The sequence below is a fragment of the Ahaetulla prasina genome, chromosome 3 (assembly GCF_028640845.1).
Source record: "Ahaetulla prasina isolate Xishuangbanna chromosome 3, ASM2864084v1, whole genome shotgun sequence".
Lineage (NCBI taxonomy): Eukaryota > Metazoa > Chordata > Lepidosauria > Squamata > Colubridae > Ahaetulla > Ahaetulla prasina.
The window spans coordinates 123182633-123304292 of record NC_080541.1 but is presented as its reverse complement, the minus strand read 5'-3'; the positions used below and the strand labels follow the sequence as shown (position 1 = coordinate 123304292).

General features: G+C 39.6%; 1 protein-coding gene across 3 annotated transcripts; it reads left to right on the top strand.

Moving 5' to 3' along the window:
- The first annotated feature begins 9216 nt into the window (after positions 1-9216).
- Positions 9217-93895, top strand: SEC16B (SEC16 homolog B, endoplasmic reticulum export factor). 3 transcript variants are annotated; one of them, XM_058177230.1, is made up of 27 exons: positions 9217-9272; positions 14880-15069; positions 16270-16616; positions 18096-18181; positions 21366-21486; positions 32373-32523; positions 32706-32853; positions 38273-38430; positions 39941-40002; positions 41912-42047; positions 42990-43220; positions 45550-45647; positions 45746-45827; positions 48917-49034; positions 49550-49661; positions 53337-53442; positions 55174-55314; positions 61202-61315; positions 68294-68363; positions 69159-69425; positions 73345-73415; positions 80248-80394; positions 84622-84714; positions 89100-89235; positions 89994-90058; positions 90399-90485; positions 91086-93895. In XM_058177230.1, the coding sequence occupies exons 3-27, from the start codon at positions 16336-16338 to the stop codon at positions 91164-91166; spliced, it is 3162 nt and encodes a 1053-aa protein (XP_058033213.1). In that variant the 5' UTR covers positions 9217-9272; positions 14880-15069; positions 16270-16335; the 3' UTR covers positions 91167-93895. The 3 variants fall into 3 exon arrangements, with proteins under 3 accessions (XP_058033213.1, XP_058033212.1, XP_058033211.1); XM_058177229.1 differs by lacking the exon at positions 9217-9272 and adding an exon at positions 13691-13801; XM_058177228.1 differs by lacking the exon at positions 9217-9272 and adding an exon at positions 13975-14086.
- The last annotated feature ends 27765 nt before the right edge of the window (positions 93896-121660 follow it).

Here is a 121660-nt window from a genome sequence, read left to right as displayed (position 1 = left end):
GGGACTCTGGGAATTGAAGTCCACAAGTCTTAAAGGGACCAAGGTTGGAGATCCCTGGGCTAGAGTTCTTTCAGATTCCATTTTGAGAAATGCAGATTCTTGCTGCCATCCCCTCTCCTCTTCTCTCCTAAGGAAAGAGTAAGTTGGCCCTTGATTCTTTTTGCAGATGCAATATAATTTTCTTCTGTGCAGTTGGGAAACTCTCCCCCATTTATGCAGATCACTTGTCCATATCTCATCAGTATTTTCTTACTATTTGTATCCAAGCCTTAACTGTACCATTTATATCTCTTTTACCATACTTTGACCAACAAGAAAGAAGAGGGAATACGTTAAAAACAGAAATCTCTTAAATTTTAGATATGCTTATTTATTTAACTGCCCACCAAGTATAGTCTAGTCAAGAAATGCAGCAGATCAAGTAGCGATGAAAGTAACATTTTTTTTCTCCATGTAACAAACCTACTTCAAGAGCTATACTTGCTGCTAGTTTGCATCCAAATACAATTCAATATGCTCTTGAAACCATACATTGCTCAGGGACTAGATATTTATTTTATTTATTTATTTATTTTTGTCACACAGTATATATAAGCATAAGAATGAAATAATTATACAATATATAAGCATATATATGAGTATGAGTTGTAATAACTATATTAATTGGATATAACGAAGGAAAACAATAGGACAGGAACGGTAGGCACGTTTGTGCTCTTATGCACGACCCTTACAGACCTCTTAGGACTGGGGTGAGGTCAATGGTAGATAGTTTTTGGTTGAAGCTTTTGGGATTTTGGGAAGAGACCACAGAGTCAAGTAGTGTATTCCAAGCATTAACAACTCTGTTACTGAAGTCATATTTTCTGCAATCAAGATTGGAGCAGTTAAATGTGGATTGATTATATTCAAAATAAGTATCAGATAAAACAATATCGAATAGCATATGAGTAAATTTAGGAAATATTTTGTATTAGATATATTTCTGAAGGAGAGGGGAATTGAGAGTGTGATTAAGTGTGGAGTGACTAGAGATTATAATTTAGGAATTATTTTGGATTATGATTGTTAGTTTTGATACCCTGCATTTTGTTCTGGGAAGTTGGGGTGGGGGGGGTGGGGGGTAAGGGGGAGGGGAACTGGGGGGGGGGTTTGAGGGTAGAGATGGAGTGATGGTTAATGTACAGGGATTATTGAAGAATTAATGTAGGGTCGGGTCTGCCCAGTTACCATTTTAGAACGGTGGGGAGGGAGAAAAGAGAGAGTAGGAGGTAGGAAAGAGGAGAAGAGGAAGGAAGAGGGGTAGAAGAGGGAGAAGGAGTGTAGGGTGGAGGGAGGAGAAGATGTAGATAAGAGAAGGAGAGGAAGGTTTGGAAAGTAAAAGAAGGTAGAAGAGGGAAGAGTGTTAAAAAGGGGGGTGGTGACTGGGCAAGCCCGACTAATTGTATATAACTGTACATTGGATGAATTATTTGATATGATTGTAAAAATAAAACTTTTTTATAAAAAAAAAAGAAAAAAAGATTGGAGCAGTTAACATTAGAATAGAATAGAATAGAATAGAATTTTATTGGCCAAGTGTGATTGGACACACAAGGAATTTGTCTTGGTGCATATGCTCTCAGTGTACATAAAAGAAAAAGATACGTTCATCAAGGTACAACATTTACAACACAATTGATGATCAATATATCAATATAAATCATAAGGATTGCCAGCAACAAGTTATAGTCATACAGTCATAAGTGGAAAGAGATTGGTGATGGGAACTATGAAACGATTAATAGTAGTGCAGATTCAGTAAATAGTCTGACAGTGTTGAGGGAATTATTTGTTTAGCAGAGTGATGGCCTTCGGGAAAAAACTGTTCTTGTGTCTAGTTGTTCTGGTGTGCAGTGCTCTATAGCGTCGTTTTGAGGGTAGGAGTTGAAACAGTTTATGTCCAGGATGCGAGGGATCTGCAAATATTTTCACGGCCCTCTTCTTGATTCGTGCAGTATACAGGTCCTCAATGGAAGGCAAGTTAGTAGCAATTATTTTTTCTGCAGTTCTAATTATCCTCTGAAGTCTGTGTTTTTCTTGTTGGGTTGCAGAACCGAACCAGACAGTTATAGAGGTGCAAATGACAGACTCAATAATTCCTCTGTAGAATTAAGCTTAAATCTATTAAGCTTAAATCTATTGTGTGCTCGTGTATTGTTGCAATTAAAGCTGAAGTAGTCTTTGACAGGAAGGACATTGTAATATTCGGAGGAGTGGAGTACTCTTGTAAAATATTTCTGAACACATTCAGTTGTATTGATGTCAGAAATGTGGTATGGGTTCCAAACAGTCGAGCTGTATTCAAGAATTGGTCTAGCAAATGTTTTATATGCTCTGGTTAGTAGTGTAGTGTTTTTGGAGAAGAAGCTATGCAAGATTAGGTTTACAACTTTTAAGGCCTTTTTTGCGATGTAGTTACAGTGGGCTTTGGCACTTAGATCATTTGATATGAAAGCTCCAAGATCTTTAACAGGGTGGGGGTCATCAGTAAGGTAATGTCCATCAAGCTTGTACTTAGTGTTTAGGTTCTTTTTTCCAATATGTAAGACTGAGCATTTGCTGGTTGAGATTTGGAGCTGCCAAGATTTAGACCATTCAGATAAGAAGTCCAGGTCTTTTTGGAGGATAGCTGTATTGTTGATGGTGTTAAATAGTTTGACATCGTCAGCAAAGAGAACACAATTACTTGTAATATGGTCACAGAGATCATTAATGTATAATATGAAGAGTGTTGGTCCAAGATCGCTGCCTTGGGGAATGCCACTTTTAACAGGAACAGAATTTGATAGAGCATTGCCAATTTTGACCACTTGTTGTCTGTTTGATAGAAAAGCTGTTATCCAATTGTGGAGGGGTCCTGAGATGCCATATGATTTTAGTTTTAGGAGAAGTTTATCATGTACTAAGGAGTCGAAAGCTTTACAGAAGCCTATGTAGATTGCATCTATTGCTTTGCCCTGATCAAGATTTATAGTCCATATGTTTTTGCAGTGAAGAAGTTGTAAATTACATGATAATTTTTTTCTGAAACCAGATTGTTTATTAGAGAGTAGGTTGTTTGTTTCTAGATGGAGGGTAATGGATTGGTTGATGATGGATTCCATTATTTTGCAGGTGATACAACAAAGAGAGATAGGTCTGTAATTTTCAACTAGGCTGGGGTCTCCTTTTTTGAAGATAGGGATGACCGTGGCAAGTGACCAAAGTTTGGGCAGGGAACTGGTCATGAAAGCTTTTTCAAAAATTATGCTTAGGGGTTCTGTTATATTAGTGGAAATCTTTTTTAAAAAGTATGCACATAGTCCATCTGGTCCAATAGATAGGGATGGTTTCAGTTTGCGAAGAGCTTTTTCAACATTATCTTCTGTGAAATCTATGTGTGTTAGGTCGTTGCACTCATTGTTGGTACGATTGGGGAATGTTGGGTATAAGTCATTACTGTTAACAAAGACTGTGCCAAAGAATGTGTTGAAGAGGTTTGCTTTAACTGTTTCATCATTATATTCTTTGTCGTTAGAATCTTTTAGTGGTGGGATGGATCTCGAGTCTTTAAGTTTGTTGTTCACAAAATTATAAAAAGCATGATTGGAATTTGTGCGCAAGACTGCTTATGCCAGTGGCTTTTGCTCGTCCAGTGAAATTGAGTAGGGTTGGCTTACTCTACATCCCACCTCTTAAAGATCTGCAGGACCATAAAGCCAAGCCATCTTGGTTGTAATTGTTCTTCTTTGGAATAGTTTATTTCCTGAGATCTAGATAGCTCCCACCTCGTTGCCTTTTAGGAGGGTGTAAGAGGAGAAGGGATCTCGAATAATTGGAATTCTGCAGCCTGGGTTTTGCTTAGATACTATTTATATTACATATATTTTTTATAGACCTCCCATTTTAGGAGAATGCGTGGGTGATAGCAAGTAATTTGTTAAGCCATGTTCGTTTGTAGTGCATTAATAGCTGGGAGGTGAACAGCTAATTCTTCTCAAGTGTACTAAGATTTTTTTGTTAGGCTGTCCTTGGGTCTTCCTAAATTCTGTTGAAATGCTATTTCTAAGCTTGATTTACTATGGGGAAACCTAACGTGAGTTTTTATTCCATATTTCGGAAAAAATCCATATTTTGTTCCACCCCCAAGCTTGGATCTCATTGAGATTTATTTTTGAATTTTATTAAGCAAATTTTATACAAAAGTGACTCTGAATGGTGTTCAAGTAATAAAACAGTAAATATGTAAAAAATGAATAACAATTAATCATAGGTAAAGGTAAAGGTTCCCCTCGCACATAAGTGCTAGTCGTTGCTGACTCTAGGGGGCGGTGCTCATCTCTGTTTCAAAGCCGAAGAGCCAGCGCTGTCTGAAGACGTCTCCGTGGTCATGTGGCCGGCATGACTCAATGCCAAAGGCACATGGAACGCTGTTACCTTCCCACCAAGGTGGTCCCTATTTTTTCTACTTGCATTTTTATGTGCTTTTGAAACTGCTAGGTTGGCAGAAGCTGGGACAAGTAATGGGAGCTCACCCCATTAAACGGCACCACTGGGGATTCAAACCGCTGAGCTGCCGACCTTTCGATTGACAAGTTCAATGTCCTAGCCCCTGAGCCACCGCATCCCCTAATTGATCATAATTAACTGCAATAATGGAGCCATCTTAGAATGTCACTGATCCCTTAGGACCCCAGAGGTAATGACCTAGTCCCGTGATGGCGAACCTATGGCATGCATGCCACAGGTGGCATGTGCAGCCTTATCAATGGGCACATGGGCTCAGCTCTCTAGGGGTCCCTGGAGGCTGGGGACAGCAAAAAACATTACTTCCTGTCCAACCAGAAGTTGGGAAATGGGTCATTTCTGGTCTCTGGAGGGCCTCTGGGGGTGTGGGGAAGGCCATTTTCACCCTCCCCAGACTCATGGAGAGGCTCTGGAGCCAGATGAGAGAGAAAAACGACCCTACCTGGGCATTATGTGCCAGGAGTGGGGGGGGGTCGCAGGCGCAGGAGTGGAGTGCATAGAATTATGGGTGTGGGCATGCATGCATGTGCCCCCCCTCTCCTGGCAGGCGATGGCAAAAAGATTAGCCATCACTGACCTAGTCAGATCTTGAAGAACTTCTAGATTATTAACAGGGATGGAGAAGCAGTCAATGTGGCTCACGTGATGTTGTGGGATCATACATAACTGCCCACACCACTGCATTTTGTATCAGTTGAAGCTTCTACATTTTCTTCAAGAACAGTCCCATGTATGGTGCATTACAGTGGTCCAATCTATGGCATAAGTGACTGTAGGCAGAGTACCCCCCCCCGGCCAATCTTGGAATGGGCACAACTGGCACACAACACAAGGCTGTGCAAAGGCCCATCTAGCTACAACTGCCACATGGTCTTTCAGCAGTAGTTGTGAATCCAGGAGGATCTCCAGATTGTGCAATGGGTCTGTCTGTGGGGCAGTGCAAGCCCACTAAGCACTAAAGATGGCATAGCCCTAGGACTGGCAGGCCCCCAAACCTATAGCCATTCAGTCTTGCCAGAATTCAGCTGAAGTCTATTGCTCTTCATCCAAACTCTTACAGTTTCCAGTCACCAGGATAACATGTTCACAACATTGTTAGTTTAACGTATAAATGTGCAATAGGTTGTTTGTTTTATCATCAGGATCTGAATGATGTAGCTTGTTAGGTCTGGGAAAGTTTTCACAGTTTACTGCCAACAATTTCCCTAGTAACAGTATATTATACTTAAACTGTTTGCTTGTTTGTTTGTTTATGGTGACTTTGAGTCAGCTTGGACAAGTCCTTGCAGTTTTTTTGGCAAGATTTTGGAAATGGTTTGCCATGGCCTGCTTCCTAAGCTGAGAGAGTGTGATTGACGCAAGGTCACCCAGCTGCCTTTATTTCTCATGGTCTTCCAGTTTCTAGCCTGATGCCTTAACCACTACTCCAAACTGGCTCTCCATGCTGTGTACCTTCTGTTAATAATGCTTACATAAGACATAATCTAAAACTTGGATTCCTGGAATCCAAAGTTCATATTTAGGTTTCGCTGGCTCATAAACCAATGTGGGATATGAATTCTCCACCTACTCAGGCATTCATGCATACAATGTGCTAAATAGCAGTAAGTAAAAGCTTTTTTCTTTAACTGCTTTAGTGCACCTTCATATACAAGATTTAAATATATTTTTCTTAGTTTGACTGAAAGAATATTTCAGGGTTTACATGTCAAGAATACAATTTATGAGAAATAGGAAAGTTAAAAAAAAAGTTGCAGTCCTAAGAATATACTTAGATGACACAAGACATAAGAGTCTGGTGGTTAATTCAATTCAGTATCCAAAGACCTTCAGCTTGGCTGGAAAAGAAAGAGTGATGCACTGATATATGAAGAAGAAAGGAAGTACAGTACAGGATATCAACTTGAGAGGGCAAGAGATGGGTCAGGAGGTACATAGTAAAGTTTCCCAGGCAGGTGGTAACACATCACATTTTAGTCTTCAAATGACTTCATTGCCTTCAAAGCCCATTGGAGTTGATTGGATCCAGCCCTTGCCTTGGATGCTCAGTGCTCTGGACTGAACTATCAACTCATGACAGGAGTGGCTCCTTCAAGCAGTGTTCCCACTTCTGGGTCTCTGTGGTTGGCAAGCAGGGATGTCACTTTTTGCAGTGTTCCTGAATTTCTTGACTTCAGCACTTTATTGATATTAGATGTAGGTATTTGCTCCTTATTTCTTCACCCCTTAGTTCCCAGATATACTTTTCCCCAGAATATTTATGGTCATTAACTTTTTAGATAGTGTGTTTCATCAAGCTGCCATAATAATATGATATAATCAGGTTGCATATCATGATTCACCTTTTAGCAAAGAATGATGTAGCTAATGAATCCAAGGGAGGGAGAGGGAGAGAGAGAGAATATACATCAACTACTGTTCAGATATAGTCAACATTGCAGGCCTAGTATCACAAGAAAAGCAAAATAGCTATCTCCCTATCTCTCTCAGATTATTAATCACTCTTAATTAAGCAACATATTGCGTAACACAATTCAGTACAACTAAGCCTAACTGACACCTGGATACAACTGGTAAACAATAAACATATATATGTCCTTTTCAGCAGTGTATGCAATAGGGAGAGTGAAAGAGGGGATCCAAGGGATGCAATCCCTACCAACTTGCCCTCTTTCTTAATGAAACTGATGATATCATCATGCTGTAATTGCAAAGCATGAAATGTAAGTTTGTCAGAAATAAATACTATTTTTTTTAGCATGCTAAAATAAAATCGGCCATTTTATGAAATTAAAATAAATACTATTCTCATATGCAACTGGGGAGGAGGAGAATGATGTCTCATTCATCAGGATATCATTGCACAAACAATGCAAATCATACTTGCATCATTTTGCACAAATGGTGTAGTGACACATTCAGGTCAGTACAGTTTGCATCAAATGCTTCTACCTACACTGCATTTCAATCAGGAAAACATCTTCCAGCTGTGTAAAAGCACCAATTGATTTTTCTTTGTCTTCTAAATAAACAGTCATGTGTTGCACACTTTAAAAAAATGGAAAATACTTTCTATTCTTGTAATTTTCTCTCCTCTATCTTTATATAGTATGAACGGCTGTCTCCCCCAGGTGAGGAACACTCCATTGAGAAAGACAGAAAGGTTATCTTCCCAAATGAGATGGGCTGCTTTAGATCTTTTCAGTCTTGCCATCTTTATTATTTTAAAATTGACTTTACACTGTATCAAACATATTCATTCATAGATCAGATGCAGTCACTGGGAAGTAATAGTTAACAGTTCTAGAAAAAAAATTAAAACAATAGTAATCCCATTTTTTTCAAACTTACTTTATTGTGCTCACAGTGACATCTCCTGGCCATTTGTCAGTACTGGTTTCTATGAAAGTAACAAACTGTACAGCAAATCCTTATTTTAAAGGGCCATTTATGGGACAAGGTTTCTGTTAAATCAAAATGCTCATTAAATGAGAATGTGCATTTGTGCTTATCTGCATCATTTACATAATTACAACATTGACCTAAGTGGCATTATTTGCAATATAATCTTGGATTAATAGACATAATTTATTAAACATAGGTGAAGTCTAAATTGACAAAAACTCTTGTACCTGAAGTGTGCTAAACTGAAATCTGCTAAACTGAAGATTTAATATATTTGTGCAGAATGTCTGAAGGCATGCTTATGTAACAAAGGGGTGGCTCATGAGGAAAAGGAAAATCCATTGGTGCATTTTTTTAAGATCAACCAAATTGACAATAATTAAAAAATTTTTTTCCAGATACTTCAGGTAAGATGGAGTTAAAACTAGGGGGTTGAGGTAGAATGAAAAATCTGTAATTTAACTTAGATGCTGTAAAATGGAAAGTTATAGTTTGGATCAGTCCAGATGTCTCAGCAGAGTATTGTGAGAAAAAAGTCAAGATGTTGGCCAGGAAGGTGTCTTCAAACTCCAGGTGTTTTTATACGCACAATGATACAGTTATGTTTACCATCCTGAATTTTTTGGCCATACCCTGTGAACAACAGATTCAGCCTCAGCAATAGCAATAGCACTCAGACTTCTATACTGTTTCATAGAGCTCAAAGTGGTTTACAGAGTCAGCATATTGCCCCCAACAATCTGGGTCCTTATTTTACTGACCTTGGAAGGGTGGAAGGCTGAGTCAACCTTGAGCCACTCAGAACTGAACTCCTGAAGTGAGCAGTGTTAGCTTGCAGTAGTGCATTCTAACCACTGTGCAACCATGGCTCTTAAAACAGAATGAATTGATCACCAGGTAGCAACATCTGGCTGACTATTCTAGGCTCAGAAGCTAAGCAAGGTCAGACCTGATTAGTCAAATCTCTAAGGACTCTCTGAGCTATTGGCTGTACTAGAAGGTCAAAAGGGCATTCCAGAAAAAAGAAGGACAAAGCACTTCTGTGTTGAAAACTGAAGGGCACCTGATAAATTACTGAGTTAATCAGGGAGAAAAGTGGGTCCCATTTAAGTAGTTGTTCATTAGTCTGACAATCTTTATAGAGATAGGTTTCTCCTGACAGAATATGTATCTAGTTAAATATATATACTCTCTGTGCGTGTATAAATATGTGGTCTTATTTAGAAAAAAATTAAAATAGTATTTAATATTTAATATTTCTACAGAATGCTGGTTATTCAGATCAAGGTAATCAATTAGGACAAACACTATTAATCCAGGTAAGAAATGGTGATTAGAAATGCATAAACATATCCTTAATAGTTTTTCTATTTCTTTTCCAGGATTTTACTTTGTAATTGAAGGAATTGTATTTTTATATTGTATTACTTTATATTCCTTAAAATATAGAACATAATTATGGTATCGTCCTTTTACAAAGAAGAATGATTATAGTAAAATTTCCAGGGTGCTATGGTCTTTTTAATGCATAGCTGCTGTTATACAATTGTTTCTTTGCAGATGAAAGAAAACCTTCTGCTTTATTGTTTGTAGAACTAGGGGTAATTTAATTGCCTTGAGAGTATATAGCTTTTATTTTTTCATTTTATTGTCTATTTATGGAATTCTGGTCATTGACTGCAATAAAGTTTTGTGTGCTTGTATAAATAGAACAAATTTCTAAATAGCCCTCTGGCTTGAGAATGCAGGAAGTAGACTACACTGAAATGGGAAAGAGAGTTAAGGTCTTTTAGATCAGTGACAGAGAATGGGGCCCTTTCTGCTTTTAACATAAATCTTTTTGCAAATATAAGAGCAGACGGGGTTTGTTGTTCTTGTCTGATGGTTTCTATACCACTGCTTAAGTAGTAGAAAATAACAAGAACATCTAATAAAAATTTCAGTTTTTTCAAAACCGAATATATGAGATAATTCCTAGCCTGAAGGGAGCCACCTTATGTTGTTAAAACTACAGAACAAGCTACAGTAGAGCTCAACTGCTGCTTAATACCTATTGTGCGGCATCTGATGCTCCTTTCCAAGTAGTGGTTGTGGGTGCTGCGTAAAATCATAGCTAAAAAGGAAAAAAAAACCTGTGGTTGTTCTCCAGATACACTGTCTCTGAATGAAGCAACTAGAAGCGTGTATTTACCTACATACTGACTCTGCATTCCGAAACTGGCTGTCTCTTCAGCTAGAAATTTGGCCTTGGAAAGAAAGCAATACATATAGTCATTAAATTAGTTTTCCCCAGTTTGAAGCCCACCAGATTATGGACTTTACCATCCATTATTTTAATGTAATATGATTAATGGATGTACAGACTAAGATGATGGGCAATGAAATTCAACACCTCTGGAGAGTACCACATTGCAAAAAGCTGTGCTAAATACTTATTTTGAATTACAACCATTTTTGACACCAGAGAATTACAGCAGAAAAATTTCTCTCTGCTTAGTTTCTCATTAGTGTTGAGTCCTAGTGGCTATCTGGATTAGTCTCTGCGGTTTCATTGGCAATATTTTAGAAGTGGTTTGTCAGTGCCTCCTTACTAGGGCTAAGACAGTGATTGGCCTAAAGTCACCCAATTTGCAGCATGTTTAAAATGGGATTAGAACTCATGGACTGCTAGTTTCTAGCCTGATGCCTTAACCATTATACAAAACTGCTTCTTGTTGCTTCTTAGATACTAATTACTGTACAGTATTTGTATTTTAGGGAATAAGAAGAGGTGAAGGGAATGGAAAGAGAATAACTGCAAAACAACAGATGAAGAAAACACTTCTCCTTTTTCCTCTTTCCACTGCCTTTTTCCAATAAAGGCTGTAATAAGTTTCAGCTTTCTCACAAGTTGATTTAATGTGATTTCCTTTCAGCTGAACATAACTGTAGGTAGACCTTTAAATGAAACAAGCCACACTAATACTTGGGAATGGGGATATGCCAGAAACACTGCTAACATTTTACACCTCCAGTATTTAGTCCATATAAGTTCCTCTAGTTTCAATCTTCACTTCTGTTAATTGCAGAAAAACTTGATGCTGGTGCCACAGGGCATGTTGCTGTTTTTAAAAGCAAGCAGTGTCCTCTCCTGCAGGTATCATTAGTGACATACAGGAAATCATAATCAGACAAGAATCCTGAAAAATCTAGTTTTTTTCTCTTAACCCTTCCCCTTTCTTTTAGTTGCCAAAAATCAGATAAGGTTGAATAAGCAAGCAAAAACCAGCCAACCACAGTTTAACTTCCCTTATCAGATTGCCTTGGTTCAAGAGCGCCTTCCCAATCCCAGGAGGAACCATTCACAAATCAGGCCCTTGCTGAATGAAAAGAAAAAACTGGTTATCCCGCCCCCCCAACCAGCTCAACAATCCTAGCTCTGTTATGAAGGCTGTTCTAGCATTGAAGAAGAACTGATGGTCATGAGAAATAACTTATGAGCATAGTTCTATCTAAAGCACTTTGGATCAAGCTAGTGCATCTACATATTTTCTTTCCTTGTTTGATGTTCTTTATAATATAATTATGCTAGAGAAGCTTTCACCAACCTAGTGCTTATTTAGGATCTCAAGTCCCATAATTCCCAGCAAACATGCTGGACAACTACAACAAAGAAGCCAGATTGACTGAATTTCCTTAAGTGTGGGAATGTGTGGATGCCTAAAGGCCCACAGCATAATATTTTGAAGCCTTTTCATAATGAGAGCTGATATTGCTAATTTACCAGAAGAATATTAGGTTGAAGTTTTACAAAAAACATGTTAAGAACTGCAATGAAACTGTTTTAAGTGTACAGTAAAATATATTTTAAAATGTAATCATACAAATGAGAAAATAGAGGTGCCAATGCAATAAGCTTGCCTTTTTTAATGCACAGACTACAAAGCCAATGGCTGACTATCCATTTTAATGTATTCCATACCACACAATGAATAAACTGGAAATAGCAAATTTGTCATTTTAACATTTGGATTGGAGAGGTCATGCAAACAAGAGAAATTAAAGGAAAAAAATGAGTTCTCTTACGTTTAGTCAGGGTTTGAAGTCCTAAGCTCTGAATCAAATTTAACAGAATACAATTTGTGCATTGACATAATATGCAGTATCAAAGTTTTAGGATTTTATGGCTGATATACCAAGGCAATAAACAAAACACACTTAATATATATTGTATGAACTCAGCCATTTCTTCTGTGTAAATGTTTTAAAGTGCTTCAATTAGAATGTGTCAATTTAAAATTCTCTACATCCTATATGCTCTCTACTTTAAAATTAATTCCTTGCCTAATTACATGTAATAACTGTATTCTCCATACTTTAGTTTCCAGTCTTCACAGTACAGATACCTTCAGAAATCACACCCAGCATTATTCATTACAAATGGTAGAAACAAAACAAAACAAAACAACATTATTTGGGGGAATTGTTCATGACTCAATTTAAATTACTGTCCTACCGACTTGTTTTCATGCACCTCTGATTTTGACAGTGTATTGTATCTGAGAAATGCAAGGAAGCAGAAACGCTCCAAATCAAATCAGATGGACTCTATACTGTTTTTCCTTCTGAATTTCAAAACTGACAAACATTATCTGAGAAGTTCTTACCACCACCCATGAATATACAGTTACTCCAGGATTGGTATCAACCTCTATGTTACAGACAAAAAATGGAACAATGCAGAACAGAGGCCCTTGGAAGTCCAAGTATCAAATGAATGAAGACTCTAATCCTTCACTTCCCTATTCAAGCTCATCCTCCACTCTGCCTAATACAAACTGGAGGCTGGCGCCTAATTTGGATCATACCCATGCAGAATAGGGCAGGTCCGTAAACTGACATTTGAAATTAGAGATCAAGAAGACAAGCAATATTATAAAATATGGGACTTATTCTGCAATTGGTTAGAAAGGAAAATATGTTAAGAAAAGATATTAGAAGACATATGTATGAAAGAGATGTTTATTTTGAATTTGCACAAGAAGATTTGTAAACACCCCGTCAGCACATTGTAATGGTTTGATGTGAATATTTTGTTTTGTTTTTGTTTTGTTTTGTTGTGGAAAATAAAAAATTAAAAAAAAAGAAAAGGGCAGGTCCGCTATTTGACATGATCAGGGGACTCGAACGATTTCAGTCCTTTGACTTTCCCAACAGACCCTCTGTCAGAGAGGATCACGGACATGAATCTCCCCACCAAGCCAGGCCAGGGACAAAAATACGGGGATCATTTGCAAGGTCAGAAGCTCAAAGAAGCACGATAATCTGACCGAACGGCACGGTTCCAAACTAGAGAAAAATATACTGAACGGAGCACAGCCGGACATTTTCTAGGAGAGCTGCAGTGCTAATTCTCCCATTTGGATTCCATCATTCATGGCTTTTATAAACACTTTGAATTCGAAGATGGGAAAACGGGTCGTGGCTTTTTTTTTTTTGAAGCAGACCTTAAATATTTTTTTTTTAAACATGCAATGAAGTTTGTCTCAAACCTCAGTTTGCAACATTGACTGCCATTCTGCCTCCGCCAATACACGGCAAGCATAATTATAAATTGCCCTCAAATTTCTAGACTACCGGAGTGACCTTCCTTGCATGGCGACCTAAATTTAACTATCCAACTTTTTGCCCTCACTCTTAGCGTGTAAAGAAGAAAAAGCTCCGGCCGGAACAAAGAATCCCCGCTCGAAGGTTCCGCTTAGCTGACGTGGCAAGGGTGATATTCTAATGAGCCGATTCAGCGGCCGAGCTTGCTACTGTCATGGGATGCAGAAGCATCTGCAAGCGTTTTGGTTTAGTGATAGACTTTGTAAGTAATCTCTGTGAAGATCAGTTAAGAAGAATTGCGGAGATTTTAAAGGTGGAGCAAGGGAAAGATATCTAAAACGGGATATAAGATAGAAGAACATATATAAAATGAACTTTTGTGTCTGAGAAAACTTTAGTTTCTTTTGGGGAGAGGGAGGGAGAGGAAAGAAAATAATTATTTCCGGCAATGTTTGTTTACAATCATGTGTGGATAAAGTTTTGTTCCAGCTAAGTATTAGCCCTAGGTGAGACTATGTTCAATTTATCTTCAGTGGTGATCTGCATGGTGAGCTATCTCATATCCTGTTAGATATTTTTGTGATTAACAATGTTAACAGTGTGAACTTAAGCAAGATGGCACATTCAGTTCTGAGCTGTGTCCAGGCTTGAAATATTTGTTCCAGTTGCTATACTATGTGATAGAAAAAAATGCAGTATCACCTAAGAAATGAAAATCTGAATTAGAATTTCTTTTTTTCTACACCTGCATAACCTAGTTACCTAGTAACTATGAATTTCAGTTTGATGTGAAATCATCAAGCATTTTGGATTGAAAGCAAAGGATCTCTGTCAGTACCCCATAGTACTGTCTCTGATGTAATCAACTGGGCTAAGAGAATGAACGAAGGACTCCCTGATTCATTCTCTTTCCTCCCATTGACTCCATAAAAGCAAAGTTGCTATCTTCTCCAAGTCTCCTTCCTCCATACTCCCCTTATGCTATAGCTTCACCTTGAGGACACCTGTTCCATCTGGCCAGTACTCACTAGGTTTTACCTGGCCAGTACTAAGTTTTAAATTTAGAATAGCTTTTGGAACAAACCTGAGTATCTTATGGCTCTTGAAGCAAGTTGCTCCAAGCCATTCATCTTTCATTATAAAAACCCAAGAATATGTAAAAAAGGTTCCTGAAGATGGGGGAAAGGGAAAACAAGTAGTCTAGCTTTGCTGAGCAACTTCCCATGTCATTCTACTCTACCTGCACTTTAAGCGATGCAAAATGCACTAAATATTTAGTTTGTTTGGAAGAATGCAATGTATTGTTTACAAAGGTTTAATGTGCCCTTTGCTCTGCTCAGTCAGGATTATTGCATTGTCCAGGACTTTGACACCAGGAAAAAACTGAGAGTGCTCATCTACGGTGGGTAGAAACTTGGTCAGTTATCCACCCATGTGGCAAATGGACTTTGACAGCTGTCTTGGATACAGACAAGTACCACTGCGGCCAAGCTGAAAGAACTGGAGCTGGTTGTCTCATTTCTAATAAAGGTATGTGCATTGTAAATAGGAGTGTTAGCTCACTCAACTTGTCCTGGAATTATCCTATAGCATTTTAAGTAGCATTGCTCACTCAACTTGTCCTGGAGTTATCCTATAGCATTTTACCTAATTTTTTTTCTTGCTCTTTTGATGTTTACAATGAAATAGGTTTCACCATACACAAATGTTAGAGCTGCATAGAAGACAGGTTTGATAAAGAGGGTTGCAAGCAATAAAATGTGTTGTCAGATGTTTGTACAATATCACTCCCTGCTGGTTTGGCATGTGACTGAAGAACTGATGTATAGATAGAAGGTGGTCTGTGTATTTGTATGAACCTTTTAAAATGGACTTTTTAAAAGAGACCAGAAAGATCTCATGTTTATTCAGCCTTTGGGGAACTGTTACAAACATCTTTTCAATAATTAATGATATAATATCAGAAAGATTAAAATGTATGTCAGGAAATAATCAGATATCTGATGTTATCATTAATGTATTACTGAATAATGAAAGTATTTATCAAGCCACTGTTTTTTGATAAGCAGGATTTGTTGTATAATTTTGAAATAATGTATGTGGATTGTCCTGATTATAACTCTTTATTTTCATCTAGCATTAAAGTTATCAATGTTAGATATCAATTAGCACGAAAGCTAATTGCAGTATTAAAAACTTGTAAGAATTCTGTGCCTAGGGCATAAACTTGTTTCTTTAACAGTAACTTCCTGTATTTTCTATCAAACTAGAGGTGAATAAATATTAACAATCTCATATGTTCTCTTTTCCAAAGTGGGGGGGGGAGTAAGGTTTTTTAAAAATATTAATTTATAAAGAAGTTATAGATATGCCTCTAGGACATAGTCTTCCCTGGAGCCTTTCTAGACCTATAACCATGAAGGCAAAAGCCTTTACAGTTTGGCTATCTTATTTGGAAGAATGCTTCTTTTCTTTTCTTTTCTTTTCTTTTCTTTTCTTTTCTTTTCTTTTCTTTTCTTTTCTTTTATGTACGCTGAGAGTATATGCACCAAGACAAATTCCTTGTGTGTCATTTGGCCAATAAAAAATTCTATTCTATTCTATTCTATTCTATTCTATTCTATTCTATTCTATTCTGTTCTGTTCTGTTCTGTTCTGTTCTGTTCTGTTCTGTTCTGTTCTTTTCTTTTTATTGAAGCTACTGACTTTTGATTGTATTTATATTTATAGGAAACCGAAGGAATTTATATACTGAACAAAATCTAAATAAGAACAGTCTTTAACAAAAAGTCCTGAATGGACTCATGGATGCCACCACGACAGCCCCAGGACCAAGGGAGGTGTGCAGCCTGGTTTGAAGGATATGAAAGGAGCCCATGGAGGGAAGTCTACCATGGTCCTCCTCCCCCACATTTCAGGCATGAAGGATACCATCCTGATTTCCAAGTAGGACCTCCGCCTTGGCAAGATACTCAGCACCACCATCCCATCCATTATCCAAGGCTCCAGAACTATATGAGACCAAACTCCAGGGCAGAGTATTATAAAAGTAGCTATCCAGACTGGTCTTACACAAGGTAAAGCTCACATGAAAAATAAGGAGTGACAATGTTGGGAAATGATATAGACAGGCAGCACAAGAAAGTCCAGGCTCTGATTTCAATTGGTTCTAAATCATAGTCTAAAGAAATAAAATTGTCTGATTTCATAGATTATGGGAAAGTGTGTTTTATTGCAGTTGGGGTTGTTTTGAATCTTTTTCTCTTGTATAGACTGCAGAGCCCTTCACGGAGTCCTGAATAAGGTCAAGTGCCACAATAATAGTCTTAATTTTGACCTTTTGGATCCTGCAGTGTGGCTGAACAGGAACATCCACACAAAATCTCTTTACTTAGCCTTGTTGTCATGTTTAGCTTTTCCTGATCCCCTGGAAACAATTGCAAGATTGAGGGATTTTAATGACTTGGTCCTAAGCTTTCAAAGTGACTTCCCCTGATCTTTATATTTGGACTTAAAACTTTTGTTGACAGCAACACCACCACTTTATTTTGATCATTGAGTGACTATGGACTTGTGGCTTCCCTGCCTTGTATATTGCTTAATGTACAATTTATTGTATATTGTCATGATGCTCTGGCCTATACTGTATATTGCTTAATTATATTTAGTAGGTTTTATGTGGTCTAGCTTATCTATTCTTTGCATTGAAACAACTGTTTAGCATTATATATTTTTTAGGTTTGCCTGCGTTTATACAATATTATATACAAATTAATGTTCTGTTTTGCCCTTATCTTTGAGCATAATTATAATAATAAACTAGAAATGAATATTTCTGATCAACTCTTCTAAATACAAACAAGAAACCAAAGAAACAGCTACCCAAAGTTCAAACCAATCCATTTATGTATAATTGAAAAATTATGATAGTAAAAAAATCAGGACCAAGTTATTCACATAATGGAAGCTATAATTTCCTGCTATTATTTTAATCAGGCCTTTGTATCTCCTAAATTAGAATGCAAAAGCTTTGTGGTTTTGCCACTTTTTAACGTTTCACATCCTTCAAATTGTCCCATCTTTTTGTTAATACTACCACTACTTATTCTATTGATTTATAGATCACCAAGTTCAACCGTCTGCTGAGTCAGTGGGCCCTAGCAAGTTGTCAATAAAATCTCACTCATATTTTAAAATTATTTAATAATAGATCTAGGAGAAAGAGTCACATTACTGATCAAATAATGGTGATATATTATAATAGTAAATAAAAATCTATTATTATTATGTCTAATAATTGGTGGTTGGACTTATAATGGTGATTGGAAGATGTGGAAGACCAGGTCAGAGACAGATAATCATGGAGAAAATCTATGTGGTCACTAGGAATTGAAAATGACTTGATGGCACATAATCAATAAATAATAATATGTACTAGTTTCTGGATCTGTTTTTGATGAACTATTTCCAACTACAAAAAGATATATGGTAGATAGCCTACTAAAGCAGATTTTTCTGCCTCTTATTTGGCTCATTCCTTTTGGGTTACTTTTCAGGCAAGAATATGAAGAGCTGCACCATGGCTTCATGGAGGACCCTGAAGCGTACCAAAGATTCACCCAAGTACATCCAAGCAAAAAAGGTACTGCGTTTCCCATAGGATAAATGGCTGAGAACATTATGGAGCTAAAATATTTTTCTCCAGTCTGGTGCATTCTGGGCTAAAACCAGTGGTGGGATTCAGCTAGTTCGCACCACTTCGGGAGAACCGATTGTTAACTTTCTGAGCAGTTTGGTGAACTGGCTGTTGGAAGAAATGATTAGGGCAGAGAACCGGTTGTTAAATTATTTGAATCCCACCATTGGCAAAAACAATTTATAATTTGCAACTGGCACTGGCAAAGACCAATTTATATAGGAATAATGGATATTGGGGAATGCGGAAGTAAAGTAATAGGGTATGCTTGTATTTATATGTGTTATGGGAAGTCATCTGAAAGCATTTCTTTATTCTTTATGCATTCTTAGTATCTTAATATAGTGAGGGACAAAACTTTAGAATTGTTAGTTGAATGTCCTTCTGAAAAGGAGACAAATGCAGTAGGCTTGCCTGTGAAATTGCAACACTTAAGTACTTGTAACTTACTACAGTATACTATCATTTAAGATTTGAAAAAGGAGTTCGTAATTCCCTATTTTGGGGGGCAGATTTTGAGACTAAGGTATGGCAGTCAGTATGACATATTTCTTATGCGTAGCCTAAGGTGGCATGCGTAGCCATATTGGTGGGCTCTGATTAGCTTAGCTTTGATTTTTGGGCCATCTGGGTCCACTGGAAGTTGGCAAACGGGCCGTTTTCGGCCTCCAGAGTGAGTGGGGAAGGGCATTTTGGTCTTCCCAAGGCTCATAGAAAGCCTCTGGAGCCTGGGGAGACCAAAAAACAGGTCTTCCGGTCCCACTGGAAGTTGGCAAATGGGCCATTTCCAGCCTCCGCAGGGCCTCTGGGTGGGTGGGGAAAGCCGTTTTGGTTCTCCCAAGGCTCCTAGAAAGGCTTTGGAGCCTGGGGAGAGCAAAAAACGGTCCTGCCAGGCCCACTGTGCCAAAAGCGGGGAGAGCGTGGGGGGTGTAACATGCACATGCATGGGGGCGGGACACATAGAATTATGGGTGTGGGCACGCACACACACGACTCCCCCATGCTCCCCCCACTTTTGGCATGCGATGGCAGAAAGATTTGCCATCACTGGTCTGGAGACTAGAGGGTCCTTTGGGAGATAGGGCGGTATATAAATTCGAATAATAAATAAATAAGGGTTAGAGAGGATTAGCGAGACTCAGGTTCAAGTCTACCCTTGGCCATGAAATTCACTTGGCATCTTTGAACCAGTTACTCAGCCCAACCTAACTAACAGGAATGTTCTTGTAGAGAAAATTACCATAGGTAGAAGTATCAAATATGCTGTCTTCAAGTTCTGTAAAACCTGGGGATGTAATGTAACACCAAACATTTCAATTTCCTATCTCGATCTCAGTCTCAAAATCTTCCTGGGATCAGGTGTTAAATCCAAAATTCTATTTCAGTTCTGTGGCTCCATTTGTAAGATTAAATAATTCACATTTCTGTTTCTTTTCTCTCTGTCTTCTCCTCCCCCTTTAGCTTAGCCCTAGTCTGGTTTCCTCTATATCAGGGGTGTCCAAACTTGGTCCCTTTAAGACTTTTGGACTTCAACTCCCAGAGTCCCTCAGCCAGCAAAGCTGGCTGAGGAACTCTGGGAGTTGAAGTCCAAAAGTCTTAAAGGGACCAAGTTTGGACACCCCTGCTCTATATCTTTCCAAGGTCGTCCTCCTTTCTATAATTCTAAGACTCCTTTCTATAGTTCCCCCTGTTCTTTTCAAAGCATTTCAGCTGCAAGAAGCAGGGATGCTATTTTCTTCATTAATTTCTACTTCCCTTTGAAATTGAAAAATCACAGGCAGTTCCACTTACTCCTAATTTCTTTTAAAGAGAACCATGGGCCAAAGTTTTACACACACACACACACACACCCCCTTCATTTCATTTAATTTCTAATGCATGTGCTTAAAAAAATTAGGTGTGCTACAGCTGGGTTGTAAATATCTGGGCAACCTGTAGGTGAAAATAGTGAGATGCTGTAAACAAGTGGCCACCAAACTTTTGGGCACTAGGGACTGTTTTCGTGGAGAGAGGTTTTTCTGCAGACTGGAAGGGACATGGTTTCACATGCTGCCTGCATCCCATGGATGGGGCTTTGCTTGTTTGCACGGCCCAGTTTCTTACATGCTGCAGCTCAATGCTGGTCCATGGACCAGGGGTTGGAGACCCGTGCTGTAAACCTTCCATCATATGGTTTTTAAGCTTTTTGCAGCCCAAATATGATAGTTCAAAAAAGTGAAAGCTACCAGTCCCTGCAATTTTCTTGGCAAGTTTTTTCAAACGTGATTTGCCACTCACTCCTTCCTAGGGCAGATAAAGTGTGACTGGCCCAAGGTCACCCATCTGGCTTTGTGCAGGCATAGAACTCATGATATCTTGGTTTTTAGCTTGATGCCTTAACCACTGCACCAAATTATGTTATAGTTTGGTTTAATAGAATAGAATAGAATAAAATTTTATTGGCCAAGTGTGATTGGACACACAAGGAATTTGTCTTGGTGCATATGCTCTCAATGTGCATAAAAGAAAAGATACCTTCATCAAGGTACAACACTCAATGATAGTCATAGGGTACAAATTTAACACTTAATGATACAACACTTAATGATACATAGGGTACAAATAAGCAATCAGGAAAGAAACAATATCAATATAAATCGTAAGGATACAAGCAACAAAGTTACTGTCATACAGTCTTAAGTGGAAGGAGATGGGTGATGGGAACGATGAGAAGATTAATAGTGCAGATTTAGTAAATAGTTTGACAGTAGTTAAATATCTAGTAAATAGTTTAAACAAGGAAATATTCTCTCAGTGGTGATTTGCTAAGAGAAGGAAGAGGTGATAGCTTCTCTTCAAGAGCAAGTAGGATTCCTACAATCCTAGCCAGTATTTGAGAAAATTACTATAACTCAACCATTTCATTTCTCTTAATTGTTTCTTAGCTTCATGCTGTTTATCTGCAATCCTTCTCCCCCACCCACAAGGCAAATAATCATTATTATCTAATAATGTTCCACTAGTGCAGGAGCATAGTTCAATTATGTAGTTTAAAGAGAATGGCATACCATTGCTCTATGCCTAATTCTGACTAGTCTTTCATTCTTAATGCATGCAAGAAGACTGACTTGCTTATATTTACTTTGTACAGATCCAAGATGGAGAGATAACTGGAGTGAAAATGCAAATTCCTGGCAACAGAATTACTATACAGATTGCCAGCCTAGGAGTGGTAACGACTCTCTGGGGTATTGTGATGTTGGATTAACCCAGTAAGTAAAACTCAATGTTTAAAATTGTCCATATCCAGTTATTCTGAATACTGTTGGGTCAATGGGTGGCTTTGATATTTATTGACAAAATCTCTGGCCAGCATGAGGATAGAGTTGTAGATGTTATCTTTGCCTTTTCTTCACTGTTTGTGTGTGTGTGTGTGTGTGTGTGTGTGCGCGTGCACGCACACCCTCTGGAGACCTCCCTCCCTACTGGAGATATTTTAGATTTTTCCAAGCTGAGATGTGTGAAAAGATGTATTCATATTTCAATTTTTCATGCATAGAGCTTCTATGGATTATCTTAGGGATCTTCTAAGAAAATTACAGGTAGTCCTCGGCTTATGACCACAATTGAGTCCAAATTTTATATTGCTAAGTGAGTTAAGTTTTGCCCCATTTTACGAACTTTCTTGCCACAGATGTTAAGTGAATCACTGCAGTTGTTAAGTTAGTAATGTAATTGTTAAGTGATTCTGGCTTCTCCATTGATTTTGCTTGTTAGAAGGTCACAAAAGCTGTTCACATGACCCTAGGACATTGCAACTGTCATAAAGATGAATCAGTAGCCAAGCAATATAATTTTCATCACATGAATATGGGGATGCTCCAATGGTCATAAGTGTGAAAAATGGTCATGTCACTTTTTTCAGTGCCATTGTAATTTTGAATGGTCATTAAAAGAACAGTTGGAAATTGAGGACTACCTGTATATGGGGAATGAAAGAAACATACATATATGGCATTAAACAATTCCTGAGTGCTTATCAATGCATTACATATATCTCCTATTAGTGGGTTGCGGCAAAGGTATGCTGCCTTCCAAGGTCATTTAGATTTGAACCAAATACTATGGTGTAAGTACTGTACTGTAGTGTGAGTGCACTGAGAGGCAAAATTGAGCTTTGGCTGGAATGGTGATTTGTGATTATCTGCATATATAAATGTTTGTTTGTTTTGAGTACTTAGTTTAAGTGTAAGTCTGTTCATGCATACACAAAAATGAATTGAGAAGCATGATTGATTTTTACGGTCAAAGATTGAGAGCATCATACAAGGATTATGAGAGATTCTGAATGTGAAGCAGATTACTTTTACACAGTACCAAGAGTGGATTTTAGAGAATAAAGGACACATAAAGAAAGGAAATAATTGGAAAAAATCAAAGTGGAAGGACTATAGGAAGAGAAAAGTCCCGCTTGGAAAAGTATTATAAGATAAATGCATTTTCCAACAGAATAAATGAGAAATGTGTAAAAGGAAAGAGAATGTGAAAGCTGCTTATAACATATTACAGAGCAATACAGAAAATTGTAGTGTTATATTAAAGGAAATAAAAACACATTGCAGAGGTAAAAGAAACTGTGGATTAGGCAAATGCACACAAACACAAGATTGTTGCAAAAATGAGCCTAAGAGGAAGATATTTTATAAAGTATATATCGAGAAAAGACAAATGCACTGTATGTGTTCAACAAGAGCAGAATATGGTTAAGATTTAAAAATGAAGATAAAACAAAATCTTTTGGAAGTGAGGCAAAACTAAGAATGTACAGAGGTGAGAAAGTTTATTGTACATTTGTTGAGATACAGATGATGGAACAAATAGGCTGGAATATGGAATGCTTCGTATCAATAAAGAATGGAAAGTTGATGGTTGAATGTGATATTAATAATATGTGACGGAATTAAACATGCCAGAGGATAAATGGAATATTTAGCAAATGGGTCAACATTGAGCATATAGGCTTGGTTGTCTACTGTAGCTATGAATAAATATATAAGGAAACAGTCATGGTGATCTTATATTGGTTGGGATGTAAATATGCATGTATTTGTGTATGCATCTAGACTTAGTGTTCCAATGTTTGAGAATCTGAATAATTTGTACTGGATGTTAGTTAGAAGTATGGTATTATAAAGAGTTTGAATGTTGATGTTGAAATTTTAACAGCTGCATTGGTGTGAAGACTGCAAAATACAGTACCTGTTGAAATTCATGTTTAACAAACAATTCATGGAAGAGCGTTAGGTTTCAGGTTGTATAACACTTCTAGCTAATATCATAACCTTGCACATTAAAATGTATTAAACTGTAATGTTAGCTTGGATATGGAAAAAGATATTTGATAACGTTCAAATCATGGATTTATATGGGGTATTGCAGGATTTTAGATTTCCTATGCAATTAATTTCTTAGATTAAAGTTTATTAACCTAACCCTTCTGGTTTTGTAATTATTAAATTATTTCACCAGTAATAAAAACAAAAAGGGTAGAACTTTTCAAGGATGTTCTTTATCTCATATAATGTTTAATTTGGTATTGGTACTGTTGTCGTGTCTAATAAAATTAACTCATAACATTAAAGGGATTTGTATCAGGGGCGGGTTTCAAAACCCATTGCTACCGGTTTGCTCACGGGTGCATGCCTACTTGTGCATGTGTGATGCTTCTGTGCATGCGCAAAAACATCCAGGCAGGTAGGTGGAGCCTTCTGCCGCCGCCGCCACCGGTTTGCCTGATCCGGTGTGAACCGGTAGCAACCCACGACTGATTTGTATAGTTGAATTTGAGTATAAGATTTTATATGATGATGATAGTTTTCAACAATTGTCTAATCTAAATTAGAAGTAGCACAGTGTGTGTTAGAAGTAGCACAGAAGCTATCCCCAGGAAGATTCTGAATTTAGTAGGTAAGAATATTTGAAAATATCTCTCTCAGGTAAAAGGGGCTATTGAGAGGCAATTGAAAACATCCTTAGGTTTATTGTGAAGGATTAGCGTTATTAAAAACAAATTTAGCATCAAACTAGTACATATTTTCAGAGCAATGCTTATCTTGGTTCAGCTTAAATATTTTAAATTGTTTTTGTTTTGACACATTTAAAAAGTTAATGATTATTGTAAATTTTTATAGATGAAGCAATTACCCAGTTTGTCATTGGCTTACTTATTATTCTAAGTCATGTATTAGAATGTAACATTTTTAAGCTACTTGTTGTAAGATTCAGAATTATAATTTACTACCTTCTGGTCCAGAGATGTTGGTTCTTATCATAGTAGGAATTAGGTTATTTTCTAGCACTGAAGGTAATAGGCTAAGGTAATTTACTATATGTAATTTACTTTTGTTCTTTTTCTCTCTCTTTATACCGTATAGTGTTTTTAAATGTAGCAGACTAAGTTTATGTTTGGTAATACAACAATAATATAGTTATATTGATATTTATGCTTACCTTTTATACAATTTCATAATTAGATTTTTAAAGAAATGTTTTATATACATACACATACATATATTGATATGAGAGTCTGTGCCATGTTCCTTCTTGCTTCAAACGCTCTACCATCATCCCAGTGCCGAAGAAGCCCACCATCAAGGAACTGAATGACTACAGACCAGTTGCTCTAACATCTGTAGTCATGAAAACCTTTGAAAGGCTAGTGCTTTCCTACCTGAAAACCATCACGAATCCACTCTTAGACCCCTTGCAATTTGCATACCGAGCAAATAGATCAACAGATGATGCTGTTAATATGGCTCTGCACTACATCCTACAACATCTTGAGTCTCCAAAGACCTATGCAAGGGTCCTTTTTGTAGACTTTAGTTCAGCATTCAATACCATCATTCCAGACATTCTTCTAACTAAGCTAAACCAGCTACAGGTACCGGAACAGACTTGTAAGTGGATCACAAGCTTCCTAACAAACAGGAAGCAGCAGGTGAAGCTAAGCAAGATCACATCAAATACCTGTACAATTAGCACAGGGGCCCCCCAAGGCTGTGTGCTCTCCCCACTTCTCTTCTCTCTGTATACCAATGACTGCATCTCCAATGATCCATCAGTTAAGCTACTGAAGTTTGCAGATGACACAACAGTGATTGGTCTCATTCGAGACAATGACGAATCCGCATATAGACGAGAGGTCGAACGACTAGCCTTGTGGTGCAACCAAAACAATCTGGAACTGAACACACTCAAAACCGTAGAAATGGTGGTAGACTTTAGGAAAAACCCTTCCATACTTCCACCTCTCACAATACTTGACAACACAGTATCAACAGTAGAAACCTTCAAATTTCTGGGTTCTATCATATCGCAAGATCTCAAATGGACAGCTAACATCAAAAACATCATTAAAAAAGGACAACAAAGAATGTTCTTTCTGCGCCAACTCAGTAAGCTCAAACTGCCCAAGGAGCTGCTGATCCAATTCTACAGAGGAATTATTGAGTCTGTCATTTGCACCTCTATAACTGTCTGGTTCGGTTCTGCAACCCAACAAGAAAAACACAGACTTCAGAGGATAATTAGAACTGCAGAAAAAATAATTGCTACCAACTTGCCTTCCGTTGAGGACCTGTATACTGCACGAATCAAGAAGAGGGCCGTGAAAATATTTGCAGATCCCTCGCATCCTGGACATAAGCTGTTTCAACTCCTACCCTCAAAACGACGCTATAGAGCACTGCACACCAGAACAACTAGACACAAGAACAGTTTTTTCCCGAAGGTCATCACTCTGCTAAACAAATAATTCCCTCAACACTGTCAGACTATTTACTGAATCTGCACTACTATTAATTGTTTCATAGTTCCCATCACCAATCTCTTTCCACTTATGACTGTATGACTATAACTGGTTGCTGGCAATCCTTATGATTTATATTGATATATTGATCATCAATTGTGTTGTAAATGTTGTACCTTGATGAATGTATCTTTTCTTTTATGTACACTGAGAGCATATGCACCAAGACAAATTCCTTGTGTGTCCAATCACACTTGGCCAATAAAATTCTATTCTATTCTATTCTATGTTGTGAGTTAAGGTGCTGGACAGGGAGCAGGGAGATCCAGATTCTAGTTCTCCCTTAGGCACAGAAACCAGCTGGGTGACTTTGGGTTATTTTCTGGTAACAGAAAATTATTATTTCCTCCCTGTCCTCCTCCATTATATTTCCTTTCACTGTTCAGCACTTAAAGTTGTGTCACACTGACCGCTTCTTTCCTTTGTGCATTTTTTTGATGGAGTTTCATCCTAGCTATAAGATAAAACCAAACTGCTATATATAACAGAATAACAGAGTTGGAAGGAGCCTTAGAGATTTTCTAGTCCAAGCCTCTGCTCAAGCAGAAACCCTATAATATTTCAGACAAATGGTTGTCCAATCTCTTCTTAAAAACCTCCAGTGATGGAGCACCCACAACTTCTGGAGGCAAGTTGTCCCACTGATTAATTGTTCTAACAGGAAATTTCTTCTTAGCTTGGTTCTCTCTCCATCCATTGCTTCTTGTCCTGCCTTCAGATGTAGAATAGGGTCTATCGATCAGAATATCTTCTATTCTATCAGAAGAACTGCTCTATAGATGATGCACTTTCCTATCTTAGCTTGGCGCACCTGGAGGAGAAGTATACTTATGTGTGAATGCTGTTCATTGATTTTAATTCAGAGTTCCACAGGATTTGGTGAACAAATTGGGCTTATTAGGTTTTAATAGTCCTTTATGTAACTGGATACTTGATTTCCCTATTGATAGACCCAAGTTTATGTGAATTGGAAAAAATTTTTCCAACTCCATCTTATTTATTTATTTATTTATTTTGTCACACAGTATATATAAGCATAAGCATGAAATAATTATACAATATATAAAAATATATATGAGTATGTAATAACTATATTAATTGGATATAACGAAAGGAAACAATAGGACAGGAACTGTAGGCATGTTTTTGCTCTTATGCACACCCCTTACAGACCTCTTAGGAATGGGGTGAGGTCAATGGTAGATAGTTTTTGGTTGAAGCTTTGGGGATTTTGGGAAGAGACCACAGTCAGGTAGTGTATTCCAAGCATTAACAACTCTGTTACTGAAATCATATTTTCTGCAATCAAGATTGGAGCGGTTAACACTAAGCTTAAATCTATTGTGTGCTCGTGTATTGTTGCAATTGAAGCTGAAGTAGTCTTCGACAGGAAGGACATTGTAATTGATGATTCTATGAGTTAAACTCAGGTCATGTCGAAGACGGCGTAATTCTAAATTTTCTAAACCCAGGATTTCAAGTCTGGTGGCATAAGGTATTTTGTTGTATTCAGAGGGGTGGAGAACTCTTCTTGTAAAATATTTCTGGACACGTTCAATTGTATTAATGTCAGATTTATTTATTTATTTATTTAATCGCATTTATATACCGCCCTATCTCCCAGGGGACTCAGGGCAGTTTACAGCCTAATAAAAATACATATAAATACAGAATAAAACACCAATTTAAAAAACTTATTAAATAAGGCCGAATGTTAAAAATTGCAATAAAATAATAAAACCCCATTAAAACCAAATTAAAATTTAAAATTCTAGTCCAGTCCTGCGCAAATAAATAGATGTGTCTTAAGCTCGCGGCGAAAGGTTCGAAGGTCGGAAAGTTGACGAAGACCTGGGGGAAGTTCGTTCCAGAGGGTGGGAGCCCCCACAGAAAAGGCTCTCCCTGTGGGTGCCGCCAGTCAGCACTGCCTGGCTGACGGCACCCTAAGGAGTCCCTCCCTGTGAGAGCGCACGGGTCGGTGGGAGGCAATCGGTGGCAGCAGACGGTCCCGTAGATAGCCTGGCCCTATGCCATGGAGCGCTTTGAAAATAGTTACCAAAACCTTGAAGCGCACCCGAAAGGCCACAGGTAGCCAGTGCAGTCTGCGCAGGAGAGGTGTCACATGGGAGCCACGAGGGGCTCCCTCTATCACCCGTGCAGCTGCATTCTGGACTGACTGGAGCCTCTGGGTGCTCTTCAGGGGGAGCCCCATGTAGAGAGCATTGCAGTAATCCAGACGAGATGTCACGAGAGCATGAGTGACCGTGCATAGGGCATCCCGATCTAGAAAGGGGCGCAACTGGCGAACCAGGCGAACCTGGTAAAAAGCTCTCCTGGAGACGGCCGTCAAATGGTCTTCAAAAGACAGCCGTCCATCCAAGTTGCGCACCCTCTCCATTGGGGCCAATGACTCGCCCCCAACAGTCAGCCGTGGCTGCAGGTGACTGTACCGGGATGCCGGCATCCACAGCCACTCTGTCTTGGAGGGATTGAGCTTGAGCCTGTTTCTCCCCATCCAGACCCGTACGGCCTCCAGACACCGGGACAGCACTTCGATAGCTTCGTTGGGGTGGCCCGGTGTGGAGAAGTACAGCTGAGTATCGTCAGCGTACAGCTGGTACCTCACACCGAAACCACTGATGATCTCACCCAGCGGCTTCATATAGATGTTGAATAGGAGGGGCGAAAGAATCGACCCCTGTGGCACCCCACAAGTGAGGCGCCTCGGGGTCGACCTCTGCCCTCCCGTCAACACCGTCTGCAACCGATCAGAGAGATAGGAGGAGAACCACCGATAAATGGTGCCTCCCACTCCTAATCCCTCCAACCGGTGCAGCAAGATACCATGGTCGATGGTATCAAAAACCGCTGAGAGGTCTAATAGGACCAAGGCAGAGGAATAACCCCTATCCCTAGCCCTCCAGAGATCATCAACCAACGCGACCAAAGCTGTCTCCATGCTGTATCCAGGCCGGAAGCCAGACTGGAACGGGTCTAGATAGACAGTTTCATCTAGGTGCCGGGGTAATTGACATGCCACCACACTCTATACAACCTTCGCCACGAAGCGAAGGTTGGAGACCGGACGGTAATTACCTAATACAGCTGGGTCCAGGGAAGGCTTCTTGAGGAGGGGTCTCACCACCGCCTCTTTCAAGGCAGCCGGGAAGAACCCCTCCAACAAAGAAGCATTCGTAATCCCCTGGAGCCAGCCTCGTGTCACCTCCTGCGTGGCCAGTACCAACCAGGAGGGGCACGGGTCCAGTAAACATGTGGTGGTAGCACATCAGAAATGTGGTATAGGTTCCAAACAGTCGAACTATATTCAAGAATTGGTCTAGCAAATGTTTTATATGCTCTAGTTAGTAGTGTAGTGTTTTTGGAGAAGAAGCTACGCAAGATTAAGTTTACAACTTTTAAAGATTTTTTGCGATGTAGTTACAGTGGGCTTTGGCACTTAGATCATTTGATATGAAAACTCCAAGGTGGGGTTCATCAGTAAGGTAATGTCCATCAAGCTTGTATTTAGGTTCTTTTTTCCAATATGTAAGGCTGAGCATTTGCTGGTTGAGATTTGGCGTTGCCAAGTTTAGACCATTCAGATAAAAAGTCAAGGTCTTTTTGGAGGATAGCTGTATGTGGTGTTAAATAGTTTGACATCGTCAGCAAAGAGTACACAATTACTTGTAATATGGTCACAGAGATCATTAATGTATAATATGTAGAGTGTTGGTCCAAGAACGCTGCCTTGGGGAACACCACTTTTAACAGGAACAGGATTTGATAGAGCATTGCCAATTTTGACCACTTGTTGTCTGTTTGATAGAAAAGCTGTTATCCAATTGTGGAGAGGTCCTGAGATGCTGTAGGATTTTAGTTTTATGAGAAGTTTATCATGTACTACTAAGTCGAAAGCTTTACAGAAGTCTATGTAGATTGCATCTATTGCTTTGCCCTGATCAAGATTTGTAGTCCATATGTTTTTGCAGTGAAGAAGTTGTAAATTACATGATAAATTTTTTCTGAAACCAAATTGTTTATTAGAGAGTAGGTTGTTTGTTTCTAGATGGAGGGTAATGGATTGGTTGATGATGGATTCCATTACTTTGCAGGTGACACATTAAAGAGAGATAGGTCTGTAATTTTCAACTAGGCTGGGGTCTCCTTTTTTGAAGATAGGGATGACCGTGGCAAGTGACCAAAGTTTGGGCAGGGAACTGGTCGTGAAAGCTTTTTCAAAAATTATGCTTAGGGTTCTGCTATATTAGTGGAAATCTTTTTTAAAAAGTATGCACATAGTCCATCTGATCCAATAGATAGGGATGGTTTCAGTTTGCGAAGAGCTTTTTCAACATTATCTTCTGTGAAATCTATGTGTGTTAGGTTGTTGTACTCATTGTTGGTACGATTGGGGCATGTCGGGTATAAGTCATTACTGTTAACAAAGACTGAGCCAAAGAATGTGTTGAAGAGGTTTGCTTTAACTGTTTCATCATTATATTCTTTGTCGTTAGAATCTTTTAGTGGTGAGATGGATCTTGAGTCTTTAAGTTTGTTGTTCACAAAATTATAAAAAGCATGATTGGAATTTGTGCGCAAGAGATCTTCTTTTTGCTTAGTGTGGTAATTGAGTTAGGGTAAGTACTCTTCTTGAGTACAGGTTCCCCACAGGACTATGTCTTGAAATGGCTACTGTTCACATTGATGACCCATGGCTGTTGTGCCAAAAGTGCTACAAATCATATTGTGAAGTATATGGGTGACACAAGAATGGTGGGTCTTATTCAGGACAACAATGAAGATGCTTATAGGGAGGAGGTGAAGGCTTTGGTGAACTAGTGCAATAAAAATAACCTGGTTCTAAATGTTAATAAAATAAAGGAGATCACTGAAGATTTTAGAAAGAGCCAGTGTAGTCATACTCCACTCAGTATCAAGGATGCAGATGTTGAGGTGGTCAACAGTATTAAGTATCTGGGGGTGCAGATAACGAACAATCTGAATTGGTCTCTCCACACAAACATCCTTAGTGAAGCATGCAAACCAGCGTCTGTATTTCCTGTGTCAGATGTGAGAGCACATCTTTTTCCTTTTGTCCTGACCACTTTTTACAGAGGCACAATTGAGAATGTTTTAACAAATTGCATCACTGTTGGTTGGTAGTAGCAGTGCCTCAGGTAGCAGGTCCATACAGAGAATGGTAAGGACAGCCAAGAGGATTATAGGAAGCTCGCTTCCCATTATTCAGGGTACTGCTTATAAGCACTTTGTGCTTAGAGCTCAAAATATTGTTAGAGACCCCATACACCCACTTTACGGTTTGTTTCTGTTGCTCCCCTCTGGGAGCATTTGAAGTATTTCTAGTAGAACTATTAGATTCTGTAACAACTTTGTTTCCTATGCCATCTGTGTGGTAAACTTGCAAGATTAGTTTTTCTTGCCATGTTCATGTATGCAGAACTAGACTGTGTTGTTTCTCTATGTCATATAATATATGTGGTTATATGCTTGATTATTTATCTATTTGCTTGCTTGCTTGCTTACTTATTTATTTAATAAGTTTTATGTAATGTATATTGGAGGTGGTTACCCTTTGAGAGCTGTATGCAGCAAAACTTCATTTTAATGTATAACAATTAGTGTTCATTTAAAATGACATAAGCTCTGAGTTCTAAGGTTGACCCTTCTTCTTTGTGGCACCCCCTTAGATATTGAAATATTGCTATCATGTCACCTCTAATCCTTCTCTTCACTAGACTAGCCATGCTCAGTTAGCCTTCAGTCCCCTAATCATCTTTGTTGCTTTTCTCTGCACTCTTTCTAGAGTCCCAACATCATGTTTATATTGGGCAATTAAAACTGGATGCAATATTCCAAATGTGGTCTTTCCAAGGCATTATAAAGTAGTACCCAACACTTCACATAATCTTGCAGAAAACTGCAATTCTTTGTGCATCTAGTATTCTGCAGACTTTTCTAATGCAGCTTCTAAGCTTGTGGGAGGGGACATTATCAATAGAGGGAGCCTTTTCTCGCCTGGCAGCTAACTTGGTGATAGGCGAGAAAGATTTAAGTGAAACATTTGCTTAGACAGTTTGCTATGTACACATCATGAAGAAATTGGGTCAAAATTCTGAAATATTAGAATCTTGTAGGGAACAATACATATTCAAGCATGGCATTCATTTTATATCATGGTATAAAGAGACAGGTATATAAGTTTGCTATAAGGTTGAGTCCAGTAGATTTTAAGCTTAAACTTTTTCTTTTTCCTTTGATTTCCTGTAGATCTAAGAAGCAGGATTCCTACGAAGATAGCTATGCTTCAAAGAAAGATGCTTCCTATGATATCAGCTACCATTCTCCTTTGTTGCAAGAACACAGTTGGGATAATTTCCAAGAGAACTCTTTGAAGAATGCCACTGTTCCAGCCCATGAGGTATCTAATCTCAACCTTGCTGACAGTTTAGCCGGTGGGAGGAAAGAGGTCCAGACCTTGTAATTTCCTATTTTTTCCCCAATGGTAAAATTCCTTGGGAAAGAAGTTATAGAATATTTTGCTTTGTTTTAATTCAGGCTACCATTCACTCGTATATATTTTCTATGTTTTTCCCCACATAGCTTTCATTGCCTGAGGGGCTAACCCCCCTCCAACAGTACAAGGAATCTGGTCTCAGTTCCAGCAGTTATGAGCTTAGTCAATATATGGAAAATTCTTCCAATCGCTGTGAAGCAGCTCCCTCCAAGGATTGGAGCCCTGTTCAGTTAGGTGAGTTATTCAACAAGGATAAGATACAGGGTGAGGATAGTAAGTCTGAATACTTGTCAAAGACTGGATAGAGCTATGGTGAAACTCAGGATTAGAGAACAAAAAAATTCTATTTGGTTCAAGAGGATCATAATTTGGAATATTCCCCCAGATTTGAATGCTGGGACTGGATTGGGCTAAAAAGCTGGGGTAATTTCATAGCAGTTTGATCTGTAGGGAGGGAGAAATGTTCTGTTTATAAAGAAGGTCTGAATAGTCCTGTCTGTGATAATTTTCATCTGAATAACATGGTTATGATTTCTTGTTGTGATAGTAGTATTAATTTGGCTCATTTTCCTTTGAAAAGTATGTGATGCTAAGATTGGAGAGAAAGGCCCTGTTTCATGGTCTACCAAAGGAGAGTTAGATTGGATGGTCTTAAGGACTTAGAGTTTTTATCTTTTTACCTGTGATGTTTGCTCCAGATTTACATAGTAGTTCTGGGTGAACGCCACTTTCTACCCCCTCCCCCTTTAAGTTTTGTTCCTAAAACTTAAAAAAAAAATAGTCAAGCTTTTATTGCTTTTATTCCCATCCTCCAAAAATATATTTTAAAAAACTAGCATTACTTTTATTATGTTCATTATTGATAATGTTTGAAAACTTGCTCTGGGAGGATTTGTCTGAAAATGCTGACTATAAAATATTGAATAAATAATATATACCTATTGTCTGCCCTAGATTTCCACTTAGATTGGGTTTTTAAGAGTATTGACTATATTCATAGTAGATCAGACTGATGGAAACTGCTCTAGCTTTTAAAGATGAAACCTAGAAGTAAGGAGAAATTTTCTGAAACTGAAAATGATTAATCTTGCTTCCCAGAGTTATGGGTGCTCCATCACTGAAGATTTTCAAAAACAGACTGGGCATCTCTTTGATTGGGATGGTATAAGGACTCCTGGCTTGAGCACAGGGTTGGACTAAAGACATCTAAGGTCCTTTCCAGCCCAGTGATTCAATGTTCTAAAACCTAAAATGACTCCAGTCACATAAAAGAAAAAGTGATGCTCACATTGAAAAGCCAAGTAGCTGTATGGAAGTAGAGAGCCAGCCATCAGTTGCCAGTAGCTTTCTTCCTTATAGTTTCTCTTCCCATATGATTTTCTCCTAAGCAAAGAAACTTCTGGGTATCAAAGTGCACCTGAAGAGAAAAGATCTCAGTGAGAGAAGCTATAGATAGGGCTGCCAGATCTGAGTTACAAGAATTGGGATAACAGCCAGAGGAGGAACCAGAAGCTTCGCAGCGATATTGGCTGGAAAATAGCAAAGCTCCAATGACCTTTGCAAAAATCTAGCCAGACAAACCACTGCCGGGGGGCGGGGGAGAGTGACTTTGGACTGGAACAGTCTTGGAGGGATGGAGGAGAAAGATAGGTGCCTTGGAAGACCAAGAGGAATAGGAAAGTTCCTTGAAGGGTCGGAGGCAGCTCTTTGATCCGGTGGTGGGGGCGGCGGCCATTGAAACGACTGCTACAAGATGGGGCAACTGGACTAAGATTTGTGCAGGAGCGGTGATTGAATGGAGTATTGTTACCGGGTGAGTGATTGGCCAACTCACAGGCAAGAAGAAAAAATTTCTAAGACTTAAAAGAAGTCCTAACCTGAAATAAGCAGCTAATTGGCACTTGGGAATTCAAAGTGAAGGGAAAAAACAAAACGAAAACAAAGAGGAACTTTAAAATCAAAGCCCTAAAAGGAAAACTTTCCCCCTGGATTTAGAATTGGACTTGGAAGAAATTAAAAACTAAATAATAAAAAGAAAACTGAGGGAAAGCATTCTTTAACAACAAAAGGAATTAATTGAAGAAGAGAAAGTACTATCTTTGTGGATTTACAATTGATATTTTGTTGCCTGGGTATTTATGAATTGAAGAGAGACATCTGCTGGTGGAAAAGAAGCACTGCAATAAGTGTACTCAGACCATCGTGGGAAACTTTTTAAGGAGTATTTGTTTAAACAGCTGGAGCACAATTTCAAAAAGAAGTGGAAAGAATAAAGTTTCAAAGTTTCATGTTTTAAATCAGCGGTTCTCAACCTGTGGGTCGCGACCCCATTGGGGGTCAAATGACGATTTGCCAGGGGTCACCTAAGACCATCGCAAATATGGGAACTATACTTGCAAGTCAAAGAATCGCGCTCCAGTGGTTGACTCCACAAGCCAGCTTCAGGCTCTTCAAATCGCTAGCTGAATTTGGCTTCAGGCGCGATGAATTAAAAAAGAGAGAAATCTTTGCTCTGATGTCTCCCTCTCAAGCCAGCTGCAATCACTCCCAATCGCTAGCCTAATCTGGCTTCAGGCACGATAAACTTAATAGGGGAGGAGTCTCCGCTTTAATGCCTCCGTCCTCGAGGCAATCGCAAACAGTTCAGATCGCTAGCCAATACGGCTTCAGGCGTGATAAATTCAAAATGAAAATAATTTTACGGTTGGGGTCGCCACATCATGGGGAATTGTATTAAAGGGGTCGCAGCACTATAAAGGTCGAGAACCACTGGTTTAAATGAATACTTGAATTGGATACTACTTGGAAAGAAAAAAAAAAAGAGAATATGGAGTTGAATTTGAATTATACATAAGCTAAAATAATAATAAATTAAAAATCCTTTCTCTTTGAATTGACAACATGGAGAATTGGGAACATGAGTATGAGGAACTAAGGGAGAAGTTTCAAAAGGTTTGAGAAGTGTTTAAAGGAAATAAAGAAATAAAGAGTAGGACTGGTTAGAATAAAAAAAAGGAAAAAGAAAATATGAGTGAGAAGCAAGAACACAATGTTGGAAAGAAAATAATTGAAGATAAAAATATAGATGATTACACTGGGATTGACAGTGACAAAATAAAAATGGATAGGGGGGAATATCTCTCAAAAAAGAAGAGAAGAGAAGGAAATGGGAAAAGATTGAGGGGGAAAATAAAAGGGTAACAACCTTACAAACGAGAGAAAGGATGCAGGAAGGAAGGTACAATAAATACAAAAAGAAAAACAAAAAGAAGGAAATAAGAGAATGGGAGAAAGGGAGGAAAATATTAAGAAATGGAATTTTGGAGAGATGAAAAGAAAATGATTAAAAGGGAAAGAAAAATGGATAGTAGAATAGGGAATTAAAGCATTAATATGTTGATTTAAGGGAATGATATTAGTAGTAGAAATTGTATGTAAGTAAATTAGAAGAAATATATAGATTATTATAAAAGGGACTAATTAATTGAAATTAAGATACAAAATTGAAATGTTAGTAAATGGTGCAAGTAAGGATGAAATGAAATGTATGTAAGAAGCAAAAAGGAAGAAATATATTGTTTAATGTAAAATAGATCAGCAGATGCAATGTGAAAGATAGAATGGTTTATATGTGAACATAATTGAAATTGAGATATAAAATTGAAAGGCTAGTAAAAGAGAAAAACAATAATAGATGTGGGAATAAGAAATTGGGAATTAAAGAAAATAAGAGGTGGAAGGTTAACTTAGTTAAAAGGTTTTAAGGTAAAAATGGAATAATTTTAAATACATTGTTAATAATTAAAAAATATGGGAATTCTGAAAAATGCATTCAATAAATGGAGAAAAAATAGGGGTTGCCTGGACACCCTAGTGGGAAATGCTGAATTGAAAATGAATACAGCAATAGAGAGAGATGGAAGAAGGAATAGGGAGATGGAAGGAAGGGAGAAGGAGAGAGAGGAATAGAAGAAAGGGAAGAGGTGAGGAAGAAAGGGAGGGGAAATAAGAGTAGGAGAGAAGGTTAGATAGGGAGGAAGAAAGGGGGAGGGGGAGAAAGGAAGGGGAAGTAGAGAAGGAGTAGGAGAGGAGGGAAGAAGAAAGTAGGAAGGATAAAAGAAGGCCGGGAAAGGAAAGAGAGGAGAAAGAGAAGAAAGATTGCTATAAAACAAAAAAGATGAAATGGAAGAAGGGCAACCCCGAACATGTTTAAATGTATCAGGATAAAGAATGAATTATCAAGAAAGTTAAAAGAGAATATATATGATTAAAAATGGAGAAATTAGAATTTGAGGGCGAAAGAAGATGTTGTTTATATAAATAAGCATAGAAATATTAAGATATGATTAAAAATATAGAAAAAGAATATTTTGGTAGAAATTGTAACTAAGTAAAATGTATTTGGATAAGACAAGTTGTATAAGATATGATATGGCCAATACTCTGTTCAAAAAATATGTGGGTGTGGGTGTGTGAAGAAAAAAAAATCAATAAAACTTGTTTCAAAAAAAAAAAAAAAGAATCGGGATGACTTTTAGAAGGTAGCCAAGAATTAGAACTTTCTGTATTTTTTTTTTTGCTGTCATCTAGTGATTATCTGGATTTCTGCAGCCCAGATTGGCTTGGAATGGTGAATCATTGGCAGGAATAATGTTTTGCATGTCACGGTCATATGCTCTTGGCTTTTAAAAGCATATTTCTCCCAGGCTCTTTCTACAAAATGTATATGATTATGAGTTTGTACATATGGAACTATAGCCATTGCTGTAGTGTAGTCTTGAGCAGTTCAAAGGCTTTAATCAACACCTACTAGATCACCATGATCTCTGCATAACAAGGGGCCAAAGGATGCCTTCCTTTGTTTCCCTAGAAGGTGGGCACTGCATTTGAGGCAGGGTGTCATAAAAATCTGAATCACATTATCACTCTCCTTTTCAGTTTTGAGAGGAAGCATTTTTGAAATAAATGGACTAATGCACATAATTCCACTAAGAGCTGTTCTATTGTACCTAATTTTAAGGACATGTCAGAAGGACATGTCTCATACTTCTATAATTACAAAAACTGGACACCTGGTAAATAATGACTGATTGATTCAATTTGAATGCTGCCAGATCTGTATAAACTCATGGCACCTTGCAAAATGCCCATAGTAACAACCTAGAAATCAGTACATTTTTTGATACACTATACATAGTAAGACTTGCACAGTAACAATATCGTACAATCAGTTAATCAACAGTTGGGTTGGATTTCTGAATAGATAGACACTGGGACATGGTTTGTAGAACAGGTTTGGGAATATTTGTATTTGTAGCTTATCATTTAAGCCAGGGGTGTGAAACTGGTGGCCCATGGGCCAGATGCATCATGCGCAAGCCACGCCCACCCTGCTTCCGCAAAGGGAAAAACATCACGAAACATCACATGACCACAACACGACACTCTAAATCTTTGACACCCGTGATCTAGGCCAGGGGTCTCCAACCTTGGTCCCTTTAAGACTTGTGGACTTCAACTCCCAGAGTCCCTCAGCCAGCAAAGCTGAGGGACTCTGGGAGTTGAAGTCCACAAGTCTTAAAGGGACCAAGGCTGGAGACTCCTGATCTAGGCCATTTGCCCACCAGTAAAGGACTGTCTTTTTGTCTTCTAGCTGAAAACTTCCAAGCTATGTCTAGTCATGTGACCTCTCCCAAATTTACCCTCCCTCATGTACCTCTGTGTTTTGGAGCTGGAGGGCAGCTGGTCCGAGGATGTCCAAATGATCCAGCAGATGGACAACCTGCTCTTATTGAAATACATAGCCTTGAGGTAAACATCTTGTTGCCCCTTAGTAACAAGATACAATATTGCATATCTGCTTACATGGGATCAGAACTGTGGCACTATTTGATTGTTCTTTGTTTCTTATTCCTTGTTTTTATGTTCTTCTCTGATTTACCTATCTAATTTATATTTGTTCCCAGTAAACCAAGAGTATGTCCTAATAAATATCTTTTTCCTATAAGCACCTCCTATCATTCCTCTTATAGGTAACATGGTTGTTATAATCCATTCTCTAGACACTCTCAATTGCTAACTGCTTGGCAAAAACATCCAACAGATTTTTCAGCATTCAGCTTACATACTAAATGCTCTGAAAGAAGGAGAGTGCAGAGGTTATGCAGGCAAATAAAGTCTATATTGCAAACTGCATTTTGTAACCTACTTGACTGTGGAGATCCAGATGAACTGGTCTGCACTTTGAGTTAGAAAGAGCATGATTCTGAATTCTCCCTCCTCAAAGATAAACCCAGAGGTCTCAACTGTGCCTTTTGGGCTCAGTTTAGATTTACCATTAGGCAAGCTGTGATACCCTTTTAGATCAAAGAGATTGACATAAGAAATACAAAGTTCTTTGACCATTTACTTAGAAAACAATAATCAGATTTCAGTGTACCACAGAAAGGGAACCAGAGTATAGGTACAACCACTCAATTTACAACCACAACTGAGCCCAAAATTTATATTGCTAAGCAAAATAGTTGTTAAATGAATTTTGCTCTATTTTATAACCTTTCTTGTCACAGTTGTTAAGTGAATTACCACAGGTGTCAAGATAGTAACATGATTGTTAAGTGAATCTGGCTTCCCCATTGATTTTGCTTGTCAGAAGGTTGCAAAAGGTGATCACATGACCCTGGGACTCTGCAACTGTCATAATATAAGTCAGTTGTCAAGTGTCTCAATTTTGATCATATGACCATGGGGGTACTGCAATGATTGTGAGCAGTGGTGGGATTTAAGTAATTTAACAACCGGTTCTCTGCCCTAATGATTTCTTCCAACAACCAGTTTGCCAAACTGCTCACAAAGTTAAAAACCGGTTCTCCCGAAGTGGTGCGAACTGGCTGAATCCCACCATTGGTTGTGAGTGTGAAAAAGTCACTTTTGGCAGTGCTGTTGTAACTTTGAATGGTGACTAAATGAACTATTGTATGTCGAGGACCACCTGTAGATAGATATGCAAAAGGCATATACTTTCTGACTTTCTGCTGACTTAAACCAGTATGCTGTAGCTTACTGTACATACTAGTGTATGTAGTAACATACACCAGTATGCTGTATGTAACACTATAGTTTGGCTTAATGAGTGTAGGCAATTATTGTTAGAAACCTACTTGTGAACATGATGCTAAACTATGAAATAATTTCTTTGTTTTAGCTTAATGTGAATTATAAATCCATTCTTTATGAGTGAACCAGGGCATTATAGTTTATTGACAATTTTGCCATACTAAAATCAGCAAGCCAGGCCTTTGAATCTGCTTCTGTTTTACAGATTATTCTACATGACACTGCTGAGCAGGAAGCAATGAGAAACTTTCCAGGACCTCTAATCAGGTACAAGACTTGAGGGGAGAATAGGTTGGCCCTTGCCCTTTCAAACAGCAGCCACATAAGCCAGCAAAGTTTGGACTAATGGTAACAAAATGGAAGTAGATGAAACTAATTTCTGGGGAAACTTTGGAAGTTCTCCTGTGTCAGGTCCTTAGTAATACAGGTAGTCCTTGACTTACAATGACAATTGAGCCCAAAATTTCCAATCCTAAACAAGGCAGTTGTTAAGTGAGTTTTGCCCCATTTTATGACCTTTCTTGTCACAGTTGTTAAGTGAATTACTGCAGTACCTAAGTTAGCAACATTGTTATTAAGTGAATCTGGCTTCTCCATTGACTTTGCTTGTCAGAAGACTACATGACCCTGAGACACTGCAACCGTCATAAATGCATGCCAATTGCCAAGCATCCAAATTTTAATTACATGACCCCAGGGATACTGCAATGGTCATAAATGTGAAAAACAGTCATAAGTTACTTTTTTCAGTGCCATGGTAACTTTGAATGGTCACTAAACAAATGGTTGTAAGTGTAGGACTACCTGTAAATGGGTCCAGTACAATACTATTTTAATTAAACCTTTTATGTACCCATCTATCGATCCAGGTCTTAAGTGCTTTCCTGAAAGTTAAAAGGGTGGTTAAAATGGCAGTAAGCTTCTACAATTCTTATTCATTCTGAAAAATGATTCTGTCTCATGATAATTTGGTGACTAAGAAAAGATAACATTGGGATTTTCTGCTTCAGGCATCCCATACCTTAAAGGGGCCTTTTGTTATGGCTGTCAGGGTTTCAAGTAACAGCCCATAGGAAATCAAGACTTCAAGGCAGGGTTCCTCAAAGTATAGATTTATTAGGCATGTCATATTGGCACAGATGGTGAAAACCCGAATCTGAAGTCCCCCGGGTTTTCCCCACCCAGTTCAAAATCCAAAGTTCTTCCCCACATTACATACATCCATCACATTCCCTGATCAGGTCTCTCACCCCACTCTGTATGCCTCCCTTCCACATCTCTCCGGGTGCTGGTGACAGTGTCCTTGGTTCCCAGAAGAAAGAACGTTATTTTGGCTACATATCCCCCTCGGCTATCTCTACTCCCCCCTCCCTTTCCCACAACTCCAGCCAGCCTCACTGTGGCAACCTTGAAGATGCTCAAAGATGGCTCCAGGGTTGACAATGGCATTTTCTCAGGACAAAATTTGACATGTATTTTACATGATTTGGAGATGTTTTTAATAAGTTGTGAGAAAGTATTGCACAGTAATCCTAGTTTAGTTATGTGGCAGAAGATTAAAAGGGGAGAAACGGAGGAAAAGGAAAGAGGTCTTAACATATTTCTTTATTATTTGCTGGAGAATGTGATTACTTGGACCACCTTATTCCTGCAGCTAGGTCAAAGGGATGAGCCATACTTTTGCTTTCCAGATGCTGGATAGATTGCTGGCTTTCCAGAAGTTCCCATTATGGGAGCTGGCAGATCAGTCTTTCTAAAGTCTATAATTACTGGCTAATGGTCCAGAATGGCTGTCTGACATTTCATCAAAAGGGAATGGTGACAGGAAATGGTCTCCTAATAGCCAGGAATTGCTCTTCAGCTTTGGGAGTGAAATACTCATCAAAGAGGGTGACAGATCTGGAGGAGGCACAAAAATGGCTAACAGCAGTTTGATGTATGAATGTGCAGAGAATGAGGCAGAAGAATCAGGAGGAAAGTGTGTGTGTGTGTGGGGGGGGGTGTTAACTGAAACATGGGTGTTCTCTAGGGAAGGTGACATCAATGATTATCTAGAGAACAAGTCTTTGCTTTTCCGTGAACTGCTTATACAAAATGGCACAAATATTACACACAGGCATTAAATCCTGCTAAGATTTAATTATTATTATTGTGGCATTCTTTTCTTCTCTTTCAGAGAAGATCTGCACAAGGTGGATGTGATGACATTCTGTCAACGCAAAGCAGCCACTGGCTGTGACCTGGCAACTAAGCAGGGCCGAGATTCTGCCTTGCTTTGGAAGCTCCTCCTCCTCCTTTGCCGACAAAATGGAGTAGGTATAAAGGAGGACAGTCTTGGGTGGTTATGGCAAATGATGATTCAGTCCAGACAGGATGAATCTGGGGGGGGGGGTAGGTTGTCCCCATAACTAAATGTAGTCTGCAGATCCACAGTATTTTAATCGCTTTCTTGGGGTGTCTGATGATAACACAATTTCCATCCTGACATAGTTACTGGGATTGAAGACTGAGAATGCTTTTCCTTTCCCCATTTACCCCAATATTGCCAATGCTGTGTTATTGACATTGGAAAGACTGGTTGGGCTTATGCCTGAATATGTTTTTGTAAACGTATTGAAAACATATGGGCTGTCCCTCTGGTGAAACTTCCTTCTGTCAATGATGGGTTCCTCAACCCTTTCCAAATCTTCTGAGATAGCTTTTGGAAAACAGTAAAATGATTTTAATTCTCAAATTCAAGTAGTAAAGTATATGAATTAATCTGAAACACAGATTTGATGATTAGGAAATCAGTTCTTGAATCTGGTTTTCATGAATTTGGGGGGCTTATTTTCCAGCAAAGTAAAATGTTAAAATTAAAAACAAATTAAAGTATGAGACTCTCTGGGAAGGGCATGGTTCTGTTCTGCCACTGTTCTGCTACTGCCCCTTTTCTTGCTGTGTTATTTTATTTATTTATTTTATTTATTTTTATTTGAATTTATATCCCGCCCTTCTCTGAAGACTCAGGGCGGCTTACAATATGTTAAGCAATAGTCTTCATCCATTTGTATATTATATACAAAGTCAACTTTATTGCCCCCAACAATCTGGGTCCTCATTTTACCTACCTTATAAAGGATGGAAGGCTGAGTCAACCTTGGGCCTGGTGGACTTGAACTTGCAGTAATTGCAAGCAGTTGTGTTAATAACAGACAGACTTAGTCTGCCGAGCCACCAGAGCTCAGCTTATGTTTTTTCCTTCCCATTCTCAGTCCATGGTGGGATCAGATACAGCTGAGTTGCTGATGCAAGATCGCAAATATCAGGAAAAGTACAAAAGAGAAGAGCCACGGGCGAACCTGATTAACCTGACAGGAGAAGAATGGCCAGTGCCTGGATGTGGAACCATGGACCTTCTCACAGGGGAGATGGTCCCAACGGCTGGCACACTAGAGCAAAAAATAGAGAAGTTCACCAAACTCCTTTTTTATGGCAGAAAGAAAGTAAGAGCTAAGTCTCTATGTTTGCTTTCTGAGGGGATTATGTGCATAGAGCCTTGGCTCACACTCATATTGTTATAACCTCAAATGATTACTCATATGTCTGTGAATCCACAGTTTCATTTTGCATGAGAAATACAGGGAGAATGCAAATCAGACACAATATATTTCCTCAGAGAAATATATTACTTTTATTGAGAAGTACAGCACTATTAGACTGTCTTTTAATTAAACTCTATTTTAAAGTGTTGTACTCCACTGGTTTTATTGTCTTGCTTTATGGAACTTTGTTTTATTATTATTTACTTTTGTCAAATTATTTTCATGGAACATTGTTTTTATTATTTTGTATAGCTCTTGGGGCTCCTTCATGAGGAAAAAACAGTAAAAAACTAAATTGCAATAGGAATACTTAGGCAAATGATTATATTGGTTCAGAAGTGACAGTTTGATGTCTTTTGCATGTTTAAGGTTACAGCTTACACAATCTCTTGCCACTGGCTATGCTTGCTAGTTGATTTGAAACATCTAGAATTTCCAACCCCCCAAAGAGTAGCACACAACCTGCTCTGCATGCCAAAGACCCACAGGTCTACTCTTTCAGATCTTAAAGAATCTCAAGTTGCTGATCTTAATTCTGCTTAATACCTGGCTAATACTTGTTTTTTATTCTGTGGATTATAATATTAGGGCATTTCCCTATTTTTTTTTTATAAATAATTTTTATTTCCATTTTTCAACATCATATTTATGTACAAACTATTATCCATCATTAATCATTAATTTTTATTTATTACTGATTCAGGCCTGCCCGATTGCCACTTCCTTTCTTCACAACCTCCCTCTCTACCCTCTACTACTTTCACATCCTTCATCTCCTTCACTTTACTACTTCCTCTCCTCCTTCTCCACGCCTCCCTTCTTCCACCCTATCTAACCTTCTTATTCCCCTCCTCCTTCTCTACTCTTTCCTACCTACTTTCTTCCCTCCTTCTACTCCTCTCTCCTTTTCTTTCTGAAATGGCAGTCGAACATCACCAATATCATTTTAAATTTTAATTTCATATCTTCAAAAATTACTGTACATTAATAATCAATCCATGTATCATTTCCCCTTTCCCCTCCTCCCCTTCCCCCAGACTTCCCAGAGCAAATACCGGTATTATGACCAACCATCATAAGCTAAAGTATACAAAATATACATAACCTCCCACCTTTAAAAATTTGAAACTTTAGATCCCCTCACAATAAAAATAAAGAGATAGGAAAGAATAATAAAAAGAAAAAAAGAAAAGAAGCGATACCAACTTCACATATTACTTCTTCTTACAGTCCATTTTTAAAATTAATCCATCTTCTCAAATTCAATTTTTTCCCCCCACTTGTATATTCCTTCAAATTTCATAAGTCCATTTCTCAAATTACAGTCCATCTTCTCGAACTCAAATTTTCATCACTTATACATTTCTTCAGTTGCCATAACATTTAATGTCCGTTCTTCTTACAGTCCGTTTTAAAAATTAGTCCATCCTCTAAAATTCAAATTTTTTTCACCCACTTGTATATTCCTTCAAATTTCATAAGTCCATTTCTTAAATTACAATCCAGCTTCTCAAATTCAAATTTTCATCACTTATATATTTCTTCAATTGTCATAACATTTAATATCCAATCTTCCAATACTACTCCATCAATCAAATATCATTTCGAATAAAATCTCTCAAATATAATATTTTCAGCTTAACTTCATAACTTTTACTATCTATAAACGTGTCAATTAAAACAAATAATCATTTAAACTACATCCACAATATAACAGTAAACGGTTAAAATCATTACATCCACATTATCTAAATTCATAAATTTCACTTTCTATCCTTCACAATTAAATAATATCATCCCATAGATTTATACCATACAAATAGCAAATAATAAAAATCCTATAATTTACATCCTAAACAAATCAATTCGAAAAATTAACCATAATCATCATATTCACATCTTAAACATTCCTCCCCTCTCCCATTCTATTTTCCATCATTTCCAAACCAATTAACTTAGCATCTAACAACAAAGGATTCCCACTCTTTAAAACATTAATATAAAAATGTCTCGCTTTCATAACTGAATTAAGAAAATACTTTCTGCCTCTAAAATTCACTGATATCCATTATACTTAGACAGAGCTCTACCCTGTCCATGGGACACATTGGAGACCACTGATATCAGCTAACTTAGACTGTTAGTCACACTGGAAAATAATAGTATGGGATAGAGTAGGGTGCATTTGGTGAATGTCAAGAGTTTTTGGTTATGGTTTGCTTGCTCATAGGAAGCCCTGGACTGGGCTATGAGGAACCAGCTGTGGGGCCATGCACTCTTTCTATCAAGCAAGATGAACCCAAGGATTTACAGCTGGGTCCTGACTGGGTGTGTAGAATGCTTTGCTGCTTCTTCAATGTGAGCTGATATTTTAAATACCCATATTTACCATATCTGACAAAATGATTTATTCTGTCCTGTTGCAGGTTCACAAACACACTGGCTTCCAATGATCCTCTGCAGACCCTTTTCCAGCTGATGTCTGGAAGGATACCCCAGGCATCTTTGGTATTGGTTTCTGCCTCTGCTTTCATGGGTCCTGTGTATCTGGCCTAGGCAGGATGGACCTGAGGCGAGGAGACCGTCAAGTGAAGATGTACAATGAAGGGCAGCTTAGATGGAGGAGCCAAGCCTAAGGCAGCAGTTTGATAGGACCAGGTGGAATCCTCTTAGCCGCTGGAGTCATGGGCTCTTTGTGCAGGGAGAGCATGGTAGAAATGCTACAAAACATCTATAAGGGTGCATAAAGTAGAGAAGTTCCGCAGTCTAGATCAGGGCTGTCAAACTTCCTGTCCATGGGCCGGATGTGTCACATGCTAGCTGTGTCGCTAAACCACACCTGGTTTAGCAAAGGGGAAAAAAAATCCTGATACATCATGTGACGCCGCTGTGATTTTGACACCCCTGGTCAATCCAAAACTAGACTTTGATAAAAGCAAAGGTTTTTTTTTTTTTTTACTAAGAATGGGCACTTAAGTGGATTGATAGAATAACTTACTGTTTTTGTCTTTCTCCTTCCTGCCACCTCTGTGCATGTGAACATCTGAAGATGCCATAATTGGTGTAGGCATGGCATATGTGCAATTCTACTAAATGTCTATAAGGCTCAGCAGGGAAGATTGCTCAGCTTTTTCTAGCTATCAATATTGACAATAGCTTGTTGACACCAGCAACAATTATGGATTGCTAGGATACCCAGACTTACTGTAGTTATTGGATCGGTAGAATCCAAAGTTAAACCAACCTTCTCTATTCTGACATTTTAATCTAGGACTTGACCAATTTTGTTGATAATGCTTGAGAAAGCATAAGTTACAGTACAGAAGGTAGTGGGTTAAGAAAGGATTGACTATATTCTATTCATTTATTTGGTGGCTAAATAAGTTAAGCTACTTAACTGATGGACATGTTAGCCATACCTGAAAAATGCTTTGGAAATATTTATGTCTTAAATTTATTGGCTTCGTTCTGGGAATGATTAAGAAGAATCTTGGTCTAAACCAGGGCTGTCAAACTCCTGGCCTGTGGGGCGGATATGTCACATGCTGGCCACACCCACGCCCGGTTTAGCAAAGGGGAAAAAAGTCCCGATACGTCACGTGATGCCACCATGATTTTGACACCCCTGGTCTAAACCAAAAGTGACTATATTTAACCAAAAGGGTCAAGGCTGAATTGGAATCAGCTGATTCATATTTAGGCTGGGACTTTGGATCTGGCAGTCTTATCTTCAGCTGAACAGAGAAGTGTGGAATGTGTTAAAGTGTGAAATTATGCCATTCTAGGTACCTCTTTCTGCCTGCCAGTTTTAGGGCCATATGTCCCTTCTCTTCTGAAAGGGATGATTTGCTGCAGTCTAAGCGACCTAATGAGGGTGTGGACATTGCTTCAGATATAACTAACCTGTATCCCAGTATCCTTGATATCTTTCAGGTTGCATTCTATGTAAGTGCATATTCTACCTTCTGCCTTTGCTGGATGATTAGGGCAAATTAAAGTATAGTTTGATGAAGGAATGAGTTTGCTGGGGTGGAGATTGTCTGAATGAAACACTCTGAAAATTCTCATGGAGTAACTGTTCTGCTATTGCCCCCTTTCTTGCTGCATTCTTGCTGTTTTCTTATGACCATCCCAATCATATATATATAAATATGTGTGTGTGTGTGTGGTTCCTTAGGCCAAGTTCTCTAGCAATCTAAAGATTTCCTGCTGAGAAAGAAGCCATGAAATCAAAAGGTTAACCTCTGTTCCATGGGAGGCAGTAATGGGGCCAGAAATTTTGGTATACTTCAGAAGCCAAAATGTGCTGAAAGTTTACCTCAGGTCAGCCTTCCCCAGTCTAATGAGTCAGTGAGGTGACTGACTCATTAGTGTTGGAGTCAGACTAAGGAAAGCAGATTCAAGTGTCCCCTCAACCATGAATCTCTGTCTGTCTGTCTGTCTGTCTGTCTGTCTCTCCCTCCCTCCCTCCCTTCCTCCCTCCCTCTCTCCCTCCCTCCCTCCCTCCCTCTCTCTCTCTCTCTCCCTCCTTCTTTCCCTCCCTCCCTCTGCCCAATCTACCTTATTTGGCTACTGTCGTAGGAGGGAAATCCTCATATACCCACAATGGCGAACCTATGGCACAGGTGGCACGTGGAGCCATATTGGTGGGCATGCAAGCTCAGCTCCTTTTTGGGCCTTCTGGGCCCACCGGAAGTAGGGAAACTGTTTCCTGCCTCCAGGGGGCCTGGTGGGTGGTGAGGAAGTCCCGCTTTTTGCTCTCCCCAGGCTCCAGAGCCTTTTTAGGAGTTTGGGGAGGGTGAAAATGGCCTTCCCCAGCCCTCCGGAGGCCCTCCAGAGGCCTGAAATGGCCCGTTTGCCGACTTCTGGTGGGACCAGAAGTCAGCAAATGGGCCATTTCTGGTCTCTGGAGGGCCTCTGGGGGGTGGGGGATGGGGAAGGCCGTTTTCGCCCTCGTCAGGCTCCTAAAAAGGCTCTGGAGCCTAGAGAGGCAAAAAACGGGCCTTCCTCACCACCCACCAGGCCCTCTGGAGGCAAGAAACAGTTTCCCTACTTGCTGATCTTAATTCTGCTTAATACCTGGCTAATACTTGTGCCATCGCGTGCCAAAAGCAGGGAGTAGCGCGCACATGCACAGGTGATGGGGCACATAGAATTATGGGTGTGGGTACGCACACACATGACAAACTCCCGGCACTCCCCCCCCCGCTTTTGGCAAGTGATGGCAAAAAGCTTAGCTATCACTGTCATATAATATAAGCTGCCTTGAATAAAAGCTGTAAAATAAACTTCTCTGTGTTTTGGCTAGGCTGGCTGAGAATTTTAGGAGTTGTAATGTCAGCACTGGCACTTGATGAAGGTTTCCTTAAAGATTATATATTTTCTTTGTGCTTCAAGTCAGATATCCTCTGTGTTTCGTTTAATGTTGTTTTGTTAAATGCATGAACCAAAGTGGTACAACACACACAAATTGGTTTGCTTCCCAAATATTTGGAGCATTTTTCCTGGATCTTATGCCATACAGAGGAAACAACTTTGAGCAAATAGTGATGTTTTATCCCCTTTCTACCCTGTAATTTCCCCTTTTTTGACTATAGTCCTGTGGAGATGAGAAGTGGGGAGACTGGAGGCCACACCTGGCTGTTATGCTGTCTAATCAAGTAGGAGACCTGGACCTGAATTCCAGAGCTATCCTCACTATGGGAGACACATTGGGTGAGGAAATTCATACAGACATGGGATGAGGTGGTGGTGGAATGATTTCCAGTTCTAATGCCAGAGGAGTTGAATTTGCATTCCTTAGTACTTCAGCTGCATACAAATAAAGGAATCACTTAAAGAGGAAAGGCTATGTGGGAAGAATTACAGAGATGTCATCCCTCTGCCGAATCTTTGTTCCTTACTTGATCTTCTCATATAATTCCTCCTGTCTTATCTCTTTTTTCCACATCTGCCTGAAAAACAATAACAATATCAGAAATGATCAATGAAGTCAGCAACCATAAAAGAACTAGAACTTCTGTTTTATTAAATTATATAGGATTGGCAAACTGTTATAATGTCCGTGTCTTTAAAGAGGGGTAATGTGGGTGCATTTTAATGCTACAAAAAGGTTGCAGTGAATCTTCTCTTTTCTCACAAGGCTTTCTTTTCCTTAAAACAATCATAATGCATTTTGTATTCTCTTATGTTTTTCCCATAGATTAATGTGTGCCTTTTTATCTATTTAGCTGGGAAAGAGTTAATAGAAGCTGCTCACTTCTGCTACCTGATGGCAAATGTCCCTTTCGGCCACTATCCAGTTAAAACAGATTATATGGTGTTGCTGGGAAGTAGTCAGAGGTGAGTGAACAAGAAATAGAAATTCCCACTTAATTAAAAAAAAAAACCCATTTATTTTTATATTTTTCTTTCCCAAACTGGGGCTTATCCTTTCAAAATTCCCATGTGCAGCCTTAGTACTGATTCCAGGTCGAAGCAGACCTGAAGCACACCCAACAATATTGGATGGTGCTTGAAGACAAGATAGCATTTTCTACTGAGGTGGTATGAGATGGTATATGAGGATGGGAAGATAAGTAGTTCATATAGTGGGAACTAGAACTAAGTTTAGGATTGCTATTATGCCTTCAACAAATCAGTAAAGAAAGCTAGCCATGGAAAGGGAATAAAACAATATCATTTGCTAATAGATGCATATTAGGTCACAAGCTGGTTGAACATTTGGCAACGTATCTCACTATTATACTGGACCAGCTTCTTCTCCAGATACTATAGTTATAATTGTTTGTGGTGGAGCACATCAGTTATCCTTACAGATATATCTTCATTATATACCATTGTATTCTATATTTCTACTTCGGCGGGACAACTTGAGGCTGGTTCATATTTAAGTGGGAATCATGTTAACAGAGGGATAAAATCAAGATACTGTGAAATGTTAGTATCATTTTATAATGCCCACCTTTATAATGCCACATAAAGACCACACTTGGAATATTGCATCCAATTTTAGTTGCCACAATATTAATGTTAAGAATTAATATTAATGTTAAGAATCTGGAAAGAATGCAGAGAAGAGCAACAAAAATGATTAGGGGACTGGAGGCTAAAACATATGAAAAACAATTGAAGGAATTGGGTATGTCTAGTCTAATGAAAAGAAGGACTGGGGTGACATGATAGCAATGTTTCAATATTTGAGGGGCTGCCACAAAGAAGAGGGAGTCAATTCTCCAAAGCACCTGAAGGCAGGACAAGAAGCAATGAATGGAAACTAATCAAGGAGAGAAGCAGCCTAGAACTAAGGAGAAATTTCCTGATAGTGACAACAATCAGTGGAACTGCTTACCTTCAAAAGTTGTAGAAGAGATTGGGCAGCCATATGTCTGAAATGGTATGGTTTCCTGCTTGAGCAGAGGGTTGGACTAGAAGACCTTCAAGTTCCCTTCCAACTCTGATTTTATGTATGTGGGATTTCAGCTTTCAAAGTCTTTAGCAGACTTGACTGTTCCTTCAATCAAAAATTATTGAAGTCCCACACCACTGGAGGTCAGCAGTTAAGACAAGCAGCAGTGTTCCATGCTATATTGGAAGATGTAAAGATAAGCCCAACTCCTTATTCAAGACAGGAGAATTTATACCATCCCAGATAAAAGATTATTTAATCTTTTATTGAAACTGTCCAGTGACGGAGCATCCACATCTCTGGGAGGCAAGCTATTCCACTGAGTAATTGTTCTCATTCTCAGGAAATTCCTTCTTAATTCTTTCTTTAACAAGGTTCCACCCATTATTTTTTGCCCTGCCCTCAGGAACTTTGGAGAATATATTGATCATCTCTTCTCTGTGACAGCTCTCAAGTACTGGAAGACAGCTATCATGTCATCCCTTCTTTGTTAAAATTAAGTTCCCTTAACCATTCATCAGTCTTTCATTTTCCCCTATTGTACTCTATAAACCAGACTAAAGTGAATGTCCCTGAATTAGGGAATAGATCTGAAATGAAAATGTAAAGGAAATGTCGGAACTAGGCAATTTTGCAAAATTGGACATTCTGATTTTGATAACTGTATTTGAATTTAGCTTGTGATTACTTTAGAAGTAAATCTACTAAATGTAATGGGATTTGGTTCTGAATTATTTTCATCAAATCAGATTGTATAAAAATATTAATAAAACAAAGCAGAGCAGAGCACTTCAGTAGCTACAAAATAGAATGACAGAGCACTGGAGAGAAAATAGTATTATTCCAAATAATAAATATTAGTTAACCATCTAAAACAGCATATCCTGTATGCTGGAATATAGAAATATAATTTATGTATTTCCTCCCCAGTGCCCCAGCCCTTCTTTTTGCTATATAAAGTATAGCTACTACAAGATAGCAATCATTCTGTGAAACAGGTGATTCACCAGCTACTGATTTCACTAGCATTCAGTGTGGTTGTCAAATAATGATGAGAAGTTCAAGTATTGGGCAGACCAGGGAATATGAAGATTAAAATTAATTTTAGCTTCAATGTGGAAAGGAGAGTGTTTGGTATTCTGAGTGGGCACATATAAGTGATTTTCTAGCTGAGGAGACAGGTAGAAATCTGAACTTCAGTGTACCAAAGTGCCCTGTTGAAACTAGCTTGCTGTAAGATAAGGCAAACACTGCAGCTGATGTAATCATTCACCTTAAGAGGCACAGGTAAGGTTAAAAATCCAATTTACAGAGCCAGCAATTCCACTTATATTAATAGCGCTCTGGCCAGATAACAAGGATAAGTGTTTAATGATTCATTTCACCTTAAAGCTGGTTGTGCCTTATTAGTATGACAAAGCCAAACACACCTTGCATCTTCAAGCAACACACATAACCAATTCTTGGGAGTAGCTTGAAGTAATTTCTGTGAAATCACATGTGTTTAGAAATCGAGTCTTAGGTGAAACCAGATTTTCTGCTTACTGCTTCCACACAAGTTAACAATGAAGTATCCAAAGGCAACCCTTATTATTTTCCTCCATTTTTTCCATTTAAGGCAACCTCCCCCTTTCTTAAGTTTTCCTAATCTTAAGTACAACTTCCTCTTAAAAAAAATAAGTAAAGCAACAGCTCCACCTAGGAGTAGAGAAACAACCTCCCTGTATCTTTCCATCTTGTATTATATTGTAAATGAACTCTTAGGCACTCAAAATGAAACCATGGAGACAGCTGATCTATAAATACATCCCTCTGGGAAGCTGTAGCTATTTGCTGAGAGGAAACTTAACAGGAGTTGGGTGGGCAGTGAATCCACTGAAAGGGAGCTTGAAGTCCAAATTTTGTTTATTACACAGTAAGGATCTCTATTTTCCCATTCCATCATAAGACAGAGGTCTTCCAAATTTGTTATTTCTACCTGGCTTTGTATTATATATAGTAGTTTTATATTTTCATTCATTAAGTCTCCATTTCATGAAGCAGACACAAAGGAAAGGAAGAAACCAAAACAAACTCAAAATTTTGCATTTATTTAAAGCATTTACATACTGTATTGTCTTCCATTTGTTCTGTGCGAGATGACTTAATAAAATAAAAATAATGATACAAATATGAAGCCTCCATATTGTTGAATGAAGAGGAACAGAGAAAAATCGAACAGTGCTAGCAGGAAACACATTTCTGTCATGAGCAATTTTATTTTTAAAGTCTATTAATTATAGTGTATTTATCAGGGAAGAAACATTAAAGATAGATTCCAATTTTTAGAATGAGATTTACCTTTATTTTGCATAATAGAGATGATGTACCATTTTCTTTAATATTTTGAAAAATATTCAATAGTGAAATTTTAGTAATACTTCAGTGAAGCTTAATTGCCCATTAGTTTTTAAATTAGTTAAACAATCACCTACCATTTAGACTGCCAGCATCTCTAATTTTATCCTCCAACTTCTGTGGAAGGCAGAATTTGATGGAAAGAATAAATTGGGCTCTAAGGATGAAATTAGCTTCTGCTTCTCAATTCTTGATCTGCTTTTTTCTTTCAGCCAGGCCTTTTCCCAATTTGCAAGGACAGAATGTATTCACAGAATGGAAATCCTTGAGTATTGTCGGTTACTGGGGTGTCCCCAAGCGTTCATCCTTCCTTTCCAGGTAATAACAAGCCAATTAAAAAGGGCCAAATGTTCACAGGCCTTTATAATAAAAATATTTTCTGGAGTGGGGGCCTCTTGTTTAGTTTAGCCAACTTCCATGACCTGCAAATTGAAAGAGGCAGCCGTTTAAACTTCAAGGTTAGCAAAGCTTCTGGGGAAGGGATATAGCGCAGTACAAGTCATTCTATCTTTTTACAGTAAGGAAGAAAAGAATAAGATGCTGTAAAGGGAGAAGCACTCTTTGGTAGAAGGATTGTAAAGGAGCAAATAACAGGTTGCTTCTGACTCCTGGTATCAGAAGGGATCCCCAAGCAAGCCTCACCTCTTCTGGTGATGCTTTTGTTGTCATAAGATACATATTTAAAAAGCACAGCTGCAGAAAGGTTGCCTATCCCTGCTTTATGAAGATTTATTTAAAATTATTCTGAACGCCGTAGTCTTGTTTGGAGAATCTGAAGTAATTCCACTAAAGTATTTATGCTTTATGTAGTTACCTCTGTTAATTTTTTTCAATCCAGGTTATAATTCAGTGGTCTATCAAAATTATAATCCCTGCCCTTTTTTTTTCTTTGCCGATAAGGATAAAAAAGTGCTTAGAGAAAATGGTAAAGCAGCAAATAAAGTTAAAACCAGAGTTATTTCTATTAGGCATATTAACAGAGAAATATTGCAAAAAAACCCAATATTTAATGCTAACATGTAATAACGGCGGCTAGAATTATATATGCTCAAAATTGGAAAAATGGAAATATACCCTCTGAGGAAATGGTAATAAAGAAAATATTAGAATGAGCTGAGATGGATAGGTTGACAACAGAAATTAAAGACAAAGAAGAAACAGAATATTATTTAATTTGGGATATATGGTATAAAATGGCTTGAGCGTAATGCAAAGATCAGAAAATTAACAATGAAAGATGATTAATGAAATAGAGTATAAGTATAAAGAAAGATGAAGAATATTTATTATATATAATATTAGATTGCGGTAAGATATCACAAAAAATGTAAAATGTAAAAAGTATTTAGAATGATAAATATATAATGTAAACAGAATAGTAGATATAAAAAAATGTGGACGTAAGCCGGTATAGTGCAAAGTGGAAACTTGCAAAGTGGAAACTGTAATGTAAAACGAGGAAAACTGTATAATAAAACCATTAAAAAAAATATAACCCCCAGGGCTGTTTGTAGTAAGTAACAATAATTTTCCCTTCCCATCTCTCCAATAATTCAGCATGACTACATTGAGCACCGCTTATAATCTTGTGGGGATGTAGGCAATTGGCTTTCAAAGTGATACCATGCACAGCAGTTACTGGGTAATAAATGTCAAAAATATATTACCGCCAACTACATTGCCAAGAAATTCCAAGGAGTATTTAACTAATTGGTTTCAAAATACTTTGGAGAGGAATCTGTAGTCTGTACTAGGAGTTTTTATACTTGCAATTAATTAATTGTATTATTTTGACTATTGAAAATCTTTCATGCTCGTGAGCTCAGTGATTTATTTATCAAGCTTATTAATGCAGATAATATTATATTCACATAACATTTCTTGGGTCACTACTTTCTCTTTGCCATTTGAACACAGTGGTTAACTTGGTATTTTAAGAAAAGGACTCAAACAAATAAGAGCAGATGGGTTGCAATACTGAGAATAATTCGAGTGTGTGAGTATTTCCTCTTTTGCGCCCATACATTTTCTCTTAATTCTCTTTCATAGGTATATAAGCTGATTTATGCATCTCGCCTGGTGGACTATGGTCTCGCTGCTCAGGCCTTACATTATTGTGAAGGGGTTGGAATGGCACTTCTTGCCCAGAATCAGAATGTTTATCCTGTCCTCTTAGAGCAGGTTATCAAGGTGAGTGTCTGGTTAGGGACCCCAATAAGAATTGTGTCGATCTCTTAAAATTATAATTCTTCATGTACTTGTAATATGGGTTGGAATTTTACACTGCAGGGAATTTCACATACAATTCATAATGTAGTTGTATACATTGCGGGTGTTTGTTTATTTATCAAATTCAGACTCTGTCCATCACGCTTTTCTTTTTGACTCTGATCAGTTTACAGAGTTAGTCTTTGTTTTGTGTTGTGAAAAGAGTTGGGAGAAACCTTTTTTTAAAAAGGTAACACATGTCAACCCACAATGCAGATTTCTTTGGCTAATAAATGAAAGATTAAAAGGGAGAGGCATGATGCAAAACAAACTGTGAAAGATATTAAACGTGTACTTAGCACTGCATACAGCAGCTTCTTAGAACTCTAATCAGGACTAGAATGCAGTATATGAGAAGGGTTACTATATTTTCCCCTCAAATAATGGTTGTGGTAAAAATGAACATTTCATGATTGGTGCAGTTTAGAAACTCATGCTGGTTCCAAAGGGTAGTTGTCTCCAATGCCAAATAGAAAAGGGGGGATTTTTATCTGTAATAGTGGCATAGATAGTAAAGCAATAGTTCTCAACATTTTCTTCACCATGGACTCCCTTTAAATACCTTTTGTAGCCACAGACAATGGCCATGGACCCTCAAGACTTAACTCAAGATTTAAATCATAACATTTCTTCAATCCTTCACAGACCCCCTGTGATGGCATTGCTTTGCGTGTCACTTCTGGCACACGTGTCATAGGTTCGCCATTACAGCCCTATGGTATAGAATGGGTACATCTTTTGTAAGGTAAGGTAAAGGAGTCCTATAGATTTTACTATGCTAGCCATAGTTGACTTTAAAGGGCAGTGCTCATCTCCGTTTCGTGAAGCTATTGAGTCAGCGCTCAAAGACAGCAGCCAAAGACATTTCCATGGTTGAAGATGATTGCACGACCCCAGGACACTCCAACTGTCATAAATATGAACCATGCTGAAATGGTTGTAAGTGTGAAAAATGGTCATAAGTCACTTTTTTCAGTGCTGTTGTAACTTTGAACAGTCACTAAACCAACTGTTATAAGTGGAGGACTACCCGTATATGATGAAACATGGAATGCTGTTATCATCCTACTGAAGTGGTACCTACTTATCTACTTGCATTTACATGCTTTCAAACTGCTAGGTGACAAGTGACAGAAGCTCATTCCATGACACAGTGGTAGGGCTCCATCCACCTGAGTATAAATGTATATTGTATATTTAGGGCCTCTGGTGGCTCAGACTGGTAAGACAGCCTGTTATTAACAGCAGCTGCTTGCAATTACTGCAGGTTCAAGTCCCACCAGGCCCAAGGTTGACTCAGCCTTCCATCCTTTATAAGGTAGGTAAAATGAGGACCCAGATTGTTGGGGGCAATAAGTTGACTTTGTATATAATATACAAATGGATGAAGACTATTGCTTAACACAATGTAAGCCGCCCTGAGTCTTTGGAGAAGGGCGGGATATAAATTCAAATAATAATAATAATAATAAAAATGTTCTCCAGCTTGTTTTAAGCCACTGAGTCACCTTGCCTCTTGCGTCTTTTGTGCACTGGTTTTATTTATATTCTTTCTTACTACCATGCTGAACTTGTCTTTTTTTGTCTTCTTCCCTCTTCCTCCCATTTTTAAATTTTTAACAGAACAGGAAAATAATGACTGAAAAGGCTTTGCTGGGACTGGCAATGCTGTGAATAGATTTGGGAGAAGTTACTCATTTCCATCTATTTCTGATCTTTTTCTATCCATCCCTATGGCCATGGTGAGGAGAGGAGAATTGGAAAAGCCATAGAGATAAGCCCCTTTTTGGAGCTTTGTAGAACTTTGTTTCAGGCATGGACATTAGAGGGAAATTAATCTTATAATAAGTTCAGACAAATGGGGAAAATGAGTGATTTGTATCACCAAACAAAACTGGATCTCTTTGGGTTTGAGTCTAACCCTGTGGAGTTAATTAACCACTGTAGATACACACTCTGTTCTGGGCATCATTATTTCCCTTCCCCAAAACCTGTCAAATATATCATGCAAATAGTAAGAATGATTTTCAGTTCCTGAAATTTCAGAAAGACTGAACTGCTTCACCCTTTTATCTAGAACAATGAGATAACTCCATCAAAGTAGGCATGTACAAGCTCATAAAAAAGGGGTTTTTGACCATGATGCTACCATGGCCTTCTTCCTTGTTTTGACCCCTCCCTACTAGAAGCTGCTGCATTGTCCATTTTGACAAAGCAAAGAAAGCAACTTGATTTCAATCTCTGTCTGAATGAACACCTGATTTTTGTCCACAATTCTTAAGCAAGAAAATTGCATTTGATTACAGGTTTATTCTTTGAAACGCCTTTAGTACAAATGTAATATGCTCAAACAACTACCTGCTGCATTTTGAATGGATTCACAGAGTCTTCAAGGGCAAATAATTTCAATAATCTGTCCTAGAGGTTACCATGACATATGTCAAAATGGCCAAATAATTACTGTTCAAAATAAGCTGCTTCTCCAGTGAAATCACAAATGGGGGCTTATTCACTTGAATAGCAGTAGCTAAGATTATGTCTGTCCAGGGCAAAGCCTCTGCCTTTCCCTAACATTTATTCAGTTATATACCAACTCAAAAGAAATGACTCCTCTTAATATCAAAACAGCACAAATTACAAAAAAGTACTTTGCATATTTCAGATAGAACAGTTATGAGTCAGCTTGTTTTGTCTAATGTTTCATCTGATGAAATTTATATTTTGCTTCATTTGTGTTTCTTTCACATAAACACATTAATATGAAGGACTGTAGGCCCTTCAATCTGAGAAGCATCTTTGACCTGTATCAGGAAATACACCTCTCAAGAGGAGCAGCTGACATGAATAACCTGCTCATAGGAATCAGTTTTGGAGATGATGGTTGCACGTGTGATGTGTATTCTGGTAAAGAGTGACATAGATATAGGGATAAGGCACCATTCATTGACTGGTTCTGCATAATAAAAGTAATCTAAAAGGTAAAACTTTGGGTCCAAGCTTCCCCTCTCTCTTTTTATCTTTATACGAGATGGGGGGGGGGCAAAATGAGCAGGCAACATTTGCAAGAGTAACCGAGTAAAATGTGGTACCTGGGGTCAACATCAGACAGGGGCTTCTTTTTGGTGGGGTGGTGGGTTGGAGATGTTTGTAAAGCACAGCTAAGTATTCTCTGTCAATCCCAACAATATACATGTTCTACAGATATACCCTGCCAATTGTGGTGAAAGTTACATTGCTACTAAAAGCAGAGCTCAGGGACCTCCAAATGTTTGGCTTAGAGTGTGTTCAGGAGGACTGTGGTGGCTGCTTTTCTGTTGCATTGTTTCCTATAGCTACCTTAGAGAATAAGTTGCAAGTTTCCTAAGTGTGAGAGCACTGAGCACCTGGCTACTTCAGAGATCTATATCACTGTATTTCTACAACAGTAGAAAGCTAGTTGGCCTTCACAATAGTTCTCTCTGTTTATGAGGAAACCTTTCATAGAATAAGTTATTGGCCCTATTTGTTTGGGATATGATTATGGCTGGCACAGCAGCTATTGGTGGCTGTTCGTTGCTTGTTTTTGAGAGAAACTGGAGAGAAAGCCTACAATTTTCAGCCCCCCTGAACTGCCTTCTGAGGCAAAGGCCTCACCCTGCTTTTTGAGAGAACTAGTGCTGCCATACAACAAATCATTGTACTGTATGTTTTTGTAAGAATGGAGTGAAGACTTTGCTGCAATGAACCATTGGAGCACTCAAACAAATGGTCTAACCTAATTAATCTCATAAACAAAAAACTGTGTTAATAGCCATTTTCATAAGAGTAAATGTCATGCTACATTACTACAATTAATATTAAATTCAGGAGTACAAATGCAGCTCTCTGACTTTCCTAATGTTAGTATGACACATTTTCTTCCTTTGAATTGTTCAAGGTATAAACGAATGTTGTGCTGAACTCTGCTTCTTGTTCAGGAAAGGTCTTTACTCTGCAAATGAGGGACAATGTTTTTGTACCTTTTTCAAAGAGTTTATAAGATTAAAAATATTCTCAGAAAGAGAGGTTACAGGAGGTGGGTGAGAGGGTGTTTCATTTTTCATTTGTTTACTCTAAAAATGCCCAGTGTATTTGCTTGTGGCATGCACCCCAGGCTTTTATCCTCCATACAGCTGGTTGCTTACCATTTCAGAATTAGAACTATATTTTACCCAAAGGAAGGAAGGAAGCTGTAAGGAGCTCTTACAGGCACTGTGATCCAGCAGAGCAAGGGAAGAATGTTATTTACCACTTCCAGCAGATAAGGAAGTAAGGAGAACTCATCTCCCCTCCCCTCCCCTCCCCCCCCACCCCCCCTCCCTGTAGACTTCCTAAACCGGTTCTTATCTCTCTTCCTTTTATTCCATTCTGCTGAATAAAAATTATAACACGTAGGAAAAATTTAAAGGGGAATAAACCACTAGGCACAATCCTAATGCAAATAGATCTTAGATGAGATCAGTGCAAAGGGTGCTGTTGTGACAAAAACTTCAGACACCAGCATGAAAAATCCAGATGTTAGGGAGAAAAATCCATCCAGCAACATAATATCTCACAATTATTTTAAAAGGAGATAGCAACCATCTCCTTTTCCTTTGGTGAGATATAAACTGAAAAACCGCAGAAGAGAAAGATGCTTTTAGGAGCAGTAAAGGAGATGGTGGGAGATTCATCTTCAATATGCAATCACATTAAGCTGAGAATCCAGGAAGTTGTTTTCAGGCAATTTAAATTAATTTGTGCAAAAGATACATTTTAAGGCATACTGTGACAAAGCAACATGGCTGAGCGCTCTTTGGAAATGTGAATGATGCCAATATATTAAGATCTGTTTCCCTTACTAATTAGAATATACGACTCCTTGCAAAGCAGAAAGCAGAAGGAGAAAACAGCATTCGTTCTTATTAGCAAAGCTTGATATTAATTTTAGATTATACTAAAAGCAAAATGAGCTGGCACATTCTTTTTTAGACAAGGTTTAAGGGCAAATAGGGCAACTAATAGTAGGAATAATAATTCTAGGATATCAGTTATTTATAAAAGTAACAAAATCAAAATAATAAATAATAAATAAATAAACAAAGATTGGATATGAATAAATAAATATACTTGTAATCCCTCAATCCATTTTGTATGTCTGGAAACTAAGGCACAGTTTCTTGCAATATTAATGCAAAGCAGATGAAAACAGAAGTTTAAGCCCTAAATTTATCTATCAATAAAGCCCTCAATGATTCCCCCCAGCCACCCAGGCCTACCTGCCTGTATAATGTGGTATTATTCATTTTTCAGATTCTTAAAATGTAGTTCCTGGCTTGAGGTCATATTCTAGTTCTGTTAGAAAATAACCCAGGTTGAAACTGACTTGATTTTAATATTTTCTTATAGCTGCAACCTAACAGATCCTCATGTTTGCTTATGAAAGATGAATTGCCATCTTTGGAAAATATTAAATTTAGTCCTCCAAAAAACACACCCAAACAAACTCAGTCCTTTACAAAGAGAAGCTTTTATAAAGGATCCATAAAAGCTGGGCTTTTTTAGTCACTTTGTGTTTCCCTCCCTTTATTTTCTCATCAAAGTCTTAAAAGGTTTTAACAGAATACAACCCTTGGTTTTATAGTATCAGAAAAATAGTTCTACTGAAGGCAATACAATGTTTATAGAGTGAAAGATTGTTGCTAGATTCTTCTCTGCCCACAATTTATTTGCTTCATTAAAAAAAAATCTTTGTCATGCAACTTAAAAAGTCTCTAATAGCTTGGTTACTAATTCTTCTCTTTGAGAACAGCTGGCAGACCGATTGAAGTTCTCTGACCCACGGCTCCTGGAGAAGGCAGAGTATGAGATGGATTTGGAACCAGATTGGCTCATTGAACTCAGAGCCCGTTATCAACAGTGGGAGGTAAGAATAATGGGATAGTGTGCCCTTGCAGATGGATTGATATGTGATTTTGCAACTCTGGCACTCAGATTGAATTGAATGATATGACATCAACATGTTACTGGAATTGATTATTTTTTTTGTTATGCCAATTTTATTATTTTTTATAGGGGCAGTGAACACATCTAATATTCCTTTCTCCTCCCATTTTCCCCACAAAAACAACCCTGGGAGGTGGGTTAGGCTGAGAGAGAGTGACTGGCCCAAAGTCACCCAGTTGGCTTTCACGGTTGCAGTTTCTGGGTTTCTAGCCTGGTGCCTTAACAATTAGACCACTTGAAGATCAGTGAAAAGCATTCTTATTTTTTCAAACACAGAGATAAAAGTCAAGATCTGGGTCTGCCAAATATCTGGCTTAATGCAGCCACTGTGTTTTCTTTATAAGTTTTCCGTTTTCTATTTAATTGTCATTCATTTAATGTATTAGTTTTAAACTGAGCTAGACTTCAGTATTCTGGGGCAGGCAGAGTTGGAATTTAGGGTATTTTTTTAAATTGAATCTACATACCACAATATCTAGCTGACTGACTGATTAAAAAAAAAGTCAAGTGGAACCAGACTTAATTAATACTTTGATGGGAGCCAGCCAGAAAGTCTCAGGACTGTAGGTTAGAGATAATAGTCAAAGTGGCAAACTGCTTTTATATTGTTGCCAAAAAACCTCATGGATGGGTCCATTTAGTCACCAGGAATCTAGTTCAACTCAAAGGACTAACTCTTTTTTCAATCTTTATAAGGACTGAAGCTGAGGAGGCGGGAACTTCCTGATTCTCGGGCCAGTCAGAATTGTTATGTCAACATTTAATATGTGTCCTTCATTCTCAAGGCTAGGAAGAGGATGACAAAATTTCCACTGACTTAAAAAGGCAGGAGGAAAAGATGTAAAATTTAAATCCTGGAATAGATACACACTAGATATATAGAAAAAAAGTCAAGTGGAACCAGACTTAATTAATACTTTGAAACACACATAGGCAAACCAAGCCTGATTAATTTCTGTGTTGTAACCTGACTACAATAAAGTAATTTATCTAGCCATCTGTCTATGAAACTTCTTCTGTAAATAACTTCCTGCTCCTGAATATGGGATTAGATTTCTGGTGAACTAAGATTTATTGCCCTGCCTGGTGTGAAATCTAATCCTAACCCTAACCCTAATTATTTTGATAGTGGTTCAGATTGTCATAGACACATGGACAGAGAAGGAGGAGTCATTTTTTTATATTTGAGATAAGGAAGAACCTCTCCCAAGAAAAGCAGAGGCAGAGTTAGTTGGAGAGAGAAGCAATTTATATATTTATTTAAAAATAAATCAGCTAAAGAATTGTTTAACTAAAAGTTTCAGGCTTTTATAATATGAAAAGAAAAATAGGAGTTGGAACTCTTAGCCATTCTGCAGTGATACAGGCTTCTCAGCATAAATAGCTCTTCAGTCATGTGAAGTCCTGTAATTTGCAGATGGATTTGATTTTAATAGCTGTTTGGAAACAGGTTCCAGAATGGCCATCAACCAGAATGCAAGAGAAGGATAAAATTAGATGTGCACTACCATTTATGATATGGAAGCCCAGATGGTGCAGATTTTTAAATGTCTGAGCTTTTCTGCTACTGCTAGTAAGGTGGTTAGTTTCCCTTGAGAAAATTTGATGAACTTTGGGTGCCCAAGAGATCCACAAGACAGCTTTTATTTGCCAGGGGTATAGGCATAACTTTCTGGATCTAAAGACAAATCTCTTTTTTTTGGTTTCCGTATCTCTTTTTTTTGGTCACATCTATCCATTATTTAGATTTGCCTGTTTTCTCTCCCATTGTTTCACCACAGTCAGGAAGAAAGGGAAGGGTGAGAAAAGAAAGGGAGCAGCTAATACTGATTGATGAAGAAGCAAATATAGCTTCCAAGGCTCAGGAGTGGCCATGGAGAAGGTGGCAGGAATAGCAGCAACACTAGCACTTCCAAGACTTCTCCCCTCCCTCTCTAAATTTCATTTAAATGTAAAGAAAAGCTTCCTAGTGGTAAAATAAGTAGAAGGATCTCCAGTGGTGGAATTCAAATAATATAACAACTGGTTCTCTGCTCGAATTATTTCTTCCAACAACCAGTTCACCACACTGCTCAGAAAGGTAACAACCGGTTCTCCCGAAGTGGTGCGAACTGGCTGAATCCCACCACTGAGGATATCCGTATAAAGGTGAAGATTCTCTGTTTCTGGCAGTTTTCAAGATCTCTCATGAGGAGGGTGACTGGTTTTCCTGCACATTGCAGAGGACTGGACTGATCAGTTTCAGCCTGACATTTCTATTACTCCTCTGTGCTGCTCTTCTGGCATGTTTCCAGGTAGAGTCTTTGTTTGGGCTATCATGTTTTTTTTAATTTGCATTTATATCCCGCCCTTCTCCGAAGACTCAGGGCAGCTTACACTATGTTAAGCAATAGTCTTCATCCATTTGTATATTATTTTACAGTTTGGGCTGTAAAAATCCAAATTGCACATGGCAGCAAAGTGATATCAAAAACTCAAATTCATTGTTGTTCTCTAGTGCAGGGGTCTCCAACCTTGGTCACTTTAAGACTTGTGGACTTAAACTCCCAGAATTCCTCAGCCAGCAAAGCTGGCTGAGGAATTCTGGGAGTTGAAGTCCACAAGATTAAAGTGGCCAAGGTTGGAGACCCCTGCTCTAGTGGGTTCTCTGGGTTTTTGCAGCTTAATCATGAGAGCCCTATGTTCCACAATCAGGTTACTTAAAGGGGTAGAACAAGGAATGGGGTAGCAAGGTGCAGTTGGACAGGCCTCCCATACCTGAGGACACCAGAGCAGGTACCATCTTGTATTCCTGATATTTACACCACACTTTGATACTGACAAACCTAGAATATTTAGATTTAAGATGGCTGCATAAGAAAATGGATACGTTTGAAGATTGCAGAAATGAAACTACCTGCCTCAGAATGATTAGTTCTAGGCATTATGAACTTTATTATTTGCTTATTTATGTGTTCAATTTATACGACCACCCATCTCACATTCCATTTGTGACTCTGGGTAGCTCACAAGGCTGTACTGGAACTGTTTTAATTTTAATAAGGGATGTGCAAATTGAAGAAGCTTGGAGCTATTCAAGAGCAAGATTATTAAAGAGGCCGGTAGAAATTTTCTAAAAAGCATAGCCAACCAAACAAATCTACGCAGCAAATTTTTTTGCTTGGCTAGGTCTTTCAGCAATCTTTTCTGGTCCCAAGACTACTGGGGCCAAACTATTCATATCTTATTTTTAATAAAGGGGTTTGAAAAGGGAATTCTGGAAAGATTTAAAACTGGTTTTGGAGGGTTCATCTCTTAAACTCTTTCTTCCCAAACTTTCATAATCAATCCTGGAGTAAATCACCTTTATAGTGTATATAAACGTATAAGGCTTGATACATCCCTAAAAGTTGCCCATTCTTATTATAGGGGACGTTGCCCACCCTGTGCCCTATCCTGTTACAGAAGGAAAGTAGACAAAAAGTCTGGTTTGACAAACTTTATTCCACTATCACAAGAACCTACAGTAACTTAACTGAAGGGCTTTAGAAATACTTGTGGGAAGGGACACACACAGGGGTCATTTAGAATGTCATGTTAAATTGCGGAATGTTACAAATATAGATAAAGAGGTCACAGCTGCATTCTAAAGTGAGAATACATGCAAAATATAATGAGGAATTTTTTTGGGAGAACCAGTTGCAAGCTTGATGATTCTGCCAAATCATGAGAAGTGTCTTAGAGACCAACAGCTGTGCAGTGTGTTTAAAACTGATATAAAAACTAAAAAAAAATGGGTTTTCAGAAGTTGTCTAAAAAGCTTACGGCGTGCATTGTCTCCAACTGACTACAACATCTTTGGCAGCAAGAAATTAGGCTTCCTAGGAGTATTTTATAGTTAGTAACCAGCACAGAGGCAAAGAATGTAAATGGACAAAGAAGCTTCTGTTGAAATAGACATAGTATGTTTATGAGGAAAAACAGCATAGAGTCTTGCAAGGAGAAAGAAACCATAAATATTCTTTCAATAAACTGCAGTTTAAAGAAAGAGTTCTTGCCTAGGCAATTCATCTGGCCAGAACGATACCAAAGTTGCTGCTAAACTAAAAGCAGAACTGGAAAAGAGGGTTCAGTGTGGAGTAACTAAATGATTGTAGGAAACTAATGCATGCCAAGAAGACTGGCAGAGTTTGTATGTACTTAGAGCTTAAAAAAACTGTACAAAGTAATAAACAGAGAGAAACACATTCTTCTCAATAGAAACAGCATTCTTCCATGATTTGCGAAAGCCTGTCAGTAGATTAGGGTCATTTTAGGTTGAATTATATCATTTGGTAGAATTTTCTTTAAAAGACAAACAGGACTTTTTAGGTCTCTTGGGTTGTTACAATGGAAAACATCTACAGCACTTGGAAGATATTTTGATTTTCAGGAATGGCAACTTAGTCTAGAAACCTAAGTCAATGGACTTGACTGAGATTGCCCAAACTTTCAGGTCCAGTAAAAGCTGTAATTTTCAAATAGAACAAACATAATGTAAATACCTCTGATGCTTTGAAGAGTTTACATATCTGGGACATTGCAGAAATGAATATGAAATGAGCCCACATCCAAATAAAGTGGAAGCTATTTTAAGAATAAACTCCTCTACTATCTTTAATAGAATTAACAAGATTGGGGGCATGGTGCAGTATTTTAATTTTTTTTACATTTGAGCGAAGATTTTATCAAACTAACTTCAACTATACTGGTCAAAATATACCATTTGATGGTGGGACAGATGCAAGATAAAGCTTTTAGATGTGTCAAGCATCTCTTAACCGAAACCCTGTTATTGGTATTCTACAATGTCAACCAGCATCCTATTATTATAATGCACAACAACAAGAGCTATGAAATAGGAGGAGGAGGAATGCTCCAAAAACTTAAAGGGGAGCTGAACTCAAAAGCCTTTTCTAAAACATTCACAGATTGAGAAACACAATATGCCCAAACTGAAGGCAAGATTTCATGGGAATGTGGAATTCTTAGAGCTATATACAGACTAGAAGGAATTGGATTCGCTGATAAGTTGCAAATATTTAAATTTGCTTGGGTACCAATGAGATGCCAGAGTCTTGTCCTTGAAATATTGAATATATATTGAATATATATATATATATATATATATTCATATTGAATATATAGTGGCAGATATAAAAAATATATAGAAAAAATAATTGCTACCAACTTGCCTTCCATTGAGGACCTGTATACTGCACGAATCAAGAAGAGAGCCGTGAAAATATTTGCAGATCCCTCGCATCCTGGACATAAACTGTTTCAACTCCTACCCTCAAAACGACGCTATAGAGCACTGCACACCAGAACAACTAGACACAAGAACAGTTTTTTCCCGAAGGCCATCACTCTGCTAAACAAATAATTCCCTCAACACTGTCAGACTATTTACTGAATCTGCACTACTATTAATCGTTTCATAGTTCCCATCACCAATCTCTTTCCACTTATGACTGTATGACTATAACTTGTTGCTGGCAATCCTTATGATTTATATTGATATATTGATCATCAATTGTGTTGTAAATGTTGTACCTTGATGAACGTATCTTTTCTTTTATGTACACTGAGAGCATATGCACCAAGACAAATTCCTTGTGTGTCCAATCACACTTGGCCAATAAAAAAATTCTATTCTATTCTATTCTATATTTTATTTTGGCATCTGCTATAATTTGTGATCCGAATTTACTAAAACTTTCAGAAGAAATTGATGATTGCTTTTAGATGCTTTTATTTGTTAATGTATCTGGATCAGTGATTGCAATAAAGAATGTAGATATGCATCTGTGCATGCAGTGTTTTGAATTGTTTGGAGAAATACAACTTTGCTCATAATAGAGCTGCCATCACTATTTATAAACCTAGTGGAGGAAAAGTGGTCTAAGCTGCAAAATGAATTTCTAATGTACGTACACATACACACCATGTTGTACATATACTTATAATAAAATTAGTCCTAACCTGCATGGCATTGGTTTCCCAGGATCTCAAAGGTGCATCAAATTAGATGATCAAAAAGAAGGTCAGAACAAGCCATTGGAAAACAATATCCTATTTATTTTATATAACTGAAGTAAATAGGTAAATCGGTAAAATAAAATAAATAATAAGTAATTTACTTACTTATTTCATTTGTTCATAAGATTTATAAACTGCCATTGCTCCAGAGGTGGTAGTGGAGTGATAACAGATTAATTTTAAAAAGCAGCAACATTTTTATTTTCAGGGATTTCCAGAAACATGGTTAAACTGGATGTTTGCCAGCAGCCCAAAATTCAGAATTTGAATTAATATCAAAGGTTGTCAATGTTTAACCTTTATCATCAGATTCAGGTTCCTAGTCTTCAAATAGGAAACTCATGACTGTAGAGGCAAAGTAATTCAAAAGCCAATACAAGTAGAAACTCCTTTATATAGCTAGAAATAGGAACCATGTATGGAGTAGACTAATACCCATAAATGGGGTAGAATAATCCCCAGGTGCTATTTAGTGCTCTGTTTCCTAACTCAGTGGTAGGAAATTTAAATTATTAATGTTTTGTGTCTAATTCCTAGTGCAGTGTGTTTTTGTTTTTATTTTATTTTATTTTCCAATGACTTATTCTTTATATTTTCTTTGCATTTAATGTTTTAACCTATATTAGCTTGGTGAGTTACTTGGCAAGCAGGCAGTCATATACCTAGAATGAATAAGTAACTAAATAAACATAAAGATAGGGTAAATATGTTATTCTGACTTGTTACAATTGAGGGTTTTATGGATTTCTGTTTTGTGCTTGTTTAACTGGTGCCCCAGAGCTTATACCATTATCAGGATTTGGATTTTATGTGTGTTTTCTCTCATATCTAATTTAAGGATCAAAGAGGGTTTCCCAACACCACATCCACCCAGCCAGAGGTTTTCAGAGGCAATGGATCAATATCAGGTAAAAGAACAAAATAACAAATTGTGTCAGGTATACCCAGAAGGTGTATTCTAAAATGCATCAGATTAAACCAAACTAAACTCTTTCAAGTTTGATTTGAAACATTTGGGAATTGAGTTGGTTTCAAGTATACATGCCACTTGGAAAAGGGGATTTAGATTGAAAGTCTGCAGTTGTAATTGCATATGTATTTGTCCAGGAATGTATCTTATTGAATCAGTAAGCCGTAATGCTACCATTGAGAAATGGAAGGAAACATAGTGAAATTCACAAGACTATATATTTCTCCTAACTGTAGTCATACTGTGATTCTTCTAAAGCCTTCTGAAAACAGTTGCTTTTGGCCATGGCTTTTTTTGGGGTGGGTGGGCAGGGGAGATGAGGAGAATTGTAGCCTAATGCATGGCAGTATAAAGAAGGTTGCTTCTGAAAAGAATGAATTTGCTTTTTGGAATCTAATTCTGTTTTTCCTCTCTTTTCTACATTTCACAAATCTTTCAGAGAGCTGTTTGCTTTTTTTAATATATTCATCAGTTTTGCATAGAGGCACCATACCCGAAAATTATTGGTGGAAGAGATAATCCCATTTGCAGTCTGATCTTAGACATGCTTTCTAGAAATTTAAACCTTTCAATGGTTATGGTTACAAATTATAGTTACAAGGCCAATTTTCTTTTAAATTAACCCGTTTAAGAGTGTAATTTTTTTTTAACCTTAATAAGATAATTAGTTCCTGGCCTCTTTTTCTGATCTATCAGCTGGGAATAATACTAATATTCAAACTTGGATTATCAGGTTTGGCTCCTCATTTTGAGTTTGCACAAGCTGAGGTATGCTGGGACAATCTAGAGCATCATCCTTGTAGACACCCGTCACCTGTTAATTCAACTGGGCACCAACCAGATATGGATCAACAGCTGCATATCTATTCTGGACATGGGCATCCTTCAAAGAGGACAGTTCCTAGTTTAGAGGCTTGTTCAGCAGAAAATGATCAAAATTCCACTTTGTCTCCAGGAGGTCTTTCAAATGATCCTTCCTCACATCCGAAACAACCATCAGGTAAAAATGGGTGCTTCTGCAGCAGTTACCCATCATGTTCTGTCAGTTGACTTTAATTGTGAGGAACTATAGGGCCATCCTTACTGTTTGTTCCTATTCTCCTTTAGTGGAATGCAAGGACATTAGTGGTAGAGACTGAAGAAATTACTGAAGGAAACAAATATATTTAATCTAGAAAAATACAGTGTATATGTGTATGTGTGAATGTGCATGTGCGTGTGTGTGTGTGTGTGTGTTTATACATACATATACATATACATATACATATACATATACATATACATATATAGCTTCCTATTTGTAGGAGAAATGTATGATCGCTGCTGTTTCTTCCTTTTAACTGCTAGTGGGGGTTTGAACTGATTGGTTGGGAGCTTGGCTGTGTGTGGGTCTTGTATCATCTCGTTTATTCATGCTGTGTGGGCGTTTTTCCCCACTAAAATCCAAGACAGAGAACAAGAAAACGGTAAAGCCCTCCTCCCATATATAAAAGGTACCACAGACAGAATCGGCAAGATTCTCGATTCTTCTCGAGCTCGAGAAGCACGAAGCCAAAAACACCAGCCTGAAGATGATGAGTGAGACCTCGTCGAAACGTCGCCAAGATACTCTCAACCTTACACGGGAAAAGACCCAAAAATGCCAAGACCTACACACACACACACACACACACACACACACACACATTTATTTATTAGTGGATTACATACTACTTAAGGAAGGCACAAAAGAAGAGGAATAATTGTTCATTCAAGAATAGAACACGAAACAACCAAAGAATTTTAAGTAGCAATTTCAATTTTAAGTACATTTGGTAAACCACTATATTCTCCCTCTGCTGATTGTAATGATCTAGAAATAATTAAATTAGACAAGTGAAATTCTACATTTAAAACTCAATTCAGATAACTAATTTCAAGCTTGTCTCTTTTCGCAAATATTGTTGATAGTGCCAGGCTGTATTTATGCATTAAACAATTTCTTTTTAAGCCTTGAATGGCAGGAGGCAGGAAGACAATCCTTATCTTGATGTTAAATCCCAGAGGCTCTTTGAAAGACAGGAACATTTGCTAATCCTTTGGATTTCAGGGTAGCTAGGAAAGACATGGATTCTTTGAGAGAGAAGGATGATATGTTTTGATGGGTGATATTGAAGACTGTGTAATGGGAAAAAATAGTGTGGTGAAAATGTCTCCTAAAGACGGGAAAGTAAGAAATATCTAAGTAGAGAGATGCAGGCCAGAGATCCACCTGCCCGTATCACTCCATTCCACTTTAGTTGGTCTTTTTCTACTCAACTGTTTTACAGCAAATCCTTGAAATCCTGGGGCTGTTCCATAAACTTGTAAAACCTATTGGTGTCTTAATTCCCTGAACTCATACTGCATAATGTGGGACTTTTGGATCCAAAGAGACAGACATCTGGCCCACAACATGCCTGACATTGCTATGGTGGAAAAGAAAAAAGTCTGGTTTATTGATATTGCAATACTAGGTGATGCACAAATTGAAGCGAAACAGCTAGAAAAAAATAACAAAATAGTGTGATTTGCAAATTCAATTTGAGCCATTATGGAGGAAGAAATCAACAGTTGTACCAATAGTAATAGGAGCCCTTGGAGCAATACCCAAAGGGCTGCCTAGATACATGGGAATTTTCAACTTCTTGGATCTGAATATCCTGATTTTGCAAAAAAAGCCCACCTTACTTGGAACTGCCTATATACTCAGATGCTACCTTAACAGTTTTTAGGTCCTTGGTTAGTACTCGAACTGTTAAATTTTTACCACTCCCAGTAAATCTGCGATTTTAAGATTAAACATAACAACAACAATAACAGCAATATACTACTGTTATAAAAATAATCTTATTTTGGCTCCTCTATCTTCTACTCAGCATTATCGTGCTTGTTTGGTAACCATTTCATTATTTCCAAGGATGGTACTGCAATAATTCTGCCAATTTCCAAACTATTCCTGTAGGTTCTTGCTTGGATCTAAATGGCACTCTGGGTCAAGGTAGATATTATCTCTGAGCTGATGATGGCTCTTTCTGTGTCTTTTGCTCCTAAGAGCTATGGAAAGCCTCCAGTTTAGTTTAGAGTTACCACTGGGCATACATGCTGGTAATTCCTCTGTGCCATAGTCCCAGTCCATGTACACCTTATTTTCTCCACAGCACCATTTGTCTTGCTCTTCAGTTGACATTTGGGATTGCTTCTAGGAGAAAGAAATTAGGTAGGGAAATCAGGTCACAGATTGGATTAGGAAATGTCTAACAAAAGAGCTGCTTAAGGAACAATGAGACCCTTTTTTGGTTTGCCTGCTTTCTAAAAGCCCATTAAACTGAAGGCTAAAATAGATGTGACATTAATCACGCTGGTTAGATGTTTTTGCTGCATTGTAAATGAAGAGCCAGGTTCTGCTATGAAATATATGCATTTTCTTTCTTTATTTTATTTTCTTTCTTTCTTTATTTTTGTCACAACAATATATGTAGGTATCATACAAAAAGATTATATAGTATATAAACACATATATGAGTAAATATAAGGAGGTATAAGCATATATATAGGAAGAAGAAAAGAAAAAACAATAGGACAGGAACGGTAGGCACGTTTGTGCGCTTATGCACGCCCCTTATGGTCCTCTTAGGAATGGGGTGAGGTCAATAGTAGAAAGTTTTTGGATAAAACTTTTAGGATTTTGGGAAGAGACCACAGAGTCAGGTAAAGTATTCCAAGCACTGATGATTCTGTTACAGAAGTCATATTTTCTGCAATCTAGATTAAAGCGGTTGACATTAAGTTTAAATCTATTAGTTGCTCTAGTATTATTGCAATTAATGCTGAAGTAGTCTTTAACAGGAAGGACATTACAATAGATGATTCTGTGAGTTAAGCTTAGGTCTTGTCGAAGGCGACGGAGTTCCAAGTTTTCTAAGCCTAGGATTTCAAGTCTGGTGGGATAAGGTATTTTGTTGTTTTCAGAGGACTGGAGAACTCTTCTTGTAAAATATTTCTGGACACGTTCAATTGTATTGATGTCAGAGATGTGGTGAGGGTTCCAAACAGGCGAGCTGTATTCTAGAATTATACTCGCTCAGGCCCCAAATCCTATTTTTCTTTTATAGGATGTCTCCAAACAGAGACCGATGAAAATGTGGGAGTTCAGAGAGCAGAATTTTATTAAGAAAAGGGAAGAGACAAGTATCTCCTCCTTTCTGCTCTTGAGTTTGTAGCCCAGATATTAAAAACAAACACAGAAATACTCTAACAGGTTGAAAAAAAAGCCTTGACTTTTTTTGGCCAGGAGAGGGTGTGCTCTCTCCTCCTCTGTTCTAAATTCTTCAGCACTCCTGTTTCATGGGATATCAGTGCTGCTTTTCATCTGAGAAAAAACAAACAAACCAGGGAAAGTCAAATGGAAGGGTGGACCGTCCTGCATGAGAGTGTGTGCGTTTGTGTGTGTGTCTGTTTGAAATTTATGTCATAAGCTTCTGTAAGCAGTGATACCATTAGAATGCTAGACCAAATGTTAAATTCCTCATAGGTCTATCAGAAAGTTTATTTTACCTGCTCAGCCAACAAAACCATACCTATCACAGTGATACATGAGGAAAAATTAGCATTGTTTAACATTCTTTGTAAAATAATGAAGGAGCTGTAATCGTCATAGCAGAAAGTGTGTGTTTTTTTCTCCCAGATAAAATTGGAATGAGGAAGGTTTGTACGTGAAAATGTTTCTTACCTGTTTTTGTCTGCCTTCTTTCATATATAGCAATGTATCTTTATCAGAAGCCAGAAGTTTTAGTTGCCCAGAGCTGCTTCTAGGGTATGAGGGTGTTCTTTGGATATTATTCCACTATTTACAGGAGCTCAATTTCGAATAGTGCTCTGAAATTTTGTTTGGCCTGCAGGGGAGACCGTGGAATCTTGTGGGCTGGACCATTTTCCTGGTGATCCAAAGAAATACATTCCAGAACATCAGGTGAGAGAGGGAGAAGAAGAAGGTCCATGATGGTGGCAGGATCCAGGAGTCAGATCTAAGACTTTCCCCCCCTTCTTTTTGGCAAACATAGCAATCCTAAATTAATTGTTGTTTCAAAGCCATCCAGGTGGGCAATTTTAATAAGCTTTTAATAAGTCTTATGGCACATTTATTATTATTCATTTGATTTTAATTCCCCCTTATAACTTTTATAAATAACTCAAGGTAGCAAGCATATCTAATGCTCCTTTTTCCTCCTATTTTCCCGACTACAACTACCCTGGTAGGTAAGTTGAACTAAGAGAGAGTGACTGGCCCAAAATCAGCCACTTTCTCCAGCAGGGCGGGACCAGCAGCCAGGCATGGGAGTGACTCGGTCTGTATCCAATGGGATCGAGTCTGCTAGTTGAAAAGCACCTCCTCCTCCTGGTGCCTTCCAGCTTTCAGACTCGATCTGATTGGGAACAGACGCACTTCGGAGCTGCTTCCCTTTGAGTTCATCGGAAAGTAAGCATTTTTTATTTTATTTTTTAGTAATTAGGAGGGCGATTCAGCCCTATTTATTCCTTCCCAGCTGCTGTTGTCGGGGTTGAGGCTCCCATTGTAGGTGAGCTCTCCCCCTCCCCAGCGAGAAGGGCGATTCAGCCCGATACCGCTGGGGACAGCATAAGAAGCTGCTGGAAGAACGGGGAGGCTGATAGGACTCAATTACGCCTCCCCGTGGCTGGCAAATTCGGCGGCTGCCGAATTTAACACACAGCCGCGTGGCGGCTTTAATTAAAATTACGTTTGGGCGCTCCCGGGTGCTTCCCGATCGCCCTGGCCTACCCATAAAAGGGTCTAGGCCGGCCAGCCTGCCCCTGCCTGAGCTCTGGGGCTTCTTTAATCAGGCCATTGATGGGCCTATTTTCCAGTCACCGGATCTTCGTGGGCGCTCCCGGGCTTCATTCCCGATCGCTCGGGTGGCTCAGCAGAGCCTCTGCATCGATCTTCGACTGGCTCTCCGGCTACCCACTGAGGCCTTCAGTCTGTGAGTATGATTACCTTCTTAGCCACCTCCGGTTTTTACTAGCCACGTGGCAAAATACTCTATCACCTAGTAGGCCCTAGAGAATGGAAAAATTTCCCCACTGTATTTTTATTTAAATGGTAATTTAATTTATAATTTGTCCTAGGTCATTTTTGTAATAGGCCTTGGCTTGGGCCTCTAGAGGCTCATAGGCTTCGCATCCAGGCCTTGTCCACGTGGGGTTTGAGGCCTAACTATCGGTTAGGCCTTTCAAGATGGCCGCCGTTCCTCCAGTCCGGCCTAGTAAAAGGAAGCAACATCAGACCAGTCCAATCCCAGGGCCTAGTGCTTCGAGCTCTCATGCACCCACAAGGTCAGAGACACTTCAATCCTCCATTTCCAAGCCCCAAAAGGCTATTTCTAAGACTTCTGAAAAGAAGGCCCTACAACGCCAGAAGGCTATGGATCGGGCCATTGCTAGGGCAGTGAGGGAATCTGCTGATACTATACAGGAACAGCAATCCACCTCCTTACCAGTTCAGCCTCCTGTGCAGTCTCCTGGGGCTCCATTAACTTTATCTCCTGATATATCTGTAGACTCATCCCAACCTCTGCCCACTTCTGATTTATTCTGTCCTATTTCTGTATCTGAAATGGAGGTTTTACCTGCAGCCCCGCCAGTACTTGAGTCAGCAGAGGTTCCTTCTAGAGCCACTATTCCGATGGGGCCTGTGAGTCACCAGGCAGCTGCCCCAGCGGCTAATGACCCTGCAGTTATGGCAGAAATGATTGCAGCTGCTGTTCAGAGGGGTATTACTGCTTCCAGGCAGGCAAGAACCCATTCATGGGTTTCAGAATATGTAGCATCCCAAACTAGTCACGATTTGGTGCAGGACTACTCCACAGCTCAAGCCGAAGATTTCCAGGCTCATTCTCCATCTCGGGCCTCACTGGTGGATGAAGGGGACCTTAGGGATGAGAACCTCTCTGAGGATGAGGATTTGGTCCCAGACCAACCCTCCTTTGTGGGTCTCTTCAACCCACAACTATTTCGGTCTTTGTTACACAAGGCCAAGGTCACTACCCGGCTGGGAGTGGCCCGACCGGCCCCAATCCCCACCTCGGAGACCACTGATCCACCCATGGACTTGTTTTCAGTTCCGGTGGTCGAGTCAGAAGAGGTGCCTGCCCCTAAACTCTTTGTGGAAGTAGTTGATAGGCAATGGAACACTCCTATAACTGGTCCTAATCCTAATGCCTTGGACCGTCGCTTGTATAATTTGGAACCTAACTTCCTTAAATTACTGCAAATCCCACAGTTGATGCCCCAATAGTTGCATTAGCAGGACCATCTGTGGTCACAGGACCTCCAGAGGAAACCCTTCGCCCGGAAGATAAACGGGCCGAACAAACCCTGATTAAAAGTCATCAGGCGGCAGCCTGGGCCGTTAGGACCTCTTCCTCGGCCTCTTTCTTTAATCGGGCTGCCCTTTTATGGTTAAAACAGTTGCGTGACCGTTTACCAGTCACTGACTCCCGGTCACATCAGGACCTAAACAAGATTATAGCTGCCATCGAATACTCAGCCGATGCCACCCTAAATGCTTCTCGATTTGCTGCCAAATCGATTGGTTCCACAGTATCCTCACGCCGCCTTCTCTGGCTTAGGCGTTGGCAAGCTGATGCCAAAAACAAATGGAGGTTGGCCTCAGCCCCTTATTCGGGGATCTCACTCTTTGGAGCAGCCTTGGATCCTTTACTTATAGAGACCAAGGACAAGCGCAAGATCCTTCCAAGCATGTCCCGCCGTTCAGACTCCAGGCCAACCCCATATTTTTGTCCCTTCAGGGCGACTGATTCTAACTTTGGAAGCTCCAGAACCCAAAGACCCTTCTCCCCCAGACAGGGTAGACAGGATAGGCAGGATAGACAGGGAGGTCAAGGTCAGATGGGTTCCTTCAAGCGGCCTTTCGGGGGAGGAGAGGTCGGCCATTCAGATGCTCACGTTGACTGCTTGCCCGTCCCTCCCATTGGGGGCAGACTGGCGCTCTTCGCCAGCTAATGGGAGGAGTCCACCACGGACTCCTGGGTCAGGGAGACAATCAGGTTCGGTCTCTCCCTGGAATTCCTCTCCACCCCTCCGGGTCATTTCGTCAGGTGCCCGTTATCTTGCGACCCGACGAAACGGCTGCTCGTGGCATCGGCCATAAAACATCTTCTCTCAATTCAGGCCATCCAAACGGTGCCACGAGACCAGCACGGTCAGGGGTTTTACTCCCGACTGTTCATAGTCCCAAAGCCCTTGGGGGGATGGAGAGCAATCCTTGACTTGAAGGCTCTGAACCGCCACATAGTCTACAGGCGGTTCAAGATGCAGTCACTCCAGTCCATCTTGGAGAGCATCAGGGAGGGGGACTTCCTCACGTCAGTAGACCTGACGGAAGCATACTTACACGTTCCTATCCTTCCGGCTCACAGACGATTTTTCCGCTTCTGCCACGGGGGTCTCCATTACCAATATTGTGCCCTTCCATTCGGGCTCTCCTCGGCCCCCAGGGTCTTCTCAAAACTAATGGCCGCCCTCACAGCTCATCTCCGGGCCATTCCAATCAGAATCCAAGCTTATCTGGACGATCTCCTTATCCAATCTCGGACAGAGACCCTGGCGGCAGCGGATTTGTCCACAACCATTCAGGTTCTAGAAGCCCACGGCTTCTCGATCAACAAGGCCAAAAGTCACTTACATCCTACGAATCGAATCCAACACTTAGGGGCCATCATAGACACGATCGAGGGCCGGGTCTATCTGTCACAGGAGCGTCTCACCAATTTACAGAACCTAGTCAGGGGGGTAACCAAGAGCCGTCTTATTCCTTTAAAGACCCTTTCCCAACTCTTGGGGAAACTGGTCTCCTGCATCGGCATTGTACCTTGGGCTCGTCTCCACTGCAGGACACTGCAGTGGTTCCTATCCCCTATCAAAAGGCACACACAGCTACGTTACCAATACTTGTCCAACTTCCAGAACAAGTCAGGCACTCCCTTCTATGGTGGATCTCCCCAGCCCTGTCAAAGGGCAGAGAGTTCAGGGAACCCCAACGCCTAATCTTGACAACAGATGCCAGTCTTCATGGCTGGGGCGCCCATCTGGGATCAAACATGGCTCAGGGTCAGTGGTCCCCAGGGGACCTGACCCACAACATAAACTGGTTAGAACTCAGGGCCATTCATCTGGCCTTACTATCGTTCCAGGACATTGTTCTCAATCAAGACATTCTAATTTTAACGGACAATGTGGCCGCAAAGGCTCATGTGAACCGCCTAGGGGGAACCCACTCTCAGCCTCTCTTGCAAGAGGCAGTGCAACTGGGTCTCTGGGCGGAGGCTCACCTGAGGTCCATACGGGCCTCTCATATATCAGGGGTGGCAAACACACAGACCGACTGGCTCAGCTGAGTCTCAGTTGACCAGGGGGAGTGGCGGCTGAATCCGGATATGTTCCTCGAGATCACGCGCCGCTTCGGGAACCCGCTGGTAGACCTCTTTGCCACTCGAGACAATCGTCAACTGGATCGGTTCTTCTCCAGGTACCCAGTCCAGGGGGCGGAGGGCATAGACGCCCTGCGCAGCCCTTGGCCTCCCGGCCTCCTTTATGCCTTCCCTCCCATTCCAACAATACCCAAGGTTATCAGGAAGATGCTGAGGGAACAGGCGGAACTCATCTTGCTGGCTCCACACTGGCCTCGGCGCCCGTGGTTTGCAGACCTGGTGGCTCTCTCAGTGGCTCCCCCATGGAAACTTCCTCAGACCAAGATCTCGCTCAGCCAAGGGCAGCTGACTCATCCGGACCCTCAGTGGTTCAAGCTGACCGCCTGGCGCTTGAGCGGAGTCTCCTGAGGAAGAGACATGTACCTGCCAACGTCGCCAACACCATCCAGGCGTCTCGTCGTAGTTCCACCATTCGCATCTACGGCTCGACTTGGCGCACCTTCTACACCTGGTGTTCAAGCAAGAACATAGACCCTACCACCGCTTTTACGTCACTATCCTGATCTTCCTTCAACACGGATTGGAACAAGGTCTGGCAGCGAACACGCTTCGACGACAGGTAGCTGCTCTCTCTTCTATTTTAACTTGCGGTGCTAAACGCTCCCTAGCCCACCGGCCCCTCATCCGTCAATTTCTGAGGGGAACAACCAACCTTTGTCCTCCAGTAGTCCACAGGTACCCATCTTGGGACCTCACGAAGGTTCTAACATCCCTCACCAAGGGCCTCTTCGAACCTTTGAGGGAATGTGGCCTGCAATATTTGACATACAAGGTGGCCTTTCTAGTAGCCATTACTTCAGCTCGCAGAATTTCTGAACTTGCTGCCCTTTCCACCAGGGCGGATCTCTGCGTGTTTCACTCAGATAGGGTGGTCCTCCGGCTAGATCCTACCTTCCTACCTAAAGTTAACTCACTGTTCCATAGATCACAAGAGCTCATTCTTCCCGACTTTTCTCCAGATCCGGTACACCGGCTGGAAAGGTCCTGGCATACCCTAGATGTCCGGAGAGCCCTCCGTATTTATATCAAGCGTACCGCCTCTCTCAGGAGGACGGAGGCTCTCTTTGTGTCCTTTCAACCTACCACTATCGGCCTTAAGGTATCTTCCTCTACCATCGGTAGATGGCTTAAAGCATGCATTGCCAGAGCATATCAGATTCAGGGAATTCCTATTCCAAGTCGCATCACTGTGCATTCAACTAGAAGCGTGGCTACTTCAGCTGCGTGGGCCACCCAGACTCCATTAGAAGAAATCTGCAAAGCAGCCACATGGTCTTCTCTGAATCCATTCATACGCCATTACAAGATCGATTCCTATGCATCTGCTGATGCGGCGTTCGGCCGCAGGGTTCTCCAAAGGGTCCTAGAAAGGGGTTCTAACCCGGACCGGGCGGATCCCTCCCGATAGGACTTGCTTTGGTATGTCCCATGCCTGGCTGCTGGTCCCGCCCTGCTGGAGAATGGACATTGGTCCTACCTGAATGTCCTTTCTCTGTTGGCAGGACCAGCAGCCAGCCCCTCCCTGAACACCCGGTTCCTGTATTCTATGGAGGTCATACGGGCTCTCATGGTCATATGCCGGGGGGGGGGGGAGGGCATAATAACATATTCTTGCAGTTCCTATTTTACAGCTCAGTGCGTCGGTCTGCCGCATCATCCTCGTCCGAAAGCTGGAAGGCACCAGGAGGAGGAGGTGCTTTTCAACTAGCAGACTCGATCCCATTGGATACAGACCGAGTCACTCCCATGCCTGGCTGCTGGTCCCGCCAACAGAGAAAGGACATTCAGGTAGGACCAATGTCCATTTCATGCCTAAGGCAGGACAAGAACTCACAGTCTCCCAGTTTCTAGACCAGTGCTTTAACTATTACACCAAACTAGCTCTCATATATATGCCACCTGTCTTGCTGATTCTGCTTTTTAAAATTAGGGTCCACTGAATTGAGATATTCCAATTTCTTATATCCCACTAGTGACTCATGCATTATAAAAAGCAGCAGTTCTGGGATGAAATTGGATATGTGAAATTTGAATACTAAGACTAAATTCTAGTTGGCCTTGAGAAAGTTTCTAATTGGGCTTGAGAAAGTCACTTATTTCCCACTTTCCATCGTTAACAGTATTGATTATAGGAATGGAAACAATGATTTGTCTTACAAATAGGATGATAATCCAATTATGGGTTTAGGCTACAAACAAAACTATCGTTTAGTTGTTTCCATGGATCTGCTCTGTTAGGGTTTCTTTGTGCTGATGTTTTCTCTTTGATGCCAGGCCGTTTTCAATGCACGGACCCGAACTGTCTCTGAGAGTTCCACAATAACCCTTTCAGAAGATCCACCTCAGTCCACAGAAGCCTCCCAGGATGAAACCACATCGGAGAAGAAATTGGTGGAGAATACAGAGCAAGAGGTAGTGAAGGTGAGACAATCTTGTTGAAATTTTGGGTGTTATTATCTGAAAATTATGCAGTTGTGAATTCTAGGATTATATTCTATTCTACCTTGAAGATGATGGGATCCTTGTAGACAATTGACCCATGCTGAAATTCATACAAAACATAACTGCATTGTGTCAGCCAATTCATATTAACTAAGAAATAAGCTGTATATATTTCATTTATTACATTCCAGTGAGTATTATGCAGGCTTCAGTTCTGAGAAAATCAATTTATCATTGATTTACTTATTTACTTTAAATGTATCTATTTGCTTTAACATGTGTGTGTATTTATACATTTTTTTAAAAATGATTTTTTTCACAAGGTCAATAGCACCTTGTTACCTGAATTTCTGGAAGGAGGTTGATAAACAGAGTAAATGCAATTGACAAAGTCTCCTTCTTTTCCATGGTCCTTATATGAGGGAGGAAGCCTAATTGTCCCCGTTCAAGAAGCAGAAACTGAATGGATTTGATCTACTTGAAATACATGTTCATGAATGGTTTTAAAAGCCAAAATCAGCATATTAAATTGTACCTGACACCTGCTGGTGACCAATGTAGACCCTAAGCCCCAGTTTTAATTTTGAATAATGACTCTCATTCTCAGATAGATAAGTTAGAGCAGTTGTAGTCTTTGAGTAGTCTTGAAGTCTAGACTGCTTTGCAAAAATCTAACTGGGACATGACAAGGGCGTGAGTCAGGGTCTCCAGGTCTCCTCCAGGAAGAGCTTCAAATGATGCACCAGCTAATGCTGAGCAAAGGCACTTAATTATAATCTCCCATTATCTATCCAACAATAGCCATGGGTCTAAGTGATTCACAAATCACAGACTTGTTATTTCAAAGGGAGGACTGTCTCTTCCAGAATTATCACTGGTTCAGAGAGAGACATCATATGACAGTGCTTCCCAACCTGCAGTCCACGGACTCCCGGGGGACACTGATGTCATTCCAGGGGGTCCGCAAAGAAGAAATGTTATAATTTAAAACTTGAGTTCGGTCTTGGTGATCTGTGGCCATGGTCTGTAGCCTCCAGTATTTGAGAGGTTGCCACAAAGAGGAGGGAGTGAACTTATTTTTCAAAGCACCAGAGGGCAGGACAAGCAACAATGGATTGAAACTAATTAAGGAGACAAGCAACCTGGAATTAAGGAGAAACATCCTAATTAATCAGCGGAACAGCTTGCCTTCGGAAGTTGTGGGTCTGGCTCACCTGGCTTCTCTTCCTCTCGCAATTTTAAAAACTGGAGGTTTTTAAAAAAGAGATTGGACAGCCACTTATCTGAAATGGTACAGGGCAGTGATGGCGAACCTTTTAGGGACTGAGTGCCCAACCTGCAATCCAAAACCCACTTATTTATCGCAAAGTGCCAATACAGCAAATTAACCTGAATAATAAGGTTTTACTACCAGTGGTGGGATGCAAATAATTTAACAACAGGTTCTTCCTAATGACCTGGTGGACATGGCTGGGGGTGGTCATGTGACTGAGTGGGCATGGCCAATCCTATGACACTCATAGATGGTGCCTGTATGAGACAGGCAGAGTTGGGGAGGGAATCCAGGGGTCTCTGGTGGGTGGGGCGGGAGTGGGGAGTGGGAGGAAAGAAAGATCCAACTTTTCTCTCTCTCTGTGTGTGATAGAGAGCACACCGCCGCCAGCCCTGACATAATTCTCTGAGATTGTATCGGAGATTTCTCTCTCTCTCTCTCTCTCACACACACATACACACACACAAACACACTCACACACATACACATACACACAGAGAGGTTAGATTGGATCTCTCTCTCTCCCTCCCTGCTTTAGGCAGGCTTAGAAAGTCTGCCAGGCCCAGCATGCTGCGGATGCCCCTCATTCGCCCCTTTGCCTGGTTTCCCTCCTCTGCGATCTCCTCAGTGCTCGCTGGGTGCTGGTGAGGACTGCCTTTTTGCCTAGCTTTATCTGGCTGTCGGGAGAAAACGGATGAAGGCCTGGGAAGGAAGTCTGTTAAGCTAGCGTCTCAGAAGCAGCAACTTTGCACTCTCCCCTCTCTGCTAGCCCCCTTCTTCGCACGGGATCACCCAGCAGTGGGAACAGAGAGGGAGCAGGGGGCAGCGACGACTGCTAGCATTGAGGGGAGAGCTCCATACAGAAATGGCAGCATGCAGGAACACCCTCCTTCCTCTCTGTTCCTACTGCTGGGTGATCCTGTGTGAAGAAGGGAACACCAATGTTAGCACACAGAAATGACAGCATGGAGGAACGCTGCCCCCTTCTCCCTCTCTGTTCCCGCTGCTGGATGATCCCACGTGAAGAAGGGGACTAGTGGTGAAGAAGGGGAGAGTGCGAGGTTTCTGCTTCTGGGATGAGGGGATTTAGGAAGCACCTGGGTCTGGCTCACCTGGCTTCTGTTCCTCTCACAACCGGCTTTCCCAGTCTAGCTTGACGCAGGCTTTCTCCTCAGTACCTTGTCGATTTCCCCCACCCCCCGACTGCCAGGCAAAACTAGGCAAAAAGTCAGCCCTCACCAATGCTCATCTTCACCGACAGCGGGCTTGGAAAGAGCAATGTGAGCTGCGTTGCCATCTGTGTCAAGCTAGACTGGGGAGGGAGAGAGCATGAGCGAGCCAGTGGTGCTTCCTTCCAGCCTTCGCCCACAGCCCCGCACTGCACCAGGAGGCTGAAGCTGGGATTTCTGCTCTCCTCCGACCCGCAAATACCTTGGCAATGGGACTGTTTCTCTCCGCCCCCTATTCCTGTTTTGTCTGCCGGATCGGTGCAGCTTTGCTGCCCATTGCAACTAGGAATCTCAAAGCTGAGAATGAACATTTGTCTTGTAGCCAGCAGCCTGGGTGCTAGATTGGCTCCTGCAAACTCCATCTCTTGAGGAGTCTGGCTGAACTTTTGCTGAGGTGGAGGGTGGGGTGGAGCTAATAAATGGCCAAGCTAAGTGCCTGAAGAAGCCCAGCTGGCTGGCGGGGAGGTGGGGCACTGGCAGCTCTGCAGGAAAAGTAACTGTTTTTTTTTTTGCTGAGCTGAGTCGATGCAGGGTCACATTGAAGGTCTGCATCATAACGGCCTTCAGGAGGCCTTTTCCCCCATTGTGAAGCGCATGAGTGAAAAAGTTCACTCAATCAATTCCAACTTTGCGAGATCTTTTTCTTTTGCAAGAAGCTGGAATTGATTGAGTGAAACGCAACGGAGAAACGCAATTGGACCTGGGCTGGGGTGACTGCGCACATGCTCACAGAAAGGGCTTTGCGTGCCACATCTGGCATGCGTGCCATAGATTCACCATCACAAGTATAGGGTCTCTTGCTTGAGCAGGGGGTTGGACTAGAAAACCTTCAAGGTTCCTTCCAGCTCTATTCTGATTGATTAAGGTATTTAAAGCAAGTCCACGGCGAAGAAAAGATTGAGAACCACTGCCATATGTTTTTGGACAAACTGTAACTCAATTTATTTGGGCTTCAACTTTAATCTATTTCTTTCCAATCCATAGAGCCTTCAGGCACTGGTCAGGGTCCCCATGATATCCTGATATCACCAGCTTGGCCAGAGCAGAGAGGCCTGTCTGGGTATAATCAGAAAAATGGCAATATCTGATCCCAAACTGATAGAGGTCTTCTCCCAGCAGTTTACATAAATATTAAACACGAAAGAGAGATACTCCCTATTGTAGCAGGTAAGGGATAGATCCCTCTTTCCCACTATTGCCATTCAAAACCATCCACTCATGAAATCATGGAACCGGTGTAAAATATTCCCTCCACTTATATATGATTTCAAAACAAGGATTAGATGAAATAAGAACAGATTGAGTCAGACTATGGAAACATAATGGATCTTCCATGTTCAGACTCAACATGCCATTCAAGATTAGGTATGAGGACAAAAAACAGAAATTAGTTTTTTTCCATGCCTACATATGAGTTTCTCAGAAATATTGAATTGGGTTCTTTTGGAAACATAATGCTGAACCAGAAGAAGAATTACAGGAATGAAAAACCACTGTAGATGGAGAAGATGAGGTTGGCGGAGGCTCATATTCTCAACAGTAAAATGTGAGATTCCAGTTCTTCCTGCTCTTTCATAATTTCTTACGCTATTTTACACAATAAGCCCTATGGCATGCTTATGGCTGGATCAGAGACTCAGTGTCTTCTATGTCTAGAAGAAGAAAATCCTAGCATGTTCCACTCAAGATTTTGTATCCCTCTAGACTTCTGGTTTTGGCTGGTTCCGTTGGTTCCGTTCCAAGGCAAATAAAGATGAAGAACCATCTGAAAAAAATCCAGTTGCTTCAGTTTCTCAGGTAACAAAGAGTCTTTTTTTTTTTGAAGAAAGAGTTTGGGGTTTTTTAGGGGTGGTAGTGGTGGTTTCAGCAATGTGTCTTCAGAAAAATCGAGTGTTTCTCAGCAGCAGCAGAATCTAGCAGAACAGCAGGAGCTACCACGAATGGTCTTTTAACTGATAGCAGTTCTGAAAGCATCCAAAGACCCCAACTTGAAAATATTATCCTAGATTTATAATTTTAGGAAGGCTGAATACAATAAGTGGGATCACTATTGCTTATACAGCATATTTGTGTTTTGTAGGAAACCAGTAAGATACTGGAGTTGTTGGAGGCTTATGTGGTGGGGAAGGGGAGACAGAACTATAAGGGAAATGCTGGAAGTGACAGCTTCATCTGACACAAAAAAACCCTTTAAGGATTACCTTGTATGCTCAACAGAATCAAATAGTAAAGCTTTTGTCAGATTGTATCGCTTTCAGCTACTGTGGGGATCAAACTTTAGAGCGCCCCTAATGAACCCAAGTAAAAAAAGAACAACTGTAAGTAAAAATGAACGCCACAGCCTGTTTGCCGATAGAAAAACAGCATGCCGAAGTGAAAACTTGGCAGGATCCTCTCTGACATTTCTTGTTTGTGCAGAAAGGTTTTCACATGGAGGAACATTCTTTCTTCCTTCTTGCACCCTGCAGTTGGTGTGTCTAAATAAAAATCCACAGATGCATTATTCATGTGTTGTCTCTTGTATTGGCTGCCTACTCTTCCACTGCCCTCATCTCAGTCTTTGTCTGTTTGTCTTCCCACCTCAATTTCCAACTTTGTACATACTGTATAGTACCTCCAGTTCCCACTGAGTGTTTTGTTAATATTTATGATGTTGTTAAGAATTTATTGGATTCTTTTCTCTTCCACCTATCCTGGCTTCAGGTTAATTTTTCTCTAGCATTTCTTTTCATTTATTCCTTTTGTTTCTTCAGTACCTAGAGATAAAGAAATACTTGCTTATTTTTACTGATTACTTTGCACTTTTATTGTGTGGGGATAATAACATCGTTAATAATGCAGTTACTGATACCAATAGCAGGCAACACTTGGGCAATCTTGAGTAATCTCAGAAAACTGGGTTGAACATGGTTAATGCTTGGATGGAACCCACTAGGAAATTTTGGGGCTGTAAGCGAAACTGAAAAGTCAGAAAAGATCCAAAAGAAAGCAGTGGCAAATGAGGATTACATGTATTTAAAGTTGCTGATTTATATAACTGCCCTTCTCACAAAATGTAACACTAGATGGTTTACAATAAAAGTAGCTAAAATTAAATAAAACACATATAATACAAAAGATAAAAAAGACGTCAACAATCATTAACACAATCAAGAAATGGGTTCCAAACCCACCCAGAGCCTTAGGTTCAGGCACAAAAGCAAAACCAGAAGAGTCAGGACCAACCTTATGTCTGGAGGAATGATGTTTCAAAAGGTGGATGCCACAGCAGAAAAACTCAGCTCCTTGGCAACCGCCATTCCTTTGTTGATGTGATCCAGAGCATATTTCTGTTGCTGGATTGGGCAGGAAGGGTAGAAACAACCAGGAAAAGACCTTCCCATATGTAACTTGATTCCAAGCTAGGAAAGGCTCTAAAGTACCTTTAATTGCTTCTAGAAGCAAACCAGTAGCCAAAACAGCTCAAAGAGTAGTGATATGGTAACTGTGGCTACCACCTGCTCCTCGACCTTGAATCCAAGAGGACCCCCACAGCTGTCAGAAGCAGTGCCATCCCATCCAGGACAAAAGATGGAGGATCCTTAGATCTAGGAGACCCAAAATCCCTAAGCCACACAATCTTGCTTGGGTTGAGTTGAAGCCTGTTGCACTCAACCCAAGCCATCACAGCTCCAGGAACTGAAACAGAATCTCCATGACATTATTCAGCAACCTGAAGTAGAGATATAAAACTGAATACCACTAGTATGCTCATGGTACCTCATCCCAGACAGTTGGATAACTTCACTCAGAGGCTTCATTTAAATGTTGAACAGGAAGGGAGGAAGTACTGAATCCTGTGGCACCTCTGTATTGCAATGAACACAGACTGAAACAAATGCTGGAAGAAGTAAGAGAACCAGCATAACACATTGTTTCCCATTCCCAATTCCTGGAACTAATCCGGAAGGATGCCATCCTCTTGCTGAGAGGTGAAGATGAACTAGGATGGATCCACTACTTCCATCCTCTTCCCACTAGGGGTCATCCAAGAGTATGGCCAATTCTGACTTGGTTCCATACTTAGGCCTGAACTCTGATTGAAAAGACTCCTAATAATTCACTTCTTCCAAGGCCTTCTGAAACTGGAGCACAACTACCTTCTCTACAACCTTTCCTACAAAGGGAAGATTGGAGACTGGATGAAAATTCTCCAGAAATTAGAGCTGGACCATCAGTTCTCTAAGAAATGACGGAACCACCCACTTTGTCAGGAATTAATCACTGCCTGGATTTGAATCACATATCCCTTGCCAGGAGGCCTTAACTAAACAGAGATATGGATCTAATATTGAGGTGGTAAGAATTGTTGCTCCCAAATCCTACATGAATATATTTGTATAGTTACCCAGACTTGAGAGATGCATTTGAATGAGTTTGAAGTAGACATGAAGGTGTATTGGAATAAAGTAGTGTTGTTGGAAAATTTATGATCCAGTCACATATGATTATCCTAACATTCAGTGGATATCAGAGACATGATGAAAAATATGTACTTAAATAGAACCAAAGTTGTCTTTTAAAATAACTAAGAGAAATGAGACATCTTGCCTTTTTTTGCTTCAAAAGTTTAGGATTCAAATCCTATTTAGAATTCTATGACAAGAACCGGAATAACAGAGAATAAGGAGGGAAGAAGAAAATGGTTCTTTAGAGGAGGAAGAAAGAGGACCAACAGAAAAGGCCCCGGGAACTGTCTATCCCTGAAACTTGTCTCAGGTTTTCTCAGACAATACTGTGTTTCTTGGCTTGGAAGTTAACTTTCAATTTCTTGGCTAGTTTGGTCATTTCTCACTTTCTGAAGTAAACTTACTGCCAGATGACATATAATTAGCTTTCTTTGGGGGAGAGGCAATTAGGAAATAAAAATAATTAACTCAGCCGATGTGTGCTACAGCAGTTATAGGTAAAATGGTGTCATTAGGAATAAGATGGAGGGATGGTCATGCTTAGGAGAACCTAGGAGTTTTCAGAAATACTCCTCCCTCCATTGAGTTTTCCCCCTTCAAATATTTCAGGTAAGATTGAATAAGTTTAGTAGCTTCACACTGAATAGGCTGGCCAGATGTGGTTATAGTTTTTTTTACAGGCACTCTACTGTCCAAGAAAATGTTGAAAAATGAAGAGAGATGTTTTGTATCAAAACATATGTCAGCCTTTGTGTCAGCCCTAGTGCTGTTCATGGTATATCAGTTCTTTTTTTCCACATTGATCTGGCTTCTCTCTCTTTCAGTTGGTTGGGCTGCTCCCGGGAGATTTGTATGAATTAATTGTATTCCTAAAACATTTTGAATAATAATTGTTAATAAAGAGGAACTTTCCAATATAATGAATAGATTGAGCTCCCAAAATAGAAGTGGGAAAAAGACCTTCTGATCAATTTGCTTCATTTTGAATTTCCCTTGGCAAAAAAAGAAAATTGGAAAGCAACGGAAGTGTACTTGAAACATCTAAATTAAATATTTCTTTGTAATGCCCTATCATAGCTATCTTGGTCCTTTGCTTTATTTCTAAACTCCTTTGGTGCAAGGTCCGTTGTACTACTAAAGGAAGAGCAAAATTTAGCCCCTACATAACAACTAATGCTAACCGTTGGACAGCTCACATTCTTCTAGGACAGGGGTGTCCAAACTTGGTCCCTTTAAGACTTTTGGACTTCAACTCCCAGAATTCCTCAGCCAGCTTTGCTGGCTGAGGGACTCTGGGAGTTGAAGTCCAAAAGTCTTAAAGGGACCAAGTTTGGACACCCCTGTTCTAGGACTTCTGGGAATCACATGTGCTGTCAAATAGTTGCTTCATATTTCAGAATTTATTTATTTATTTCTAAGATGTATATGGCCAACCCTCTTGTATGTGCAACTCTTGGGTAGTGAACATCAATATTAAAAACACAAACAATAAATCAATACAAAAAAGAAAAGAAAAAAAAACAGGCACCCAATCCATAACAATAACTATTAATCTCTTTGGTCTCTGGGCTCCAATCTTACCATCCCAGTGCCTGTGAGAAATTCCAGTTCTTCACTGATTTAAGGAAATATAGTAGCCTGCCAAAACTCAAGGGAAAGCATGTTCCACAAACTTCTCAGGAAGGTTGGAGATAATAATTTATTTCATCACTATTGTATATTTTCCTTCTCTAGGACAAAATCACTCAGCCCCTTTTGGCTTCACCCATGAATGAGGCAAAGTCTATGAATGAGACAAAATCTACCACATGTCATTGCCCTCCTCCCCTTTCTCCCACAGAAGGCAATCCTTTTCCCAAGAGATCTCCAGGTAAATATAACCCTGCATGTTTCTGAATGAATTGCTTAATATTTTGTTAGTTTAGCTATAACTAAAGATTTTTGTTGCCTCAAACTGCAAGATGGGTAGGAAATAATGATGATGATGATGATGATGATGATGATGATAATAATAATAATAATATAATCATGCATAGAAAAATTTGGCATTTCATCTCCTTTTCTGCGCATACTGAAACCCTAAATTTTTGGTATACCCCTCAACCTTTGGTATCAGGTTCTTGCAGACAGGGAAAACTGAAGGGTTTTTTCATCAAGGGGATGCAGTAGACAAGTACTCCTTCCACAGATAGTCTTTACTGAGAGACCTCTCAAACTTATCACAGTGCTGAGGGAGGGGGGAAGTATGATGGATCTTCATAATTATGACTGTGTCCCAATGGTCATGTGATTCTGATTTGGGTTTTGGGCAACTGGCCTCTCAATTTCTGTATCACTGCATCCTGCAATCACATTAAAATCATTTGTGACCTTCATTATTGGCTTCTGACAAGCAAAGTCATTGGCAAGAAGTTGGCAAAAGATCACAAATGGTGATCACACGACCACAGGATGCTGTGACCATGTGAGTTTTGCCTAAGATTACAGCTGCAACTGCCACAATCACGGTCATAAGTCTGCATGGTCACCTGACATTGCACCATATCACCCTGAGGACAATCTATACTACTGTAAATTTGAGCCATCATGATCTACTTTTGAAAAACATAATATCTGTTATTTCTCCAGAAGCTCAAACTTCACAAGACCATAGCAGAATGGAAGCCATTATTGTTTCAGATGCTGGTGATCAGGTGAGATGTGGAACGCAGTGTGGAATACAAAATGAAACCTTTGGTTTGGAAAAAAAATGTCTTTGGGGAAGTCAGAAATCTAGTTAAACAGACTTTCTGGAAATCCAGGTTGGAAGAAGAACAAGCCAAATGTTGTGGCAACTTCACTTTTGGTGGTACAGTACATTCCAGTGATAGGTTATCATAAATTTTTCCAATGTTTCAGTTTCCACTTTCCATAATAATCTTGATTTGAACTTACTGGATATGAAATTCAGAAATATATGAAACCATAGGTAATTTACTTCTTGCTTTTCTTGGTTATTCTTGACAATTCATAATTTACCCCCTGATCTTTCAGACTAGTTCCTTCAGACATCAGTACAACCCTGATAGTGTGCTTCTACCCCCCACAGAAGGGACAGTTCCTATGTTCAATCCTGCTCAGGTAAGTGGGATTGCACATGTAAAATGGGGTGGGTGGGTTAAAAAAGAGGAGTTTCAGGCCAAGAAGCTATATTGTAATATGCTATAAACAGCAACCTAAGAAAGGTATCAATAGAACAATGTGAACCTTTCTAATACTCCCTTAGAATCCTTCTAATAATCCCTCAATAATGGAAAGAGAGGCTCATCTAATCTAGATAGCACAAAATTGGGAAAGATCGATACAATTGAACGTTTTGCTGCAGACTAGCCAGGAGGGAGAAAATAGCTTTTCTTTGATGCCAGTCTCTTATCCTAGAGGTATACTTTATGTATGTATGGAGAAATAGGAAGAGAAATGGATGGGAAAACCTGTGTTCCAATTGTTTAAGCAATCCATTATGGCTTCTCCATCAAATATAGTTTTGAATGAGTTCATTGGCCAAAAAATTCGGGTAGAGTTCTGAAACACAGTGTAACATTGATACTTCTCATAATCATTTTGGAGCTGCAACGGTGCAAAAATATTGACATCTTAAATATTCTTATTGCGCAGTCAACTATAGATGATCTGAAGACTATGAAAAATTGCCAATGTTACAAGACAATTCTTTCTTATCAGGTCATTACACTAGCAGCCTCCAGCACTGGGCATCTGCAACAGAATTTTCAGCGATACCCACATCATCTGCAGTACAAATAAATAATCCAGGATACTTCTGTGACAGTCCCTCTGATCAGAAGCCATTTCTTTACCCAAAGATGGCAATTCTATGACCTCTTTGCTACCCTTCCTGTTTACTGGCATTTGAGTTTGTTATTGAAAAGATAACAGCACAAATATGAACTAATGAATAAGTTCATTTCATTTTTAATTGCTTGGTAAAAAGACAGTTTTACAGCAGGTGGTATAGAGATGGACATAAAATAAAATCCCTCCCCCCCTATTTTCTGTATTCCATTCTAAGAAGGGAACTATTAATAGTCTACATTGCCACTTAATACAGGTATTCATAATCTATTGCTCAGGTGGCTTGAAATTGTAATCCAAACATATCTGGAGGGTACTGACTGGGAAAGAACAACAAAAGTATTTTTTAAATAAATGTACATAGGATATCTTGTATATTTGCTTGAGAATAAATCTCAGCTGAGATCTATGTAATTTTGGGGCAAATTAAATTATGCTGCTTTGTACTGAAGAAGAACATATACTTAAACATAGCTACTTGGGAATAAATCTCATTTTTAAAATTTATATGTTATTTGTTAAGAAGTTGTATAACATACTCAGGGTTTGGTTCCAGCCCCATATTGTATGAAAACTTATACACACACTCAAAATCATTTTATGCAGTGCAGAATCTTGTAATATTTTACATATCATCCCAGTAATAAAACCAAAAATTGTAGACCAATTAATGTTCTTGTTAATAAAAAATGTTGGCACTTAAATGATCAAAGCAAAATGGCTTTCTTTTGCAATACATGTTTTCTGGATAAAGTTATGTTTGTTAGCATACTGTTGTACTCTTCATTTCTTCAGTTTTGAATCACCGAAGATTTTTGTATCAATATAGGAAAAAGTTTTCCACTGTTGTAGTCCTCAATTTGTGACCTTGTGAACTAGATCGTAAGTGGCACTTTTGATTATTTGAATTTGAGAACCTTGTCCCAGAGTGTATCTCTTCCCCTGACCCCTTTGGAAATTATCTGATGGAAATACATTGCTGGGAAGCATAGATAGGCTGCATTGTCTTGAGAAAGCTCTGGTCAGCAGTAATCCTACCTGGAATACTTTTTCTGGTAGACCTTTTGTTAAATGCTTGTAAGTTAATCTGTAAAATCATAATCATATTTTTTCTTCTTACTTTGATTTAGGGACTATGCTGCACTGCTGAATTGTCTTTTAACCCTATACAGCACTGACATTTGCTTGATACAAATTGGTTGTGGTACATTTAAATACTGTGCAAGGTATTCTTTGTCAATTGTCGTTCAAGAACACAAGTGAATGAACAATTGTGAGTTTTAGTTGCCATCAAAACCACAAGACTCCCAGCAATAACATAGGAAGTTTTGTATAAAACCAGTAAAAATGCATACCTACCTATGTCAACTATTTGACATTACTGCAGGTTCCCTAACTTAAAGCTGCCACTGACTTTCCAACTTAGACCTTAAAGTACATGATATGAAATCCTGTGTGGCAAACAGGACAAAATTGAATGGCTTATGTGCAAAATGATATTAAGGTCAGAGAAGTTCTGTTGTAGTTCTTTGTAGCCAAATTTGGCACCATCTCATCTGGGAAATGAGATTTTTCCCCAGCAACTTTGCTCATATACATTTCAATGTATTTCAATGTCTTCTATCAATGTGTTGCTATCTCCTGCTCCTTACTTTGAAGAGCTGTGTAAATTTGTGGTGTTCTGGATATTCTGGAGTATGAAATGCATAAATATGCCAAAGGATATTTTCTATATAGAAAATAGTAGTTTAGTCTACAGAATTCACCACTGAGACTGCTGGGATCTGCTCATGTTCTGAAGGCTTTGGGAAGCTCTGGGAATGCTGTTCATGTAGTCAACAAATTTATCTCCAGAGGATGTGTTTATATATATTTACAGTACATCTAAGCTTTCCCTGCCCAACCCCAAAAGATTCTGAGCAGGATATGGCATCAACCAAAAACATAATCAATAGCAAATCCAAATTAATGTAAAACAGCCGAAACAATAACTACAAAAGCAAAGCAAAAATAAAACCCAGGGTAAGTGCCCATGATAAATGAGCTGGGATCAAACCCATGTTGGAACAACTTGTTTACCAAATTGCAGCAAGAAGAGGCTGCCCATAGTTCTCAGGAAAAAAAATACCATAAAGTGGGGGCTGTTACGGAAAAGGCAGGCCATCTCAGTCATGCGCCATGAACCTCAGTCAGGGGTGTGAATTTCAGTAGACTCTTTCCTGATGATCTGCCCAGAGCAGATTTAATTCTGGCAAGGAATTGTCTGATTTATCTCACTGCTGTGCAATTCATAGTGTTAAAAAGCAATGTCCGCAGACTCAGAAACCAATGCAGCAACTTTGGGTGCAATTTTATATTTTATTAGCTGAAACTTCTGAGCGAGCTCCGAAGACCCCTTGTAGAGTGGGTTTCAGGAGTTCAACTAATGGTGATCCAGGCATGAGTTACTAAGATCAAGCATCCTAACTTTCACTGGCTATTTAAGCAGATTACAAGTCAGGATGAACCCCAAGTCATGAACCCCCTGACTGCCTCTGGAATCATTGTAAAATTATTGCCAATGTTTCCATGTTAGCATGCTCTCTTTTTAGGCCTGGTTAAAGATGGAATCACTATTATACAGAAGAAAAAAAGAATCTAGTTTATTTGTCTGCTTGATATTAATTTGTCTGACTAATAAAACCTCATTTTCAAGACTTCTGAGTATTATTTATGATTACAGGGAGACAAGGAGCATACTAAATAGAGGCAAACTGGTTTACATGCACATTGCTTTCATTATGTATGCTGATCAGAACATGTCCCTTGAGTTGCTGAAGTAGCACGCAGATGTATAAAATTTGCATATACGTCCTCCTCCATGGGTAGACAGCATCAAATACTGGGAGAGGGGAGGAAGCATAAAACGGCATCAAGGGGTGGACAACCCAAAGTATTTAATATAATTTTTCCCAACCTGTAATCTGGGGACATATGGTGATCCCTAACAGCATGTTGAAGGGGTACATGATGACAGATTAAACCATTTTTTAAATTGCCCAACTTCCAGATTATTAAATCTTACATTCAATATTCTCCACACAAAAAATGGAATCTCTAACATTAGTTCAGAAAAAGCAAGTGGTCTCTCTCTCTTGTCACCAAGGGAATATGTCAGTGATGCCTACCGCTGCAGGCCACCCTTGGGCTTTTGCAAACTTTTCATTTACATTAACTTGCCACATGTCAAGATATATTACAATGTGATATGGATAACCATAAACCTGGGATGGGGGAGACGCTCCAGTAGGTTGTGGGCATTGCTTATGGCTGGTTATTCCTGGAATTCCAAAAACCTTGTTAGATATTCTTTTCTTTTTACTTTAATTGAAGAAACAAAACATTAAAATGTGAAATTATAAATAAAAAAAGAAATAAACCTGAGATGAAAACAAAAGCTAAAACGACTCTTAAAAAAGCACAAAAATTTAGGAGCTTTTGATACGTGACTGAATGCAGATCTAATCTTAAGGAAAAATGCAAACATACTAGGTATTTGATTCAGAACAATACTGGTACAAACTTTATGTATTAGAAAAAACATTGTATAGGCCTGTACTTAGTCTTAGGGCTTTTCAGAATTCTTTGATATTGTTTTAACTTTTTAGCCAGATCTATTTTGCTAACTTCTAGGCTGCAGAATCATGAAACAAATATATTTAATGTATAATCAGTGTACATGCATTAGGAAATATAGAAAATAGATAGCAGGACTCAATGCAAATGATTGTTGGATGATATTCACCATTTTCCTTCCTTCCTTCCTTGTAAAAAGACTTGGGATTGGGTTCCTATACTGCTGAGAATCTGTAGCAGGGGTAATATGCTCCGATCCGGTAATGATGGGTGGTTCGGAGAACCGGTAGCAAAAATCCCTGCCCCATCTCGCCCATGCCCAGCTGAGCTACGTGATCATCAGAGGTTTTTGTTTTTTTTAACTTTTAAAAGCATTTTTTCTTTGGCTGAAAAAATGCTTTTAAAAGGAAAAAAAAAGAAAAGCCTCTGATGATTGTGCTGCTCAGCTGGGATCGTCTGCTTTTAAAAGCATTTTTTCTCAACCTCTTTGGGCTGAAGAGGTTGTAGAAAAAAATGCTTTTAAAGGGTTCTAGCGATCAGGCAACTCACTGGGATCATCAGAACACTTTACAAGCATTTTTTCTACAACCTCTTCAGCTGAAGAGGTTATAGAAAAAAATGCTTTTAAAAGTAAAAAAAAAAAAATTGGCCATGCCCACCCAGTCACATTACACCTCCCAAGCCCACAGAACCAGTAGTAACAAATTTTACATTTCACCCCTGATCTGTAGCAACCTTTCCAAACCTAACACTCTATAACCATGATGGAGAACCTATGGCATGCATGCCACAGGTGGCACACAGAGCCGTATCTGTGGGCACGCAAGCATTGCTCTAGCTCAGCTCCAGCGCACATGTGTGTGCTGGCCAACTGATTTTCAGGCCTTCCGGGCCCACTGGAAGATGGGAAATGGGCCATTTCTGGCCTCTGGAGGGCCTCCAGGGGGTGGGGATGGGTAGGAAAGGTCCTTTTCGCCCTACCCAGGCTCCAAGAAAGCCACTGAAAAACGGGCCCATTGTGCCATTGTGTGCCAAAAGTGAGGGGGAGCGAGGGGGGTCATGCACTCATGCGTGGGGGAGAGGGGCGCATTAAATTATGGGTGTGGCACGCGCAGACACGCCCCCCCTTTGCTACCCCTGTTTTTGGCATGCGGTGGCAAAAAGGTTAGCCATCACTGTTCTAGAAATATATTGGGATTAGAGAATCCAAAATTCCCATCCAGCATCTGGGAGTCTGGAAGATATCAGTATGGGAAAAAATATTTTACTTTATAGGCAGGATATTGTGCACTTCATATTAAAACAATAAAGATATGAAAACATAGAACACAGAATAACAGAGTTGGAAGAGACCTTAGAGATATTTATTTATTTATTTATTTATTTATTTATTTATTTATTTATTTATTTATTTATTTATTTATTTATTTATTTATTTATGTCAATCATATATAAGATAACTTGTATAAGTTATAAACATAATTTGGATGCATGAAAAGAGTAAGTAAAAAAGGAATATTAGGACAGGGACGGTAGGCACGCGGGTGCACTTATGCACGCTCCTTATCTAGTCCTTATCAGCTAGTCCAACTCCCTGAACAAGCAGGAGAGCCTATATCATTTCAGACAAGTGGCTGTCCAGTCTCTTCTTGAAAGCCTCCAGTGATGGGATACCCACAACTTCTGAAGGGAAGGCATTCTACTGGTTGGTTGTTCTCACTGTTAGGTAATTTCTTCTTAGTTCTCAGTTGCTTCTCCTCTTGATTAGTTTCCACCCATTGATTCTTGTCTTGCCTTCTGGTGTTTTGGAAAAAAGTTTCCCCCTCATCTTTGTGACAACCCCTCAAATACTGGAACATTGATATCATATGTGCCCTAGTCTTTTGTTGGAAGAAATATCCATCTGGGTTCAGTTCCAAGTGGGGACAAAGACACTGGAAACATGGAGGCTGCTTTGTCTTTAAAACATGTTTCTCCATTTCTCATCCAGGGAAATATATTCTGCCTTTTTAAATATTTTCTAAAATATTTCATTCTTCTAGGAGGGGGGTGGGTGCTAAATTCCTACAATCCATACTTTTTTTTTTTTTCCAAAACGTGAGTTTTGAAACATGCTCTTGGCAAAAAATTAAAATTGATCAAATCAGGGGGCTTGATTGGTGCTTTTAATTTTTCTGATGCAAAGGAAGCCATTGACAGAGACAACAGAAAAAAGATTCCTTCAGTGGCTCCCAAAAGCTTTCAACCATGAAGGTCTAGCAGCCAGGGGAAAAGTTCTGGTAAGAATTTTACAGTATCCAATTTTCTATGCCAATTAATTTCAGCTGTTAGATATCACTTTCTGTGAGCTTCCAGTCACGTTTCAAGCAAGCACACATCCCAAAATTTTCACAGCCATGGTTTTCCTTTAAATTACAGGCTGCCCATTTCCAAGGGTTGGTTACTGAACCTGCCCTAGCTCTTACTTTAGTGCATCCAAGATTTGTGAGTCCAAATTGAGGTTAATCAGTGTGCAATCCAGGCTTTTTCCTTTCTTTCTTTTTTTTTTTTAAATTACACACAATGAGCCCTGGGACTTCTACTCATGAGACCACCAGTGCAACATATCTTGCTTTACTGGGCAACATCATTTGTGAGTCATAGTCAGGGCTTGGGTTTTGGACATCACTTTTTCTGCTATCTCTTCAAGTGAGGGAATTGCCTGCGGGGGATGCCCCTCCCCCATGGAATTAGCAGGGAGATCTGACTCCTTGGGCTTTTAGTGCCACAGAGCAAAAATCAACCAAGAAGTCTTGTGTGGAGGTAAGTGAAGGGAATAGTTTCAGTCTAATTCTGAATGGTGTGTCTCTCTGTGTGTGCCTGTGTATGCAGCTACTTTTACAATACAGGCAATACAAACATTTTGGACATATTTCCCTCCCACCAGACAAAAATCTAAGGTGTTCAGAACTTGCTGTGGTAGCCACTCAAATACAATCCTTACATGAGTACTTCAGACTGATTACAATATAAAGGAGACAAGACAGAAAACCTTACAATGAATTTTCCACCTCCCCCATAGTCTTTCCAGTTGTCTTCTGGGGATTGAAAAGAGTCTTTTAGTCTTTATTTGTACATCTCAGGGTCCTTTCATATCTTTTGGGTGGCATGCTTGGTGGTCAGTCAGGTTTGGAAAGGTCTGCTCCACTCTGGTTGCTGTGATGACTTTCAGTGGGGGCTGGATTCAAACTCAATTCCTGGCTCCAACAAATGGAAGGTCTCCTCTGGGGGCAGCATCTGGAACCATGTGCTCTGCTTCCACAGTTGCAGAGTCATCTTTTCAGGGCTGAAAGACATTAGAACAGGATCTCCTCCCCACTTTTGTGGGTAATCTTCTCAGGAAAGGCATTGTAACAGGATTAAAAAAAAAAGGGGGGGGTAGATATCTTGCAGGCAGAGTTTGAAAAGAAACAACACATCAATATTGCAGTTACTAAAAGATAATGCAGTTTCAACAAAATGCAGTTTCAACAACTGATGAGAAAGAAAAAACTGGATTCACATGCTTCAGGAAGAGGTACAGGTAAAATCATTTAAATACACAGTAAATGCAAGACTGAATTTTTCTCTCTCTTGTAAGTGAACTTAAAACGTTTCCTCATAAACTTGAGTTGTTACTTTAAGATAAAGAGACAGAAGGAGAAAAAAAAACAGAAATAGGATGAAAAGTCCTCTTTACTGTTTTGTTGGCCGGACAAAGACAGGAAAAAGGCTCTTTCCTTTTTTTCTCTCTCTCTCTTCCCCATTTTCATTGCTTCAACCTTTTGTTTTTGTTTTTCCCTAACAATTTAAAATTCTTGTCTCTAGAGATCAGATACATTTTAGTTACAATTACCTCAAGGGCCCACAAAGACAGACATACACACATAAAAAACAAGGAGGACAAAGAGGAAAACAAAACTCTGAGATTTACACACACACTGATCATTCCCGCCATAAATCTCAGTTAAATTAGGGAAGGCACAAATCTTAACAGACCACATGGTTCAATAGAAGACAGACAAACAAACAAAACAAACAAAAACCCAAACATTCCTATTTATATATTTCCCTTTTCTTTTAAGTACCTTTATTTAGCCAAATTTGTTTCCTATTCTCATCTCTTAGCAAAGCCCATTTTTCACATAGTTTCCTCAACTACTTTTTCCACATACCAGGCAAAACTGGCAGCCACCGGGCATCCCAGGCCCCAAACAGGTCTCCTAGGGGATTTCCCGCCAACCTCGAGCTACTGCTTCCCATGTTTCCCTCTCCGATGTGAGGTTTTATTTTTCACTTTGGCTTAGCCGGGTGGACCCTCCTACAGTTTTCAGGAAAAAAAGTTCTGGGAAGGACTTCGACTCCCTTCTGTCGAAGTATGGGCCCCTTCCTGTTAAGGGAGCTTCGTTTTGGATCAAAAAGGTGATCCCAGTGGACCTACTGCCCCTCCAGCAGGTACGAGCACCTCCTCAACACTGCTTCCTGCTTTGCTTTCTCTAAAATACACTAGTAAACTCTACTCTTTTTAATTGTCCCCTTCACACTCACTTTCCTTTTACTCGGCTCCTGTTCCTGATAAACACAAAGTTCCACGTTTGGCTTCCCCCTCTTGCTTTCTCTAACCTACCGGTCACGGCTTGGTGGAGCTAGCAGTAGGCAGAGGTGCGGCTAGAGGTTGCTCAAAGAGGTGGAATCAGATTGTTTCCTCAGGTGGAATCCCACACACACACTTCCTCCTTCCCTAACAGAAGGTCCTGTGCTCTGGCAAAACCCCCATGCTCTCCAGACTTTTGGTCTTTCTGCGGTTAGGAAATGCACAGAGGAAGCAAGAACCAGCTGTGATTGGGAGAAGGGCTCTCTCATTCACACACATGCAGGCATACACATATTTCCCATGATTTTCCATGCTTTAAAATTACAATTTAGAGGTACTCGCCTTCTTTCCAAGCAGCCTTTGAGCTCAACACTCAAAACCCCTTTAAAACCTAGTTCCAAATGGCCAAGGTCCAGGAAAACTTACCCACAGACTCAATGGGTCTGCTGCTAGCAAGGGAGGCTTACCTGGGCCATATCCATTGGTTAGGTTAGCTTGGAGTCCCATCTGCGGGTGCCAATTGTTGGAAGAAATATCCATCTGGGTTCAGTTCCAAGTGGGGACAAAGACACTGGAAACATGGAGGCTGCTTTGTCTTTAAAACATGTTTCTCCATTTCTCATCCAGGGAAATATATTCTGCCTTTTTAAATATTTTCTAAAATATTTCATTCTTCTAGGAGGGGGGTGAGTGCTAAATTCCTACACTTTCTTTTCACTAGACATACACAATTCCTGAAACCGTTCTTCATATGTCTTAATCTCCAGCCCCCTAATCATCTTTCCTGCTCTTTTTGGCACTCTTTCCAGAGTCAGAACTGCTTTTTAAATCCCTTCAACAAGAAACTATGCATAATTAATATGTTCCTGCTTATCATAAATGTAGCAAGGAGTTATTCATGGCAATGGAAGTCCTTGCCATGATTGTCAGAAATCTTTAGCATTTGGGCAGGCAAACTCACATAACTTCACACACTTCTTTAAAAAAAGGCTAGAAATATAATATTTTGAGAATGGAAGCAGAGAATCTCAGGAAATAAATTCTTTTCCATAAACCACATGAGACAGATGTTCTAATTTCAGGCTCTAGTAAAATCTCAGCATCTACCATTTGGGGCAAGTTGCTTTGAGGCTCACTTTTTAAATATAAGCAAGGTTGAAAGCAAAAAGATTTATTGAATGAATGAGGGCATAAAGAACAACTACCATTCACAAGTTTTATTTCACTGACAATAGTATATTTTAATGCAGAAGCAGGCAATTTCTTTGATCGTTAAAAAACAATTAGATACCTGAAAGCTGAATGTGGAGAAGGGGTGAAAGGAAGAATGATGATATGATGGTGTTAGACAAATGGTTAAGATGGATTGGAAGGATTGTTTTTGTGGTGGTGATTTTTATGTGTTATATTTGCAAAGCCATTCTAAAGACATGCATTTTTTCCCTCTTGGGTGGAAAAAAACAAGAAGCACCATTTATACATAAATAATAAGATGCATTCGTATGTGCAGAAATACATCAAGTATAACTCTGGGCCATTGTGAAGATTGTGTCAGCTTCTGTTTACCTAGAGATTCATCGAACTGTATAAATTTAACCAGAAGTGCGTAAAATTTTGCATGATTGTGGACTGAATGTGGTTTGCTCATCTCTGCTTTAACAGATATTGTAAGGAAATAGAAGTACAATGAGGTTCAATAAATATATATATTGACAACAAAAGCAACTACTTGGAATCCCCAACTTACATTAAGAACCAAGATCACAAACATCTTAAAATCCTTGAATCCTACCCTTAGATTAATTCTGATTGAAAACCGTAAACAGATGTAAGCCTTGATGTTTGTGGTAGCCATGGTACATTACACTTAAAGCTAAAGGGCAATCAAGTACTAAACCAAAGCAGGTTGAAAGCCATTTCTCTGTGTACTGAAGATCAGAGAGTAGAGTTTGCGAAGATTCTTCAATAGCAACTTCTCAGCAGCCCCACCAGACTGCAGTACTGTAAAATTCTCATGACAGTCATTCTCATTAAAAAATGATGAGGGGAGAAGAAGCCTATGGCTTTGCTGATATTACTGCCCTACAATGCTCAACTGGCACAATCAACACAGGCAAAAGTGAGAGATGTTTGGAGTTGTTGCAATTCAGCAATGTCTGGAGGGATACATGTTTCTCACTCTTGCTTTAAGATTTAAGGCTAGTATAAAATACATACTTATTCCCATAGATAAATACGCAGTAGACATTCATTGCTTGATGTAGTGTCTGTATTTGCCCTGAGTCTGTTTTCAACAAAGGTGCTAGATGTGGCTTTGTGAAAAAATGGAAGGGCCTCCGTATCTTAATCATTGCATTCAGAGGAAATTTTCAGATTATATCACTTGCATGACAAATTACATTTTGCTGGGGGATTTTTTCTTGTATTCAAACTGTAACCTTGCTGTTTTAAGAATTAATAATCAGAGTCTAAATAAAATATATCTATGGTTAATAATGTAGAATAAGGCGCTATTTACATCTCTTCTTCTGATACAGATTCAGTAAATGAGATTTCAGAAAAAGCCCCTCAGGAAAAGATTTAAAGTTTTTCTGGAAACAGGATATTATGATTTGATTATAGGCAGGAGTGTTATCTAGCTAATTCTACCCTATGAATATAATGGGCTTTATTTTTTCCCTAACAACTAGAAAACTTTGCTAATTTTGCATGAATTGTTCAAGAATTAGGTCTCAGAAGGGGCTCCTTGCTTTGGTATATGTTCAAAGAAAGCAGAATGGAGAAAAGTAGAATTTATATGAAAAGGAGTTTATAAGCAGTCCCCTGTATTACCAGTAGGGGGCACAGAGCAGATGTATAAAAGCAGCATGCTGGTAGGGTTGGGGACTGTAAAAAAGAGCAGCTTTTTATTACAGTATATGGCTGAATAACTGCCCCATTTTTCATTCACAATCTGAAGAGGGATCCAGTGCCAGGCCACCAAGCTCCCTGCTTTTTTCCTCCCTTGCTGTTCCTGGGGATGTTTAGGTCTATATGGTAGGAGGTAGGCAGCTACACAACACTGTTTTTTTTTGTTGCTCCAGTGAAAAGTGTGCTCTAATTACACAGGCATCATGACCTTCTCTGGTGTGACACTTTCCAAGTTTCTGTGTTCAGAGACTGTAGGGAAGACGACACCTATATACCGGTAACATTCAGTACAGTCTGGCTATGAAGGACACTGGTATTCAATGGCAGAAGAGCAGGTTGGAGGTGAAGTACGCTGGAACAAACCCAATCTGTCTTCTAGACATGACACATTATCACTGGATCGTGTTGTTCCCATAATTTAGGTAATACCTCCTGATTTTGCAGGAGTAGATAAACACAATGAATGCATTTACACTGTGAGTTCAAAGACTCTAAGCCAACCAGGAACAAAGACTCCCATCTGATCTGTATTCCTCCCCCACATTTTGAACGTTCTGTTGTTCTTATGTCAGTTCCAAATCACACAGTACAGACATCAGTAGGAATTCTAAAATCAGATTGAATTCCAGCTTTCCTGCAAATGTCAAGTAGCACAGTAGGAATCTGTCCTCTCTATCTGGTTAAAGTTTTGTAAATGCATCTCAAGAGATCTCAGCCAAATCTCATGACTGAAGTGACAAATCCGTGTGCTTGGCTCATTCCATTTCAGACCCGCTGTGGCTATATATCTGGATATATAATGCAACTCACCTCACAGGATTGTTGCTGTGAGGACTATAGGAGAAGGAAGGTGCTGTCGTTGGATTTGTTCACCACCCTGAGTTTTCTGTAAAAATAAATAGATAAACAAACAACAACAACAATAACAACAACAGAGTTGGAAGGGACCTTGGAGGTCTTCTAGTCCAACCCCCTGCCCAGGCAGGAAACCCTACACCATTTCAAACAAATGGTATCCAACATTTTCTTAAAAATTTCCAGTGTTGGAGCATTTACAACTTCTGCAGGCAAGTCGTTCTACTGATTAATTGTTCAAATTGTCAGGAAATTTCTCCTTAGTTCTAAGTTGCATCTCTCTTGATTAGTTTCCACCCATTGCTTCTTGTTCTATCCTCAGATGCTTTGGAGAATAGTTTGACTCCCTCTTCTTTGTGGCAACCCCTGAGATATTGGAACACTGCTATCATGTCTCCCCTAGTCCTTCTTTTCATTAAACGAGGCATACCGACTTCCTGCAACCTTTCTTCATATGTTTTAGCCTCCAGTCCCCTAATCATCTTTGTTGCTCTTCTCTGCACTCTTTCTAGAGTCTCAACATCTGTTTTACATCGTGGCGACCAAAACTGAATGCAATATTCCAAGTGTGGCCTTACCAAGGCATTATAAAGTGGTGTTAACACTTCACGTGATCTTGATTCTATCCCTCTGTTCATGCAGCCCAGAACTGTGTTGGCTTTTTTGGCAGCTGCTGCACACTGCTGGCTCATATCTAAATGGTTGTCCACTAGGACTCCAAGATGCCTCTCACAGTTACTACTATTGAGCAAGGTACCACATATCCGGTACCTGTGCATTTTGTTTCTTTGGCCTAAATGTAGAACCTTACTTTTTTCACTGTTGAATTTCATTTTGTTAGATAGCGCCCAATGTTCTAGTCTGTTAAGATCTTTCAGTATCTTGAGCCTATCTTCTGGAGTGTTGGTTATTCCTGCCAACTTGGTGTCATCTGCAAATTTGATGAGTTCCCCATCTATCCCCTTATCCAAGTCATTGATGAAGATGTTGAAGAGTACTGGGCCTAAAACAGAGCCTTGGGGTACTCCACTGCATACTTCTTTCCATGTGGATGTAGTTCCATTGAGGATTACACGTTGAGTGCGGTTGGTCAGCCAGTTATGAATCCATCTGGTGGTGGTGCTGTCTAACCCACATTTTTCTACTTTATCTAGTAGTAGGTTATGGTCTACTTTATCAAATGCTTTACTGAAGTCCAAGTAAATTATATCAACAGCATTCCTCTGGTCCACTAATTTTGTCACTTTGTCAAAGAATGCAATAAGATTAGTCTGGCATGATCTGTTTTTGACAAACCCATGTTGGCTTTTGGTTATTATTTTGTTTGCTTCTAGGTGTTCAGTGATTCGTTGCTTGATTATCTTTTCCAGAATCTTCCCTGGTATTGAGGTCAGGCTGATAGGTCTGCAGTTTCCTGGATCTGTTTTTTTTCCTTTTTTTGAAGATGGGAAAATAAATAAATTCATAATAATTAACCAACAATAAAACTCTTCAGCATACAAATCTACTTATCAGGTTGAGAACACACATATAAACATGCACATTTATGTACACAAAGCTACTTTATAGACAATCAAATGTCTGAAAGATTTCTAGGTTAGTAATTTTTCTACCGGTATCTTATTAGTCTTGTTTGCGAAGTAATTTTGTTTTGTTTTGTGTCATAGAGTCTTTTGTCATGTAAGAATTTGAAACAGTGTAGTCCAAACAGCTTTAGCATTTCATTGAGAAACTGATTTAAAACCATCCGGTGAGGGTGTTTAATAACTGTTGCTGCTATTTAGGAACTGTGCTAAACTGAACTCTCTGCTGTTTTTCCTTACCTCATAATTTTCGTTTTAAGTACAGGAAGTTTCAGACAAAGCCACTTCCCCCAGTGATAAAAAATACCATGGTCCTTGCTGGTAAATACTATTTTGTTAGCATTATTGATGTGTTACCAATTGAAATTGTGAGCCTTAGGAAACAAAAGTGTAACCCACTTACCATTTTCTGCTATAGAATATAGAGAAGAATGAATTTAAATAAAGCTTGTTCTGTCTTACGCAAAACAGAAGCAAGGGAAGAGAGAGAAGGAGATGAAGATTTCTTTTTATTCCAAGATAAAAAGAAAATTCAGCCATAATGTAACATTTCTATGTTGGAAATCCCAAGTTCCTTGTTTAATTAAAAGCAAAACAGAAAGCAGAAAAGGAAGATGTATAAGACCTGAGAAACATTATTTTCTCACATTTTCCCTAACCGGGGCTCTTCAAAATCGTTGGGTGGCAACTCCCATCACTAGCCATGCCGGAGTTGTGTAAGGTATCTCGATAGCACCAGACTGAAGGAGTCTGATCTTCTATTGGCAAGTTTGGTAGAAGATATAGTTAGATGTGCTGGGAGATTTGGGGATGCTTTACAGTTGAGAAAGTTGAGATTTGTGATTGTTTAGCAAGGTGATTGTTTACCATTTCTAGCAAGGAAGTCCCAGTAGCCCTAACTGCATTGGATATGAAGAAAGCTTGTGATACAATCTTGGTGTGTGTGTGTGTGTGTGTTTGTGTGTGTCTAGATATTACTCAGTTCTAGTGCCAAAGTAAATCCCTGAGCTCATTTGATTTTTCCACCTGACTCTGCTTTCTGACTGGTGAATATTTTATTTTAACTACAACAAGAAATGGAAAGAAAAATCCCCTTGTTAATAGAAAATTTCTTATAAATCCATTCACACCACAGAATCTACATTTTTTTGGCTAATGCTATTTATTTATACCTTCAGATTAACTGATGGAAGAATAAAAATGGAAAACTATATCAGCTAGTCATATTTACATATTTATTCAAAAACACACTGGGTCTTACTCAGACCCCAATGAATAGCTAATTGCAGTTTTTATTCTAATGTATAAGCTGCTAAAGCCTGTCAGGACAGTTTCTTATCAATCATCTTGAAGCTTTAAAAAATGCTTGGATTTGCAGGACAAAGAAACCCTAGTAGTCCCTTTCAAAAAACTGTTGCCATCAGATCCTGGCTATTTTTTCATCCAACACAAGGTGTCTCTCTTTACTTTAGAAGACAACACAGCTGTGTCTCCAGAACGGCAATAAGTAAACAAAATATTGGATATAAAACTGCACAGGATAAAACTGCCTCAGTTCCAGGTGGCACTACTTCTTTATACCCTCTAATGAGGAATACACAAAATCATTTACAAATCATAAACTGTTTTGAGTTTAAGATATTTCTATCTGGTTACCTCATTAGATTCTTCCCTATGGCTAAGTTAAAGTAATTTCCTCTGAAAGAAATATGTGCATAGCATATGTGCATAGTTCTCATTGTGAGGCCCTACATTTTCTCACAAACAAGGCCAGAGAGTGGAGCTCTTCTTACACATCTAGTGCATATCAACTTAAGGAAGATGATAGTGGTTTATCCTACCATCAAACATGACAGCCTTATCCTACATTTCTCTTTAATGTAAGATGGGGCTGGAACAAATTTTTACAGAATTATACCTATGAGATTAGTTCTCTCTCAAAACTTGGTTTGGAAGCAGCTGATTTGCTGGTTGAGAGCTTTTCTTAAGCTGATCCTGAAAATCCTAGAACTGAAAAGAGTTACCAGAGAAGTGGGATCACCCAGAACTGATCTATGTGATCAAAGATCAGGTAAGTAACAAGTCAGGTCTTTCCAGTACTTGCTAACCCTCCATGTCCTGCTGCCAAAATCAGAACAGACCCGGAAAACAGTGCCCAGAGCAACCTAAAATAACTGATATCAGCTGGATAGATCCCAATCCCTGATTATGTTATCTATCCATTTATTTCATTATTCACGAAACATTGTAGATCATATCAATAGCCAAAACTATCATAGGAAAAGAGGGAAAACATCAGCTGTATAATAAAATAATTAAAGACAAATTGCAGTAAGTTAGAGGTAAGATAAGCACCTCATGGAGACATGCATTTTAAAAATGTTTAGCATGGCATCTTTATGCTGTAGCTCAGTCATTGACTGGATGGATCCAACTGAAAGGTGCTTACATTTCTAACAATACTTATATAAGAGGACCCCTTGTGACTTCTAAAATTAAGGTCATTGGTTGCAAGATACATGGCATTAGTATGGCAGAATGGGGTTATCAGCCCTGTAAAGTAATCAGATTAAGAAACAGACACTGCATAGACCTAAAGCTATTTTTATTAGAACAGCTATAGTAACATAATCTACGTGTGAATCTGCTTGCTTTCATATGTATTGGGGGAGGGCTTCCTGAGGTATTTTGGTAAACTACTTTTTTGGTTTATCTGATTGTTTGCTTTGGTAATGGATCTCCCCTCTGTTTGTCAAGGCCATCCTCCATACTTTCTATTTTGATATAATTCATTTGGATGTTGGGAGCTGGAATACTATCAATTCAGAAGCAGCAAAGATGATACATCTTTCGGAACATGAGTGTATGCTTTTAGGATTATTTATATTCCTAGAATATAAAGAACATGAAGAACAATAAGTAGCCCTAGGTAGTGGATAATTATGCTGTTATAATCTCTTTTATATGCCAGCAAAACATGGACACTAGCATCACAATCAATACAAAAGGTATGAGTGGCACAAAAAGCCATACATGCTCGGCATCACAAGACAAGATAGAAAGACATGCACATGGATTAGAGAAAAAACAAAAATATATGATGCCATCAAAAGAATAAAAGAATTGAAATGGAAATGAGCTGGTTACATAGCAAGAAGAACTGTCGGCAGGTGGACTAAGGCAGTCATAAACTGGATCACACTTGATAAAAAGCATCCACAAAAGAGACCTAAAATTAGATGGAGTGACGACATTAGCAAGTATTGCAGGCCCAACTGGCAAAGGGAAGTTCAATACTGTATTGGTTGGAAACATGAGGAAGAAGTCTTCATCCTGCAGTGGATAGACAATGGCTAAAATGATGATGATATTAATTTCTTTTATAGTCAGAATATGTTCATTTAAACAGTTTGTTCTGATTAGAGCAATATCAGTGTGGTGTAGTGGTTAAAATGCTGGACCAGGGTCTAGTAAATCTAGATTCAAGTTGGCTCCCAATCCTAAAAAATCACTGAATGACTTGGGCCGCCTCTCCCATGCGGTTCTTATGAGGAGTGGGGAGCAAGTGCTATGAATACTATTTTGAATTGTTGAAGGAATGATGGCATATAAGTCTACCAAATAAATAGTAAATTTACTGTTTTTTTAAATTTTTTACTAGCACATGTAAGAATATAATAACAATTCTGCTGAAGTAGGCCAAAGATTCATCTAGTACAGTTTTCTGTATCATGCAAGTAGTCAACCTTCCTAACATTCATAAACATGGACAAATAGCCAGTGACCACTTCCACGACCCATCCTTTGTTTCTGAAAGGCATCTGCAGCCATGAGAAAGAGTGACGATTCCCTACTTCGTTAATTTGAGTAGTCCACTTTCAAGCTATTAGAACTGATGCCCCTCACCACAGGTAATAGCACTGAATTTCATATTTTAAACCAAGCATTGTGTAAAGAAATACTATTTTTTAACTAGTCTTGAATTTTCCCACATTTAGTTTCAGTATTTGATATTTCTAACAATGTGAACAAAGGGGAAAAAAAATAACTGTCCAAATTTTCCAGCTCACGCCTGATTTTGTATAGCTCTAGAGCAGGGGTGTCAAACTCGCAGCTGGATGTGTCATGTGCTGGCCATGCCCACCCCCAGTTTAGCAAAGGGGAAAAAAGTCATGATACATCATGTGATGATAATGGGATATCGTGAGTTTGACACCCCTGCTCTGGAGCGTTTCCCCCTATATACCTTCTAAATTAAAACATCTGATGTACTGTATTATTACTTGGGGGATGTAATAATTTTTTTTCATTTCCCTTGTCTGCATATTTCTAGTTCTGCAATAGTCTTGTGCTATTTTTGAGATGCACTACTAAGAAAAGTGAGCATTTATTTATATAAGGATTACAATATTGGCTATTTTATTTTCAATTTTCTTCCTAATATGCCAGTTCAATATTAAAAACATGTAAAAATGCCCTGGTGTAACATTTTCACTGAACTATCACCATGATCTCCCCTTTTTAAATGCATTGTTTATATGTACAGTATATGTGTGTGTGTGTATGTGTGTGTGTGTGAGTTTGCACTTGCTTCCTTTGCACACCCTCTGTTATTTTAATGCTCATTTACCAATTTGAAGACATTCTTTTGAGACTATTTGCAATCCCATTCATTAATAATTTGGAATCAGCAGTAAACTTGGACACCTTCCAATTCATCCATAATACCAATTCATTTGTAAACAGGTTCAAAAGCAGAGATTCTTCTGGGATCTTAGTTTAAATGCACCCCTTTCAATTCTCTGCTTTCCTGTTTTGGGGCATTCTTTGAGATCTACATTGCACAAATATTCCAGACCTTTGGAGTTGGGTGAGGGAAGTGTTTGCAACAGCTGATCCATCTTTTCAACCAAAATATATCCTACCTGCTGAAATGGACATATTCTGCATGATATAAAGAAATGTGCAAGCTCTTGAAAACCATCAATGATAGTTAGAACAAAGAAATGCAGCTTTCAAAAATATTATTAAACTAACATTCTTTGAAAAACCTTGATAAAATCAAGAAGGAAAATTCAGGCCTGCATTCCCAGTTAGCCAAGCAAGATTTATTTTATTTTATATTTATATTATTTTATGTAGCTTTTTTGGCTACGGTCTCATGTATTGTTTGAACCATCTATTGTAGTTTGGGAATCATAATTGGGATTGATATTATATTAACACAACAAAATGTGTTTATTGCATATAGTAGATATGGTATAGCAAAACCCATCTTAATTAATCAAATGAATTCAGACTATGATTGTTCTTTGGCTAGTCATTGGTCATGTTTGAACATTATATTTAGTCAGGATTGTGAAGAATTTCAATTTATTATGAACAAACTTAATTTCTTCCTCTTAGCTTCACTTGATTGCTGGAATAGTTAAGTCACTTCCATGACTCTATAGTGTCAAAATCAGGAATTCAGTCTTATTTCCTGCTTAACCAGATGGAATTGGAAACTAAGAATAAATCCTGCTGCTGCCTTCTTCCTTCTGTCTTGCATTTATGTCCCTGAAGGGCCTTGGAACACTCTGATTCTTCTATGTTGACTTCATTTCCATCTTGATAGTATAAAATTGTCCTACCAAAATGCCAAAAGAGCAGGTATATTTAATAATTAGATTTAGAAAACAAAAACAGTATTCTTGTTGTTACTTAGGGTTTTTTTTCTTTTTGAGATCAATTTGGCATATTTTTTTAATTGCTTATATGTCTTCAACAGCTGCTTGCCCTTTAGATGTTAGCAAGCAACAATCAGAATCCTTCTAATTTCTATGTAAAAGGTGCTGTTGGAAGAAATATCCATCTGGGTTCAGTTCCAAGTGGGGACAAAGACACTGGAAACATGGAGGCTGCTTGGAAAGATGGTTTAATGGTGGTCAGGATCACATGGCTTGAGTTCCTGAACAGAAAAAGGGCGAGATCCTGTGTGCTCCCTGGTTTTATGCTTTTTCTGAGCTTTGAACTTTCTGGGGCACAGGAAGAGTATCCTGATTGGCTGTCAGACTCCCAGGGGGTGGGGGTCTTAGCTAACATTGTAGGTTGTCCCTCAAGCTTGCCTGAGCCTTGCCATGTGGTGAGTTTCTGTTGCTAGATGGGTAGGGGCTAATCCTATCTTTGTCATGTAGACAATGGACTGGCTCAGGCCTTAATGGCCCATTGACAAAGGGGGGGGGAGTTGCTTTGACTTTAAAACATGTTTCTCCATTTCTCATCCAGGGAAATATATTTTGCCTTTTAAATATTTTCTAAAATATTTCATTCTTCTAGGAGGGTGGGTGCTAAATTCCTACAGTGCCAAAGCAAAAAGTATGCCAAAGCATACTTTTTACCTTCTTAATAGGTTGACAGTACTCAGCTTCCGAGCAAGCACTTGTTGGACTATTGCTTTAAATTTTAAATAGCAAGGATCAGAGGAAACTTTGATCAGACCATGCACTTTTTTTGCAGATCTACATCTAGCTCACCCCCACTGCCAATGGGCAACCAGAGCTTCCACAAAACTCAGCTTGGAAGGCTGATTTTAATCTTCCTGCAGAGCCTATTTCATCAGTCGATTCACTCAGGCAGGTGAAAGCACTGTGCTCGCTGCACATCAGCTGAAAAAGAAACAATATTAGCATTTCTTTTTCATGGCTGAGGGGGAAAAAAATCCGCTGCAGAGCTTATTTGTGCAGCTTCTTTTTAAATCCTGTGAGCCACATTCAAAAAGCACAGGAACCACAGGTTCTCACCTTTTGTGTTACTGCTGTCATTTAAGGAGAAAATCTCAAAGCCAGGTATTTATATTGTTAGAGAGATATAATCTCTTTTCGTTGGGTTGGGTGATTCCATGAAATTTGTAGCCACACTAGGTTGGTTGAACTGATGGCTATTTTTTTGCCTGCACTTTTCACATCTTGTCCTCTCTGGATAGTGAGGTGTAAATTCCTGTGCATTAATTTGGATACTGCATTGTTTTGGTGTTCACATTCTTCAGGACTTTACAAATAATTTATTACCCAACAAAATAATGATCTCAGTTCCACCTTATATCTAGACCCGTTCCAGTCCGGCTTCTGACCCGGTTATAGCACGGAGACGGCTTTGGTCGCGTTGGTGGATGACCTCTGGAGGGCCAGGGACAGGGGTTGTTCCTCTGCCTTGATCCTATTAGATCTTTCAGCGGCTTTTGATACCATCGACCATGGTATCCTGCTGCGCCGGTTGGAGGGATTGGGAGTGGGAGGCACCGTTTATCGGTGGTTCTCCTCCTATCTCTCTGACCGGTCGCAGTCGGTGTTGACAGGGGGGCAGAGGTCGTCCTCGAGGGGCCTCACTTGTGGGGTACCTCAGGGGTCGATTCTCTCGCCTACCCTGTTCAACATCTACATGAAGCCGCTGGGCGAGGTCATCAGTGGTTTCGGGGTGAGTTATCATCTGTACGCTGATGACACTCAGCTGTACTTTTCCACCCCGGACCACCCCAACGAAGCGGTCGAAGTGCTGTCCCGGTGCCTGGAGGCCGTATGTGTCTGGATGGGGAGAAACAGACTCAAGCTCAATCCCTCCAAGACGGAGTGGCTGTGGATTCCGGCACCCCGGTACAGTCAGCTGCACCCGCAGCTGACTGTTGGGGGCGAGTTAGTGGCCCCAAAGGAGGTGGTTCGCAACTTGGGTGTCCTCCTGGATGGCCGGCTGTCCTTTGAGGAACATCTGGCGGCCGTCACCAGGAGGGCTTTTTACCAAGTCCGCTTGGTTCGCCAATTGCGTCCCTTCCTTGACCGGGATGCCTTATGCACGGTCACTCACGCTCTGGTTACGTCTCGGCTGGATTATTGCAATGCTCTCTACATGGGGCTGCCCTTGAGGTGCACCCGGAGGCTGCAGTTAGTCCAGAATGCAGCTGCGCGGGTGGTAACGGAGCCGTTCGAGGCTCCCACGTAACACCACTGCTCCGTGGTTGCACTGGCTTCCTGTGGTCTTCGGTGCGCTTCAAGATCCTGGTTACCACCTTTAAAGCGCTCCATGGCTTAGGACCCGGTACTTACGGGACCGCCTGCTGTTACCGTATGCCTCCCATCGACCAGACGCTCTCACAGAGGGCCTTCTCAGGGTGCCGTCCGCCAAACAATGTCGGCTGGCGGCTCCCAGGGGTAGGGCCTTCTCTGTGGGAGCACCGACGCTCTGGAACGAACTCCCCCCTGGCTTACGTCAAGTGCCTGATCTTCGGACCTTTCGTCGTGAGCTAAAAACATACTTATTCACTCAAGCAGGACTGGCATAAATAGTTGATTTTAAATTGGGGTTTTAGAGATTTTAAATATTTGTAAATTTTTAAATTATCGGCCATTTATTAATAGTTTCTTTTAATTTCTTTTAATTGTATATACTCTGTATTTTATTTCGGCTGTACACTGCCCTGAGTCCTTCGGGAGAAGGGCGGTATAAAAATCTAATAAAATAAAATAAAATAAATAAATAAATAAATAAATTATAGTCCAAACTCAGTAGAACAGAGAGGATTTGAACTGAATAGATATATCTTAAACCAGAGGTGTGAAACTCATGTCGTCATGGCGGCATCTTGTGACGTATTTGGACTTATTTCCCCTTCGGTAAACCAGCCGTGGCCGTGGCCAACACATGACGAATCTGGCCTATGGGCCAGGAGTTTGACAGACCTGCCTTAAACTGATATTGGGTCTAGCTCTGTCAATCTCCAGAATCTCATAGACTGGGATGGGTGTGATACACAAATAGTCCTTGACTTACGACCACGATGTCATGGTTCCGAGTAATGGTCCCAACCAATTCAAGACTCTGAGGCTGTTGTGTCTTGCCCGCCCTCAGAGCAGCCGGGGCCTTCTTACCTGCTCCCCAACACTGAGGAATGTATGCCTTCCGGCCCAAGTCCTGGCTCCATGCCCCCACAAACTGCAGAAGAAGGAGCATCTCCCTGCCCCAGCCCTGACTCCATGCCCAGGCAAACGGAGCAGCTAGACCCCTCCCCCTCCTCCACAGCAGGTGAGCCTGAGGAGGGTTTACTCCCAAGAACAGCTGATTGGAGTGACCCTCGCATCAGAAGATTGGAGAGGCGGAGGCAACAGAGGGAAGGGAGGGGCAGGCCTTAATGAGTGCTGAGTCATGGAGCCACACCCCATGGCCTATATAAAGGAGCTACTTTCTGGCAGTCTCTGAGTCAGGCAAAAGTCAAACTTATCTTGCTGAAGTCACTTACTGGTCTCCTGCCTGCTCTGAGGACTTTGCTAGGACTTTGGGCAGAGCTGCAGAGGCAAGCCTGATTCGGATTTCCCGGACCCAGGCGTCAGCGGAGGAGTGGGACACGACAGAGGCCCTGGCTTCCTCAAAAATCCTGTTCATTGGGTACATCATATTGGCATGGTCAAATGTGAAACCAACACTGAATAATTCCCACTTTTTTGATATAATTAAAGAATAGATACTGGCCACCCCCCTTGTGTCACAGGTCATGTTAGCCAACCAAGCAGGTGATGGACATCTCATCACCTAGGCCACATTGATCTAGCCTTGGTTGTCACACAATTGAGCTCAGTGGGAAATTTGTTAAGTGAGTTTTGCCCCACTTAATGACCTTTCTTGCCACAGTTGTTAAGTGAATCACTGCAATTGTTAAGATAGTAACATGGTTGTTAAATGAATCTGGCTTCCCCATTGATTTTGCTTGTCAAAAGGTTCACATGAGCCCAGGACACTGCAACCGTTATAAATATGAGCGGCTGAATTTTGATCACATGGCCATGACGATGCTGGTCATAAGTGTGAAAATGGTCATAAGTCACTTTTTTCAGTGCTGTTATAACTTTGAATGGTCACTAAATGAACTGTTGTAAGCCAAGGACTACCTGTACTGGTGGAGAATGAGAAGACCCCTAAGAAGATTACCGGTAAGGGGAAATAGTTGATAGGGCAGAGTAGCCACTGGAATCTGGCAGGCCAAGAAATTGAACCTAATGAGGATGATATTGTAAGCCAAATGGTTAATAGCTGAATCTTGGTGATAATGAGAATGGTGCTAATATTAAAAATACTCATCATGGTAAGCAAGAAAAGGGCTTCCTCCCTTTTCAACTCAATGCCTTTTGATTCTCAGGCAAAAGTTTTGAAATGACAAATGAAATTCTGAGATTTAGCTAATCTAAGCAGGTTGAGTTTGCTTGCTGTTTCATAATCTGCAGAGGCCTAAAAGAAATTTGGCGAAACAATAGGATGATTTGGAGTCATGTTTGAAACTGCTATTTGCTAGAAAAACACTAGAAGAGGAAATGCATAATTAGATAAATCGAGAATGTTCATTCCTCTTTGTTTCCTCCGCTACATTGTTTAGGTCACCTTGAAGATGTATGGCCTTCCGTTCCCAGAATTCCCCAGCCAGTATCTTGTCTGAGGAATTCTGGGAGTTGAAATCCATACATTCTCAAGCTGCCAAAGTTGAGAAAGACTGGTTTGGATCATGGGCTGGCAACTTGTTTTGCAGTTGGGCCTATACTTTTCTGAATAACTTTCAATAGCTGAGAATTGCTGAATGTCATATATCTTTGTTGTGCCCTTATGCAACAGTTTGCCATCAGATGTCAACATTATGATTTGGGGGATTCTGAGTTTGCATGCCTGGAGCCTACTTGCTCACCCCTCCAGTTTAGGCCATGACATCCATGCAGCTTTCAAGTGTCTATTTATAAGGTTGTTTTTCACATTCATTTGGGTGGAGGGCTACCAAATGGAAGAGTTTCACAGCACAAGAATTGGATCCCTCTCCCTTTGTACCTACTAACTGCCTGGTAGAGCAATACCTTTGGGCAATACCTCTCCAGTGCCCTCTAGCAGTGCCTAAAGAGCAGCTATCCCCCCCCTCAACAAGATATTATATTACTCCTCATAACAATTTTTGAAGCACTGAATGCAGCCATATGGCTCTTCTCATCCACTGATTAATTGGAAGGCAGGCATTGAAGAACAGTTGGGTTCTACTCCACTTCATCTGTCTCTTTGGCTTGCATATACTGTATATCTGTGATAAGGCTGTAGACCAGGGGTGTCAAAGTTGCATCATCATGTTGTCGCCACGTGATGTATCATGACTTTCCCCCCCTTTGCTAAAACAGGGGTGGGGGTGGCTAGGGCATGATGCATCTGGCTCGTGGGTTGTGAGTTTGACACCCCTGCTGTAGACACCCAGTTTCTACTTATCACTGAAGGCGCTCGCCTGGATCATTGTCTTGATCCTTTACACATGAATGGGGTAAATGGCCAAAAGGAAGATTGAAGGACGCTCCTCCTGTTTTTCATATTAAAAAGAAAAAGTTGGTAGGAACCTGCAGAAATACTTCCCTCCCCATATGTAATTTAATTTCAGGTCCTCAAAGGTCTCCTAATAAGTATAGCAAAGGTGTCTTAGAGATCACATAAACAGATCAAATCCCTTCAGGATTCTTGGATGCTGTGAAGCTGTTTCCTGCATAACCCCAAGATGTGCCAGCAGCTATGGACTTTAGATCTTCATTATTCACTCAACTGCCTCCTCTACAGCCTCTTCTCTTCCAGGCAGAATCTTTAAATCAGACTTTGTGACACTTAACTTGTGACTGATGTATTAGATTCTGATCTTTCTTTTTAAATGTTCCATAAGGCAAAGGGATGGCAATGCAAACTGAAATTATTGTTTCGATGAGGTGGAAAAACCCTACGGCTAGAGCACTCTCTCTCTTGTTTCCTACGCATCTACCTATGTGATCTGAATCCTCAATGGCCATTCATCTTATTCACTTAATGATCCATTGCAGGGAACAACTTCAAACTTCTGTGTCTCACTGAAACATGTATGGGCCATAAATATTCATCAGCCTCTCTCTTTCCCAGTGCTATTCATCACCCTAGCTTGGAGGGTTCTTAGGAGCCCTGATGCTTGGCAGGCAAGAAACTCCCCAATGGAGCAGCAAAGGATGAAACACTGGGGAAGCCAGCCCACCTACACTTTGCCTAAGATCTCTTGCCAGGGGCAGAGTAGACCAAAGTTGTATCTTCTTTCTCTTCCTTTTCAAGTTCCCTCAAGAAGATATGCCTGAAGACAGAAAGTTTCAGCCTGAGGATGTGTTCAGATTAGCGTTTTGTTGCCCAAAAATATAAACTGCTTCTGAACATAGAGTTTCATATTGATGGTACTACCATTAACTGTATTGTCCCTCCATTAATTTGTGAACCATTTATTAGAAAAATACAATTGAGATGGAAAAGCTATAGTTAGGATCTCAAACCTCTAGAGATTCCCTGATTCAAATTAGATGACTTGGTGGGAATGAGGATTTTTGATGCTTTATTCCTTCATTATGCTTTCCAGATGCATAACCTATTTCCAGAGATGCTACTTGATTCCAAGATGGTACTTTCAGGTTGAGAAAGTGACAGTGGTATCATCTGGAAACCTTGAGGGACTTCTGGAAAGAAATGGCAAGTTGAAGACAACTTTACTAAAAGCAAAACCTATAATCATGGTGGAATGAAGAACTTGAGAGAAGACTGGTTCTTCAAAATTCTTCTCCAGACAAGGAGAGCACTTGAGATTGGCCAGAAATAATCCAGACACTACACTCTTCACAAGGAGACTGCAAAACAGTGCTCTTTGGGGGGATATAGAATTCTGAAAGATGAGGGAACATTATCTTTGCCCAAACCATGGTCACCACCTTTCAACGGGACATTAGATTCACATTACTTTCTTTTTAATAATTTTCAAAAATTGATTGTTAATCACTTTTCAGATATTAGAACCTTCAGACTGACAATTTTCTTTCACAACACTGGATAAATTTCCTTCAGTACTTAATGAAAGAAACTTTAAATAAAAGTTTAAGGACTTAAAAATTCATTTTTTTTGGGGGGGGAATAAAAAGCAAAAGGATAATTAGAATGTTGGTTTTTTTGAAAAATTAGAATTGGATTAAGGGTCCAGATGGATTTGAAATAAGATTTTGAAATTAATTATAAGAATTCTTCCCATGGGAAAATGTTGTTTTGAATTATTTAAAAACAAAGCATTATAGGATGAGACTTTTGATACTACAGGGAACCAGAAGGAACTGAAGATTACAATTAAAGGAGAAGAGCCCTTAAATCTGGTTTACTAATACAGAATACTTTAACATTGGGGGATATTTATGAACAGTGGATCCAGAAATTAATTTTAGATAGATTACCATTATAGATAGACTGTATTTAAAAGATTATATGGAAGAGGAATACATTTTATTAAACAAGATTGTATTTATTTGAAAGTGAATTTAAAAGTGACAGGCTAAAATATATGAAAAAAGATACAGAAAAAGAAAATATGAAAAATGAAACCATCTGATGGTTTAACAATTAAAATGATTTATACAAATAAGAAACCAAAAGAATGACCTGGATAACATTTCCATATTGATTCACAAGGGAGACTTGTTCAAGTTTTGAAGAATTTTGTGAGAAGGAACAAAGAATAAAATGAATAAAAATCAAATTTTTTGATATTATTTAAAGGGTAAAAGGGATAAAGATTATTGAAAAAATTATGTTGGAATACAAACAAGGCTTCTTCTTTTTAATGGCCACCTATATATTAAAAACATTTCCTTGCTTTTGGTTTCTCACTGTGCTAAGAATGCAAAATGTATTTTTGTCAAATGGGTACTTCAACAATACAGTCATCAATTTTGCATTCTAATTTTAGTATCTGGACTTGATGCAATCTCAGAAGTTGATTTAACTTCAACTTTTAACTCTTGATAAACTACAATTTGCTGATGGAATTGGTAAAACTTTATCAATCGGTAGTATAATTTATGGAAGAATGGCTTTTCTTTGGCCCGATACATTCTTTAGCTTGGAAAAATAAAATACAATATATTTGAAAGGTATGAAGTATGTAGATGAAGCTTATAAAACAATCCAACAATTACAGGGTTGGCAGTGGGAGTGAGAAGGAACAGGTAGAAATGGAAAAAGCTATTTCATATCAAAATTCATTTACTGAGTAGAACCTGCACCTCATCTAATGAATGAAACATTGGCCAACATATCAGATAAAAGAGGCCTTTCCTTAACTTCCAGTGCATACTCTGAGAGTACAATCAGAGGTGGGTTCCAGCAGGTTCTGACCAGTTCTGGAGAATCGGTAGCAGAAATTTTGAGTAGTTTGGAGAACCGGTAGTAAAAATTCTGACTGGCCCCATCTCCATCTATTCTCTGCCTCCTGAGTCCCAGCTGATCAGGAGGAAATGGGGATTTTGCAGTAACCTTCGCCTGAATTGGGGTGGGAATGGAGATTTTACAGTATTCTTCCCATGCCACACCCACCAAGCCACGCCCACCAAGCCATGCCATGCCCACCAAGCCATACCCACAGAACCGGTAGTAAAAAAATTTGAAACCTACCACTGAGTACAATATGCCAACATTTGTGTACATGAGTAAAATGGCAAACTAATGTACTGCTACACCTTACTTCTAAATATAGTGTGATAATGTTTTTATTTTCTTTACCCAATTTTAAATTGAATGGAAGATAGTTCCTTTCTCGTGCTTTTTACCAAAGGATGGGTTCAACAGCTATAGTTCCTACTGTAGGGATCTCTAACCTTTTGGGGCAATTGAGTGAGTGCCTATGGAATTTGAGATAGTTGTGGGATGTCTCATCACAAAGCACTCATTTCTGGTCTATACGCAAGGCCCTGAGACATTTTTGGAAGTAAAAGTTACGCTTGAGGTTGATGCTTTGCATCATGCTTTCTTCCCACTTGACATTTTAAAATTTGACTTAATAATTAAAAGCAACTAAATCATAAAAAAAAATCATAAAAGACCAAAAGCATGATGGTCACCAAAGGAGGTAGATGACACTTGTGGGTGCATTTTAGGCCCTACTGCAAGATCAAAACCTAGTCATTGTTCCTTACTTCTGATGACTTCCATATTATTACCTCACATTGTGGAGAGGCATTTCTCTGTCCCAATGAAATATCAAAGCAGGGAAGCCTACTCTTTAACAGTGGCTCTATGGATTCACACAAACTACTGCTGTTCCTGAATAAAGGCCACCATTTCACTTTGTTGCATGCTTCCGAGGGGCAGTTCAATTGAATCGCTTGAAGTAGGAAACTTATTCTAAGAACCTCTCAGATCTGATGTGAAGTAAACATCTGTGGCTAATAAATAGTATTTATAGCTTATCGTGGTATGGAAACTCAGCCAATATGGCACATTCATTAAGGAAAGTCATTTACATATGAAAGCCATATGTAAAATTAAGGAGCGCCTTCTAACAAGTGCCAGGAAAACTTGCTCTGAGTCTTGTCTACCAAGAAGGTAATATTGTTATCTAACATTGAGAAGACATTTTTTCTGGAAAGCTATCTCATGACAAATTATGCATGCCCCTCATGTCTTTTTTCTCTGCTTTAGGTATCTCTAAAAATTGAAATGCTTTCTGACAACATTTCTCTCTGACCAGGAAGACAGCTGTGACAGACTCGGTCCCTGTGACAAAATACTGAAGAAAAGAGTTCAGAGGACCAGAGAATTAAGTTTACAGTTCAGGAGTTGAATTCTATAAGGTATTCTGTAGGCAAAACTCAATTTTGAAATGGGGCAAATGGCCAATTGCAATTCTATCCTGAAAGAGGCTACAGATCAGAACTAGCCAGTGGGAAAGTCAGCTTATAAAAGAGAAATAAGGTTCACCTTCAGTTCAAGCTCAGCGTGGTTAAATGCAAAAGATGACAGATTGCTCCTTCATATTTAACATCCACACAGAAGAGAAAATTTTAGCACCTGAAACTTGTCATACTTCACTTGAGTTTATTTACGTATTTATTTTCCACCTTTATTATTTTTCCAAATAAGATGGCTCACATCTTTAACATACTTTCTTCCTGCTGCATTCCCCACAACCACTACCCTGTGAGGTGGGTTGGGCTGAGACAGAGTGATTAGTGTTGAGCCCCTTCTGTCTTGGACAGAGCAATTAGCCCAAGGTTACCCAGCTGGCTTTTATGGCTAAGGCAGGACTTGAACTCATGGTCTCTTGCTTTTAGCCTATTGCATTAACCACTAGACCAAATGTGTCATGTCTTCTTTTGTACCTGGTCACCCCACTATAAATTCAATTTAGACTTTCAGTTCAATTTATAAATTAAAGTGAAGGTTTAGACTTCATTTCAATGTGAGCATGCAGTTTCTAGGTTAACTTAAAACACTTGAATGTAAATTACCATATTTTTTGGTGTCTAAGATGCACTCCCCCCCAAAAGTGGGTAGAAATGTCTGTGTGTCTTATAGAGCGAATGTTGCTGAAGCTCTGCACATCCACTAGTGCCCACCTTTCGGCCTCTGCCACCCAGCAATTTGCCTCCTTGCAGCAAAGAGCAAGCAGCCTGGTCAGCTTCAGCACAGCCTGATTTAGCAAGAGCAGCTGATTAGCGGTTGGATCTGCCTCCTAGAATACCACCTATCAGCTGTTCAGGTTGCGGGGATCACCACCGCCCATCACCACAGTCGCCGCCCATTGCCACCCTTGTTGCCCATCACCGCCGCCACCTATCATCACCTCTGCGTGCCCCATTTTTGGCCTCCACATGCCCCATTTTTGGTCCGTTCCAGGCGGTGGGGAATGGGCCAAAAACAGGATGCATGGAGGCCATAAATGGGATACGCAGAGGTGGCGATAGGTGGTGGCTGTGATGGGTGGTGATGGGGGCGATAGGTGGTGGTGATCCCCGCAGCCTGGAACAGCTGATAGGCAGTATTCTGGGAGGTTGATCCAATCACCA

Excerpts from the sequence above, each read along its gene's own strand:
- SEC16B (XM_058177230.1), top strand. The coding sequence starts at position 16,336 with ATGGACTCATGGATGCCACCACGACAGCCCCAGGACCAAGGGAGGTGT. Across the intron at positions 32,524-32,705 it reads CCACTGTTCCAGCCCATGAG|CTTTCATTGCCTGAGGGGCT; the intron begins GTATCTAATCTC and ends TTCCCCACATAG. Across the intron at positions 40,003-41,911 it reads TTTCCAGGACCTCTAATCAG|AGAAGATCTGCACAAGGTGG; the intron begins GTACAAGACTTG and ends CTTCTCTTTCAG.